A 144,179-nucleotide genomic window follows, 5' to 3' on the forward strand; every position below is an offset into this window, starting at 1 on the left:
GTAGGATGTGTGGAGTACAGACATCTTATATATGTTCAAAATTCTACAGTTTTTTACTTTGTGATTATCTAATCGTTTAAATACCTTTTCTGATTACGCTCACACCATTGTCAAGCTGATTCTGCCATGAAGCATGGCAACGCTCTATACGCATAAGGTGACTTGTCATCTCAGCAAATTAGCTGCTGTTTTAAGAATTGCCCTTATGACACCTCCACACGGAAGACAGGATAAGAGACAGCAAGTTTCAGTGGTAACAACTCTTCCATTGTCATTTTCTCAACAAAAAGATAGGCTTTTTTCTTTTAACTATCTGTTGCTGCACCATATTCTTCCATTGCATGAGATCAACCTGAGTCACAGAAAAGAAATCAGAAAAGGACATACCAGAACACATGATCCTACAAAGTTTTACGAGGAGAGAATCTATTCGTCCTACCTACTGTGTTTATGATTTAATCTGTTTGGTGCCTCAAAACAATTTTCATTAATATTCTGAATGAATTATAAAAAATGCTTTCAAAAATACCATCGAATGGTAACTATTAGTTGTATAAAATACCTTTGTACAGGAGTCTTCAAGTGATATTAAAAGCAATTTTAAAAAGGTGTTTATACTGTCTTCAAATTATTTGCAAAAGGATCATACTCTGAATTCCAAGGCAGGACTGGTACAAATTAGATACTAGTACAGGCTTTCTGTGTGAAAAGTACCACAGGTAGCACTGGGTGATCATAATAGAGTCAAAATACATTGCCTATTGAAAGCAGAAGAAGTTGGACTTTCACTCTTGAGTTTTACTTTTCAAATTATTTGTTGGGGCACTCCTCAGCTTCTTTTACATATTCCTCTCAGTTAACATGACTGAAGTTCACTTCACAACCACAGTGTCTTAAACAAAACCCAAGTGAAATACCGTGGAGTAGATAGCAGCTTGAATGAGGTGCTGGTATTGTTTGCAAATGTTTTGTTTCTGAAGAGTGTTTCTGAAATTAGCCGGAGTGCTACCAATGAAGATAAGCCAACAATGACATTTTTACATAAACTGTCTGCTCTGTTTTCTGAATGCCTGAAATATTTCATAACCTCTGGAGAGAACAGAGCTATTTCACATCATACAACCATTAATATTGTCAGAGTACAGATCTCCAGCAATGTGCTAATAAAAACCTGATGAAGACTAAAATTCAGTGAATCACATTTCTATCAGCAGCCTTCTGCTGGCATGTATTGATGCCGCATTCATGAAGACAGGAAGAAAACTCACCAGTTGCTTATAAAGAACATTTCAAAGAATGAAAATGCTGTGATGTGAATTGCCTATATGTGTAAGTTATGAGATAGCAGGCAAAGTGATGACAATAAGCACTGGGGGGAGGAGGAGGATATGGAAAGGAGTAGTGCAGCAGCACCTACTATAATAAATAAATAAATAAAATAAATAAATAAATAAGGGGATGCCATTGCATTTTCACAAGAGATGCTATCATGAGCTGGTTTTGCATCCTGCTGCCTTCTTACCACAGGATTACTCCTTTAAACCTTACAGAGTGAGACACCCCTCCATACTTTTCCTATGTGGCATGAACATTTCCAAAATGATTCTTGCATATCAATAATTGGGGTGGCAGACCCACCAGGAGAGTGTCTGCCAGGTCAGTCCGTACTATTTGGTTACCAAAGTTATGAATTTTCACTAAGGAAAGGGGGGTATCCAGTGCTGGTCAGCCTGTTCCAAAGTTCCTTTGTTACCAGTCATTCTTTACTGATAATTAGTTTATTGCATTAAAGGGATAAATATCTGCAAAATTAGAAGTGGAATTATGAAAGCAGAAATCGCTGCCCACACACAGGAATTCAGTTGCGCCCTCACACCGTTTACTTTTCGGTGTCTCCCCTAGGACAGCACTCAACCACGTGGGGCTGTAATAGAGCCTAATTTACTTGGACATTTGATGGGCACGCTTTGTGGTTGCTGGGACTGCTGCGGACGTGCCCCAGGGCAGGGCAGGACTGCCCCGACCCGAGAGAATTTGGGGACGGGCGGAGCCACCTCAGCGCCACCGCGGAGCCACCTCAGCGCCCCGACCGCTCAGCAGCGCTCCGCCCCGCCCCCCGCCGCCAGCAGGGCTCGCGGGGCACGCTGGGAGTTGTAGTCCATTCCTCCGCCCTCCCCTCCTCCGGGACCGCTCGGCGGAGGGGGGCAGCCAAACTACAGCTCCCAGCGGGCGGAGGGAGGGTGGTCCCGCTCGGCCGGGCCGCGCGGGCGGGGCCTCTCCGCGCCGAGCGCTCCCCCGCACACCTCGCCCGCCTGCGGCCGGGGCTGACGGGAGGCTCCGCGTGCCCGTGCGTGCGCGCGCGGGGGCGGCTGGTTGCGAGGGGGGCGGCGAGGGCAGAGCACGCGGGCGGGCGGGCGGGCGGTCGAACGGGGGGGGTTCCGTCCGCCGCTCCGCTTCACCGATGAAGAGGCGGCTGGCGGCGGGGGATAAGCCCGGGTAGAGGGCGGGGAGGATGGTAAGGGGCCGGCGGGGTCCCGGCGCAGCTCTCCCGGCGGCGGCGCCCTCCGCCCCTCTCCCGCTCCGCCCTCGCTCCGAGGAGCCGCGCCGCGGGGGGAGGCGGGGGCTCGGGCAGCCGGCGCCGCCCGGGGCGCGGGGCGTGAGGCGGGGACGCGGCGGGGCGGGGGGATGAGGAGCCGGCGGGCAGCCGCCGCCTGCCGGGCCCCGGCCCGGCCCCGGCCCGCCGCCCTGCCCTGAGGCGGATCGCGGCCGGCCGTGCCGCGGCGGCGCGTGAAGGATCGGGGGCTCCGCGGGGCTCCCCGGGGAGCGGTCGCCGTGCGGCGGCCGAGGAGGGTTTTGATCGCCAGGCGCTGCCGCGGATGGTGGAGCCGCTCCCGCACCGTGCCTCGGCCAGCCTGCGGACCGCGGGGACGTCTGCCCCTCGGGGTGTGTGTGTGGGGAGGAAGAAGAAAGCCTCCCGCTCGAAAATAAACTCGGAGAAAAAAAAAAAAAAAAGACTTTTTTTTTTTTTTGGACAGCCTAACTGCTTTATGTATCTTTTTATTTTTCTCTCGTTTTGCGATACGTCCCTTTAAAAAAGGATTGTCCTGTTTTGTAACGGGTGGAGGAAGGACGGAGCCCTCTCAAACACTGCTGACATGACAGCTGTGGTGTCTGAAGAGTTAACCGGGGTCTGCGTGGTGCACCTACCGCTGGCCTGGTAGCAGGCTCTTCCTTTTTAACTGGGGCTGGTGGAGAGGGTTACCTTGGTCAGAAGAAGCTTTGCACACTATATATATATTGTACCTGCTTTTTGGTGGGGTTCTCCCCACATTTTACTTTCTCTTGATGACTCCTGGAGGTGGCAGTGGGCCCATGAAAGACTGCGAATACAGTCAGATCAGCACGCACAGCTCTTCGTCTCCCATGGAGTCTCCCCATAAGAAAAAGAAAACAGCTCCCAAGAGAAAATGGGAGGTTTTTCCTGGAAGGAACAAATTCTTCTGCAATGGGAGGATCATGATGGCTCGACAGACTGGAGTCTTCTACCTGACTCTTGTTCTCATCCTGGTCACCAGTGGACTCTTCTTTGCATTTGAGTAAGTGACGTTAAAGTCTTCATGTCTTCGCTCTCTTCCTGTAGCTATTTACTTGCTGACTGAAAGCAACATAAACATACTTATCCAGATGTCATAGGGGGTGCTGGCTGAAATCGGCTGCCGTCGGTTTATGTAATTGAGAATGTGTTGTGGTAAGGTGCTGAGGGGCACGCAGTCCTGTTTTCGTTACTGTGCTCTGTGGAAAACTCAGCTCTGAGGATGAAGGCGGTACGGCTTTTATACTGCAGATTTCCAGCTCTTGTTCTTGTGGCAAGAGGAGCGTAAAACAACAGGTTTGGGACGGTCAGGAAATGAGGTAGCTGCTTGTCCGTCAGTAACTCTGATTAGAATCAAAACTGGCAGGTGCAAAAATACTGACCTTTTGTCACAGAACCGAGTGCGAGGAAAGCAGTGTCTTTTGTTAGTTCATAAATCAGGCTTTTTTCCCCATCTTTTCCTTCTTGAAGTCATTTAATAGCTTGTGGAAAAGAATTCCAGGTTAGTTAAATAAAAGGCAGAGCTATACAATTTTGTATGTACCTAGCTTTTCACCACTAGGTAACAGCATTACTTTGTGATGGTAACTTGTTGTGTGTGAGGTGGGTCTTATTGTAAGCAATGTTTGTCTTACAGTTTTGGATTTATTTTTTAAGCAGGTTTCTGGCGTCCTCATAGGGCCTTTTTCTCTGTTGCTGTGAGTCTTCAGGAATCTTTTTCATCTCTGTCAAGTGAAGACACAGTGGCAGCAAATCTAAAGTACTGATTTTTTTGCAATTATATTGGAGCGGCTAAATTAAGTATGCATGCCAGTAATTAGGTACTTGATATGTAAAATGCAGTTCACCTTTTATTTAATTATTTAAAGCACTGAGTTACAATGGTGCTCAGACTGCTAAAATACTTGCTATAGGAACTACTGAGTTCTTTTTAAAGATATCATCCTGCTTCATCTGTTTAAAACTATCCTAGCTTGATTTGTGGTTTGCGTCAGGAAAAAAAAAATACAGTTGAACAGCATAGGTTACTACCTGATGCCTTTAAAGAAAGAGATAGCGACATTAGCAAGCTCTGACTTGTGCCAGTTAAATGTAGAAGACAATCTTAACATACTAGTAGCATTTAAGAAGGTAAAAATGCTCAGTAGGTGATCAGAGTCTAAATCCGTGTGACCGGAAAAGGTGTCTGTGAATTGCTCAGGTGAATTGTCTTCAATGGGCTCCGGGTGATGTTAGAGGGGTGATTCATTGTAAATCTTCTGCAGACATTATGAAACTTCTTGAGCATCCTTTGAGTAATTGCAATAGCACAGTGGATGATGGTGTCCATTTACCGCACGTGCGCTTACTTTCCTCTTTTTAAAGGGGTATCGAAGGTGTCTGCTGATAGTATTGCATCAGAACTGGCTGCTACTCTGTTCTGGTTGGTGTGATTAGGCCTAATTTTGGAAAGGTTTTCCATGTGGGCTGACACTCATATCTGTGTGTGGTCTCATCACCTTCGCTAGAGCTTCCAAAGGCAAGTGCTGGACTTCCCATAAACACCAGAATGTTAATGTAGGATCAGAAGTGTAATGTTTTATAGTCGTGGTTGTAAAACTTATTTGCCAAACCACCGTTTACGGCTTATTTATGTGTTATAACACTTTGATCCTTCAGAGAGAAATATTCTCTGCAGTTGCATGATTCAGAACTGCTAGAGCAGGATGAGCCGCTAGCTCTTCGTCACCTGATTTCATTACCGCTGTGAGTTATGTGCTCTTTGAGACTCGAATGCTCCAACTGGTATTGTGTCTTTGAGCTTATCTGCAGTGTAACTGTGTGCGATGGACCACGTTTGGAGTCAAGTTACAGCATTTTGATACGAAACTGGTACTTTTTCTAACCAGAAATCTTGAAGCAAGGAGAAATCTTTGGCTTTAAATAACTGTATGAGCAAAGCATGTGTACTGCTCGAGTCGTTCTTGTATCACTTGCACTCTTCTTTTAAGGAAATTAAAAATAGAGGGCAGCAATGATATTTAATTTTTACAATAATGATAAGGTAGGTTTGGTGTTTAAAAAGCACTTACGCTGGAATTATTGTGTATCCTCTGAAGGCAAAATCAAACAAAAAAACCTACACCAAATCCCTCAAACTTTGAGACTGGGAATGGTGTTCAGCATGTTTGCAGTGTTTGAACTACAAAAGCTTGGTAAGGTTATAAAGGGAAGAGGGGACTCTCCTTGCTTAAAAAGTGTTATTCTGAAGCAGTTTCTCATTGTATCTCTCATTAGTGGTCTGAAGTTGCTATTTATTGATCAGCTGAGAAGGTCTTGAGTTGTTAGAATGTCATTTTTGTTATTTAACTGATTTGGTTAGGAAGCTGCTCCTCAACCAGCCATTTACAGGATGTGATAGCAAAGTGCTTCAGTCCTTCGTGTACACGTGGGCCCAAGCGATTTTTAAATGGATGTGTGTCTTGTGTATCTGAACTGTGAGGTGAAGCTCTCAGTGAAGAGGAAGATACTGTGTATGTTCTTGCAATTGTTCTTCGCTACAGCTGGAAGAGAGGACTTTGTCCACTTGGGTTTTGGAAACTGGAAAATAGGTGCTAACATTCCAAGTCATTCCCCAGTTGCAGACAATGAAGAGGGGGACTAGGAAAGAGATGAACCTGACAGCTGATTCCTGAGAAAGAGTCGTGCAAACAAACACTTGTCCTGTATCCTTTTGGCTTCATTTGTTCCTCTAACGTCATCTCTTCCTGTACCTCTTATTTTGCTCTGACACCCATTCATCCAGAGCTATTTCATGTGCTTTCGACTCATCTCCAGGGTAGAAATGCATTTCACTGAATCAACAAATTGTAGCTCTCCAAAAGCAAACACATCTTGACCTGCATAGCTTTTGACTTTGAATCATGCCTTTGTAATCTTCATGTTTCTTCATATTTATGCTTCTGTGCTTTTTCCTGCCTACTTCTTTTTTTCCACTTCCTGCTTTCTGCTGTTTTTATTCCTTTCTCTCTGTTGGTGTTTTTCTCCCCAATATTCGAGGTACATCACTACTTCTTCCTTTTGACGTTTTGCTATTCTTTTTCATTTGAAAAGAGGTAAAAGAGATTTTGCTTTAAAAACCAAACATCACCAACAAAAAAAAACCAACATCTTAAGCTTCCAAGCAGTTGCAATCTAACTGCTGCATCTTCCCCTGCTTCTGAAGGAAGGAAATGCAAATAAACAGTTTTATTTCTGTAACCTGTCTATTAAATATAACATGATGTATTGCAAGTACTTGGGGGACCCAACAGAGATGTTGTGCTTGAGGTACTCTTAAAAGTTACGTCTATTTCAAAATGCTCAGGACTAAGCACCACAATTCACTTCAATCTGTCTTTAAAATTTGGCTATATTACTTTATCTTGGACATACAGTTCCTGACTATAACCTTATGATGTTTTCCTTCTTCTTTCTTGCAAATTTGGCTCAATGATGGACTTTGCTTTGCCTTGCCCCATTACACAGAGACACAGTTTTCTTAAAAATACTATTCAGTGCTCATGTTTAAGTATCTGCATGACAAGTTTGGAAAACAAATTCCTTGCCCCAGAGCAAAGATAGCATCAGTAACTGAAGGGCAGATATTACTGCTGTGCCTAGTCCATTCAACCACTGTATTTGCATGTATGTAAAGCCCTTTATTGGTGCAATAAAGACAGGCAAAATTAAGGCACTTCATACTTACTGCTTTTATTTAGCTAGGTATGCATTCTCAGAAGAGAACCCTTCATGCTTAGGGTCATTTGGGCTACTGTAGGTTACGGAAAAGCAACAAGGAGGCTGGATGGCATATTTAACACAGGAAGATGTGTAAAACAGGCATCTTGTTAAACGGCAGGTCTCGTATGGATGCAGAAGCTTCACTAGTTTGGAGCTGTGGTGGGTGGGCTGCGAGCTCTGCTGCTGTGAGCTGCCCCTGGCTGCCAGCACGGCTCCTTCTTGGAGCCTGCACAGGAGGGAACGTGTCTGCGCCGGAGCTGCTTCAGTTCAGGCTTCCGATGAAAGGTGGATGTGAGTGAGGATGCTGACAGAATAAAACTGGCTTGGGCACAGTCAGGTTTTCTTCTGTCAGCTCTGTTGCAGGGTCAGTAACTCGGAGAAGGTTGGAGCAGATGGCTGGATGCCGGCAGGGCTGAAGCAGTGCGGCTCTTTTCTCTGTAAATGTGAGTCACAGCACTATCGCTTCTGATATAATTTGACGCTTGCACTGATTCAACCGACTGGAGAGTTTTGTCTGAGCTAGTTAAAACGTGATTTTGGTGGGCATCTGTGTAATTGCACTCTTTTCCCAAAGGTGGATGTTGGAAAATTATTTAAACTGAGATTGTGCATGCGCATATGTGTCTACAAAGCATTGCTTCCTATCTGCTCTTATGGTTGCTGGCAACCTCTTCCAGCCCTCCTGCTTTGAAAACCAGTGTGACTGGAGGACATCCGTGAGTCACGCTTTCTAATGCGATGTAGGTGGTTCAATATTGAGCTCCTATAGCACACGCGACGGTAAAGTGGTGCAACTTGCTGCTCACTGTGACGAGCCTCTGTGTGTAAACACCGATGTTAGCAGGCTGAGTGTTTTCACCGTGGCATCAACAGGCATCTTCATCTCGTGGCTTGTGCTTCGTGCTCTTACGAGATGTGGATTCTTAGTGTGAGGCTGTATTCCGAGTAGGTGGCACGTGCTCCATCTGGTAACCTCCTTCGTCTTTCTTCCTCTGCTTTTAAGATGAGTATATTAAGGACGTGGTCATTTTAGGATGTAAGTAAACTACACATTGCTAGAAGGAAGTGCTACCAGTTCTGACTTCAGCTGTTAAAGGCTACTATAAGCTTGCAGGACACTTCCTGCTGAAGATGTCAAGATGGCCTTTAAAATAAAACTTACAACATAGAAAATAAAATGATTGTTCAACGGAGAACTGCATCCTTTCCTATACGGAAGGCTGCTTAGTAGTGCTTAATGGTGTAGGCAAAAGCAATGATGAATAGGCATTTTTCCCCTCAGTATTTTTTGTTCAAAAAAATGTAATTAAAATGAAAACAGAGCAATATTTCAATTCTTCATTTTGCCATGTTAGTGAAAAAGACATGGAATGCAATAAGCCTAGTCTTTTGGGTTTACTTTTTGAACATAGTTTACATAGATCTACCAAATGATATAGCAAATTTATAATGCATTCTGAGCAGGTGTTGTTTATTCTTTTGCACTTAATTTACCCTGAAAATATCAACTGTCAGAATCAAATATCTTTCAGGGGCAAAGTCTATTTAATACTGTTTTCCTTGACAGGTGATTTTCCTTTTCTTGATCACAAAAAGCTTGCTTGCTTCATATATCGTAAGTTTTTCAAGGTTCTGTGAGAAGACGTCACCTATAGTTTCTGTCTGGCCAAAAGGGAGCAGTTTTGTTTTAGCCTGTTTCAAAGTAGCACTTCACTGAGCAGGTAAGCTTGTTTAAGCTTTTAAACCAGCTTTGAATGAATTATATGATACAAAATTAAATCCTTTTAACCTGGAAATATACCAACAGCATTTGATATTAGGCCATGCACTGCTGCGTTTCAAGGCTAGGTCTTTTTTATCTGGAAATGAATAATTATTAAATTCTTCATTTTTTTTCCCAGAGTAAAATTCTGTGAGGATAACAGAAGGATAACCTCTCCTATTTTTGGAAGTCATGCATTCTCTAGTTCCTCTGAAACTGCAGAGGCATTTTATGGTTTTGTAACACTTTAACTCCTTTTCCAAAAGACAGTGAAATGTTAAGCAGCTTTTTATTATTATTATGTTTTTTTGATGGCCTTATATTACTCCATAGAGAAACCATCTTTTAATTTACTCCTTTCTCACTTAGTGTTCTACTTACATTTCAGCTTCAGCTTCTCCACTTTTTTCCCCCCTTTTCTTTGTGGGGGTGGAGGGACATGAAAATAGAGAATATAGCTGTGTGTGGGAAGTCATGTTGGCTCCTCAGCTACCACGTCCTCTCAGGACCTCGAGGAACTTACTGTATGGCTTTTGATCGTCAATGCATGTGTATCTGTGGAGTGAAATGTGAAGGTCTGTGGTCTCCTTTGCTTGATGTCTCTCTTTCTTCAAAAGGAAGAGTGAAAATTACACATCAGTCTGATGGGGGACAGTTTGCTGCTTTTGTTGTCGCTCAGCGTGGTTGCTGTAGGTAGATGTAAATTCTCATCTTTGATTCACGATACCCATTTCAGAGTGAGAAACAGGTCATTTCAAAAGTTTGGTTGGTCTTCTTACCTTTATGTCTTCAAATATCCATTGCTTGTGCATAATACTTCTGTACATCTTCAGCCTCCAAACTGTGAGATTAGACGTGTAATTTTGTGGAATTTGTTTGATTAAAAATCTATTTCAATTCATCACTCAGAAGTTGGAGGTTTATATCCACGTAATCTGTACAGTGTGTCTGTTTTGTTTTGGATTTCTCTGAGTAGGTACTGCTGCTCCTTTATGTTAACAAGTGGGTAGTGAGTGTGTCTTCTAGAGACTGGGATGGGGAGAATCATGTTAGATTTACAGTACCAGAAAAAATAATTTCTATTACTGTTTCTTAGAAGGCTAGCATTCCCATGTGACCTGATCTGGGACTCCTCTCATGTCCACCCCTCGGTAATTTTCATACTTTGAAGGAAAGTTGTTGTTTATTTTTTTTTCAAATGTGTTTTTTTTTTTAAGTCAGTTTCTCAGGGACCATACTACATTTTTAGCTTCATGCAAAGTGTTCCTTTTACTCATTTTTAAATTTGGGTTCATAGTGGAAAAAATACCTGTGTTGTTACATAATTTATTTTCTGTGTTGCATTACTGTTTTGTAAATGGCATTTCATACAAAATACAAAGTATATGGGTGATGAGCTGGCCTTTGGATGATTGAGAAGTTGTTGTCCTTTAGAATGAAAAGATAAATTATTAGTCTGTGTAGGATTTGAACAAAAGTAGTCTTTTCACTCCTTTTTTGGGCAGAAAAATATTTTGTTAAAAATGTCTAGACTCATTTATAGATTCAGTAGGAACTGATATACTGAAATTTGAACTGGACATTTTAAAACATAAATTCCTTTTTAACAGCTAAGTTATACCTTTTAGGTAGTTAAAACAACATCAAAACAAAGCCTTTTATACTGTCTTTCTAATGGAAAGGGGCTCTATTCTAGTGCAGATTTAAACTGTTAGTCTGAACATTCAAATGTGAACTAAGTAATGAGAAATTGAAGGTGATTGCAGAAGAAGAGAAAGCTGTGAGAATATTTTTAACTTTCTAGGCTGCGTGGTTGTTTCAAGATAGCCTAGTCAAAAAAAAAAAAAATCTTGAAGTACCGGGACATTAATGATAAAAATATTAAAAAGCTTAAACTGTTATACCAACACTATCTAGGAAATTTTTGTTTTCCTGACTGGTGATTCTTATAGTGAAGTGAAGCTGCAGTAGCTGATGATCACTAAAGTTCAAGGCTCCCAACAAAGGTTTGTGCATAATGCTGCTGCTCATCTTTCTTTTGGTGAAAAAGGGGAAAAATTCCCTGAAGTCAGCTGGAAACACCAAAATTTATTAAACTCTATATAACTATAGCACTTTTTTTTTTCAGAACTTAATACAAAATCTGGAAAGCGGTTAAACTGTTTACAAACCAAAGAAACAGACTGAAATCAAGATAAAGTCAGTGTGTAATAGCTGAAAAATAAAATTGTTTTTCTCACACAGTGGAAATATTAAATGTTACTAACATTAAAAACTTAGAGGACCTCTGAGGCCGAATTATCAGAAGGAAAGCTGAAGCATTTTGGAGTTTGTTTTGTTTTAGACACCCTCTTCCTTACTCAGTTGTACATCTTCGTGCTGGAAGAGGCTTTGATGCACCCAGAGCTCCTGTTTGTGCTGCTGGCACAGGGATGCTCTGTGCCTGGGAAGCCTGACCGTGGGATTTCAGCTGTGTGCCTCGCTGGGTATCTCGCCCAATTTCAGTCCAGCACTTTAAGTGCTTGGTTGGCAGTGGGCTGCAGTGCTATATGATTATTTGGCTTTTGGTCCGTGATTGCTTCCTTTTCATTAGTGTCTGCAGGGTTTATTCACATTATTGTGGGATGGTGGCTAATGAGGTCTTACCTAATGAGCTTGGCTAATGAGATCACAGCTGTTTTTGTTTTGTTTTTCCACTCCTGCCCTCCCCTTAAGGTGGTTACTGCAGTGAATACTGGCAGAATGCATTTATTGTGGTGAATGCGCGGTAGCTCTGCTCTTTTAATGAAAATAATTGCAGGAGATTCAGTATAATATGGACAATTAAATTGAAATCTGAGAACCTGAACTCAGAAGTCAGGAAATGCAAAATCTGCAGTTTGGGAATTTCATGTTATAGTTTAAATGTAAGATAACTGTTATGTTGTTTGTATTGAGTGAATGTATGAAATTATATGCTTGTTATACATATCAATACATCTTGGTTCCTAAGAAATTAAGAGTAGGGAACAGATATACTAGAATTTTATTATTTTGGTATAATCACCCAATATATTACTAGGAGTTATGGATGTAGGTTAAATGCCACTGGCAAGGGGCTGAAATTTTTTTGTTTTCCGATTGAAAAAGGAATAGAAATGAGACGCTATACAAAACTTTTCTTACTGATAGCAATAAATTTTGTGTACCCTCCCCACTGAGATGCCTGGATGTCAGGGAACAGCAGTCCTGCTTGTGTGTGTGTCCAGTACACTTGTCAGATACCCCACTGGTTATGAATGCTGTGTTTGAGGGAAGAAGCAAGTGTAAGACCAGCCCTTATTTAAATTTCAGTGGTGTGCTTGTAGTATGGTGTGGGTTTTCATGGCATAGCTATCTATGCAGATGTTGCTTAGTAAACGCTGTCTTATTGGTAAAAAGGGCTTTCTAGCGTTGTAATAGAATGTGGAGGAGTTATATTTCTTCCTCAGGTGGAGCTATGCAAAATAGTTAAAAGCAAGAAGAAGAGTAAAAGCTGGAGTAGTATCGATTTCTCTTGCATCAGTATTATTATTCTGCAATAAACTTCCTTCACGTGTACATGGTTTATTCAGGGCTTCCACTCATAATGCTTCTATATGGTGACGAAATACAACTTTTAAGATACTTTTAGCATGGGACAAGATCTGAACTCTCTCCAGGGCTTGGTAGGCTCTGGGTGGGGAAACAAAGTAAACTTGGATCATTGCTCTGAGTAGACTGGTGCATAAAACATGTTGTGTGGTATGCTATAAAGATTGGAGTGTGCAGTGTAAAAAGTGTATTCACTTCTGGTTTGCTTCGCTGGATTACCTTGGGGAAGAGAAAACTCAGAGGGATATTATTAAAGTGTGTAAGTACCTGACTGCGGGAGGGGAAGTTAAAATAACAAAAACAAAACAAAATGGAACAACTGACTGTGCTCAGTGGTGACCAAGGACGAGACAAGAGGTAATGAACACAAAATGAAGTAACATTTAAACATGAGAAAAAGGGGGTTTGTTGTTGTTTGTTTTTGTTTTGTTTGCCCAGAGAGCACAGGTTGCCTAGAGAGGCTGTGGAGGTGCTGAAACCTGACCAGCTACAGACCTGAGCAGCCTCCTCTAGCCGCTCCCGCTTTGAGCGGGGGGCTTGGAGAAAATGATAGCCAGGGGTCCCTTCCTGCCTCAGCCGGTCTGTTTTATCTGTAGTAATTCTGACAACTTCTTCCCATAAGACAGTAAAAGGTATATGTAGGGAGATAATTTTAATCTTGTTTTAGTTCCTAAGAACCCACTTATTACATGCATATTTCACGAGAACTTAGTTCAGCATCATCTACTCTTAGGATTTGAACTTTAAGCCTCACTCCAATAAAATTTAAGACCTTAGAAGTGAAATAGTCGTCGTTCTTCTTTCTACCCCCCTCCTTTCTTACCTTTGAATATAGCTTTCTCAGTTCAAAGCACATTTTCCAAGAATTCTGTTTTTTTTTTCCTGATTTCTTTGACTTATCTACCATTCCCCATCAGGTTTTGTCTTCTGCTATCCATCTGGCTTATGCTGAATTGTACTGGTGTCTTACCAAGTAAACAGCAGCAACAATTTTAAATAAAATCAATTTCACTCTTGTCCCTGAATGCAATTGTTGCAACAGTACGTTGTGTTCATCAGTTTGTCCGTATCTCACTTAAATTTTGTGAACTTTTCTTTCCTTCCATCTAACTTCCCTAGCCACTTGTTTGCTTTTAATAGCCCAATAGCGCTGTTGCTGTGGAAGAGGTAGGGAGGGAGTAAAGGTGAAGGCGAAAGACTTGTTTTTTTCCCTTTGCCCTGTGGAAGGGATGAACACACGCTTCTTCTTCCCACGAGTATTTGTGATTTATATTGCATTTGCCTATATCATTGTGCAGCTGTGTAAAGTCGTGGGGTCTTTCTCTCAATGCTTGAGCCAGTTCATAAAGTTGTTCAGCTTCCTCCTCCAGCCTGCTGCTGGATGTTTCCAGCTTCAGACTGAGTCTTGCACCTTAATCGATCGCACGTTCAGCTTCTGGGCTCTCAGACATAAATGATGAAATGGTCTGTCTGAAAAGCTGCTAACGCTGGATTTGTTGTCTTTGGGGCAAGGTACCACCTGGGATATGTCAGATTAATCTGAACTCCTTTTAAACATTGATTTGCTTAAAAAAAAAAAAAAAGTAAATTCTACTGACAGGCCTAGAGTTCTGGATTACAAACAGTATTACAAATAAAAATTAAAAAAAAAAGTATAAATGAAACAATGTATTTTATTTGGGTGAAATACACTGAACCTCTAAATCCTGTGACAGCCCTGTTAAGTTTCTCTGGGGCTGGTGGAAGCCAAAGGCACATCTCCCTGTACCACGTATTTAAAGCACTGATTTTCAGGGTGAGCTTCATGCCTGTAGACCTCTCTACCTTTTTTTTTTTTCTATGGTGACAGGGGCTGCATTCTTACTGTTCATGAATTGAAGCAAAGTTTTGGAGCAATTCGTAGGAACATCCTCTCTATTAAGCAGCTTCAGTTGCACCAAGGCCAATCTAATGGCCATAGGCTGCTGAAAAGGATGGAGCCACCTCTTCCACTTTTCCAGCCGTTAGATATTACTTCTCTTGCCTGGCTCTGCTCTTACCCCACCCAATGGTGAACCAGTTCAGGAAGTTCACTTCCTGCAGAAAGCCTATCCACCCCCTCTGCCCACACAGATTAAAACTGTCTGCTTATTTACATCCCGGAGCTGACTATCTGAAAACTCAGAATACTTTTCCTAGTGTAAAGAAACAGGGAAGTGAGGAGATTGTCAGGTCATCCTAGCTATGGCTTGCAATTGTACCCCAACCTGAGGAACTTAGTTCTGTAGTCTCCGTTTGTTGTTTGGCATCTGTGCACATCTTTAGGCTGTTGGTTGCCTAAGGAAAATCTACTGAGTTTTGACTACTTCACTGTATTCTATTTCTGAAGGACACTGAATTGTAGTTAATAAAACTGAATTGTAGCGTTTTTAAATAACACATTATTAAGTGCTTCTTAGTTGTTCATGTCTTGTTTTTCATAATTTCTTTTTTTGTTGTTGTTAAAAACACTATACCCAATTCTGTAACACAACACAGAGGCAATAGCCGATGCAATTCTTCCTGCATCCCTGCCCACGTAGTCTCTCAGTTCCCCACAGCCAGACTGTGGAGCCAACGTATTGCATTGCTTCAATGAGAAAGCCCATGGAAAAAGCTGCATGAGCACTTCTTTACCTGCTTTTGTGTGAAAACAGCTGAGTTAGCTCAAAATGTATGCTAAGCTGAACCAGGAAAAGAGTATTCTCATAATCCTTGCCATTTCTGCCACGCTTCAGATGAGACAGCAAATGACCTGGGGAAATTGCCTGTTTCTTCAGTTTCATTCAGCTGTGTAGTTGGGTGGTTTTTGTGTTCTTGGTTTGATTGGTATTGTTAATGTTGAAAGTTTAACCTTAGGAGGATGGAGGAAGAATCGTAAAGCAGTTAATGGAAAATTGAACGGTCTGCATGCAAGAGACAGTTGGAGTGGATGTCTCTATTCACAGTGCAATAAAAGAACTGGCCTTTAAAATGATTTTGTTAAACAAGACACCTAAAACTAATCAGAGCAGAAGGAATCGTCTATAGAGCAAGAGACGGGCAAAAAGCTGTGGACTGAAATCTGACAGAGATGAATCTAATTCAATATAAGACCGTGAGAGGATAATCATTCTTCTTTTACAAGGCATGAAGCTTAGAAGGCTCTCTTTTCTTTAGCCTGGGCTGGGGAGGCTAAGAAGAGTTTCAACCACTGCTGTGAGTGTTCGCCTTTAAAGTAAAAGATGTTTTTGCTCTGATGTAAGGAACCCCAGCCCCTTTTAAGAACAGCCTACCCCGTGCGTTGGTTTTTAATGTCAGTTGCTGGAAGCTGGAACCTCGCTTCCAATACTTGAGTACATCAAAATATGCGTGCTGGGAGTGGAAAGGCATTTCGGAGGAAAGCGTATAAAAATTGGGCGGGATAAAATATTTTGCTTTTTTTCCTCAGCTCACACTTGAGGAGTTTGGGAAACAGGCATTTGGCTGTGAACGAGGAAAAACAAAACAGCATGATATGAGGAAGGCAGCTGACATGCTTGGATCCCAGTAAGTGAGACTGTAGTGCGCCAACATCCAGCTCGATTGGAAGATAAACATGCCCTTCCCAATACGCATACCTTTCTGTTATTGCAGCCTAGAAAATGTTAACCAACAGTTCAGGTTGCTAAATGATAGTCTGGAGGTGCGATATTACCTAATACTTGACTGTTCTTGGCAAAAGTATGTTTATTTTCTCTTCTGAAACATTTTTTTTTAAACAGTTGTTGGCACTAGACGTTGTTACAGCAAAGAAATGTTGTCTGTGGAAGGAGAACATGGGTTCTCGTAACTTCTCAGCTCTATACAAAGAGATTAATTGAGGCAACATCTGTTGCAAAGGTAACTCACTGTTGAAATATGCTTTTAATTTCAGCTTTATTGCAAGTCTTTTTTGACTGCAAAATAAAGGTCAAAGACTTAAGGAGCATGGAAATTTGCCACTGAAGTCGATCTTGCCAGATAAGAGTTGTGCTATGCTTCCAGAATGAGTGCGTCTCTAAGCCAGCTCTTCTTGCCTTCATATCTTGAAAGATAAAAAGAGTGACACTGACAATTTCGGAAGATTTTTCAACGCCTGCAGAAGAGTTTGAAGGAAAAAAAAAAATAAGTAGTGGGGTGGAGCTGACGCATCTGTAGTATTTGGTTTTGAAAATTAATTTCACTTACTTCAGAGACAGTTATATGTCCATGTTTGGTTAGTACCTATAAATAAGCTAATAATAACTTCTGATATACGTAGTGGATTTTTCAGTTATTGCTAATGTGTCCAGCACATTGTATGTTGAACAACGCAGCAAGATACTTAAGCTACATTGCACCCTGGAATGTTAATGTATATTCTATGCTACCAACATACCTCTTGGTAGAGGGTAAAAATGAAAAATAAACATGACTTGTGAATAGAAAGGAAGGTGTTACCATAAACTGTTACTGAGGCATTGATCAGAATCAAATATATTAATGCAGGTATGGGAAAACAAAATGCTTCTAAAAGAAAGCCCAAATATGACCTCCCCAGTAAATACTCATTGCAGTGTAGGAAGTACCACACAGTATTAAAATTCAGCAGTAAAGGAGTATAGGCTGACAGTTCATCAGATTAAGTGAAAGATTTTCCCTTACAGTTTATGTACACGTTCCAAAACGTTCTTACTGATATTTTTTAATGAGTAATATGCAAATACTTCCCAGTTGTAAAAATTATGTGTTAAAGTAAACTATCTAATACATACTGTATACATAAGATACATTACATATTAAAGTAAATGGCACAATAACTATTCAAGGGAAAAACCTGGACAAATAAAAGGACATAATAAATGTGAATAGTAAATTTGTGCTGTTATCAGATCTCTGAATTGTGGAAAGGCGGACATTCTAAAGGCATGAGGTTACGGAAAGGGAAAGAGAGAATTATTTCAAGGCAGAAATGCCAGATTGTACTTGGCCTCCAAACGTGTGCTGTATGTGCAGAAAGCAGTTTTCGTGTGTAAGACTTCTTTGCAGTCCAAGCCCTGTAGGATTGTTTTAGCACATGGAAATTGAGAGTGTGGCTGAAGTGTTTTCATTGTTACTAAGCTGAAACATGAGGAGTTGATTAAAATAGACACAGCCTTAAAGTTTAGAACTTGTATTATTATTTTCCAGTACTGCTAACTGTCTGGATGGGGAGATAAACATTTGATGGGGATCCTGCCAAGAAAAGGTTAAACAGGTGCTTCTAATTCATGTTCGCTGTGGGTTATGTGTATTACATATGAGTGCTGAAATGGCCCACGAAGATGCACTGGCAGTCCTAGTTTATCAGCACTGAATTGAGAACTCTGGGAGTGGCAGTGCGATGCATAGATCTTCATTATTTTTTTATTTTTGGAGTTTGGTTATTTATATATGTGTGTATGTGTGTACATATACATATGTACATATGTACATATATATATATATATGTATCAAGAATAGGTCAGAAAAGGCAGCTGTTAAGGACAGTAATACCAGTAGTGCTGTAGAGTTTCAACATTTTTTGTGGGTGTTTTTCAGTCCTGAAATATTTTTCTTACTGTTCCTCATTTATCTTGTGCTAATCTCTTCTGACAGTGAAGCTCCGTGGCTCTAGCCAAAGATGTCCTTGTGAGGGACAGACCTAGAAGGCAGGCTTGTAGGTTGCTTTACAGATGAGACAGTGGATTATTCTGCATCTTTGTTATGCGTAGGCAGGCGTCTGCAAAACTTTGTCTTTCACTGTTAATTCAGAATGCTTTTTCTGACCTTGTGCACCCCAAGGCACAGCAGTGCGTGCGCCTTCTGCGCACCTTGCCAGGTGGAATGCGACTGTGCTCCTTCTCAAGGTAGTATAAAAGCATAAACGCAAAATAAATATGTTTTGAGTAATTCGGCTGGCTTCTCGCAGTTTGCACAGTGAAGAACAAACACGGTATAGTTATTTGTTTAGAACAATAGGCAAGTTTGATTTCAAGCTACCTGGCGTTTTCTGTTGGAAAATCCACTATTAGGTTAGCTAGAGGTTAGTAAAGTTATTAAAGGTGTGGCTGAAATCAAAGTGCAAAACCATGACATGGAGGATGAAAAAATCAACCTAAATGGTTAAGTCGTTTTTATGAATGAAATAATGAACGTTAGTGTGTTTATTGGCAGATGACAGAGGGGTCTGTCTTGTATTTTATTCTTAAACTGATGCACATTTCTTTTGAAGGCACCTTGTTGCTGTCATGTGTAATGGTTCTAAATTTATTTTCAGTTTGTAAGACGACTCCGCCTTCTGATAGCACTGTTGGCTGAAATGGAGTAAAGTTCATTTGCCAGTGTAGGAAACAGAGGAGGTCAGCTTGGTTCTCCAGTGACAGCACTGGCCTAGTATGTGTGAGATTTTCCTCAGCTGTGTTAATCAAAAGGTACAACAACTAGTTTATACTAAACAGCTGGCAGGAGTGAGTAGCAAAGCAACTTTTGCCTTGCTGTTTGTTGTTATTACATTATTATACTATGGTTTGGTGTTTTGTTTTGTTTTTGCAATAGGATTGGCACTGGCTGCTTCCTTAGCTAGTTATCAGGGCTCCCTGCCATCTGGGGTTTATTTTTCTTGCACAAAGCCTGGGAAAAATGATGAACCTTGCTCTGAAGGTCACGATGTCCAGGCTTCTTTCTGACCAGTGGGAGTGAATGTGTTTCAGAACTACTGACCTTTCGTGTACAATGTTGTGCCACTGCCTGCCCTCACTTAAAGCAAGGACCCTCAGGACACTGAGGAGGTTTCAGCAGCTGTAAAAAATGAAAGAGGAGCATACCCTAAGGTAGCTGAATGCAGCCTTCTGTTGTGCTGGCAGGTTCCACTGGAATCTTTCTTTAAGCAAAAATATTATCCAGAAGCAGACCTTTTTCTCTATTTGAAAACAGAGTTTTAAAGGGACTGTCTATTTCTTAGGGTGAAATATCAATGAAATTTAAGCACTATTTGTGACTTTATTTGAAATGGGAGGTTAGCTTCTGGGAAAGCTTGAATCTAATCACCTGTATATCTTTAGATCTCTGCTAATGTTTGTGAACAGAACTATGGCACCACGTTAATGAGGTGTACCTGTAGAAGACTGGAATTTGACACAAGGTTGAATCTTTCCAAAGAAGAAAAGGACCACTGAAAATGCAGCCCCAATTTATTTATTTATGTATTTATTTATTTATTTATTTATTTATTTATTTATTTATGGTTGGGGAAGAGCATAATGCATCCTTTCCTGAGAAGTGTCTGTGAAATGCAGTGTTCTAGAAATGTGGTTTTGTAGCACAATTCATGCTACAAATTGAAGGCCAACTTCAAGGTCTTGTTTATTGCAGCCAAAAATATCTTTTGGAATGCACAGTGTTTTAAGATGTTATCTTCCCAATTTTTTTGTTTCTTCAGGCTCTTTTCACATGCTCAAGCTTTAAACTGTTCTTCAGAAACTCTGTTTTCAGTTTGTACTCTGCTAGCTGGGCCAGCCTAGTCAAATGAAACTCCTCAAAATAGTAAATTCCTCCTTGCAGCATTGCTTGGTTAAATTCAGGATAGCAGTTCAACAAATCATCTTTGCTCTGTTTTGTCCAAAACAACAATAAAGACGTGGTCTAAAGAGAAATCTGTTGTAGACAAGTGGACTTCTCTTTTGGTGTTGCTGAACTATGGCTGATAAGGCACTAAGAACCCATGCAGAGACCAGAGTATGTCGAGTTATCCTTTTCAGACTGGAGTGCAATTCTCTTAAACTACTGGACTGAAATCTTAACATACTTTAAACAATTCACAGGCAATGCTTACAATGTGTACTGAAAAAGTTAAATGCTGTTAGTGTCAGTGGAAATTGTTACTGTAGATCAGAACTGGTGTGTACTTAAGTACGTGAACACGTGCTTGTTTCTGTTGCTTTTACAGGAGAATTGTCTCATCCCTTGTAGTCCGTGTGCTTGGGGTGATGTGCAGCTGCTAGGTAATGAAGGATGCTGTCTTCCCTTGGGTACTGCTTCTCTTCAGTAGATGATAAATTAGTTTGTTAAACTGAGAAATGCCTTGAATTTTTTAATTTCAATTTTCTGAACCTCTTCCCTTCTGTTTTTCTTAAAATTAGAGAACCTACCAGGTTCTCTAAAGAGACAAACCGGCAGCTGCTTTGTCATGAGAATTTCTTCCTTCTCATCCCCTTCACTCCTCCCACACCCCATGTACTTCAAAAAGCCATGGCTTTTGAAAGTCAGGATTTCTTTTAGAGAGGACTATGCTGAGAGAGTTATGGTGCTTGCCTTTGGATATGCAGAAGGATGATGATAAATACTTCAACACATTGCTTGGGATGTGGCAGGAAGCTCTGACTCTGAGTTGCAACAGGAAGTATTCAGGTTAGAGGTTAGTAGATATTAGGGGAAAAAAACCTTTCCAAGCGTAAGGATGGATAAGGACTGAAATAAATTTCCTAGGGAGATTGTGGAGTTGTCATCATTAGAAGTTTTCACAAGACAGGCTAGATGAAGCGTCATCTGAGGTTGTTCCCATACAGCTGATCTTTCCTTGGAGAAAGGTAGCTTCCAAAGGTCATGGCGTTGCTATTACTCAGGAATATATCTATAAAACAGTAGAAGGATATTAGCTGAAACTCTGCTTTTTCATGTCTTTATTAATAATGCAGTAGTTTTAGGGGTGGGGAGAGGAAAGCATCTGTACTGTGTATTGAGTAAAATGTAATTTGTCGATTCACGCATCCGTGGTTCATGTGTTATAACTGTTACCATGTACAGGCAATGTCAGAAAGAACTTGTTAACTTCTGAAGGAAGGGGGAGGACTATTGGTGACTCATATTAAATAGCTATAAAATGAACCTAAAATCTAGAGTTTGGGGTTGTCAACAACTATTCATGTGGGAATAAATCAATCTATAAATATTCACTGATGTCTTAGGAAAGGTAATTAATGGAGAATGACATGAAAAATTTAGTAGGTTACAAAATTGACCAGATGGTGTTTTCCAGTCCTGCTGCATACAATAGAAAAATCTAATTTTATTATAAAGCATGTACTCTTCTGTTTTCATATTAATCAACCAGTTAGATATTTTTTATTAGTTGGAAAAATCATGCTCCAGTAGTAAACATACAGTTGTCTTATTGCCTACTAAGACAATACACCTATCCATCTTCTGCGAAGCCTGAGGACTCTTTAGAAACAAGTGGTACTAGACTTCTGGGCATCACTTCTCTTGGAGAAATATGTCACCTGTGATGTATATCTAGTCTTAATACAGAAGAATTGAACCCCTCCATTCCCCCCTTCAAGAAAAATGGCAGATGGGAACAGCTTGCTGATGCCTGCAGGGACTTTGGTGTGTAGGGGTAGATTGGACCAAGTAGTCTGAGAGTAGTGTTTAGTTCCTGCGTACCCGATTTTTCAGATAGCTCAGGCATAGAATCTAGTAAACCCTGGAGTTACTGTCTATCTGCTTTCCAGCTTTCTTGACATATAGCAGGGAAAAAGGCAGCCATTTTAGAATCGTAGAATGATTAGGGTTGGAAAAGAAAAAGACTTCCAAGATAACCTGGTCCAACCATCCCCCTACCACCAATGTCACCCGCTAAACCATGTCCCTAAGCACCACGTCCAGCCTTTCCTTAAACACCCCCAGGGACGGTGACGCCACCACCTCCCTGGGCAACCCGTCCCAATGCCTGACTGCTCTTTCTGACAAGAAATGTCTCCTCATTTCCAACCTAAACCTCCCTTGTCACAACTTGACGCCATTCCCTCTCGTCCTAATGGCCTGAAAAGGGATTCTTCTGCCACAAAAGAGGTTCATACAGTCGCCTTATTAGAAACAGCGTCATCTGGCATCTTAAATGTATTGAACTAAAATCAAAGATGGGACATGAAACCTGAAAAACTTGCAAAGCAGTTATGTGGCTCATGTGATACACTGAGCTCTAAATATCTGAATTTTTAAAGTAAAATATGTATTATCCAGTGAGTTTCAGTAGCACTTGTGAGAGGGAGTTTAAAAATGAATAGTGTGAAACCATGAATTCTTGTTTTGACCTACATAAAGTAGTCATGGAATCCACTCTTCTGATCACTGTTCCCAGTACTGAGCATATGAATTGCAATGAACCATTTCTTAGTTGTTTTTTTTTTTTTTTTTAACATGTCTAAGCAGGTTTACCTGTCTGATGTTAACACTGGAATGAGAATGAATAATGGAAACCTTAATTTAACAAGGCGACTTTGAGTTAGAGGAAGACAAGCAACGAAAGCAGTGGCAAACAAATGGCTGGAACAGTCCTGAATTGACTGGGAGGACAGTAGACTGATCCACAGTGGCAAGCATAAGAGAGCTTGCTATTCTCTTAGACTCTTGAAGTATTTTGGGGACAAGTTGTCAGGGTTTTTACAGGAAATAGCCTCTTAAATTGCTGTTGGGGCAATTTGGGAGCGAGAGGACACTTTTGGATTGAGTGGTATGGCTGTAATTATTATACATAATTTTTGTATTCTAATAATTAATTTGGACATATAAGCAGTCACTTCTGGATCTCTTGTTTTGTACATCTTTGGGATCTCATGTTTTTCCTGTGTAGTTAAGTGTTTTTGTTCAGTATTTCAAATTTACAGTAAAAAAACACTGGCTATCAGGATATTTGGATTTCAAAAAATTCAAGTATTTGTGAATATTAAGTATACTTAAAAAAAGACCTCTGAAGTGGATTTATTATCTTTAATACTTCATTTTCATTGAAAGAAAATTATGTAGTAATCTTTATTTTATGGAGATATTCTGAAGTATATAACTTCAGATGAGCTGATGGTTGGCCAGATGATCTTGATGTCTTTTCCAACCTTTATGATTCTATGAAAACTTTCTACATTAAAAAGATCTTGATCTCTCAGCACCTTCAAACCAGTAGGCAGTTGTTTGTAAAAACCTATTTTCTTATATATTCTGTTTTTTGTTGATGCAAGATTTAAATAGCCATAATGAATCTGACTGGCATGTGATTTAGAGCAGTTATTATGGTACACTTCAAGTCTGCTTTATTAACTGTGTTTTCACACTGCCTTATTTTAACTTCAGTCCATGTTCTAGGAATGTATAATGTGATTAGTAAAATTCTTTGGAAAATCTTCTGTGTCATTTCATAGTGACAGAATTATGTCTTCATTATTTTAGATCAGAAATGTAGTCACCAGAGTGGTTATTTTATCTTCCTTGTTTGACAGCCCTTGGGTTTTATGTGTGAGATTTACCAACCGTGCATAGTTTGATTCTGGAGGGAGAGTAGCTCTAGGCTATTTTGGAAACTAGCACAGTTAGTTTCCAAATCTCCTTTGATTGTCATTAAGTGTTTTCTAAAACAGTAAAAAATAATAATAATAAAAAATAACTGTGTCATTGCTATATCCTTGTAAAAGAGAAAGTATAGCATCTCTTGTATGTTTGCCAGTTTCATTCCCACTGAAAGATGCAAAATATTTCTTTGAGCATTGTAGATTTTTGCAAAAAAAAAAAAAAGAGAGAAAGATTAACTCCTTTGGTCTAGGACAGAAGGTTATGAAACCAACAATGTGGTAGTTATTTTTTTTATAAACTAGCATTTAAATCTCAAGTTGTTGGTTAGGTTTACAATCGATAATTGCTGTCATATTCACGGCTGAAACATGGACATTTTGATGAGCAAGTTCATGCTGTCTGTTCTTGCCTTCTTTTGAAATCTGCAAGGATCCTTTCTTTAACTTTAATGGCTTTGCATTATACAGCTTTTTGTATGTTGCCAAAGATTTTTCTTTTGATGTAAAAGTTCTTTCTGATTTTCATCTGTGATATAGTCCTCTCTGAATATCTGTATCTAAGGGAGCTGGGCTTGTTTAGCCTGGAGAAAAGGAGGCTCAGGGGAGACTCTATCATGCTCTACAGTTATCTTAAAGGAGGCTATAGCAAGGTGGGGATTGGTCTCTTCTCCCAGGCAGTAAGTGATAAGACAAGAGGAAATGGTCTCAGGTTGCACCAGGGGAGGTTTAGGTTGGATATTGGGCTAAACTTCTTCAATGTAAGTTTTGTGAAGCATTGGAGCAGGCTGCCCAGGGAAGTGGTTGGGTCACCATCCCTGGAGGTCTTCGTAGTGCTTAGTGATACGGTTTGATGGTGGACTTGGCGGTGCTAGGTTAAAGGTTGGACCAGATGATCTTAGATCCAACCTAAATGATTCTATGATTACTTTGTGATTGGTCTTTGAGGAGATCTCCTACTTTGCATCTTGGCTGGTTGAGCAAGGATGTTGTTTAAATAGATCTGGGTCTTCCTTTATAGCAGATAATGAGGATTGTATCAATTAAGCTCTAAAATCTCTCGTGCATGTGTCCTAGTGTCTTACATCCTCACCAGTGGAGGGATAGGTTGGCTTCTCATGATTGATTTTATTTGGATGCAAACTATTTAGGATATAAGTAGCACACGTGGAATTATTCTATTTCTAGTATGTCTCTTGTACAAGATTTCCAAGAAGAGGCCACTGAAACAAAAGAGCAATTTTCACAGCTGCATTGTTTACCTTGTCCTGTCAGCAGCTTTTGAAGTCACAATCCATGCTGTTTTTGATTTTTATTTGTGGATAGGATAACCCAAAGATAAAATACAGAGAAGAAAAAAAAAGGTGAGGGGAAAAACCAGTACACAAACAATTCCCTTCAAAACCTCAACAGAACAACCAAGGTGCTTTAGAGTCAGAACTAGAAGTAAATGGTCACGGAAGGCAGAATAACAAAGCCCACTGCTGTCCTTGTGGTGACAGTAATTCAGATACATCTGTCTGTGCAGATGGCTGGTTAGGCACTTCTGGTGCCTAACCTGATGTCTCAGCCTCGTTCTCTGAGATTTTCTTGTGGATATCCAACCGTCAACTCAGGCTTAGCGTGAGTCAGAGAAAGCACCATTTACCTCCTTTCCCCGCTTCCTCTTCGATCACCAGGAGCTGTAAGCCTACTTCCTACAGATTTCTGGTTTGTTGGCATGGAGTGGTGGTCACTGTAGATCGGATGCCACAAATGCAGTTCTCCAATTTGCATGTTCTCATGTGTGATGGCGGTAACAGCAGGAGGGTTTGGTCTTGCGTATAGGCAGAGAGAAGCACCCTGCTTGAGCGCTTTGTTCACGTAGCCCCTAGCTGTCTTGCTATTTGCACAGCAGTTTACTTTTGGTGGCCTGCCAGAAGCCTGCTGGGATTTAGTCATCTATAGATGAAGAAGGGTTTGTAAAATGCCTGCTGCAAACTCATGGGAATGTGTACAAGAAATACCTTTACAGAAGACATGCTATATATTTGTAGAAATGTTTATAGGTGATAGTGCTTTTAACTGTATGGATATAACGTCTACGTTTGGATGTGAAAGAAAACTCATTTTTTGGCTATTTTATTTGACTGCCATCTGCAGAACCTGACCTCCGGTTGCAGATTCTTGTGCAGTCCTGTCCGCAGTTAATCTGTAGTGTGTAGTCAGGACTGAAGGACATGACAGCAAGACTAATTAAATATCAGGAAGTGGATAAAGCAATCCTGTGGAGCAGTTGTAATATTTTTCATTTTTTGTAAGCACTGCTTTTCAGAGAGCCTAAGTGTGAAGAGTCCTGACCCATGGGTTCTTCTGGGTACTATAATTATCAAAATCCGCTCTTGGATGGTTGCTTACGTGAAAAAGCAAACACTTTTCTTTGTTATAGTCAGCAGAGATGTGAATAACTCCTGCCAAAATAGAAATTACTCCAATTTATTTTGGGGGACATGTCAGTCATTTCTAGAGAGTAAGAGACGAGTGTCCTGCTTTGGCGCAGTCTTTTATTTCAGACATTTAGCCTCGTCAACAAAATTGGTTCCTCACTCCTTACAGTGCAAGACGTTACCTTAAATTAAACTTCATAGAAATACAGCCAAAAATGTAATCGTATTTCCAAAGTTTCACAATAATCAGAATCACATTAGGTTTTTACAATATGTAAATATTATAAATATATCATATATATTATATCAACTATAAATCAAATGAAAAATATCAAAAAAATCAAATATAAATGTTTAAATATAATCTTTTTTTTTTACTTATTGACATGACTTTCATTACTCATAATACATATGCTCCAAAGAAATATTTCTTCTAATAAGTTTTGTTTTTTCATGTTTTTTTTTCTGATTTTTTTTAAGCAAAGATGATAACTTTTGTCTTTGGCCTATTGGAAGGAATAATGTTAATTATGTAACATGTATACACTAAGTGGAGTATTAACAGCAATATAAATGGAGTTATTTGTAGAAGAGATTAGATAAAGTCTTATTAGGGAATGGTCTACGTGGATTATAATTGCTTCCAGAGTTCATTTAGTACAAATACTGGAAACATTTTACCATATAAACAGATGTTTGCTTACATGAGAGTTTCCTTTTTCATAAATATCATGTCTAACTAGATCATGTCTAGCATGGTAACATTAAAACAAATGTGATGGTGCCCCTTCTTTTTTTGTAAATATGCAACTTAAATGGGAAGTATGATGTAGTTTGATTTTAAACTCAGACTTAAATGTTCATACCATTTTGGGATAAGTTTTTGTGCCCTGTCTTCTTTATTGACAGCTGACTGGAGATACAATTTAACTGTGTTTCTGTGAAAGCGGTGTTGATTGTTCAGATAGCAAGCTATTCTCCAAGTTACGTTTTTCTTTCAGTTTTGTTAACAAGAAAGGTGCATGGCAGGATAAACCAAACAATATTTGAAAGTCTTGCAGTAGCCAGATAAAAATCACAGATATATTGTAATGATATTGCTGGAAAAATAAAAATTGAAGGATTTTTTTTATAGCAATTGACAGCATTTCCTGTTTTCTCCCTTTTGAGGTTAAAACAAAACACCTAGACAAACCGGGACCTATTTTTTATTTTTTCATCGTCCCTACACTTTGTCTAATAGGTATGTCTATGTTCTGTAACATAGACGTGTCTGTGATTGTATAATACTTTACTGTTGAACTGCACCAACAAACTTAACACGTTTTTGTAATTAGTACTTGTGACTTCTAGCTTAAGTGTGAAAGCAATGTTCTGAACGTGATGGCAGTGCCATAACCAGGCATGTGCTTCCCCTAAGCAAATTTCCTAAGGAATGATGTAGATACCAGAGTTGAATAATCCTCTAATAAGATCATCTGCTTTTTATTATTAAAACGTGCAGATGGGAACATATGATTATTATTGAGAATTACAGTACAGTTGTGACTTTGGTTCTGTTTCCCTCATTGCTTATAGAAAACAGCATTGCAAAATTTGGATTGACTACTGAAGACCTAAACGTGTTGTTTAAGCAGGTTACATTTCTAACCCTTTGGTGCTCTTGTGTTGTAGGGGAAATAAATTTTAGAAAACTAGGATTTGCATATGGGAAACAGTTAATCTGTCAAGAAGACAGTGAAGCAAATAGGACTTAACTTTTCTACAGATCCTGAGTTAGGTTCTAGACCCAAGAGAAAACATTTCTTGGAGCATTTTGAGTCATTTTTGTAAAACAAGTGGGTCTTCATATGGGGGAAATAGTGAAGGGTTGGTGCTTTTGTTCTTTTTTTTTTTTGACTCATCACCTACAAATCCTTTCAGAACAACTCCACCTTCTCTCCGTGAAAATGCCATGCCCTTGGTTCTCTGGAGAACCCTCAGATACGATACCTGCCACCAGTGGCCTTTGTATCCTTGTTCCCACAGTATCTCCTGTACAAAAGATAACTGGGCAGCAGCTGTTGCTTTGGTGGACTGCTAATTTGTTTGTCTTCTCTACCTTTTAATTTTCATTAGAGCAAACAAGCTTTTAGATATCCTTCGCTCCTTTATACATCGTCAAAATCAGATGGCAGGTTTGTCCTGGTCTTTTGGAAGTTATAGAAAGAAGCTGGAAGAGAGAGAGTAGGTGGATAGCATGGTCCTTAGAAAAGCTGAGATGAAAATAGTTAAATTTTGTTTCAGTTCTTCACGTTACTTGTGTGGTGGAAGAGGATTTTGAATGATTTTTTGTATAGATGCACAAGTGCACAAGATGTTTCCAAGTGAGGTGAAAATACACAAGTAAAATTTACTGCAAAACTAATGTGCTGTTGCGTATTTTCCTTTTAAATGGAGGCAGATAATTAGCTGGAAGCTTTAAAAAGGATTTTTGAAAAACAGAAAGCCCAAATATCATGCTCCTTCTTTTATGACTGTTGTCTCAGCCTGAGTGGCAAGAGGATGTGTGTGTTAAGTAGCAGATCTGCAGACCATAAACAAAGAAATTTAATCCAAGTGAAAGATTGATACTGGTTTCAATAGTGTGTGTTGTTTTGTTTTTTTTTCTTGTGAAAATGATATGCCAAATACAATGATTTGGGGTTCTTCTTTGTGTCTTTATTCCCAAAATTATGTATTTTGTTTCAGTAGCAAAATAATTACTGAGATGCTTTGAGGTGGCAGATTAAAATCTCAACTTTAGGCCACATGTAATAGTTAGTCTGCCTCCTTCTCAGAAAAATGTATGTATGCTTTTGGATGTTGCTAAATTAACCTAAAATGTATGCATGAGAACTCAGTAATTGCACATCCTGCCCAGCCAAGGACTTCTGTGACTGTTGCAACGACTGGATTGGTGACCTGAGACAGGAACTACTGTAGATGTCTGCCACGGGGTGTTTTCTTAGAATTTAGTTACCTGCGTTTTTCTTTTCTTTTTTTTACAGGAGTTGTGCAGAGACAGGCGATCCTTTGCAGTTTATGCTTTCATGTGTGTTTGACTGAAGCACTTAATCTCCCAGCTGCCACATTTTTGGTTTAACAGGGAACCTCTAGAGTGCTCTGAACTTACCAGTTAAATAAAATTTTAACATGCACCTGAGTAGTGTCATACAGATTTTCATCGTTTTCTCCACTGCTTGGGTTTAATGGTATTGAGTTCTGTAGAGGACAGAGGAATTGGCAGGTTTGTTTTCAGCAAGTGCGTGTCATCCACTTGGCCTGAACAGGAATCTTACACCCTTTATTTTAGCATAATTCCCTGTCCTTTCGGTAACTTCAGATTGTCAGCTCCCGGTTGTGATGTATTAATGAGATTTCTATTTGAAAGAATCTCTTATATCATGCTACTGTTGTTTATTTCTACAGAACAACAAAATAAACTTCTGTCTTTATCATAATAAAGCTGATTTATATAGGATTAAAGTACAAGTAGACTCTGATCCATAGAGATATTTAGATATGTGGTGTTGTGCTGGAATCAGAGGGAGACCTTAAAGACCCTCCTGAAGCTGGTCACAAGTACTTTAAATACTTTTTATGCATAATGATCACTTTGCATTAGAAGTATGATCGCTTAAGCTTCTTCAGCAAGAGACATTGATACAATATTATATACCACAGAGAATACCATGAAGAATAAATGGATTTCAAAATGATTATCTATCTTTGAATGCAGTTTTCTTTGCTTGCTAGCAGCACAGGTGCTGTTCTGTTCTCGGAGGGTAACTTGACTTTGCGTTAGGAGCTGAGACAGACAGTTACTGTTCTGATGAGTAGACATGGTTTGCATATTGCAGTAGATTCAGAATCATTTAGGTTTGAAAAGACCCTTAAAATCATCAGTTCCAGCCGGCAGCCAAACACTACCAAGTCCCCCAATAAACCATGTTCCTAAATGCCACGTCCACAGGTAAGGCTGCTGCCTGTTGACAGAAAATAGTCTAATTGGGAAAGTAATGAGGAAAAAAAAAAAAACACCACACCGCTTACTTCTATTTTTTAAAGAGCAGTGTGCGTAAGCAAGATACAGAGAAGGGGTAAGTCCAAGTATACAGCAGATTGCATTTGGAGATGAGAAATGAAGGAGGAAGATGTAGGCCATTCATCTGTCTAGTCTACCTTGTGATAACACCTCTAGAGGGGAGCAATGAGAACAGTGAGGGACACTTAGATTAATGAATGTGAGCATGGCTTAATTGATCATAATGATGCATTTATTGTATGGTTTCCTTTGGGATAGTTCTTGATACTGTTTATGCCCAGAAGAGAATATTAAATCATCTGGTCTGCCCATCCTTACATACTACAGGTCTTTGTTTCATCCAGTTGTCCTAATGAGCCTTTTGACTTATCTGACCAAAGCACACTTTGTGCTTAGCTAAAGATATCCATGCTCCACTCAAAGACATCAAGGGATGAAGACGACACTACTTCTTGTGCTAGTTTTATTCTGATGATTACTTGAGCTCCTCTAGAAACAAGCAAGCAAAAGATTTAAATGTATTGCTTTATTATAACAGTGATTTAAAATGGATCATCTTGGGATAGTAACAGTTTTTACATCTCTGTCTTTATAATAAAACTGTGTATGACTAAAAACAGCTGCTTATTCTTAGTTTTAATTCCATGTAATGTATTTTGGTTCTTGGGAATTCTGTTATTCCCTTTGGCATTTACATGGGATGTGTGGATATAGTACAAAAGTCACGAACTGATGGAAGTTAAAAGATTTTGTTGTAGTTCCACCTTGTACAAGCTTTTTATAAAATTATGGAGATTCATGAAATAATAACAGCATGATTCTTTCAGAGCTTCCTCTTAAATGCCCTTCTCTCTGAAACCAGTCCCAGCATAGAGCTTCTGTTATCCAGTCCTGCTACTGTTTAACACAAACCTTAGCTATCAGATGTTAATAACTTTTGCCTGGTATTTGTATTTTAACATGTGCTGTCCCAAGAGCATCTAGAACCTCTCTAGCTTTTCACAATGTTCTCCAAAAGTATTTTTTTTTTTAATCTGCATTAGGTTGTTGCATGTCAGCTGTGTGTGACCGTAGTACTTGGCATTTCCCACACTGGATGTGTACTGGAAAAAGCGTTGCATTGGCTGGCATGCCTAACTGCTTTGCAGTGAGAGTGCTCCTGTCAGTCCGTTTTTGAGTTGCTGAAATATGCTCTGTGTGGTAGTAATAAGCTATCAAATATGGAGTATTTTTCTGTTTGGCATATGATTGCATTGAGGTGCAAAGTTGCTTTCAGGGTGTAGGTTTTGGTACTCTAAACCAAAACTAACTCTAGTTTTCTGTGTGTTGGTTCCTGCCCCACCCGTTACAAAATTTCAGCCTTTCTTGTGTGATCCTCTTATTTTTAGTTTGGTGACCTACATTTTTTTGCCCAAGTATGTATTTGAGGAGCCTGAGACTACCAGCCATATCATCAACTTGGCTTTAGAATTTAATTACAGAGTACAGCTCAGTGCAGTGCTGAAAGCTGGACTTATTCCTACCTTTTCCAGCATTCTTATGAGGAATTGCTTAAAATCAGAATTTCTGTAGGTGGGCACTACTTATATTTTTCTTCTGTTTCAGCTTAAGAACCTGCAACATAAACTTGCAAAAGTGAGTGCTATGTGGTCTCAGCTGCAGTTGAATTCATGGTAATATTGTGCTGACTAAACATAAAGTGCAACTTTTATAGGGGGGTTGGACTAGCTTATCTTTAAGGTTCCTTCCAACCCAAACCATTCTATGTTTCTATAGTGAAAATGCTATTCAAAGCTACCTGGTCTGGAAAATATGCTGTATTTTTTTCCTTTTTGTGGCTGAATTGTCCCATCTCAAATCTTGGAGTAGATTTCTAGGGGCTCTGTAGATTTCATAGATGTATTTTGAGGACAGTGTTTTACAAGATGTTGAGTTGATATAACAATGAATGTTGTGGAATATCACACCAGGAAGCTGAGGATTCCACCTTCATAGAAATGCCTGAATAGCGCTCAGCGTGTAAGGTCTTGGGCTATGTTTTGAATGCCAGAAGAAAATAAAATATTGAGTAGTTGCTTGGTAAATATATTGAAGATTTTTGTTGTTGTTTGGTGTTTCTTGTTTGTGTTTTTTTTTTTAATTTATTTTTCAACTGAATCAGGGAGCAGTCTTGTACGGAAGATAGGATGTGATCATATAATTAAAAACTTAATCGTAATGTATACACACAGGGCAAATTAAGGATCCCAGGCATTTTGCGTGTTGTTTCTGGCAATGCCTTTGTCATTTGTTGACTTTGGAGAGCTTGATTTTGCAACTTAATGTTTTTTGTTTGTAATTGTATAACTCCAGGAATAGCCTACAGAACCTATGACATTAATGAGATATGGTACTGAGCAGGCTTTCAAAGTTTATTTTGACAAGGTCTGTTACTGGGTTGGAAAGAAAAGGGTCATGCCAGAAAAAAAAAGGGCCAGGCATTTTTGAATTAAGAACAAATGGCTGATATGCCACTGTGTTAGTACATTGTGGTAAATCATTGCTGCGGACAATCCATAACTTATCTGCCACTAAGGAAAAGGAACATGAAATTTCCTTCTCAGAATGAGCAGTTTAGTGTGGGAGCTATTCATCGGAGTTTGAATGTCAGGAAGGTCATGGGAAGAGATTTGTAAAAATTTTCATAATTCCAGAAATAACTCCGTCGGCATCCAAAAAGTAACTTGAATGTTTAGGAAAGAACCCGTCGTCCATCTGATACCATCCTGCGGCCGGGTGGGCCAGCTCTGAGCGGTGGAGGTTGCACCCAGCCGAGCCGTGCGGTCACGTCCCCCTTCCTTCCACCCGGCAGGAGGAGAGGGAGGCAGTACGCCTGTATTTTGTGTATTCTGTGCGTGCCAAGCAGCATTCATGCCCTCTGCTGCTTATATCCTTATTTTGATTTTGCTGCTGTCTCTGAAAACCGCCAGTGTGCTTCAGAGACTCTATATTAAACTTGCTGTTAATTAAGTTGTGAGAAGTTTTTCCCAGCAGGAGTATTTTTAGTTGGAAAGATGGAAAATGAAGCTCTCTCATACAGCATCCTGCTGTAACCTGCTGTGTTCTCTGTCGAAGCTCTCCATATCTAAAACATCATAAAAGTTAGATATTCAGTAGCCTTTTTATTAATATTTTTTTCCTTTCAGTAGGCAGACACATTATAAAAGAATTCGCTTTTGTTGCTCCAAGTATTTCCTTCCTCTGTTCAGTTTTCTCATGGCTCCCAATTGTCCTCACTTCTGAACACACGGTCTGTGTCAAAGTTGTTTTCCTGCTATCTTTTATCATGTTTCTTCTCTTAAACTATTACTATTCTATGATCAAAGGTAGGAAAATTAAGTAGATTCCAGAGATTTTTTCACAGAATGGTTAAGGTTGGAAGGGACCTCTGGGGATCATCTGGTCCAACCCCACTGCCGAGCAGGATCACCCAGAGCACACTGCACAGGATGGCATCCAGGCGGGTTTTGAATATCTCCAGAGAAGGAGACTCCACAGCCTCTCTGGGCAACCTGTTTTCCCTGGATTAAGTATATCAAGATGCAAACTACTCATTATACATTTATTTGTAAACTTCACTTGAAAAATCCAACTTTCAGAGAGATTAGTATGAGGAATCATTATTAGTCCTGTTTTATCCAGTCTTTTTTCACTCCCTCAACAGCTGAACTAATCTTTGATCAGTGTTAATGCAGGTGATAGAAAAAAAAATAAAAATATTCTTTCTAAAATAATAGTAACAGAAATAATTTATTTTCTTTTCTTTAAAAGAAAAATTTCTTTTCAGAAATTTTCTTTTCTTTAAAAGCAAAATATGTGGCCTTTTAGTATAGGAAAAGATATAGCATAATTGGAGCAAACTGATTTCAAGTTGAAGTCTGCATACGGGATTTAATGTACAGAAAAGAAGCTGCTTTCAATTTCCCTATATCTTTCCCCCCTTCCTTTTTTATGGCTGTTTTATACAAGTCCATAGGGTAATGTGTCTGCAGTGTCAAGATAAAGGAACCTTTGCTACATAATTTGTAGGTCAATATACATCTTTTGGGGAAGGATTTAACTCCAATAGGCAGCACTGCAGTAAATAAATCCTCTTAACAAGTTCCAGATCAGCATTGCATAGGTCTCTTCCTGCCAGATTTTTTAATTAGCTTTTTGGGTAAGACCTCGTTGACGGCTGATGTAACAAGGTAGGCAGAGAGCAGAGTTAATTCAGTAACATCTTAAGGTCTTTCCTTACAGTTTTCACTGGAGGGAGACCAGCATATAACAAGGTTTTAAAAATATTCTCTTGTCCATGACTGGAAGCTGTTATATAGCGTATGCAAAAAAAAAAAAAAAATGAAGCTTTAAGAAAAGGCAGTAGTTTTAAGAGTTAAATTTTTAATTTAAAATTTAAAACCTGTTAGAGGACATTCCACCAAAATATCCCAAGGGCTTTCAGTGAAGCAATTGGAAAATAAAGATAACAGTAAAGAAAAATTTCATCTTCCTGTATGGGTTACAATGTGGGGGGTTGGTTTGTTTCTAATAACACACAGTATTACATTAATGTTTTTTATTATCCCTGCTTTGGCAACCTTTTCTGCATCCAATTTCATCATCTATGTGATGCTCTGTGCCATTTTTCCCCTTGTTTTCATAATACAGACTGCAGCCTGGCAATTTTGTTCTTCCTGTATAGTGCATTATTTCTGATATTTGACACTTTGTAGTAAAACATAGGCACATATTTAGCAAAGCCTTATCTGGAGGATTGCTTTGTACAGGAGTTGTAAATTTACAGCCATATGTTAATGCTGGATAAGTTTACATAGATTGCAGCTTTAATTGATGCTTTGAAATGCCTGGACTCTACAGAAAGTGGCTATAGAAAGGATGAAAATGGCAATTCTTTGGCTGAATTAGTAGAGCCCAGGAAGTGCTGTGTAATGGCTTGATGATTCACAGTACATTTATTTTTAGACACACACACACACAAAAAAATTACAACCTGCTGGTATTTTGAAAAGCTGTGATAGTGAAAGAAATGAAAATATTTGTTCTGGAATATATCACTTGTATTCCAAAGTAAAAATGCGTTTACAGTCACTAATGAGATTTTTTTTACATTTGACCTTTTTAATAATCCAATTACAATTTTTTTTGAAGATAGAATTTGTTAAGATACAACTTTTTTAATGGACTTTTTATAACCAAAGAAGAATATGATTTATGTACTTGTGGAGCCATGCTATCCGTTTTACTTCCTGTAACTTGTATCAATTCCATTTTGCAGCAAACTTGCTGTTTTGAAACCGATTGCACTTTAGAATAGTTATTTCTGGTCAACTAACAGTTTCAGAAATGTTTCTAGTGACTATTCTCTATCAGATGGCCTGGAAGAGAAGAGAATTCCAGCTTTGCTATGCTCAGGACAAATATATTTTTCTTACTCAGAATGTCCTTTCTGATTATTCTTAGTAGCACCATAGTATGAATGTAGGAATGCATAGCCCTCAATCAGTAAGGACTCCCACTGATGCTCAGACATACAGCTTAATAAAGGTCAGAAGCTGCAAGTTTTTTGATAACGATTTCTCATATATTATTTTTAGTACGTTTTTGTCAACTTCCCTCTTGTAGAGGGTTAGGTCAGCTTTATATTGTTGGTAAAAATATGCTTGACAATGGAACTGCCGGTGCCAAATGTCTACTTTTGATTCTTTGTCTTCCTCCAGTTTCTCTAGTTCTTCTGGAGTAGCGAATGCTTGTGTAGTCTGTCTTCACTGGTTTTCAGACATAAAACTTTGAATTAACGTTCAGATTATTCCACAGTTAGATGTAGTTGTCATGGAAATACTTTTTAAACTTTCTTGAGGCTGTGAGAATATATGTGCATACGTGTGTACACTTGCATGTACATAAGCATATATGCATATAGGTAAGTCTGTACAGAATGTAAAATTCACGTAAATCTGTGTATGCATATTTGATCCTGAAAAGCATGTTTTCTGTGAGACTCATGAATGCATGAAGAAGTTCAGTGAATTCCTTGGGGTTGAGATTTACACATACAACTATTTCAGAAGAGTTCAGAGGTGATTTTAATTCATGCTTTGCACAGCGGAATAATTCCTGGTGCAAAAGGCGCGTTTTCGTTCCCTATTTTGTCAAGGCATCTAGCCTGTTATGGAGATCAGTGAAGATGCTTGGCAGGAGCTGAAACTTCGTAACCATGGCCATCACTTTGGAAGCTTTAGTAAAAGACCGGTCTTCTTGTAGCTGAGAAGTTCCTCGAGATTGGATGTTTAGTTTAACATATTATGTTGTGCTGTATTTGGTGTACGCTGATTGTATCTAGTGTGTGGTTGTCAGCTTTTCTGATTGTTTTGGTTTTAGTGTGATGCAATGCGTTGAGAGTGAAAGTGTTGTTTATAATTAACGTGTTCTTCTAAGGTCTTAGCTGTGTCTAGCAATATCAGGAGTAAAAATAACAGTTCAAAGTGGTTTTGATGAAGCAAAATAAAATATCGAGGAGAAATGATTACTTAATGGCTTATTGCTTTAAAATGGTGGCTGCTCTTACAGCTAGATTTCTTCGATTAAGAGTGAGACAGCATCAAGCAAACACAGTACTTGAAAAAACGCTTAAAATGCGTTTTTTGTTGTGTGCTGGTTGTCTGCTAGGGATGAATCTCATGCTCAGTGAGAGAGTATCACAGAAGGGTTTGGGCTGGAAGGGACCTTAAGGATTGCCTAGTTCCAGGGCCCTGAGAGACATGGGAAGTTTCACTGCCAGTGAAGACAGAGAATCCCTACACATACAGACAGTATGTACCCCTGTACTTTTCCAGGCCGCGTGTCCCTGCTTCCACTGTCCACGCATTTCCTTCTTCCACCCCAGTTTGCCCAGCAGGTTCTTGCTCAGCCACGTGGTTTCCTCCTTCCCTGCTTGATTTCTTACACCTGGAGATGGAGAGTTCTTGCACTCTAAGTGTCCTTAAAGAGCTGCCAGCTCTGATCTGTTCCTGTGTTTGTAAGGACACGGTCCCAAGGGATCTCATCCACTAACTCTTAAAGTAGCTGGAAGTGTGCTTTTCAGAAGTTCAGGGCCCTGTCTTTGGTCTTTGCCGGGCCCATGTTCCTTGAGGTCATGAACTCAACCGGGGCATGGTTGCTGCAGCCCAGACAGCCTTCAGTCTCATCTTCTTTCATGAGTTTGTCTGCATTCGTGAGCACCAGGTCCAGTAACACTTCTCTGGTTGGTTTGTCAGTTCCCGGCCCTGGAAGCTGTCCTCAACCCACTCACTCCAGGAGTCTCCTGGATTGCTTTCAGCCTGTTATGCTGCTTTCTCAGCAAGAAATATATAAATATATATAAATATATATATATATAAATAAATTCTTGTATCAGGATGAAACCTTTCCCAGTGCAGCTTGTACATCTTGCTCCTTATGAAGAGACAGCCTCTCTCCTCTTTGTAGCCATCCTTTAAGTACTGGAATACTGTGCTGAGGTCCCTCCTGAGCCTTTTATTCTCCAGGGTAAAAAAGACCAAACTCCTTCAGTCTTTCCCCCACAGGGCAGTTTCTGCAGCCCTTTGGTCATCTTTGTGGGCCACTTTTGGACCCTGTGTCTTGTATTTTTTTTGAATTGTGGAGCCTAGAAATGGGCACAGTATTCCATGTGTGGCCTGACAAGCGCTGAGTGGGGTGGGATGATCACCTCTACCTCTGCTAGTAATGTCCCTGCGGATGCAGCCCAGGATCCCGTAAGACTTGCCTTCATTGCTCCAGCAGCACACTGATGAATTGTGTGCAGCTTGTTGTTCTCTGGGACCCCGGGTCCCTTTCAGCGAGGCTGCCCCCTGGCCACACAGATCCTAGCCTGGACTGGGCTCTTGGGTTATGTTGTCCCAGGTGCAGGACCTTGCATGTGTTCTTGTTAAACTTCACACAGTTCTTGCTTGCCCACACCTCCTGCCTGCCCAGGTCTGTCTGTAAGGTGGCCCTGTTAATCTAGGGGTTAGTATTCGTTTCCTGTAAATTAAACAATTTAGATGAGAATAGTTCCTTTGGTTATGCAAAAGGTATGTAAATGTGCAGCTTTGCCATTATCCCTGAATGTTTCTTAGAGGCAACTTTTTACAATTTTTATACACCTTAATCATTATTAAAAATACTGCTATTTAATAGTAGCTTTTTCCAGGTTTTCAAACAGTTGCCAATAACATACTTTTATCTCTTATCACAAAATGTTTATCTAAATAACTGTAATCAACTTGTACCTTTCCCTAACTCACTTTATTTACTATAAGTCAGAAATACTGACTTTTTAGTTGTCAGTTTTTGGGGTACTTGACAGAATACATAATTTTCTGTAGTCAGTGGCTTGTTTTATATTATGTATATGCATCACTTGCATATTATTGTGTATATGTAATCACTTAGTACTCTGAGAAAATATTTTTATCTTTCTGTATTTTTTCTCCTGCATAAAATTGGATGTAAACAGCTGTTTCTGGTGATGCTGATTTCTGTGTCTATTTAAATCAACTTTTCTTCATAACAGTCCTTTTAATAAATTAGGGTTCTTTAGTGTAGCAGTAATCTAGGATCAGTAATCTGCTTTTAAAAAGTGTACTAATTTGACACAAAGTCATTGAAGCAGGCTGTCAGATACACAGTCAGTACTTTACACTGGTGTTTTGATGACTTGTGCATGGAAAATTGAAATTGCAAAAGCAACTACAGTTAAAATGTGATTGTGTAAGTAAAAATAATGGATGGTGCTCTTCAGAAATTTCTCCTAGACTCCTCTAATAGGTAAGCTCCTGATATTGTCTTTTAATTTTAATGAATCGTTCTCATGATGTGAGCGTCTCTTATGATTTAGGTGAGGTAGAGATTTTTGGCAAGTCTGAGCAGCATGAAGTTTTGGGATACTGTGTAGGTCCTTGCAAAACGGGGTATGGTTTGGATTTAGACGGTGTGAACGTAGATCTGGATAGGACAGGGAGTAGGAATTTCTTCGGTAGTTCTAATAGTGAAGAAATACAAGTTAATGTTTGTCACTGGAGTATAACTGATTTTACACATTGACTTAATTATCATTGGTTCACCTCAGCTGAGGAGTAAATGCAGGAAGAATAATGGTGTGAGATGGGACTTCTGTTGTCCCATTTCTATTTCGGGTGTATTACACAGTGGCTAGTGCCATTATGAGTATTTGGCAGTCTTTTTATTTCAGCTCTGTTTAAGTCCTTGTTCTGTATCCACCAGTAAGCATTTGAATATTTAAAGTCTTGTAGATAGAAATAAAACAAGAGCCTCTTGGTTTGTAGCCTTGCATTTTCGATTTCTAGAGTTTATGGTTTATAGGCCTGTCTTTGTGTTCTGTGTAGGAATAATAAAACTGAGTTACTTCAGTGGTTTGGTTGGTGTCTGTTTATCCTAAATGCTGTAAAGTTCTTAAATGAGAGGTTCTCTCAAAGATGAGTAGTTTCTTTTGTTAGAAGTCAGCTGAATGGCTTGTCTATCTCAGCGAAGGAAGGAAAGCCCCGTGTTTGCTGTTTGAGTTATTTGAAATAAGTGATGTATTCCTCCTTCCTGCTTCCTCAAATACACCATCTGCACTTTTATATCTCTGTATCTGTGGTTGCACTTCATGAACTCTCAGCAATGTAAAATATGTAAAAAAATATGTGAATAGCAAGTCTCTTTTCTTTCAAGTAGTGAATGACAATACCAGCACTCTTTCCAGAGTAGCATATGACCGTGGTGTTATGCCAGCCTGAGTGCTCAGGAATGTAAGCAGTTAGAGGGGCAAACACACACCTGAAAACAAACACAGACGGGACACACCGAAATACAGTATTCCAGTGTCACCACTGCTCTGCATAACTTTTTGTGTCATTTCCCTTCTCTTGTCTGTCATCACATTTGGTGCCTTCACGGCCACATCCTCGTCGGTGGCCCAGAGGCTCCCTGTTCCCTCTGTCACTCTTCCTGTCATGCCTGGTACATGGGTCACCGCAGCATGGCAGGAATTCCTTCTGCTGCTTTCTGTGAGAATTGCCCCAGTCCTTGTGCTGTAGTGATTAATTTCCCTGTGTTTAATATCCAGTCCTCTGGAGTGCTCTGTGCATTAAAAACATCTTGCATGCGTGCACCAATTTTATTGTGTCAGTAAAACTGCTCCTGACACTTGAAGAGCTCTGTGAGTATCCTTGTTCAGTCCTGGTAATTCATCTTATGGTATCATCATCATTCTCTCTCTACCAAGTTTCTTACCCTGCTTACCACTGTTGTACAGTCTTCATTCTCCTTCAAGTAGGATTATATCATACACTTTTTTACTAAAGCCTAGATAGACTAGGTGGGATTGCATCTGCTTTGTCTAGATATTTTTTTAATCTCATCAAAAGCAGATATTGAACCACCTTGTAGTCTATCTCTGTTTACTTTCTATTTCTGTAGTTACTTATTTCAAAATACATTCCAAAGCTTTTTAATGGTATTTAGGGAAAATTTAGAGTTCTAGGTTTGTCAGAATTGTTTTCATAAATCCAATTATTTGCTACTTGCTAGTCATATGAGAACATACAACTAATTTCATCGTTTTGTTATGAAATCTTCCTGTGTAGTTTCTGCTTTAATACACTGCTTTTTCAATTTTCTGGATTATCAGCCCCACAGTAGAGCATGGCATGGCCTCAAATCACTGTGTGTGTTATCTTTGCATTTAATTTCAGTGGTTAAAAAAAAATGACTCACTTTAATACCAATTTATTTTCCATGACCTGTTCCTCTGTAAAGTCCTTCCTGCAATCTAAGACCATATTGTAATTAACATTGCTTCTTTGTTAGAGCAGTGCTTTTTCATTGAAGAAGCCTTTGTCTATCAGGAATGCTACTGTTGATACTAGTTGTTTTTTGGTCTATTTGTGAAAATGAGATTTTTTTTCTTTTAACCTCTATTCATCTCCCAGCCCAATTACAGTGAACCATTAGCAGTACTGTAAGTAACCTTTTTAAACAATCATTTCCCTAAGTGATTCTGACCAAAGCTAATTGCGCTTTATGCGAGGAATCCTTATTTTTAGTTGGAAACACATTCCTAGTCACTTCAGTGTCTGACTTTCCTGGATACCATACACCCTTCAGCTTTGACATTGACATCCTAGTATCTTTTTCTGTAGTTTCTTTAGTGTGGTGAATTTAGTATCCTGAACCAGTATTTCTAACTTTTCGTATTGTGTTTTCCTGGGTTCTTACATTCAAGTGTAAATGTCTATCATTGCTCTCTAACCTCTCCTGAAAGAGTGGGTTCAGGTTCAGTTTCATCATGAACCACTGCTATGACTACATAGCATCAGCTCCCACTGATATCAGGACCTCTTCCTGTGCTCTCCTTGTAGGTGGAGAATTCCTCAGCCCTCTGTTGTGTTCCTGACTTGCCTTGGGTGTGAAAACAAAAAAACCCTCTGGGACTCGTAGAATCCCCAAACCTGCCACGATACTGACTTCACGTGGAAAGTTCATTTAAGTTTCATCTTGTACACACGGGGAAGTTTCCATAGTTTCTACATAATGGCTGTTGTAGGCATTTTTGCTTTGGTCTACTGAATTGCACATAAATTAGCTTGGAGTGGATTGGTGATTTGCCTATAGGGTATAAAGCTGCTTCAACTTGCTTAAAATCCCGCCTTTAATTAAGATGATGCAACTGAGGAGTGCAGATGAGACCTGGTTAAAGCCCAGAGTGCAATTGATAGTGTTTCCATTCTCCATTGTCAGACTAAGCAAAAAACAGGTGCCAGAAAAATTGTAATAGAAGTTGAAATAATTTACAAAGCTCATCTGATAACATAAACATATAACTGCATAACATATAAAATTCATAATCTGAATTTGTTTTTATGTGTAGCATATTTTTGTACACTTTATCAACAGGACAGTACTTGCTGGTCATGTTCATTGTGCTGACCTAATTAACTTAATATGTCACTTAATAAAACAGTAGCAGTGGTATGCAGGTAGTTGCCAGGGATGCTTAAAGAAAAGCGAATTTTGGTAACAAAGGATTGTCTGTCTCTTGAATGTTTGCATTTGTTCAGGGATCTTACTTCCCTTGTTTTGAAGCTCGAGGCTATACAAGGACATATATTTTTGTATGGTATTCATCATTCACTGCAATGTCGTTTTTTCTCTTTCTCTTTCCCATTTAAGACTTTGTCATTGATTGCACAGTCACGGAGTGAGCTGCAGGGCAGAGAGGGAAATGTACTTTTCTGTCGCTCAAAATTTGCTTTTGTTGGAGAAAGAAACAGTGCTGAAAGGAACAAAAATGAAGCTTTCAGTGCTGTATTGAAAACACCTTCAAAAAAAAAGAAAAGATTTTTCTCTCTTCATTATAGGTCTATAACACTTGGATATTGTTCTTTCCTGCCAGATTGGGATCATTAAAATTGTGGAGTTTTATGACATCCTCACATATAAAGAGCCTCTCAGGTGCAGTCATCTCTGTAGTTGTTTCCCTGCTGAGCAGAGGGAATGGTCCCCTGGTTGGAGACTGCACAGCTGGAGCGCTGAATATTTGTCGGGTGCCGAGGTAGGCTTGCAGGCTAACTATGAAAAAAAAAATTTCATTTTTTATTTGTGAGAACTGATTATCAGGATGCTTCCCCAGACAGCTGTACTGTTGTTACCTTCTGAAGGATTCATTTCAACACGAACAAGGCACTCTTTTTAAAGGCTGATGAGCACGGGGGGGGGGGGGAGGGTTGAAGGACAACGCTTGGGACTCTTGAACCCTAGCAGTGGGGATTGTCTCTTCGCTCCACAGACAGTGAAGTCCAGTTTGTGGAAAAGACTGGGATGTAAGGGTGTGAGTTGTTTCTTTAATCATCTAAATTATGGCACGCAGCAAGTACTGCTTTGTAAATAATTGAATAGCCTTTATTAGTATCTGCCGCTTCCCTTTAAAGATTTTTGTTAAATTGTTTGATTCTTGCAGGTCCAGTGCTTATGTAGAATGCTTCAGGGATTACGGCTGTACCTTATAATGTTACTGCACAGTACTTAGTACACTGTCAGGCTGTACTCAGTCCTATGGCATGTTTCAATCAAATGGAGATACCTGATTTTGCCAATGAGTATTTTGCTGTTTTTCTCTGCTATGGGTATGTTTACAATTTACCTGAAGATGATTTCAGATCTTTGAAGGCTGTTGATCAACTATTTATGACAATCTAAAATACGAGAGGCAAAATTAAAACAATGAAAACCAAAAAGTTTTCAACAACCATTTAACTTGTTGCCCTAGCACACTTCCTGCTCTTCCTTTTTTCCTGGGGAGGGTGTCAGTTGGGACTGTTTCCTAGTTCACCGTGTAGCTGCAAAAACATTTGTCAGCACAAGGCAGGGGTGGAAATGGCTGGGCTGGGTGAGAGGAAGAGGAGCTTAAGCTGGCACTGTCAACAGAGTTAGTCACTGTCAGCGTGCCGGGGAAGGAAATCACTTCGGTCTGTAGAGACTACTGTTACTCTTTGCAGTGGCAAATACTTAATATTTGATTGTTTCCAGGCTCAGATATTGTAATCCAGAAAGTTTAGGGCTTTTTTATTACGATACTTTCTTGGAGCATGCATGTTTCTCAAGATCACTCATTTCACAGAAAAAAAAAAAAGAGAGAATTACAGTATCTCAACAAACTTTTCCCCCCAGAACTTTAAAGTAATTTCCGCAGAACTATTGTCTAAAATATTTGATGGACATGCACTGGCTATATTTGGAAAGAAACTATTGCTAACATATCTGTCAACATCAGGTTCCTATTAAGTGAATGTTTTTGCAAACCAGTTAAGTTCTTGTCTAAGCCTGATTCAGTATCATTTTAGAAAATACGATTTAAATTTATAAAGGACAAACACCCTGTCTCTTTATGAGAGGCTGAAATGCTTCTGGTTCCATGTATTTTCTCATTTATTTTTTTTAACCACAGTAGGTTTTTCCTGAGACAACTAATAATCAGCACAGTAACATATGGAGTTACTATTTTAAGTCCTCCTCCTTTTTTGTTCCTATTGTATTGTATAAGCCAAGCTGTGTATCCTGTTAACAATTATTTGTAATTCAGTATTGCCTAGAGATTCCAGCTGATCTGCTTGTTGCTTGGATAGTGTTTTGTACAGTAGAGTCCAAGACCATGATCAGGATTCATTGGCAGCAAAAACAAAAACAAAACGGCAAAAAAAAAAAAATACTGAAAATAAATGGTGCGTGTGTGTATTTTTATAGTCATACAGAATTTGGCACATACTTATCCTGTCTTGCTTGTGTCCTGGATAGGTGTATGCTCCAGAAAACCAAAGGGATATTAGGTGAGTTGGCTTTGCTCAAGGTCACACAACAGATTCCTGGCTGATCCAGGAAGAGAACTTTTGACTCCTGGTCCTGTCCTATCCGCCGAACTGCTGCTGACTTCTCTTGAATGGGCTTCTCTTAGGTTAATCCGTCACCCTTTTGAGAGAAAACAAAATATTTCATCAACCAAAAACGAAGTCCAAAGCCTACCTTCTCCGCCCTTCAAGAGAGACAAAAGAAGCAAAGATGGATGTTGCATTTAGGAACTGTTAGAGGACGTGGCATTGTTTGCGCAATACTCTTGGGGTCTCCGGAGATTCTTTCCTAAGCACAGAAAGGCTGAGGAAGTGGACTCACTGGCATGGTGTCGAGGCAGCTGTAGAGGGTTGGCTAAGCTACAAGCATCTGAGCGCAGAATAGATCAAAAAACAAGGAATGCTGCTTTGTTTTTTTGAAAGAATATATAGTCTTAGCTAATTTTAGCATGAGTAGTATGTCGTATACAAAATAGAGATGATTGCAATGCAGGACATTCACAGGAAGTGTACCAACAACTAGTGTTTAAGCCATACATTTTCAATAGTTTTTAAAATTTGCTTCCCTAATCTAGGCTTTTTCTTGTACCAGTTTGACTGCAGCAGATCACCTTTGGCCAGCCATGCTTCCAGAGCCTCGGTTTACGCTTCAGTTACGCTTGTTGGCTTTGCTTAGAATGGAGATTTTTATTTTTATTTTTTACTTTAGTCTTAAGTGAAATAGAAATAATCCTTCAGAATTATGAATTTTATTTTATTATAGTTTTAAGGTTTAACTTCTTTTATCTTCAGTGGTAGGTGGGAAGTGTTTAACAAGAGCAATGTGCCCAGCTTTTCCAGAACGATAAGGAAAAATGAAAGAAAGAGCACAAGTCCTTTGCTTTAGAGAGAGTGTTTTGGTGAAGAAGTAGCATTTAAACCAATAAAAGAATCTATATAAAAGTATTTGCTGTTCTTCAGCTTTCTTAAAAAAAAAAAAAAATAAAAACAATTTTTTGGTCATTTTTGACTCTTCTATTTTAAGGATTGTTTCATTTATGGTTTCATTGCAGTTTTTAATGTAGCTGTAATTACCATGAAAATTTTGTGGTGATCATTCTTTATGCACAGCAGGAACGCAGGTCATTCAGTTTACGGAGCTCCGTCTCAGAGGGCATTCCATTTTGTTGGTCTTAATATCTAGCTAGGTGCTAAGTTTTGGAACATCCAGTTGTGGACACAATTTTATTCCAATTAATATGATCATGTGTGTACATGTGTTGCCAGAAAAGGAAGAGAAGGGGATTCATAGAGGATGGATTAATGAAACTCCCTCAAAGATTAGACTTGTGTTGGCATCTAGGTCCCGTTGCAGTCAGTAGTAATCATGTACCTAGATGGTGCTTTTTGAAACTGGGACCATATCCCGGTTTAGAACAGGCTTGCAGAATAAGTGTTTACATTTTGTAGGTTACTGATCCAAATAAAGATGTTGTGAATAATTATTACTGCTGTGGAGAAACAACATAGTGTGTTGACTGCAAAGAGCGAGATTTGTGCTGACCTGGGGATGTTCACAGTGAGCTCATTGTACCCGTCTGTGCAGTACATGAGCCCAAAACACAAGCCTGGAACTCAAGCTTAGCAGATACGGAATATTTATTTCATTTTAATGGCTATTCACTGTTCTAACAGATTGAAAAAAAAGTTGCACAGAGGTCTTATCTTGGTGTTTGTCTGGATCTGGACACCAATAACGGGCCTCACATGAATTAATGGCTATGAACACAAACCATTCTGTGATCGTTTAATTTTAGTTCTGAGACGGCTACATTATTTTTTTTGTTGGGAATGGATGCAGTTATACCAACAGCTTGGCCTTCGGCACTCTTGAGATTTCTAGCTTTTCTGAATAGAAAACTGCACTCTGCTCTTGCATATTTACTTCAATCCCCCCTCCATCTCCCGTTTTCTGCATGTTTTAAACAAGTTAATAGATGGTTAGTATGTATTTGGGACATAGATGATAGCGATGTTGTTTTGCAATCCAGGGCAAAATGCAATGTTTAGAATTTTAATTAGCATACATTTGAAATGTGAATTTCTCTCTAGATTATAGTGTGTGGTTTAGGATCATGTCTGCTGTCTGTAAGCTGTGTAGTCTTCAGTCATTTTTTCATCCTTTCAGCAAAATCTTGTTAGAAGCTTCTGTCTGCTAGTAAGAAGCTTTCTTTCTATAGAGAGAAAGGAAATGTACTTGACAGTGTCAAATAAGAGAAAAGCATGGAAGTGGTCCAATAGTGAGAATAATTTGTTTTATTACTTTAAGAAGAGTTTTAAAAAAAAAAAAAAAAACAAGCACAAGTTCAGTACTCAGCTCATCAAATGAGTAGTCCAGTTTCCTGGCGTTGCTTCTGGGTTTTGATTTGTGAATGTGTTCAGTGATACGATGAATTATTTTGTGTGCTTCATACCTGTGAATGCTTTGAGGGTTTGATACTTTTCAGGATAATGAGACAGTAGGTAACATTATTGTTTAATCGATGTGAAAAAGGAAGTTTTGTTTTCAAGTATAAGAGGGCAGAATAATTGCTCTTGGAGGAATAAGTGCACATAATATTATTTAAGCTTGTAATGTCAAGTTCAATAGGCCTAAAATTAGATTTACAGCTGTGTTTTGATTTAAGGTTGCTTGCATGACAGTCCATTCGTCCTTGTTCTTCTATTTCTGTTCTTTTATTTTCCTCTGCAGACAAAGCAGAGTGAGTATTGGACGAATGCTATACTTCAGTTGCAAAGCAGGATATTTACCTGTGCTTTGGGAGGAAAAAGGGTTTTCTATACTTGAGAATAAATAGTGTGTTGTGCTCCTGGTCTTTTTATTTAGAAACAGAAATCACTTCTGCTGCTGCCCTGTTGTATGTGTCTTTCATACAATTTGCTTTATCACATGCTCATTGTGAGCATTTGCATGATGCTTATACACACTAAAATACTGTCATTTTTGCACTTTACATACACTGTGTTTTTACAAAATTGTTTTGCTTTTGCATTGGTGACCTCAAGTAAGATTTTTTGTATGGATTTTGCTTTCAAAACCGTGAATAACTACTATGCAGATTCTTATAAATGAAAACAATAAAAACAAAAGTTTCCTAAATTGTAGTAATATTTGGAAGTAAATATGAAGTTGTCCTAAGATTTAAATATTTTTTTTAGAGTTCCAAGTGTTCCTTAAAAACAAAACAAACAAAAAAAAACCACCCTGACTTTCATAGTATTTGACATACAGACTCCAAGAATCTTGTCAGGTGTGAAATCTAATATATTCTTCTTTGAGGAGTGTATACATGCTGTCAGCTTTTGTCTGCGTGAAGCTTTCCTTCTTATACTGATATTCCCTATAACCAGGAGCATGATGCACCAAGGTCTCTCCTTTCTGAACGTGCAGACAGAATATGCTCCAAATCCCCATTACGTTGTACCTTTACCCAGGAAAGCTATTGAAAAACAAGGGGCAGCTCCAGACCTCACCTGAACTTTGAGTCATGTTTGGGAGGGCACAGGGTGGAAGGAGGAAGAACACGCAGGGCGTTGCCATTTCATTCAGGCCAACTATCTCAAGTTGCATTAAACAAATTAAATTGACAAAATAGTAATTTTAGTATCAATTATGTTTGATTCATTATTGATCATTAGTTATTAATGATTATTAATATTTTTTGTTGAAATAACCAGCACACTTCTTATTCTTAGAGGTAGGTCATCTCTTTGAATGTAGTATTTAGTTTTGCAGACCCCAAAGGCAAACATTTCCATGGAGAATAGACTTAATCAGAGCACAGGCTAGAAGAAAACAACTGCAGAAAATTACCAAACAGTGCAACTTCGTCCTGTGTAGGGTCTGTTGCTGTGAGCTTGGGAGAGGCTGGAGAAAGGAAGGCAAACCTGGCTAAAGACAAACCATGGGCAGAAGATGGGGCTCGTGAGGCCAGCACTTGGAAGACTCGGTTTTATGTAGTCAGAAGATCTCCGTTTCTATCAAACTGCTTTCCCGTCGTTATGAATGTGCCGAAGTGCAGCCCAAGAGCTGCAGAGGTGTCTGCATGGTTGAGTGTGTCTGGGAGAAACTGTTTACGCAGCAGCATCTGAAGCTGGGCGGACAGCGGAGCGCGCTGGACAACGGCGAGCCAGGGAGCAAGTCTTGTGTCGCAATTCCCTGGAGAGTGTTCTGGGAACAATGAAGTAACTGAGCTTTGCTCTGGTTTTTCAAGGCTGGCTAGCCTTAGGGATAGCGATCACATTATTCCACTTGCAAAATCATCTACTAACATTTCAGTATAAATAGTGGCTGAAGAAATTGTCTTTCAGCGGGCCTTGGGGTTGTGTTGTATAGGCAGTAACAGGTTACGTAATTAAAACACCGAAAGAAAAAGGTTGAAATTTACAGTTACAATGGATATAATAAAGACCTTCATTGCTTGCTTCACCTTCTTGTGACACCTTTTTTGGCAGTCTGACAAAAATAAGCAGACATTAAATTGAAGAAGTAAATTACACCTCTGAGGAGGGGTGGCAGTTTGTTATTCTCTGCTACCTGTGATGCTGTGGTTCAGTTTACATTAAAATTTAGGTTTGGTGGTAACTACTGAACAAAATTGCAATAACAACTCAATTAGGAAAATTTTAATGAAATACTAGAAAGCAAAAATTCCATAGGAAATAAAATGCACCCTTGGTGAAGTATTTAAATTAAATGTAATGTTTTTGAGAAACAGTGTAAAAGCTGGGCATTTCTTTATTGTCCGTCTTCCATTCAGGTCTCGTTATATGCATTGGCAGTCAAAATATTTAGTTACTGTGCACCAGCTAGCTGTAAGGTACCTGTAGTTCCTAATGAATGAATGTCATTCTCTTAAATGTGTTGTTTTTTTTTCCTGTTGAGCTTGTTACTGAATCTTCTGTGATACTCTTAACTTTTAACATTAGTATGAATAATTTTCATTCTGTTTATAATTTTAAAATAACACCTGTTATAACTGTAAGTGTATTTTTCCATTTTATTTATTTCTTGATTTAGTTGGCTAAAGAGAAAATACGCTAGAAAATGTTTCCCTTATTTAAATGAGTTATATAAATCAGATTTTTTTTATGGTAGAAGTAACATTTGGTGAATTATACAAGTGTCCAGGAAGGGAATATGTAATGAAAAATTTCGGTCAGTGGTCTTTGTCAAGAAGAAAGGGCCTGTTCTTGGTGTATTTTTGGAACTACAGAGAAAAGCATGATGTGCTAAAGCTACTGATTTTAAATGTGAACATGCTTATTTAGGTTTTGTAACTGAATATTTAACATAAAAGTCTCTACAGAGCATTTTATCTCATCCTTTAAAAAAAAATGAAAAAAAATCAGATAAAAATATTTCTGTACTTAGAGCAATATTCCTTTTCTCCTCACATCCCTGGAGGTAATGAAATGCTATGATATTGTTAACTCTGGTGATTTAGAAGCAATCTTGCAGGGTATAGTATTTCTTAAAGTTTTAATGCTTGGACTCGTGTGACTTGCATACAAACCTCAGTTGTAATGCAAAATAATAAAAGGCTATTACTAGTTGCTTAAATTACATCTTGCTAACCAAAATATTTGTAGTGGTAGAGCTTTATGTGTAGGTGAAGCTTTGGGTGCATTATTTTTTCCATGAAAGAAAAGATTTGCCTCAAACTGGTCTTGCAATTTATTTATTTTTAAACTGACTCATTTTAGATATGGATTTAGATATAGAGAGCTGGCACTGCTTTGGCATGATGCGTGCCAATTAGGTTTTGGGTTTTGTTTTTTAAATCTGAAGTAGCCTGTAGGATGCCGGTCTGCTTGTCAAGTGAGTGCTTAGGCTGGGATAAGAGAGTTGTGGTGATGCTGTGAGGCAGTGCTGAGAGTCCTGGTGATGCAGTGCAGAAAAAGAGGATGCCATTTCAGGTAAAACTCTGTCAGCACTTAGTGAAACCCAAGCCTGTGAGGTTAATGCAGACATGCCTAAGACTGTCGGAAGGATGACCAGTTCACTGAATTGTTGCTACTTAACCCTGCTTCTTTTGGGAAACATGAGGTTTAAAATCTTTTTTTTTTTGTTGTTGTGCTTCTTGTCTTATGCTCCTAGTTGCTTTATTTATAACAATGTGTTGTACACTTCTGATATGTAGTGTGGGCAGGATCTTCAGTTCTCTCTCTTTCTTTTATTTTTTGATAAGTAAAGGAGCCCCAGGAAGTGCTGTGTCTGAAGCTTAGCTATGTTTTTCAATGAAATGCAAAGGCTTCTGTTTTAGTGCATTCAATTGAATAGTTATCTTTAATCTAAAATACAGGGGAAAAGTATTAAAACTTTATTTTGTGTGTTTTATGCAAAAGACTGGCAATTATGCAGAAGTGCAGGGGGAAAAACAAGAGAGTAAGAAAATAAAATCCTTATAGATCACTGGATATGGTATCCTTAGGCCCTTATGACTGTATCTAGGATTTCGTTTTATAGCTAAGCTCACTCAGGTAGTGGATGAATGCCTCTGAAAATGGCAATTCAACTCATCCATCCTTCCTGGATGACTGGCACTCATTTCATTGTGCTGTGACGTTGAAAAATAGCAGGAAACAAATGTGGGTTTTTTAGGAAGGGGAAGGGACTGAGAGCAATTCCTCTGTCCAGAATACCCATTGCTGGCCAGTTCACTCCCCATACAAGGGAAGTGACAGCAGAGTGTGGCCCTGGGTAGGGATTGCACTGGCAGGCCTTTGCATTTTAGCAAGAGTTAGGCTTTACATTTGGTCATTTAGCAGGGCGAACACAAAATGTTACTTGTTGAAAGTTCAGTGCCCACTGTCTGGGAGCAATTTACTTGCATAGGTTTTGATATCCAGAGAATCCAGTGGAAAATCACCTGAAAGTTTGTTGTTCAGGAACTTGTGGTTATCATACAAGACGTTTTGGCCTTTGTTTTGGCCCAGTTTTCATTTGTGTTCATAAGTACTTAGGATTAAACTGATGGTTTAATTAGAAAATCACATAACAGGAAATAATAAGAAATAATAAGGAAGTGATATGAAGCATAACAGGAAAAACAAGTGTTCTACATGAGCTGTTTAAAACAAATTGAGATCTTGTGCACCTAATAGAATTTATTAATTGGTAGTCTTTTACTATGGAAACCAGACCTTTTGCAGCATGCAAAAACAGAATTAAAGTACAAATACATTTCTAGCTTTTCAAGTAATTAGTCAGTGAGCAGAAATTGAAAAAAGAAAGCCTCTGTTTGCTGCGTGGTTAGAAGACTTGCTTTTTCTAAGTTTGTCTTTCAGGGATATGTCATATGTGCATTGGCTTTCCATAAAGAAGCTGGTAAGACTCAGGCTCTTGATGTAGTTAGTTAGATATTTCCCATTTTCTTACTACCTTGCTTTGAAATTTCTGTCCAACAGCTGATGCAGTCAGTATCTTAAAATTTAGTACAAACAAAGCTCCTTCTCTAGATAAAATAAAATTTAATTGCCCTTGTAGGAGCTTCAGTAACCACATCTGTTTTGTAGAAGCCTCTTTTTGCATTATGCATTTTCTGTCCCAGCTTTGAAGTTTGACAGTGGTTCATTAGAGTTGATTCATGTAGCAATGAAAATTGGGAGATCACACAAGGGTATTACTTTGATTGTTGCATATCTGCTACGATAGATTGCTAAGACCTTTACTTGTAGAGGGAGCTTGTGGTTTATCTTATACAATGTCGTAATCTACAGTGCTTGCTTAGTTTCACCTAAACTTCTCCATCAAAATTCAGCCAGTGTAAATCTGTTTTCAGTGTTAATGCTCTAAATGGAATCAGTGGGGCCAACAGTTCCATTGAACACTTGCTGGTTTGAGCAAGGGAGAGGGAGGTCCCTGTCAGTCTTTTACCTTTGGAAATTGCTCAGGTGTTTTGACATCAGTATTAAAGACCAAACTGTGTCAGGTTTTCACATGAACTTTCAAGACTGATTGTTGAGGTTTTGCTGTTCAGGATAGCATTAAGCTAACTTTATTTTTCACTAGTTTTGAGAGAACTTCTAAAGTATCTAATTTATTAGGCTTAAAGATCATGCTGTTCTGTAATCTGTACGATTTCATCATATTGATCTTTTTTTAAAGTAATTTCTAAGTGCTTGTAGAGTCTAGGATGCTTGTATGCACCATATAACTACTGTTACTCTGTATGTATGCCCACTTAAAAATGATTGTTAATTAGAATTAAAATTAAGTGGAGTTGCCCCCAAGCAATATAACAAATACAGAAAAAATAAGGTATGTCCATTATCTTAAAGTATAGAATAACTTGTAAAGCATTCAAGCAAGGTTAAATGCTTATTGTCTGAAACTATTCAATAAAACTGTATTTATGATTAGGGTATAATATTTTTTGGATTTTACAGGAGATAAAATTCTCTCTATTCCTTCCTTTCCTGCTGTCATTCTCTCTTTCGTTAGCTGTTGTTTTTTCCATAGTCCTTACATGTTTGGAGTGCTGATTCCAAATTTCCTGGCTTTGGAATGATGCAAGTATTAGAGGAGTGATATTTGTTGTGTTATTTTATCAAGCAAGTTTTTGAATTTTATTGACCATTCGGAAGTGAAAAAGTGTATGATAGATTGCCCAGAGAAGTTGTGGAGTCACCCTCCTTGGAGATCTTCAAAAGCTGCTTGGACATGATCATGGGCAACCTGCTCTAGGTGGCCCTGCCTGCTCTGAGCAGGGGTCTGGACCAGATGGCCTCCAGGGGTCCCTTCCAACTTCAAACAGTCTGTGATTCTGTGATATTCCAAATAGTTCAAAACACAAAGAAGAATGAAATAAATCAAATTTCTAAGCACATTTCAAATCCCATTGAATATAGTCTGTGTCTTCCTTAATCTTTCAAAAATTCAAATAGGAATTTTAAAGGCTATATAACAGTATCAGGCAGATGGAGGAAACTAATGCAGAACTTCTCTAGCTAATCTTGTTAGGCACTTCGTGTAACATTAGTTGGACTAATCTGTACTCAAATTACATCCTGTTTTCTGTGTGCCAAGAGCATATTTATGAGGAATCAACCATAAGCTGGTTAACACACAGCAAGTTGTTTCCCACTGTAATTTTTTCTTGTCAGATGTTTCTGAAGAGTTTCTTCACCTTAACTTTAAAATAAGGTCCTCTCAAAAAGGTAGTTGTAGGATGCTGGAATTTCTGGGTTGGGGGTGAAAACATGAGCATCCCAAAAAATACTGACTGAAGAACTGGTGCCATGAAATGTTTTGATAAATCTTAGATTTACAAAAACGTTCATGTTTTTCCTCACTTTCAGAAGTTACAGCGCAGAGATACAACAAAATTAACTCTGCTTTAGATGGGGCAGTTCTATGTCTTTAATATTTTAAGACTGTTTTGGTATTTTCTGTAGTAAATTATTTTGACAATCCCCTTATGTCTGCGTTTGATTTTACTTCTTACCATCTTGACCGTGAACAACACTGTCCATACAAACATGATTTTTCCTATAGAAATGTGCAGTTCTTGTTACACAGAATAAACTGGGAGGACAGAGAGGGAAAGAGGAGAGAAGAAAGATGGACCTCCCAACACCTGTTAGCTAGTCTGTCAGCACAAATGCAGCCTTCACAGCACAGGTGCAAAACGTGATGTGTAACATCATCCAGCCATCTCAGACGGAGTGTTTCTCTACAGCTGGGTTCTTGGGTTCTTGTCATGGCCCTGAGTGCACCAACAGGCCATAATGGTCCTGAGCAGCATCACCTGGGGTCTCTCTTCTACCCCTATGGGCTCAGGAGGTCTACTTAAGCTCAGCCTGGGGCCTTTAGTCCCTGCTGAGCTGTTGCAGAGTCTCTGGCTCAACCATGACCGTGCCACTGCCCGGCCATGGAGCCCCTTGATCCAGACCTCAGCCCACAAACGGACTGACTGGCTTAATTTCAGCCCAGCTTCATCACTGTGGTCCTGCCTGAAAACCACTGGACCTGATCCAAACCCTGGTGGAAACCAATTAAAAAGAGACAAGCCTATACAACCCTACAGCAGTGAAACTATTTCACTCTGATAATTCCCGCTGTCCCATTTGTCATCCTTTGTCAGGGGGCAGCCTTCAAGGTTCTTGCTGTACCCTCATGTTTTGCCCATCCTCACATCTTCCACTCTTTCTATGTGCTGTGGTCTGCATGTGCATCTTTGGCTGCTTTCTTTGAACTGGTAACTTGTCATTAGAAAGCTAGATTATAAGGCATTTCTGCTGTTCTAGTCCAGAGTCTGGATTTGTCTTTGATCTATCTATATAGGCACTCTGTTGCCATCTGTAAATTGAAAGAGATGAATATTTCAAAAAAGGCAGCAGTCTGAATGAAAAGCTTACTGAAGCTGCTGAAATTAAGGTCTTCTTTCTCCATCCCAGCTTCTGTCTCCTAGTTTTTGTATGTACTTCTGTTTCTCCTGCCTTATGCTAACATCGGTGCTCTGGAGACTTTTCCAAGAGCATGTGTGATTTGTCAGACAGACATCAACAAAATGGTACAGTTTTCTTACATTTTAGTAAGCTAACTTGGCTCACAAAAGAACCTGACAAAGATTTATGTTGACATCAGGTCAGAAGCATGGGACTGAGTGACTTGGAGCAATGATGCAGAGGAGGTGAAAGGAAGGAGAAGTTGAGAGAAGCCATGAATAAGAGTGGGAGGGCAAGCAAACCCCGTGTGTTAATTTAAGGAAAGCAGCATGGTCTCATTTAGAAGTTAGCTTTTAACACGTAGAACGGAATTCAGTTTTTTCTCTTAGCATTGGACAACACCCACACATCAATATCTACCACTACATTAAGTAGGCAATATCTGCCAAAACAGAAATTCAATTGATGATGGAGGAAAATGAGCAGTTGGTAATTCTTTGTTTGATGCTACATGGTCCTACTGTACATACTATATTACCGTTTTCCTGGAGTACATTTTTTTTAATGTCTGCTGCAAAGAGTTTTTTGTCAGTAAAAAGCTTGACATATAGTATCCTATTATTAGTCTCACCAGTCAAGCTCATAGATCTCTCTCTATTTTTTAAATTAGTATAATTGTGATGGCTACATCTTTGCATAAAATCTGTATTTTCATTGTTTTTTGTCTGCCAACTTGGCAAATAATAATATCTCAGGGATCTCAGGTCAGCAAGTTTCTCAGGGGTATAAAGCCTTGTCTTTTTCTATTCTGGAGTAGTAGCTATATTTGTTAATTTTTTTTTTTTTGTAACTATGGAGTCTCTCTCCAAGTTAGAGAGTCTAAGTATCCATTATTTATACTGGATAGAGTTGTCATTTATTATATCTCCCCATCAGTGAATAACAATGACTGTCAGTGAACTGTTCAGGAAAGCCTTTATCTTTCCAGGACAGGCCTGAAGCAGGCTTCTTTTGTTTTTCCCTTTTCTAGTGAAAGAGCTCGAAAATTGTAAGATTCCCAGTGTGCGCACACTTCAATACAGTTACTACATGTATTTTTCTGCTCATCTTGGTAGCCACAGGGAGCATGCTTATGCAGTTAAGAGGGTTGCTGGGTGATAAAGAATTACTTTTGTTGTTCTTCTGCATCCTTCGTTCACGGGCATGATACTTGATAATTATCTCTTAAATGCCAACGTGTTTTTATTTTTATCTAGCTGTGACAGACTAGTCTTCCAGCAGATTTTATTTCCCTCCTACACTCATGCAAACTTTCACATGATGCTTCAAAAAAGGAGCTGAGAAGCCAGGCAAAATCCAGGGATGATCTGTACAAAGCCTTAATTAATTAAAAACCTTATTTAATAAATTGAAACTTTAGGACGTATTACTCGTTGCTATGTGCAAACCAAACATTGTTCTCTGAGGAAGTCATATCTACAATAGCATTTGTAGTGGGATCTCTGGCCACAGAATATGTCCTAAAAATGTATTTTCTGGGATGGCCCCTATCAGTACTCGTTCTGTGCTATCACTACAAATACTGATTAAGGCTAATTGTTTTCCTGAGTCTAAGATGTAAAGTGGGGCTGTTAGTTCATGTCTAGTGGTTACCAAGAGATGAGGTTAAAAGATTTGTCTGTACTTGCTGTGCTGATGTGGGGGACAAGGGTTTGTTTCCATGCTGCTTTGTCATTGATGGTGCTGCCAACAGGGGACTGGCAGTGTTCGGAAGTTCTGAAATTTGCTGTCAGGAAATATCTGCTAATATTTACTTGGAAAAAATAGTAATCTGAAAATACTGTCCAGAAAGAAATTTTCAATAATATATGAGGAAAGCTGTAATCCCTAATGGGATGCAAACTCAACTGAAGTAAATTAATTAAGGAATTTGAGCAAATACTAGAAATAATGCGGTTTTTGTGTATAGTGTTTGGCCATTCTGAAAGTAGAATGATAGAGAATTTAAATAGCTTAAATAAATTGCTTAAAATAACATTGAACTTAATGTACCAGTACAAATGCATTTGTTTATATGAATATGCAAATACAAATTCTATAAATGCAAGTGCATTTCTACAGATGTATTGATAATTTTGAGCTAAAATCCAAATTTTTAATTTGAAGTTGTTTTAATGGATTTATTTTTTAATAGCCCAGAAAAAAAAAAAAAAGGAAAGAAAAAAAAGAAAAGGAGGAAAAAATAGTTAATCAAAGGGAACATACTTAGCTGTACTTTCCTCACCCTCCAAAGTCTGGGGCAGAAAGTCCATATGAACTTCTCTTCCCAGAGCTGTCTGTGATCTCTTATCTGTCTTCGTACTCACAGAAAAAAGGGCTACACAGGGTGCTGTCAAATGCGGAAAGTGAATGATGTATACGCTTTCTGTTTCTTTGAATTTAACTGACAGGAATTGGAAAAATTAATTGGGCCTTTCTAAAAGGTGGACGTCATTGTCTGCAGGCCCGTGTAATATTGTAGGGCCTGTTGCTATTTAGGTCGGACTGGACTGAATGGTCCTGTCTGGGTTTCCTATCTGAATCTCCGTGCAGACTGTTTTTTCGATTTGAATTAATTTCTGAACTCATAGAGCATTGTTTGGTTATTACTGCCAAAGATCGCATCTTCAATCTTTTTTTAACAGGCATAAAGTACAGAAACAATTCCAAGCCAAAGTTAATAAATTTCAAGGTTTTATACCCTGAAAACACCTTTAGGAGAAGCAGATCACCTTACAGTTGCATATGGTGAAGAGCGTGCAGGGCTTTTTGAGTGTTTTCTCATTGCAGATGGACTGTGATTCAGCAAGGCACAGACAGACATATTCATGTATTTTTTCCTGTAGTGAAATCATCACTTTCCAGCAATGCAAGGTTTCACAGTATTTCGGTATAGGAATTGGTTCTTTCTACCAATTCCATATGAAGTTATTGTTAAAACAAAACACTTTACTATTCTGATGACCCTTCAGTTTCTGCTCTGTGTGTATCACTGAGCAGTTGAGATGTAAGCTGTGTAGGTTGACAATGCTGCTATTTTTGCACTGGTATCTAAACCGTATTGCACCTACCATGCTACCCTAAGATTACCTCCCGGGTGCCTTTCACACACATACAGCTCTTGTTTGGTCAACAAACTTCAGCACAGTTGCAGTTTCTTTGGTATGTGTAATGAATAATGCAGTAGAAGAATAAGAGCACTGTGCTATATTTAGCGTTCATTAATGTACATGCTCCCTCTAATCCTTTTAAAAATACATTCTTGCAGCATATTTGTACTCTTGTCTGAACGTTTTACAGTAGTTTTGATTTCAGTGATCCTTTGTGGCAAGAAATGAAATGAGCAGTAGGGTGTTTGTGTGCTGTGAAAGCTTCCTTTTGGTTGTTCGTTCCGACTGGCTTCTCTGACGGTAAGGGAACAAGGCCTACATCTACCAGCTGTCTTGCTGCTGCTTCCCCTAGCACTGGTTTCATGGATCTGGCTCTTGGAAACAGATTTCTGAAAAGCGTGCATTTTCAAGTGTGTTTCCAAGTATTTCAACAGTCTATCCTGTCTAAGAATTCCCCCCGCCCCCCTTCTTAATTTTCATACACAATTGTGTGTTTAATCTTTTGTTGATTCATGTAGGGTGAAAGGGTGGTCCACCACAGGGGTGGTATGATGTGCCATGTAATGTATTTGGACTTGTATCCATTAAACCCACTGTTCTATGAAGCATCCGAGTGCATTTAACGGGGTGGTGCAGGAAGATAAATGCTTGGTACGTGGTAGCTGGTAGGAAAAGTGCTTCCTTTCCCTCCCCATCCCATCGGCTGCAGTGATGGGCAGTGAAGTTGACATTGTCATCGCTTGCTCAGTGTTAACATCCCACTGAGGATAACATGCGGTGCAGAAGCTGGCACGTCTGAATCATCGTTTAAGGCAGCAAACAGAAACAGGGAAGACGATGATAATTAAACTTGATTGATACCTGGAAACTGGAGACAAAGCCCTAAGGCCTAGAGCTTGTTGGTGTTAGGCTTGTGTCATTTTTAGGCTTATGTTACGACTCCTCATGCAGACATCAGAAATACATGAAGCAATCTGTGTGTTTTGTCCCTTCTGCTTAATAGAGGAGCTAAGAAGAGAATGTTCTTTCTGTGCATTTTCTGAGATGATCCTACAGTGCTTATTATATGACTCAGATTAGCTGGTGGTGTACTGTGTAATATCTAAGTTTTCATATACCCACATTCCTTTTGCACAACCATAAGGAGATATTTATATTTATGTGTTGCATAGATTCTGATGTTGCTGTCTACTGTTTTTACTACATGTGAAATACAGAGGAAAATTGCTAAAACTGTTATATAATTCTAAAACCTGTAATTATATTGTAAATCTGGTAACTGTAGAGCCTGTGCTAGTAAAGGGCTGTGGATGCTGCCCTAGACCAGCTGGATTACTTGTTTCCAGGTGTGTTGCAGTGCACTCTCATTACATTTACCTTACTTTGCAAATGAGTAAACAAGCTGATTAAGCTGCAAGAAATGGATTAAGAGAATCAGTAGGCTTTGGGACACTGTCCACTGGTGTTATAATATTAATATATATAACAAGGCTATTATAGGAATGTGCCACAGGTGTTAAGATCTTGAGCACCTTCTTTTTGGTGAACTACAAATTCACTTCCTAGTCTTAATTACATTTTTAGTTTGTATTGTTTCATCATGTTATCTGCTTTACTCTTCATGGCTGAATATTTTCAGTCTACTTCCTGTCCCTTCTTCTCCTCCCTCTCCTCCCATATTGACTTCATGCAAGTTTGCAATAAATATATTAGCTCATAATATCCTGTAATAAAAACATTTTCTTATGTAAATGCATGTATTGCATATTAGGAAGATCGTTGCTATGCTGTTTCAACCTATATTGTACTAAACAGATTATGAGAAATTTCAGAAGTGTCACAAACAGAAACAGAAATGTCAGCTTTCATAAATGTTCCAAAGAAGGTAATGTATCCATGTGAGAAAGTGAATTCTTAATATGCATTTATGATGGTAAACAGTTGTTGAGAACAAGTTGCATTATTTGTTATTGATTGTTTAATCTTTTTTCTTTTTCCAGTTGTCCGTATTTATCAGAGAAGATTACACCTGCTATACCTGCAATTGGTGGGATTCTTTTCTTTTTCGTGATGGGGACCCTGCTGCGTACTAGTTTCAGTGATCCTGGTGTCCTCCCACGCGCAACACCAGATGAAGCAGCAGATCTAGAGAGACAAATAGGTAACAATGAAGGTCTGTTGTCTCTTCGCTTTCCTCCCGAGGGTGTATGTGCTGTGTGAAGGTAGCGTGCTGCTCTGCTCCTGGGAAGAGTTACTCCTATCTTGCCACAGTAATTGTCCTGGAGTTGCCATGTCTGATGACACTGCAGTGATTCCTGTGGAAAGATGGTCAATCAGCTCTTAGCTAAGAAAGGCAGTAAACAAAATACCAAACCTGGAGAGTGATAGTTATTACTGTAAATACTTTTCAACGGGTATGGTAGAAGTTTCGCTGTAATGCACAAGTGAATACTTTCAAAAGTGGTTTTAGCAAGCAAATTGATACGGCAAAGGTTGTAAAGTTGTGCATCTTTTAAAGTAATGTACCCTCAGAGTTTAACAGAATTTAATTACATTGTTATTTATATTGTGAAAGGGTCAGATAAGTCTCTGTATTAATATACAGTGTTGTAAGTTGATGTAATCTTGGGAAGGTTGTACTTCAGTATCTGTGTAAAGCCTGCACAATTAAAGGACAGTGAACTAGATTTTAATCAACCTCGTTTATCGAGAGAATCGACAACTAAATTCTAGTTGTGGAATTTCTACAGATACACTAAATAGTTTGAATATGCTACCTAGATAAGAAAACACAGGGCAAGTTTGCAGAGCTGCTTCATAAAGCAGTGTGTTTGCTTATTTTTGTAGTAGACTACTAAAGGTTACTAATGGCTACTGTATCTACTTTGAAATGGTAGCCATTGGAAATTGTGTGAACTGAAGTCATTTCAGAGGAACTCTTACTCATATAATTGAAAAGACAGGTAACAGGTGTATGCAAGCACAGGAGTACTACCTGTGGGGTCCCTGATCTTAGACTTCGTCTACCATGACAAATAACTGAAGGCAGTAAAAGCAAAAGAGTGGACTAAGGCTGTTGTTGCAAACAGTTCTACATCAATAATGTATGAATTTGAGAGGTTTACTTCAGACAAGGTTTCGTCTTGTTCTCTAGACTAAATGTCCTCCACAACACACTGGTGAAACTGTGTGAGGGCAAAGTCATTGGTTTGGACCCTCATACCATGATTTGGAGTAGAGCTCATTTATTGTACATGTGTAGCAGAAGTTCTGGTTTTGTTTCCTCAGAAATCAAATGTGGTTTGTACACAACAAAATCACGCCGAATCATGCTTGTAAGTGAAGAATGGTAGGGGAATTCATGTCAAAACAGCAAATGTTCACATCAGGATGGCATTAGTTTCCTCAGACTCAGCTGATAAGAGTGCGGGCATGATGTAGGCATCCTGAAGCTGTGCATTCCACTTAAGAAATGTGTTGGGCAAAGAAATATTGTTAAGGTAAAACAAGAAAGCTGACAACTTTAATTAATTATTTTAAGCCTTTCTGAGCCTTTAACACCAAGGAAGAGTAACAAGTTTGTTTTTAATAGCTTACGTACTTTAGTGGTTGTTTGCATCTCACGGTTTCATTGTCACTAAAAGTTTTTTTCTGTTGGGCTCAGTTTCAGAAAATTGCTGTTGGAGGAGGAAGAATTATTTTATTTTCTGGAAAGATGCATGTTACCTTTGTTATGGATTATTTTAAGAAGTAGAATTTCAAAATAGAGTGATGAATTTATTGGTGGTCGCTACAGCGAGATCATTTTCTTTCATCAGATTTGGAAGGTCCTGAGCACAGCTGTAACAGTCTGCTAAGTCATAGGATAGAAAGGGGTTTGCATAACAAACAGTATTTTGTATACTTCAATGAAGTGAAGCCAATGCTTTTGCAACATACTAGGTACAGCAGCTATTTTTATTTGCTCCATGTGTTCTTTGTGTAGGTTTGAGGCTTTTGTATGACCATGTAACAGTTGTATTTGTTGAACTTCGTGGGAAGAAATGTTTCCCCCGCGGGTTTGTGAAGTCCAATGTGCAGTTCACCAATTTTTATAGACCCAGTATAGCTTTTTTAAAAACAGTGTTTTGTTGGCATTCATATTTCAGTAAGACAATCTGTATTGTTTTTATTCATTGCTTGGAGTAATTGTGCAGAACCCAGAGCCAGCTGACATTGCCATGACAGGAAGAAGGTGACATCTAGCCAGATGGAGAAGAATTTGTGCCTACTCTAATGTGAGGTCGTTGTAAGGAAAAGTTGGAGCATAATTTTATGTGAAGAAAAATGTATTTGGTGAGGGAAGTTATCTTAACTCTGGTTAAAGTAAGAATAACCCTTCTGTTGCTTACCCTTCTGAGAAAAGTATGCTGTGTAAAATAAAATGGTCCTCAGTTTAGAAGAGAAAGGCAGATTTGGTGATTTGAATTGGGCCACCTACACTGATGACTGAGAGTTCAGCTGTAGAAAATCATAGCTGTAATTCTTTAAACTGTTTCAAAACTAATGAAGTAAAATTTTCCCAGACAACAGGTTTTCACACCTTCATTTGAGAGGAATAGAGTGGAGAGTAAGAAAATCTGGAAAGAACAGTAGTATCTATTTAGGCACTGCCCTATGTTCCCTGTCATTTCTGTAGGTGCTTTTCCATTTCTGTGTCTTTCTTTGAATTTCTTGAGACAGTTAAGGAAAATGAAATTAAAATCCATTAATGAAGGTGCTCCCGAAATTTACTCTCTGATTATCTACCAGAAATAATAATGATGGTGCAGATGAGGAAAAAAATTGTTCTGAACAAAAACTTATATAGCCTGTTCGTTTTATGTAAAGCAGCCAGGCTTTCTAATGGAAATGCACCTTTTCGGTAATTACATATAAAGGTAATAATGATAGTGGTCTGTTAAAAGAGATTGCAAGCAAGTTGTTGAAGTGTAGCTATTAGCATTTAGCTATCTAGCTGTGACAGGTATTTTTCACTACTATATCCAGCTACTTGGTGAAATGCAGGAGCATTCTAGAGCTCATGTTTTAAATACGCTTTTATTAAAGGATTGCCCCAATTGAAGCACAGCAAATGAATTCTTCAGGTTTTATATCCAGTATTCATATATGTAATACTTAATTGAATCTATGGTTTTGAAACGGCTGTGTTGTAATAGTCACTTTAGGGTTTTTATGATGTGCAATTTAATTCTCTGCTCTTACAGAGCGGCAGAAATATAAACAGGCTTATGAATACCAACTGGGTGTGTTCTTGTCCCCATTTGAAGGATAAGGTATTTTGAATGCTTGCTAGTTGGCACAGGAAGTGTCTTAGATGCATTGTTTTCATAATCCAGTGGTTATAAAGATGCAAAAAAAAGAATCCAAAAGGAGGAGATAAATGTTCTTTGAATAATAAAACCCTCGACAGATAAGGCAGAAGGCAGCGCTGTAACAATGCGCTTCTTGTTGTGAGAGCCTTGACACAGAAACAAGTTACCACAGGTTGTTCCAAGAAGTGCTTTGGCTTGCTGGAAGAGTTGGTGTCCCTCTGCTCCAGATGAAGGAAAGCGGTGACCACACCCAGGATTTTCTGTTCAGATCCTGTGCAAAAAAAACCCTAGCTCTTCTATCACACAGGCACATAAAGGAGCTGGTTGCTGCTGCTCCAGGCATTATTCAGACTCGAAGATTCCTGGAGATCTCCATTGCTTCAGGGTTTGATTTAAATTTGGTTCCTTACAACAGTGTTTCTAGCTATTGATAGCTTTTGTTTCCTTTGGGCTTTATTCACATACTTTCACTGGTCTCTGTTTACGGAGTTCCCCCAGACACAGGACTGGGATTGTTTCCCAGATAATTATAAAAGTTTAATTTATGACTTTCTTTTATTCTGGAGGGCAGTGAGGGAAGGAGCTTCTTAGCATTCCTCTAGTTTAGAGGGCTGGCACCTTCCCATCCTAAATTGTTTCCTGTGCTGCTGACAACTTTAACGGTTTCAGAAATTCGCTATAAAAATGTTGATTCCTGTTATTCATTGAAAAAGCTTCTGTGTGAACTTAACATGGATGCCACACTACAGTAAGGCACGTTAGCTGCCTCCAGTCACAACAGCACGTTTAAAATTTAAAAGCTTAAAACTTTTAAAAACTGTTTTAACTTGCTTGAACCTAAAAAAAAAAAAAAAAACCCACGTCATACACATACATGTATTTCCTGGTTGTTCGGAAATGTCTGTAGTATGTCTGTAAGGGCCTTTTACTTCCAGACCTTTGCTCCTGGCTTTCACCAGCAGGTGTCAGCTGCTGGGTGGGGGCTGCTGTGCTAATTCCCAGTGTTGGCAAAGAACACCTGCACGGACTGGTAGGGACTGTGGGGCTGAACTGGGGAGGCTTGCAACCTGCAGCAACTTGCTCGTCTGTCTCAGCACGGTGTTTTAGTGGTTTTTATATATGTGTTTGTCAAAATGAAAAGGGAAGAGTGAGTATTTCCGGGCTGGATTGGACATGTATGTTGGAGAGCAGTGGTGGCTGGTTCTAACAGGCTTTAGTAAAAAATAGAAATCCAAAACAATGTCATGAAATTAATTATTATATTTACGAAAGATATTCTTGATGGGTTCAAATTCAGGTTGGACAGATGATCTCCAGCCGACTTACCTTAATATCAGTTGGAGAGTACTTGATTTATAAACAATGTTTATTAGTAATTTTTCTTTTTTTCTGTAATTTCCTTGAGTCCGCAGGGCTATTAAAATAACTGATAAGCGATTCCTTCATGGCACGATCTATGCCTCGAGGGTAGGGTAGGCTGAGGACGTGCTTTACCAGTGGGTTTTGCTTCCTGTTTGTGGAGCATCCTGTGCTTTCTGGTGCTGAGCCCCTTTTGTATCTCTCTTCTGCCTCTTATTCCTGTTGTATCTAATAGGTACACACGCCCTGAGTTCTCCTCTCTTTCCTGTGTTTCTGCTCAGCCCTGCTTCCATGACTCTTAACTGGCTCCTACTTGGTTACATCATTTGCTGTCCATCATTCTTTCTTCTTTTTCTGATACTTCCTTTCTTCCTTCCACTCTGCTTTCTGCTCACCTTGTGATACCATGATGGAGCTTCCTTGAAGCCTTTCCTTTTTCTGGACTGGGCAGGTGCCTCCTCTTTCGTGTTGAGGTAGTGGGAAGCAGAGCCAGGTTCCTTGCCCCAGGTGCTCGATGGCAGCAGTCTCCAGTGAACCCACTTCTCATCGAATGTGGCATCCTTGGCTTCTCTGGAGTGGTGGAGTACTCATAAAAGGAGTTAGTCTGAGCTCTACAGTAAAGAAATATGAAAGTTTGTAGCTTGTAACAAGCTGCTGCTGCAGATGTATGAATTATGACCCTCCTTGTGCCCCTTCTGCCAAGATTTGTACAGAAAAACGTTGTGTGCTAAGCTCAAAGGCTGCAGCTTGTGCCAGGTTTCAGCTCCTTTCTTCAAAGTCTCTATGATAGTGCTATTAACGTGTTCACTGTTCATCTGAATTTCTGCAGGGGTTGAATCATCTAACTGAAGCATCTGCAAACCTCACAATAAAATACATACCTTAGACTACAAAAACTTAATAAGTCTTTTTTTTTGCTGTTGTTAAATGTTTAAAAATAAAGAAGAATATAGTGAACTATTCATTTGATACCTTTTCCTAATCAGTGTTGCTGTCTAGTTTCGTCAAGCTCTCTCATGGAATCTTTTTCCTAGAATAAGGTCCCAGCTTTAATCCAAAATACAGGCAGCAGTTCCTGTTCAGATAATTGTTTATTTCCCCTGTGTTCAAAGACACATTCATCTATGTCAGGAAACACATTATTTCAAATAAGCGGCTGACAATAATAATTTTTGCCTCACAGAAAGTGACTGTCAGATACAGAGATTTAGATATGCAAAATGAAAAGTATAAATTTGGTGATTTTTTTCCTAGCATCCAAGATAATATTAAAAAGTTGATTAGGGGACTCAAGATGTTTCCATGCGGGGGTGTTTCAGAACTTGCATTTAAAATTGCTTTAAAAATTATTGTAGCACAAAACTTGCTTCACAGGCACAGACCACTGAGCTAATCGAAAATACTGGCTTTTCTTTAGTAGCAAAACTTGTGGTCTTCCAAAAAGGGCCAATGGAGTCTTGAAATGAGGAACTACGTTGTCAGCAAGCGTGGAGTCGGGGGCTCAAGTTCCCAGACGTGGGGGCTTATGACAATTCTTATAGAGAGGAGTAAGCTTGGTAATTTCGACAAATCCTTCTGTGAAGGGAATTGCATAAAAATTAGGAATATCCCCAAAGTGAAAGAGAACTCTGTTACTGAAAAATGTTTCCATAACTATTATATTGATATATTATTTTAAATATATTAATTTAATTATTTTAAATTCAAACTATGCTCATATAGAGGTAGGTTGGGAAGAGTAGTAAGAGGCCATTCTGGCTGTATTACTGTTGCATGAAGAGTTCAGTCAAAAAAAGTACTTGTATCGGAAATGGAGACAATTTCAAAGATGACTCAAAAGAGGTAGCACAAGCGTGTAGTAAAAGTGTCAGAAAGGCAAAAGTGGGGAAAGAAATGTTAGTTAAAACTAGCTAGGAACATTTGAAGATGACAGGATGGGCTCTGTTAGAGGAAGAAAGAAGCTGAATGCATGCTATGTAATTTGGAAATGAGAGATAACCAGAGGGGAATCTGAAGTATTCAACGCTGCTTTGATCTCAGGAGAGAAACTGCACGGTTCTTGCCTGCTGATAGGAAATGTAGGTCAGTGAGGAAAAGTAGTAGTTCAGAGGGTAAAACAAAACAAAACAAAAATTCTACTATGCTATATGTATATCTGTCTATTAGCTATTCTACTATATGGAAATCTGTTATATTTCTGGAAACTATTTTGTCTCTGGAAAGACTTGGGGTAAACTGTGAAATAATAAAATTCTAAGAATTGGGGCTGCAGCAGGGTTGTGGCCATTTAAGGCTTGAAATGAGCAGCATAGTGTTTCAAGAAAAGTCAGTTATAACTGAAACAGTGCCCTTCGTTGAGGGAGTAACTGTCTTAGCGGAAAAGAAGAAGCAGATAAGCTAAATTTTGACTGTAACAGAGCTCTTGATATGGTCCTGCATAGGATTTTTTCCATGCAGATTTTGGAAATAAGGTGTAGATGAAGTTACAACAAAGCCAGTGAGCAGCTTTCCAAAAATATACTCTCAGTGGCAAACAGTAAGTGATAAAGTATGATCTTGCAGAGGCTGATTATGGCCTCAAGAAAAAGGGAATATGCTTGACTCTGAAGATGGTGCTGGGTTGGGGGAATTTGCAAGTGTTCTGATTGATTTATTTATTTTTTATACTCTAAATAGTCTTAGCAAATGTAATGAACAAGTAGAGAATGTATGATTAGAAATGTAAATCAAATACTAACAAAAAGGATTCTAGCTAGTGAATGGTAGAATAAAAGGGGACTTGAGTTTTATCCACAGATTGTGATACCATGATAAAAAGGGAAAATCACTTGGTGATGTAATAGAAGAATAATCATACATAAACCAGGAGAGGTATGATTCTGCACTACCTAGTCATTATGAGGGCTCTGTTCACTGTGAGTTTTTTGACACCATATGTGAAGCTCAAGGGGAAGGCAGCAAGAAAGAGAAACAAAGAAAACATGACCTATAAGGAAATATTTTAAGAATATGTTTGTATGTGTTTGGCCTAGGAGAGGAAAGGAGCATAGGTCTTAAAACAATGTATGTTTTTCTCATGATATAGAACAAAAGCAACTAGATGCATGAGGCTTGTATAATGCAAAATCACTGGAGATAATGTAGAGTTATTTACTGTTAAAGTACAATAATCTTAGTCAAATGCAGCAGGACCTATTAATATTTTTTTTCCAAATGAGAAACTAAACTTGTTGATGTAGTATTTTTACTTAATTATAATTTTCATGAAAAAACTTTCTTGGCGTTGCCCTGGAAAAAAAATAGTTGCATTTTTTTCATGGTGTGTATGTGGGTTCTGTGGTCCTGTAACATACTGTGTTGAGAAGGGCTGATGTTTCTATGGGAGCATGAAAACAGGAGCAGCCCTACATGACCAGATCAGTAGTCCATCTATAGCCTGATGTCTGATCTGTGATAGTGACAAGTAACACACAGAAAGAATCGAGGAGCTCTGCTGTACCCTCAATGCTCCCCATAACCTACAGAAGTCCTTAGGGACGTCTAAAGTTAAGGGTTGTATATATATATATATTTTTATAAGGTTTTGTTCTTTATTAATTTGTCTTTCTTTTTTCTGAAGCTGATGAAACTTGGAATGCTATTTAGATTTTGAGTTTGCAAGTTAGACAAGAAGTACTGCTGCTTCGTTTTAAGTGCTGCCTGATTATTTCATTTGACACCAAGTAATTCTTTTCCTGACATTGAACGGTTGCTCCTGTGCTTTTTCTTTTTCTATTTTACATGTTCAATCAGTCATCTCTTCTCAAGCCTCAGAATGCATTATTTGTGTAATCTTCTCTGGTATGAAAGCTGTTCCACACATTTGATCTTCTTTTCCATTTTTTCTCTGTTTTAGTTCAATTGCTTCTATATCATTTTAAGATGCAGGCAGCAGGATTCTGTAAGTCTTCAGTATAAAGAAGCATTGTGCATTAGTATAGCACCAGCCCATCATATTTTCTACCTTTCATTGCTTTTTAACCATACTTGAGTATTGAGCTGCCTTTCTGTTGTAATGGCCACAGTAATTCCAAGATACATTTTGGAAGGTTCCGCGACTGTTTTGCAGGGCCATTTATAGCATAATAAATAGGCTTGTTTAGTCCTGTGTGCATTACATTGCATTATCAACACTGAATTTCACAAATCTTTATCACTTGGAATTTCATAACCTCTTTGCAGTTATAATTTTTGTCTCTTGCGGTTCATTTAGTGTGGAGTAGTCTTCAAAATTTGAAAAAAAAATGTTTCTAGGATAATATACTTCTAAATATGAAGGTGTAAAAGAATAACCAAACCCATCAGAATAGGTTTTCAAGATGGGAAATCATTTGTTCATTTGATGTATATAAGATTTAACAATTCTACAATATTTGTATGTATTTGCATTTGATGAGTGATGTAGATAAATAAAAAAATGGCCACTTTAATTTTTCCTTCCAGCCTTAAAAAGGCCCATATATAATGAAGAAATACTTTGGAATTTTCTTCAGGGTAACTGTCTAACTTATGTGTATCCTCACCATTTATTCTGTACAAGCAGTTCAGTTTCTGCTCACTTTCTTTCTTGTCCTTCCAAAAGCCCCAAACTCAATATGTTAGCTACATCAGCATGCCATCTCTGAGGGTTCTTTTTGTTTTGTCTCTCTAATTTCATTGATGCTTAGGACTGCATTTGAGACTTATCCACAGTTCCCCCTCCTGTCTTTCATTTGTTTTGAAATGCACTGTCTGATTTCCTTAGAGCCTCATAAAATTAAATCTGTGTGGCCACCACAACATAGGCATTTCAGAGAATTGCACAATAGCCTAAAGAAATACTGCTTACGAGTGCAACTTGCTTATGTTTTCCCCCTTTTCCCAAGATGGGATACCAGCCTAACTGTCATACCTGATATTGCATGTTTTAAATAACATTCATAAAATAAATCTAATAAAACTACACCGTGCATCAAGTAAGTCTTTCAGAAAGCTCTTGCACTCAAGGCTTCTTTCCCCCAGCAAATCAATCACTGAAGATTACATTTACTTCTGGGAGTGAGAATACGTTTCACAGAAAATTCTAGGCCTAAAGAAGATGATGCAGTGCAGCTCTTCAGAAAATAACGTGTAGCGTTTCCCAAAGTCAAGGCAGTAAGTCTTTTATCTAAAGTCGGGAGCAGTAGTTGGTCAGTGTTTCTTGTTGCCTATCAGATGAAGAGTTATGTGAAGAATGCAGTTAGCAGCTGCTAGTGGCTGTCTAAGCCAGGTTCCCAGTATTGTTAGTCCCTGAGGTTACTGTCTGGAAACAGACAAATGTTATTTAAGTTCTTTTCACTTTATAAAATGACTCTTCCTCTTGAACCCCCAGTTGTTAAGTACGTAGCTTAAATTTAAGTGGTTCAACACAGAGAAGACATTTCTTAGAGGAAGTTTATGTTTTTGCAGATTTTTTTGTTGTTGTTGTTGTTCTTCAGATGTTGTAGGTCATACATGAAGGTTTTTCATTGCATTCTGTTTTCCTCAGGAGGAAACATTACAAGTATTCATAGGTACTGATTTTTCTAATGATTGAAGATTGAAATTGTCACTTTTAAGTTGACGCCAATGACCATATCATGCAAGGTTTGTTAAGTTTGTATGAAGAAAATGTGGAGATACCTTCTAGAGTGTGTGTGTGTGTGTTCTTAAGGTCGTAGGAAAATTGACCAAAATAGCAAATGTTTGAGTGGAAGGATCCTGTATGTATACGAAATTCCAGCTCCCGTCTCTCATCTAAACTGCACCTCCAATTAGTAATCAGTATTATAATTTGAGAGAACTACGTGGAGTATGTTATAATGTTATATGAGAAGCTTGCGGGACTGCTGTCTCTCCGCTAAATACACGAAGCAAGTTTCTTGCAGCAATTCAGGTACCTTGGTCCTACAAGGATATGGATCGTGTCCTTTGTGGTTTGTTTTTTTTTTCCTAAAATAAAAATGATGGGGCCCCATCTAGTGCATGAACATTTAATGCTGCTAGATACGTTCTATAAAATTTATCACAGCAAAGTACCATGGAAGATGGAAGGCAATTCCATTAGTGGGAGAATTTTACCCTTTTTATAAAATAGCTTGCCTAACTGCATCAGTAGTGGATTGGAAGAGAAAAATGTAAAAAGCAGTGGTCAAATGGAGGTTTATTTGGGGAAGGCAATTCTGTGAAGGTTAATCTCAGTATGCATTAAAGGGACTGCATATATTAAAAGATTTGTCCGTGTTAGAACACAAGTATGAGCAGTCCAACCGAAGGCTAATTGCAGTCTGAAAATCATTATGAGACGACGACAAGGCATGTTTAGCACACGCAGTATAGATAAATCTGATTAAATCCAAGCACATTTGACTTTGCCCTGTTGTTGTTTCCAGAAAAAAAAAAAAAAAAGTTAATAAACAGAATGGCTGAGTCTTTCAGGTTTGATTGTGCAATTTAGGATTGTGGGGAAAATTCTGACTCCATGGAAAATCAGCAAGACTGTTTTCATTAATTTAATTTGCATCAGCTTTTGCACTTGGATTTTCAGATTAATTTGCCTCAGTTAGGGAGCATAGGGATTGGCTGTCTCTGTGAACTTGAACTTCATGGCACAGGTTAGGAAGGAAATCCTCTTAGAAAACCAGCATTGTAAGTGTAACAGGCTGGCCAGTAGTCTCCCTTTTGCACCAGAGGAAAGGAAAGTTGCCTTTGAGATTCTGCCAGAGCACATTTTAAAATAAAGTAAATACAGGGGACTTTCTGAACTTCTGAAAGTTTTTTTCAGTTGCTGTGGATTTTTTATGAATAAATGTTTCAAGAGAGGGAAAAAGTGAATTCACCTAGACTGTGATTTGAAAGTCATTTCCAAGTAACATTTTCTGAGAGAAAAAAAAATAATGTTAGTGTTATTTCACAAAATTCATTGCATTGGCATTTCTAAACAGTATTGAAAGCTGCAATTGTATACCTCAATTTGACTATAAGTATCAAATGGAAAACATTAGTTTATTAATGAACTAGTAGTCACAAACATGTTTGGATGAAAAGCTAATTAGGGCTAATGACCTACATTTGTGTTCACGACTTAGTAGTCTGTCTTGACCCTTATGGTCAGAAATGGACATTACCCTGTGTTTTGTAAGGTCCGTGGACTTATGTAAAGAATAACAGGTATTGCAAGCCTGCTTGTGATTATATCACTGAAGGTACAGCATATGGAAGCATATTTATCTTTTACAGTGATAGCAACTAAAATCAGCAACAGAGGATTTTCATAACCACGACTTTTGACAGTTTTCTCCCCTAAAAAGTATTATATTGTCTCATGTGGACTAGTACTCCTCCTACAAGTTATTTCACCATTTCACAAAGCATACAACTTGTTCTACAGAGAAAAAATGTTCTCTGTAAATATGAAAGATTTTCTTTCCACAATTATAAGAAATTCTTCCCTGTTTTCCCTGTGTCTCTGCAAAGCTTTATACGGTATAAGTGCACTTATGCTACACCCTCAGAAGAATGTCTTTTCAGCTTAGTTCTGAATAAGAAAACAAAAGCAAAAAGTTACTTAACTCAAACCAATGTGTAATCAGTGTAAATTGTATGCACGCAAAAAATGGTTCTCAGTGTAACCTGAAGAAATTAAATGACTCCTAGTGACCTCATCAAATTCATGTATCTGCTTAGAGTGCTTTAAAATCAGTCATTTAGCTAAGTTTCTTTTAAGAAGCATAAGTATGAAAAAGCTAGGAAACTTAAGATAATGTCCATATTGCACATTAAACAACTTTTATTGTAGAGATATGCTTCGACATGTAGCTACACTAGTAGCTTACAGTGCAATACTTGTTAAATCATAAATACTATAGCAAGTAGTACTGGCCTCGAGGTCAAAATCAGTGTTATTGATTGCTGGGGGAGCCACACAGCAACCTCTGCCTCCACGTGCAGATCATAGGACCTGGCTCAGCATCCCAGCGACAGAGCAGGGACTGGTTCAGATCCAACAGGATCCATGCACCTCAGCAGCTGTTTCTTCAGTACCCACCACTTCTTTCCCCTCAGGAATGCTTCGTATCCTGGTTCCCATACGTGCAGCTATTGCTTCCCTCCGTCCACCTCCTCCAAGAAAGTTTTCTGAAGTGCAGTTGTTTCAGTGGTCAGATTCGCAGTGGCATCCCACAGATACTTCTATTGGTGCGGGCTTACCGAGTGGGTGAGCAGCAGGCTGGGACACGTTAAAGCAGCTGTGCAGGTGACCCTGACTTTGCAATGCAGTTTCAGTCACGTACTGGAAAATAATTGTCTTTGTTTTCCTATTGGTTTTACTGTTCTTCCTGTCTGAAAGTAATAAATTGTTTTCTCACTTCTGTGGTCTTATTTGACTGTGATTGTACGAGAACTGGTATATGGAGAAAAAAGTACTGTTTGTACACGTTCACCTTGCACAGCATAGCTCAGCTTGGGCGCATTTAAAGGACAGAACTGAACTTCTGTGATGTAGCCTAATCAGTCCTTTAGTTACTGGAAAAACGAATGCCGATGTCCTAAAATCAAAAAGAAAGCTCAAACCCCACCACTTTTACCACATGAGCTGGTTGGAAACTATTTTTATGAGGAAAAACAAACAAACAAAAAAACACCTTCAAAATGTATACAAGTAAAATTGGGGGGTAGATTTTAAATTTCAGAAAAGCAAGATCTATAAATGTGCTCCATTGTGAATAATGTAAATAATTTCTTGCTGGTCAGTCCACTCTCGTTTTCAGAGATGAATGTCTTCCTTGGAGCAAACTTACCTTTCAAGGTCGAACTAAATAAAGTCTTTTGGAAAAACATCTATTTTCAACTATCCTGTACCAATAGCCGTAATTGTCTGTAATGTATTCTTCATGAACTACTAGGGGATATGACAGCATAGAAGTTTGGTGGTCTAGGTAGCTTTCAGCTTTTGAGACTTGGATTTGAGTGTTTCCTTTTTTCTCTTTAATTGAAATTAGTTGGTTGTGGATGCTGTTTGTAATCATCTCTTTGCTATCTGTAAAAGTTGTTATTTTAGGAGAATGAGAAGAAAAAAAAAAAGTAGTTTAAGTCTATTAATATGGAGTTCATATAAATTTGAGACTTGCTATAGATTGCCATCAAGGATGATTATGTGTATACAGTACAGTTTGTGTGCAAAACTTAATGTGTTGCATTTCCGTGTTTAGATATTGCAAATGGCTCCAGTTCAGGAGGATACCGCCCCCCTCCCAGAACAAAAGAAGTGATCATCAATGGACAGACAGTGAAACTAAAATACTGTTTTACTTGCAAGATTTTCCGCCCACCTCGTGCCTCACATTGCAGCCTTTGTGATAACTGCGTAGGTGAGTAAAAAAAAAAAAAAAAGATATGGCATATGTTCGACTTAGTTGCTTATGTGTTTTGAATACTTTCGATATTAGAGAGAAAAGAAGAAATCTGAGTTAGTGACAAGATTACTCATGAGGTCACTTGCTGTGTTCATCCTTTTTCCTACGAGCTCTGTTAAACGTTAAGAGCTTGAGAGGAGGCAGAGGAGGAGGAGAACATTCCAGTGCAGAGGGAACTGAGTTTTGCATGAGTCTCAGGATTGTTTCCTTCCCCAAACTAAATTGCAGACAAGGAGCTGCTTTTCCCTTTAATTTAAGACCAACTCTGCAAGGCATAGTTCAAATGGCTAGGGTTGCACTCTGACCAGAACACACACCATAGGTAATTCCTACCTTTGAACAGTTTTAAGTCTAGGATTTTTTAAGTCAGAATCCATATGAAATTACTGGACAAGCATGCTATATTTAGAGAGTAAATAGATGATGTCAGGACCTGAGGATATTTTGTAACGATAGGGGCTTTTTTTTCCCTCTGACCATCCTGTCTTTTTCATGACTGTTGCTTTGGAGGGCAGGCAAGGTGATTAAGATATGCTTGGATTTAAAAGCAAACTTAAAAATTAAAAAAAAATAAAAATAAAAAAGAACCACCAATCAAATCTGAGTAGTTTTCTAGTTAATTAGATCCCATTTAGAGTTTAGTGCTGCTGATTAGCACGCCGTTGAGCCTGTGTCTTATGCATTCAAGAAAATAATGTAGCAAGATGTCTCCAGCTGAGAGATGTAATTGCAGCATTCAGCAGTGATATTTTTAGATATAAAGCAGTCACTGGAAGAATCACAGTTTCGTATGTAGATGATATTCATGGACTGAGTACGCTTACATGAGAGCAAGAAGTGTAGCCTTTTGGCCTGGTGCCATCAGTTGGTATCTGTAGATGCTTCCCTCGGTGTTGCTGCTGTTAGAGTTTTCTAAGTGTTGTAAAAGCTGTTGGATGTGGCAAGGAGAGATGTTTATGAATTGCAGCTGACACCTCTTCAGGAAAGTATCATATCAAATGTGTAACCTGGATATTATAGTGTGGTGGTATTGCTCAAAAAAGCTGACAACATGAAAATGCAGCTGTTGGCCAGTGCAGTAAATAAATGCTATTGTCCTCATCAAGAGAGTCCATCGTAAGTAAGAGCAACCCTCCCATGCATACCTATTTTAAGATTACGTTTTGGCTATTTTAATAAACGATGATTTTCTCTACAGGTTATGTGCAATCTGATTATGTCCTCTTGATATTAAATTTTGTAGTCTACTCTAAGAAATAATTGGTGATGGAGGGGGGGAAAACCAACTTAAAACAGTTTCTATCTTCTGATTTTATCTGTATCGAAGCAACAGCTGTGAATTTGTATGAATATATATATATCAGAGAAGAGGCTGAGCCAAGTGACTCATATAAGTGATAACTGTATCCAACAGGATTAGATTTTTCTACTCATAAAATAGGTGAGATGATTGCAATGTGTTCTTACACAATTTTGATTTAAAGCTTTTTTTTTAATAATTAATTTATTGGAATGAATTTCCCGCATTTTTTTCTCATCAGCTTTTATAATGGGAATTATGATAAACTGTGACTTTTCAGGGTATATTATGTAGTACTTTGTTTCCTGTCTAGGTGCAGGCATTTGTCATACAAATGTTCATGTGTATTTAATGCAATAAGTGAAATCTATAAGTATTTGTAACCAATTTTCTATGAAAAATGGATGTCAGGAGAATTGGATTGCTCACATACTTTGAAAACCTAACAATGCAAGAGTGTACAGTTACTCAGAACATATGTTATGAGGTTTGCTTCCATTCTTAAGAGTCAGCATTGTCTATATGATAATGCTTTTATTTAATTTTAGTTTAACATATCTTACAATAGGTGTGAGTATTCTTCTGTCGCTATAATTTGCTAGTTCCTTAATTAAACCAGTGCAAAAACACTCCTGCTTCACACATATACAGGCACTTGAGTAACTTATGTTTGCAACCCACTACCAATATGCTTACGCATTCCTTTTTACCTTCTTGTTAGTTCCTGACGCTTTTGCTGCATAATAATTAACTACAGAGAGTGTGTGATAAAGGAATGGAGTCTTTCTTCAAACCAGCACTCATTACGCAGAAAAAACCAACTTACTACCTTTCCCTAAAGGTGTTTTATGATACTGGACAAATTAATGCAGTGTGACAGAAAGGTTCTTTCATTCAGTGTTTTCTGTTGATGCTTTTTTCCTGTAAGGAATCCTTAGCAGTGTTTTTAACATGTGAGTACCTGCGAAAACTAATTCATGTTTTTTCCCCCCTTATTAGTTGTACTACCTTTTCAGTAAGCCTATCTGTTACTTCTTGGCACTGTTTCTGATTTTCATCCTACCACTCATTTTTATATGTAACCATGTAGCTTATTTACACAAAAGGTCATGTAGCTTATTTACACAAAAATAATGTATTTTTTAAAACTACCTAATTAGAATGGTACATATAGTAGCAATTTCAAACTCCTTTAGCTTCACAATGTTTTCATAGTAGTATCCAGAGAAATCTGGATTTTCATACAAGTGCAGTTTGTTGCATTTGTATGTAATGCCTTCAAAAATTTGGTCAGTTCCCTTCAGTCAAACATCTTGGATGTATTCCTGACTTGCTTTTTTTTAACTGCCTTTATGAATGGCAGTTGGAAGTTAGCCCCTCAAGGGCTTTCTGTGTACAATATGTTGCTTAAAAATTATAGGCAAATTTAAAATAATGTACATATAAATACAAGAGCTAAAGGAGAAAAAAAAAAAAGGAATAACCCCAGCAATCAACTTCTCAGCCTGGGCTAGTTATTGCTGAGTTTTGACAACGGAATGTTGATGCTTTATCTGATGCTATTAAAAATCCAATTGTCAGGTTTCCTTCTGAAAATACTTTTTCTTTATATTTTTGGTGATTTCAACATCAACTTTCTTTTGTGATAAATAATTTTAGATTTCTTTAATTTTATTTTTATAATAAAAGCTGAACAAGAGGCAGTTGATTGTTTCCAAACTATTTCCCCAGATATAGTATGGAATGACTAAGCAAAAACAGTGACTGATGATTAGCAAGCAGTAAATCAACTTAGTCCAAAAAACAGATGTCTAAAGCTTTCTTTGTATTCACATGCCACAGTTTTGCCTATCGAGCAAAGTAACTGGCTTAGACCAAGGCAAAAATCCAGTATGTTAGAAGAGAATTACCATTTATATTCCTAAAATAGAATTTGTCCTTATTTATTTATTCTTTTTTTTTTTAATGTATGTCATAAATTTGTGGGTGATTCATGGATAAAGATAGCTTCTCTTGTCAGGTCCCACTGTGTTTCTTTCAACGCAGGTAACTTTTTCCAGAGAGGATTGAAAGCTCAAATTTTTGAAGATGGCTTCTTTTTGAAATGTTTTCATTAGGATTACTAAGAAATCACTTTGATTTTTCAGAGATCCATTATGAGCATGAGAATGGCATGCTAAGCTAGACCAAAGGTTTCAGTTGGTGCAGCAGCCTGTTTCCTGCCATGGCCAGAGTGGATCCCCAGGGAAGAACAGAAGAAGAGGGCAAGCATGCAGTGATACTTCCTGCAGAATATTCTCACGCTTTCAGAAATTTTCAAAATAGGCTTTCCTGAGCATTTGAGGGTTAACACTTTGTTTTCCGTAGCTCTTGATGGATTTGAGGTAGCCTTCTTCATCAATCCTACCAATGGTTCTGTTTTTTGTAGGAAGTAGGATTCTTCTCACCTGTAAGTTTGGTTGCTTTTCTAAAGTTCCTAAACATGAAAACAAGTGTCAAGATTTTATTAGGCTGGCAGGGATCTGGGTTGTCTTTTTCAGTTTTTATGTTCTTACAGTTGAAGAAATTGGGTGTTATGTAAAGACTTAAAGATATAGGTGAGTCTAGAAAATCTAAGACTTTGAGCTTAGTTTCTTTTCTCTTTTGATTCCTTTAACCATATATTATATAGTTAGCATAGAGTATTAATTATTTTATATCCAACTGTAAAATTATATATGCTACTTTCTGGGGGCGTTGATGAAATGGAAATATTGTTTCAGATTTTCGTTAGCTTGGATTTCTCTTAGAAGCTAGACATTACAGTGGGGAGCATGCCAGGGAAAAAAAAGAAGCTAGATCCTTGGGAGCAGGGAGAAATACTTGAGGTCAAAATATAGTAAAACTGCTGGTCCTTTAATAATCAAAACCATATTTGAGTATATGAGGATATACATCAATGGTAAAGAAATTATCCTTTTTAACCCAATATTGGAAAGCTAAAAGTGAGTTGTATTACTAAGGTCCTTAAGCGTACGAAGGAGTATTTGATTAAAAATTAGTAAAATATAGTACAGGTTTGTCTAGGACATTGAGGATATTTTAGTGGGTTTGGTGATCAGAATCAATGAGCTGTTAAGGAAGACAAAGCAGTGGATTACGTAAGCAAGAGCAAATGGTTTCTGTGTAAAAAACAAAACCAGAAAATACGCTATATTAGAAGCAAATAGACACCCTCTTTCTGGTTAAATCATCACTTCCCTAAAGCATTTTGACTAGGCAGTTGTAGCCATAGTCTTGTTTCTGATCCTGGCTGGTTTACATCGATGTATTGTTTTGAAAATACTGTGTGTCATGTACTTAGCAGTATGCCAAACAGCAGATTCTGGATAAAAATCACTGTTCTAAAAAATAGGTTCCCTGGTTAAGCACTAATGTTGTAAATGTATTTTCTTCAAATGGGGAATTATTGATTAAAATGTACATAACATCTAACACGCGATGCAAGACATAGAATTACCTGTGTGTTCTGGGAGCAGCTCTTCCCAGACATCATTCCAGACACCACCATCTTCCAGCCCGGAAAACACTAGTTTCTTCAAAAGCAGGCTGAGGGGTGGTGGCATTGTAAGTTTTTGTGGTTTTGTTGTTTGTTTTTTTTTTTTATAACACTGACACTGTATCTGAGAGTAATTTGCCCAAGAATTCCTGGTCCTTTATAACCAACGTACATTTACTTGATGTGAGGGCTTCATTTTGCTTGGGTTTAATTCCATTCTGTAGCACACTTCCTTCGTTCCCTTATTATCTCTCTTTTTGCTGTCAAAGCTTTTTCACGACCTTTGCCTATTTCTTTTCTTACATTTTCTGGGTTTAGATAAAGCTATGAAGTACTGCTATGAAAAGAGTGTCATTTTCACTTCATTAAGGGGCCTGATTTTTGAACCTGTTAAGCCCTAGCTCCAGGTCTCTTGAAAAGTGACTCTTTAGCTCAGCTGTTAAAACTACAAGGTTAGCTGCTATGTCCTTTTTTCCTTTTTTTCCCCCTTTAGTTTTCTCTCCAGTTTTCACAGGTGAGAAATGGCTATGTCTCTTCTTGTTGAAGGTGTGCTACCTTTTTGGGGCACTGAAGAGGCTGCCAGATGGAGCACACAGCAGCATTTCCAGACATTGTATATTATTTGTCTATGATTGTGCCATCTAGATACCAGATGTACTTTAGAAGTTCAGGGAGCATGGTATGTGTGTCAGAGAGATTGTTTTTATTTTTTAAGTTTAGGCCAAAGCACTGGGCAGAAAGTCTCTTTAAAACATGGAATGGTGTCTAAGGTTACTTCAGAGAAATATATTATAGCTAAGGTGTTGGTCTGAATAGGTACAAAAGAGCAGAGATTATCAAAATCCCTGAGTATGTAAATGATGCTGTAAATTTCAGAAGTCAGAGTAGAGATTTCTGAGAGGGGAAAAAAAAGAGAGAAATAACTAGGAGAAAATGCAAAAGAATATTATTAGAAACTGAAATAAATAACCAATATTTACATTTGGTGCAATAACATTTTGAAAGATGGTTAAGGAATTAGAAGGTAGGTACAAGGCAACGGTAGAAGTGAATAAAAGAAAAAAAATGCTTTTCAGTAGAATAAAAAAGGAATAAAGCCATGAACTTTGTAGAGGTTGATGCATGGATACCACACTTACCTTAGGAATGAGTTGGGTTTTTTTGAGCTCTCCTCCTTCATGATTTGGGTGTGTGTCTGGCAATTTTATGGCTCCTAATGTGTTATATTTATGTGTAACTTAGCATATTTACAAAAGTATGTGTACAAGGAGAAGATGGTTAAGCAGTGAGGTCCTTCACTGTGCACTCTTATTCTGAACTGCTGGTGCTTTGAAATTGTCACCATTAGTGTGCTTGCAGTCAACAGGATTTATTGTTAATTAGTCAACATTGATTATTGGAGGTAACAGTGAAGTGGGCTATGTGTCGGTAGAATTTAATTACTGTGAGCATGCTAAGGCAATGTTTGGACGTTTTCCTAATAAATCGTTATTTTTTATTAACAAAATTAAGCGTGTTTATTTTCTTTTTGTGAGTAACATTAGTCTGCCACTATTGAAGTTGATTAGAGTGGAAAAAGTTGACATTGCAACTGATTTTCTTAAAAATCCGCACAAATAGCTTAGATTTCTGGGGTAGTGCTTATGCAGTTGTTGGAGTAAAATGTGTTGAGTATCCCTTGCATTTGCATCTCTGAATGACTTTTTGGTATAAATATCCATGCACATTATTAATTTATTTCATTAATTAAGGAGGCCTATTTTCCCCAATGTTACATTGCTGTTTCACTTTGTATCATTTTGTAGAAATCAGTTTAGGGTCTAGAAAGTAATTTGGAGTAAACCTTTGGTGCATATTTCCCAAGTGTAAACTTGAGGCCAGGAGGTTCGCTCTGTTCCATTTTGTTTTCTTGGGGTATTTTGGTTGGGGATCAGAATACAAAAGTACTAAAGCTTGGTGGTTTAAGGGATCTATTGTGCATTGTCCCTAACAGATGTTCTAAAATAACATCAGCATGCATATGAATGTAACTTGCAATCAGTCTTCTGTTATTCACTTCAACATAAATTTCTAATCCAATTTCATTTGAAGTAACAGCAAAGGCATTGTTAGGAGGATGACAGTCTCACAGGTGAATGTTGTGTATATTAAGTGATGCAAATTGATCCATGTTTTTGATTGCTGTTGCCAGTTGATGGCAAGTCCCATCAGTCTTTTTAATACAAAAATTTTTCTCATGAGTAAGGACTTCTAAGTCAATGGAACGAAACAGCTGATCTAAGGATATTTTTTATGAATAAGCTATGAAGAATGGATACAAGACTTTTTATTAGTTATGTCAAACTGACTGTAAAGGCTTTAATACCATGGTTATATTTGGTTTTGTGTATGTGTACATGATTCAGGCTGTTGAGATTGAATTACTGTATCTTAGAAGGAAAAATACTTTTTGTAATTAAAAAAAAACCCTCGTTTGTGTTCCTTAGCATTTCAAGAGCAACCAAATTCTGAAAATACCCTTTTGTCATACAAAATACTAAGTCAAGAAGCATAAATAGATGTGGTCATATCATGACATCATAGTTCTACAAAGAGCTTTAATTGTCATTATAATAAATATGTGCAGATGTGTTGGTATCTCTACATAATTGCTCAGTGTGCATCCAGAACAAAGGATCTCGTGGTCCTATCTTGTCCTGCTACTATCAAAAGTAATTTCAGTTAGAGCTGTCTTGGTTACTTGAGTAGGAATGTGAGTTTGACTGTCACAAAATTTGAATAGCGGGCTGTTGACTCTTCCCCATCCTAGGGTGCATGTTTTCATGTGCTAAACAAAGCACAGTAAACATTAAGTGAATGCCTTAGGTTTGTGTCTTTGCTATGCAATGCTTTAATTGAATGAAATGGGGGAATTGCCAAGTGAATTCTGACTTGCGCTCACTGGAATCTGCAATTTAATGTCAAATTGTACCTGCAGGCCTTTTGTCTTCCTTAGACCTGCCTTCACATTAAGCTTCAGAAAACATACGTTGGTGTGCAGGGATCCAGTCGAGCAAAGGCAAAAGGAAGCAGTTCATAAATAATAATAAACGTTTCTGAAATCACAATGCATCCAGACAACAAAAGCTGCAAGGACTAGGCTGGCCTGTAAAATTTCTGTGTAAAAACACTTTTTTGTTCTTGGTAAGTTAGAAAGCTTTTACTGAGTGCTTTGAAAGAAGGAAGAAAGCTTTAGAGTCATTTTGTACATGGTTTCCTGGAGCTCAGGGATTGAAAAGTGGAAGCTGAGCATTTAAGAACTTAAGGAGTCTCCATGCTGTGCTGTGGAAAAGCTGAGGTTTGGCTCTCTGCTTCTGAGCATCAAGGAACAAGCTTCCATGTGGCTTCTAATGGAAATGCTCTGCGTCTATAAGGCCCAAACGCTCCATTGCTTATTAAAATGGGAGATGTTATCATTTTTGGTTTTATCTGTGATATTCAGCAGTTAATGTTTCTTAAGCAAGTTATCAGATCTAAATGTTTCAGGGAAGTTAAAAAGTGAGAGAAGTGTCTAAAGCATGATGTAACTTGCGTGTTCTTCTATGTGGTCCCAATCCCATATATCACTGGGTGAGTTTTAATGAGACCGCTGGGTCCTGCCGACAGCTCACCACTTCTAGGGCAACACCATCTGAACGTCCTCCTTCTTTCCCCCTCATGTGATTGTCGCCTTTGTGCCCATTCAGGCAGCCCTTACTAACACAGCCGCTGGTAAGCCAGTTTTACTCACTGAGCAGCCAACAGAATAATTTCCTTTTTTTCTTTCCTGCCAGTTCGGTGAACTGAGCTGACTCAGCAGCAGCTTAGACAATGAAAGAAGGAAGTGGGATGAGGTGACAGGAAGGGCAGCACGGGACCACCTCTTTCACTGCTACTGAGCTTTTAGGTTGGCTCAGTTATCCTGTGAGGCCTCACACTTGGGCTTTAGTTACGAAGGTGCTGATTAGCCTAAGTAGTTAGCCAAATTCCAAGCTAGATCACTTGGGACAAACTGGTAAAATAAAGTCACTGTTGGAGGTTTGCTGACATCTCTTGAGATTTCTTACATCTTTGGTTTTCTGTGGTCTTTACAGCAGCAATTTTAGTCTCCATTTACCTGTCTCCTTTTTTCATTGATCCTTCACCTTACAAACTGGTCACACATTTTTTCAGTCTTTTTGTTTACATCTGCTTTTGTTCTCAGACTCTGAAAAGTTCATTAAAACTGAATTTCTCCTGCGGTCCTGGCAAGTGTTAACCAGTAGTAAGGCTGATGTTAGAGCTGAGCTGAATTAACACTGAGCTGCCTCAGAAAGGGTCATCCCTTCTCTGGCAGTGTGTTCTTTCTTCTTCACTTGTGTCAGCTTCGGTGTTTGTCTGATACTGGGATTAGCTGGTTTGGGGAGCTAAGCAACAGAAAATCAACCCTAGTTTTAAGACAGTCTGACGTTGTGAACCAGGCCCCCACAAGGTAAAACATGCACCAGTCTTGGTCTGTGGAAGGAGAACGCACAGACAAGAGGTTGTTCACAGGATTTCTAGAAGAGGAGAAGCAGGGCTGTCTTTCTCAGTAGTTCTCTATTAGGTCGTTATGGCTGTAACACCATACCACATCCTGAAGCAGATACCTGGCTTATTCGCTTAAAATTGAATGCATGATGATGATCTGTCAAAGCTGCTTTGTCCCTGAGATGCTTTCATAGACAAACTCCAGACCTTGTAGCTCTTTTCCTCATTAAGTTCTAATATACTTTCTATTAACAAGAGCTTGTATTAGCAGTATTTTGATTTTTTTCATTTGCTGTAAACATTTTTACATTAAGTTTGGCATTAAGTGTATAAATACAGCAACTATGCCAGGATACTTTATAAATTCAAACCAAAACCACAACCATCACCTCCAAACAGTCCATGATTCTTCATAACATGAATCAGTTGCATTTGTATTTGCCCAGCATTTTTGGTTCACAAGGGCCAGAATTCCCAGCTTCTCTCAGCATTGGTATTTTTCTCATTTCTCAATGAAGGTGAATCTTAATTTTTGTTACCTGCATTGTCCAGACCAAAGGCAAAAGCTTCCTTTTCCAAATTGTTGTTTGTTCAGTTTGCAGGCTTCTGGAGGGGAACTTGATGATACTTTATTTCTTCATTGATACTTATTAAGATAGTACTTTCTGCAAGGAAGAAGAAAGAGCTCTAGTCTTAAGAGAGTTCATATTTCTCAACAGTGCTAGGAGTTTCTGCTTAGTATGTGTCTGCTCATTTTGCCAGGATTGGCTGTTTTCTAATCCCTTGCTATTTAAGATACTATTTTGTGGCATTATAGCATAAATGTCACATCCCTTTGTATTTTATGACTGTCTGGGAAAAATGAGGCCTGGTTTATTCATAACTCACATAAATCCTCTAGTACTTCCCTTGCTTTGTTAGACTTGTTTCACATTTAGCACTGTAGTGTTTTTTTTTCAACTAGCCTTTACTGTACATTTCTGCTTTATAAATATACTAGGTAGTTACTTGACTCCACAATTTGAGCAAGGTGTTTACTGAGCAATCAGAGCCTTCAGCTTACCAAAAAAATTTGAAGACAGAAATAGAGAGGAGGGGCGAGTAAGTCAAAATACGTCTCTATTACTAAGTATATGTTTATGTGTATGCGCCTCCATATAGGTGTGTGTATTTGCATAGGTGTGTGCTTGTATGTGTGCATTTATCTGCATCTATCAAACACATACATATATTTAAATATTGTTTCACAGCTAGAAACTGAGCTTTATGTCAGTAGAATTCGTTGATTCCTAGTGTGTGAGCATAGAAGAGAATTAATGTGAATGTATGGAATTAATTTTCTAAAGACATGTCGTGATTTTTTTTATTTTTCCTGAAGCACTAGGGTGCAAAAGTACCCTGGGATTATACTTTTAGAAGTCTCTATAACTGTATTTTTCTTTGTGGTAGTATTTGCTCATGTGTTATGTTAGGTACTTGTTAAATGAAGTAAAGTGTTTATCAGACAATAAGGACTCATTCAGAAGCACAAATGTAAAAATCAGCACTACTGAAATGTAGTGGCTACTTATTTTGGAAATAACAGTGTATTCCACTGAATAAATTGCCGACTCTTAGATATTGGAGGTATTTAGTTCTTGGTATTCTTAGCAGTCTCTCTAAATCAAAGTGTTTCTGAAGCCTTATCCTAAGTAAGTTCAGCAACTTCACCTTGAATAGCCCCACTGGAATTTGAAACAGATTTATGGCAGAAACATGTGGTCCAAACATCTGTTACACAAAACCATTAAAAAACCCGAAAGTCTGGTGAACTCAGAAATCTGTTGTGCCTGTTGTTTTGATGTCTTTTTTTCCTAAATGGAGATAATCCTAAATACATCCTTCAAGGAAAACCTCCCATGTAGGTCTTTAACATAAAGCCATAGTTAAAATAAACTGGTGTGTTTGAACAGATGTGCCTTTTTAACATAGAGCTTAAGGACTTCAAATTTATAGCTTGCCTTTCCTGTGCAATTACAAATAGTTTGATATTGTACGTCAATGGAAGCATAAAAGTCACAGAAAACAAAACAGGGTTTGGATGAGGATCAGAGGGTGAGAGTCAGTCAGCATGAGAGCATCTGTCATGTGTTATGATCTTGGATTTGATTAGAAATTTAAAATTCTGACATTATGGCAGTGTAATCTCTCCAGTTACGAAAGGCCCTTTTGTTTCCTGACAATCGCTCCATTTTCATTACCCAGAGTTTTGGGACGAGGAGGTTCCCGGCTGCCTGGAGCTGCAGGGCTCACTGGTCCCACTGCTGTTTTCCAGCACTGGTGTTTGGGACGCTCGATACTGAACTGCCCTGGCGTCTTCCTGTCCCATTAACACGTTAACCTCTCGGGGAAATAAAGGGAAAGGGTTCAGTTTAGTAAAGAAAAGTATAAGCAAATTTTACAAGGCTGCCTAAATCTTAATGCTTGAAAAATGGTTTGTGTGAATGGTTTTACTGTTCTGAATGGGTTTGTAAGGCAGCGTCAACTCTTAGTTGAAAAATAGGTGGTCTGGAATGGAAAATACTTTGAGTAAAGCATTAAAAAAAAAAAGTGGGAGGGTGTGAATATTTCATATGCCGTAATTAATGGATGGGATGGTAGTGGGCATAAAAGTCAGATGTCATCGTGACAGATGTAAATACGAAAACTAATTCTGAGTAGGAAAGTCACTGGAAGAAAATATCCTTGCTTTGAAAAAATGCAATTGAGTTGGTACTGCTCCATGTAACAGTGGATAAATACAAGCTTTTTGGTCTGACTGCACAATTTATCATAATAATGCTGCAAGTTCAATGGGAGCTCACCTCAGTCATGCTTTAATTTATTCAAGAGCTGTAAGTTTTCATTAAAATATTCCTTTTTTCTGTTCTTTTTCCCTTCTAAGTAAGAATTTCTCTGGGGCTAGTTGCAAATGCCAATTAAATCGTGAGTTTTAATAAAGTATTCAGAGAGCTTTTTTCCAAGTAAACAGCATTTTATTAATTGTTTTCCATTTTTTTCTTCTGCCTCTCATTTCAGAACGGTTTGATCACCACTGTCCCTGGGTAGGCAACTGTGTGGGGAAAAGAAACTACAGATTTTTTTATATGTTTATTTTATCTCTGTCCTTTCTGACAGTCTTTATATTTGCATTCGTTATCACCCACGTCATCCTTCGTAAGTATGCTGGTGAAATCAGATTACGTATGTAGCCATTTACTTGAGTTTTTTACTTTTAAGTTAATCTTTTGATCATTCAGGGTTTGTTTATTTATTTATTTATTTGCCTTTCCTCTGAAGCTTCACAACCCCCAGTGACTCCCACTCTGGTCTGTAGCAGACCCTGGTCATGGTAGTCATTGATCTAGCACTGGCGTTACCTTAATAGAGTGTTAATTTTCTGATCTTTTTTGTAGTTTTATAGACGGTTTTTGGAAAAGCAGCACATATACTGCATGTCTAAGTATACAGTTAGCATCATTTTCCCAAGAACTTTTTTTTGTTTAAGTATAGGTCAATTGTCATCCAAACAAAAAGGTAAACTACTAGAAACTAGTTTTGACCTATTTTACACTTTTTTGTTCACTGTTCAGTTTTACATCTTCCTTTACCCTATTTTTAACATGTTACTTTCATTTGCATGACATTCTGAGAATGGCCAATTTATAATGGAGTGAATCAGATAAGCTATAGGTAGATGAATATTGATGAGTTTGAGATTGATTTTTATTTGTATTGTGAATTTGGTTTAAAGAAGATATTTCCCAGACTTTGGGGTGTTCATTTTTGTTATTTTGTTTTTTTTTTTTTGTCGTTTTAACACATAACAAATTGTGTTAGCTCCTGTATGATGATGATCTAATCTGTGGTGATAGGTTATGAACTGTCATAAAAAGAAGTCCTTTTGTATATAGTAAGGGGTTTTAACCCATTTTCATTAGGACGCATTAAAATATTTCACTAATTATATAGGATATTGCCTTGAACAGTATTTCCTCAGTCATTTTGGAAATGTGATCTTTTCATTTCTTTATATTCTGTGTTACAATGGAAGCCTGATAGAAGTAATAATTCTGGTTTATAACACATTTATAGAGCTAACCTGATAATGGCAATATTTAGAGAATGCTTTACTGAAAAATATGCCAGATTATGTTTAATTTCCTAAATAATTTACGCTGTGAAGGGATGAAAGTTTATAGTTTGAAAAACACAACTATTACTCTTGTTCGTGCTTCACAAAAGAAGGGCAAAAGTACTGAGTGGCTGTCACACAGTTCAGAAATGCAGCACTAGAGCTAGGGGCAGTGATTTTGGAGAGTCTGGATCAGCAAGTTGTTCTCGCTGCCAGATAAGGCCTTTCTAATGTCAGTTTAAAGAGACGAGGAAAAAACTACCTAATTGTTTAAAAGGGAAAAGTAATTATTGGAAAGAGAACGCTTTCTGTTAATACTCAAAATTTATTTGGGCATACATGTGCATGTATTTGCATACCTTTTACAGTTAAGGCATCAGCATGTTTTTTGTCACCTTACTTTGTTAAAGTTCAGTAGTTGAAAACAATTGGTCTGACAATATAAAGCTACTTTTGAAGCTAATCTACCTTTATTTCACAAAAACTACAATGCTTTTTTTTTGCAGTTTTCAGCATAAGAATTACCAATATTATGCCAGTATTTCATATTTTGTGTATCATGTTGATTTATCTAGTGGATTTTTACTTCACAGCATGCATATCTAATTCTAAGTGTGAATTAGACAAAGATCAGAGAGATTAATTTTGCCTCTGTGTGGCTGCGAAGAACTTCAGCTTTGTATAGGTGTTAGAGGTAACATACAGTAAATGTTAAGTGCTAACTTGTCTAAGTGTATCAGCTGTAAAACATTCTCACTATGGAGGTTTATCTGCCTTGGATGAGACAGCAAAAATGTCCATAATTCTAAAGACTGTTTGGTCCTCAAAGGCAATGGGAGCAGGTATGAACTGTGAGTATTTCGTTGATGTTTACTACATTTGAGCTTCAAGTTCAGCATTCAAATTTATCTAATATATTCTTGACTGTATCAAAAAAATATTCAGCCCGTATTGGGCTGAATGCCTTTGGAGAATATCCTTTTGAGAAGGGGCTGAGGGATGTTTACAAGCAACTTGAAGGCATTTGTGTTTGTTTTTTTTTAATCTCTCATAGTTCATCCTAATAGAGAAGTTCCTTCTCTGACCTTGTTGATTACATAGGAAACATATTTTATTTTAAATATCTCTTGATATAGACAAGTTGTTGAAATCTGTGTAATTTTTTTTATAAGTCTTACATGCTGACACTTTAATAATTTTTTGGTAAACCCATGTGGTAATGAGATGCAGCAAACTTCTTGTTTTCTGTGGCGTTATTTTCAAGACATCCCTTGGAAATTTGCCCTTTTCAGGATTAAGAATCTTTGCACATATTAGTATTAAAGATAATAAATAGACTTTGTAAGTCAGCTAATTGAAAGATATTGTCTTGCAAGATTTTCTTCCATCTCCCCAAGCCTAAAACATTTTCAATACTAGTATGTCTTCAGTTTTTCATCTTTGTATGAGGTATCAGTACTTCAGCTGTATGTTGGAGTGAGGAAACTTCCCCTTCTGATACGCTGGGAACTGCTTGTAAGTGACCAGCAGTAGGGAATAGAGATCACAACTACCTGCTGCCATTGCCATTAAGGATCCTAAAAACAATAAGAAGCTAGGGGAAAGTTCCACTAGTCTTGTGCCTTGAGGCTAAGACCAAGTTATGAGAGTCTGAAAAGACTCAAAATACAAGGTAAGTAACATTCCCTTTTTAACGATAAACAGAAAAATTGACTTCACAGGTCAGATATCAGGATATACACTCTTTTCTCTTTTCTTTGAAAGACATCTTGATTAATCAGGATTCTGCTCTCCTCAGACAAACCTTCAGATGGATTTAGCTAATGGGAAATACTTTCAACTTGATGCATTTATATAATTTAAATTGCACACTAAAACGCAACAAGTATGTGTCTTATGTGACACTGAATCAATTTCTACAGACAAATTCACTTGCTGCATATGTATCAGCCAGCAGTCAAATTGCCCTTTTTGATAAGTATCTCACGGTTGTGGAACTGAACTCTCCATCTCCAGATCATTGGAGCATGCTGTTCTGGAGCTCTTTTCAGCTAGTAGATATCTTTTATTTTCCAGAGGCAATTAGCACCTACTAAACGGGGGGGTGCATAAAAAGAAATGTCTACACAGGTGCAGTAGGAGCAGAATTATAGTCTAGAGAACTTTGTCTGTTTCCAGAATAAAGGAGGGAAAGCTGAGAATCTGGGTTTTTGCTGTAAATTTTCCAAGTCAAGAGGCTGCTTTTGAAAACTGGTATTCCAAAATTAAAGAATTAGCTTACAATTTTTTGTTTCCATATTAGATCTGAAAAAAGCAGGGATAATCAGAAATCTTATTCAAAGGAAAGTATGCATGCATCAATTTGGTATTACTGAGAAAATATTCTGCAGATGTTAGACCTGATAACATACACAAGTTTTTTTTCTGATTTGTTGCTGCTGAATAACATAATCTTGGATTCACATTAGTAAACCCTAAACTACAATTATTCAGTTGTTCTTCAAATACTGTGTATGCACTATGGTGAAAACAGCCTGTAGTCCAATTTCTTACTAAGTTGGTAATTTGGGTTCTGTTCCTACAGGTTCTCAACAAACAGGGTTCCTCAATGCCCTCAAGGACAGTCCTGCAAGATATCCTTTCATTGAAACAGGTTTTAGATCTTATTGTAAAGTAACATCTGGGATGTGTTTTTGTTTTGTTGCTTTTGTTGGATATGTACATTTGGGATTTTATCAATTAATGATTTCATCACTTCTTGCACAACAGGATTTCTCACCACATGTTAGAGGTAGCAAAGGGACTAGTCTGGGTTTTTCTTATTCATCATCTTTTGCAAGCAGTACCCTTAACAAAGGTCTGTAGTTTTCATGTGTGAGGGAAATATGTTCCATGTATTTGTGATGGAATTCATGAATATATTTCACATTATGCCCATGCTGTGGTTTCATTTGAAATATCAAAAGATTCTTCTGCTCTTACGGTAAAAAAATATCTGAAATGGCTGATTCTTGTCAGAATAGAAAAAATAGATTGTGAAACAACTGTCTCTGAAGAGTTCAATTCCTAGAAGTATTTTTACATTGACTTACTGTTTTTAGGGAAGTCACTTTCAAGTGTCAACTTCTGTTAAGTTACATAGAAGTAAGCAGATGCATACTGGGGGACTACTATTCTCTAAACGCCCAGTGTTCTATTTATCATTTCATGGGAGCTTTTTGTGTATTTTCCACTAAGTGAGAATGGAAAAGGATCTTCCTGATCCTACCTGAAAGCAGCTAACATAACAGAAAAATGGGAAGCTGACAGAAATTCTCTTTAATTTCTTCCTTACATTTCTGTACAGACTGTAACCTTCGCACTTCTTATGGATGTGTTTTGAATGGTTTATGTCAGAATAAGCAGTTTGCACCTCTCATAAAGCTATTATAAAAATAATTCTTTTCCATACTCCTGCCAAGAAAACTTCTTCTGGACACTGCACATCATAAAGTTTTCTCTTTTTGACAGTAGATGAAAAGAAACTCCCATCCTGTTTGCTCAGTCATTTGTAGCTGTATATAAAGGCAAACCACTCTTTCCAGGTAGGTTTTCCAAGTGTCAAATTCTACAAATTCTGTAGATACGATTTTCTTTAATGTGTGTTTGTTAGGTAGAGCCCACGAGCTGCAAACTCCCTTTTAAGCAAAACCAGTGTTTAAATTTTCTTAGTGTGCAAATAATTTTACAAACCACAAACAAACTATTCTAAGTAGCACAACAGTAGCTTCCAAATAAAACTATTACAATTACTTCTTACAAAAGATTATTCTTTCATACTTTGTTCAAACAAGAATAGCTTTCAATTGTCCTTAAATCAAAAGGTAATTGACTGTGCATTTGAGGACCCTTGTACAGGAACAATAGACTGCTTTTCATAATTTGCATTCAGGGATGTGCCAATTTGACAGGCTCTGTAGTCAATCTTGTTGAAATGGCCTGGTTTGATAGTGACACATTGGACAATTTAATAGCTTGGTTACAATTCAGAGCAGTAAAAAATTAAATTGTCTGAATGGTATTGGGAATGTTGCATCAGTTCATTCAGACACGGAGAACGCTTCATGTCTGTATTGCTAAAAAGCCTGTGCAAGATACCATGTTATGCTAAAAAGCTATGCTTTATATTGAGAATATTGCTTTTTTTTGTATTGGATTTTTATTTAACAGACTCAGTCATGCTAAGCTAACATAAAACCACCTGCTCTAGAGATCTTCCAGTTCCTCAAACCAAGATCCAAAAAGAAGTCTGAGGAATTCCCTTTTCTGTCAGTAGGAAACTAACTTTTGTATTTTGACCCTCTGGAGTGTAATCATGGCAAGAAACATCTTGTTACTGCTGTGCTCATTCTGCTGATGAGGTTGCAGAGAGCATCCCTCCTTCTCAGGTTCCTCTTCTGACCAAGTGATTCATCCTCTTGGTCTTGGTGTGTAGATTCTACTAAGCAGTGCTCATCTACAGTCCTTCTTATGATATCTACCCTCTCAAAGCCCAATTAGGTGGACTTGTACTGTGTCCAATTTTGGAGGGCTGTTTTACACCTTCTGAACTGCCTGCTAACAACAATCTGCTTCCTTAGCCATTCTCAGTTATTCTCCTTGCTTTAAGCTATGGCTGTTGCACAGCCAACTGAGAGTAATTTCCTAGCTTGTGTTGGTTTGATTCTCCACATGGTTTGAAGAGGAGATGACAGAGTAGTCAGAACATGCTGCTCAGCAGTGCACTTCGGTCATTTGGCTGCTGTTGAAACAGATTGGGTCATAAAGCAAACAGCTCTTTTCTGTTTTTTAAACCACTTTAAAATTGTACAGACAGTTCATGTATTTCCCAATTCATTAGGTCAGAGCAGACATGCAGTACAAGACTCTTCACTGTTAACTAATATTAGGATATTTTATTGCAATTAATTATGTCCATCCATGTATTTTCCAGCCTGTGTCTCTGTATAATGGTGAGGAGCTGTCATATTTCTCTTCTGTTGATAGCTTCAGTGGTAAGAATGTTATTTGTATCTTTTAAGGCTGTGTCCTTGTTCTGGAATATTTTGAATTACTGTTGTCTTGGAAACTGGCTTCTTTAAAGGTTAGCATACAGTTAGTATACAGATTATTTTTATCTTATTCTTTTCGCATTGTCTTGTTCTAACTGATTTATTCTATCAATTTTTCTAGCAACCAAAACCTTTTCTGCTTTTGATTCATGCTCCCTAAAAAAATTCACTATTTAAGGGTTGGAGAAAATAGCATTCTAGAAGCAAATGTATTCTGCGTTCATGGCTGTTGTAGGTAAATGAAACTAAATAAAAATAAAAAATAATAATGATTAAAAAAAAAAAGCAAGAAGGAAACCTTCCATAAAACCTTCCATAGGAACTTGCTCTTTTTGCCTGAGTATATGAAGTTTAGAAGCTACTTTGTTGTCTTGCTGTTGAGATGATGACTCCTTTAGAGTTAAAGGAATTATATAAACTGTAATAAGTATGCAACACTGGGTGCTGACTGACTTTCTTAGTATAACAGTCTATTAAAACGTAGTTACTTCTTTGTGGCTTTCAGGTTATGCAGTTTGTAAGGAGTGAAAACAGAAGCAGTTTGAAAGCAAATGGAAGGAGTAACAGATGCAAGATGAAAAACAGTTAAACAATCTAATAGCATAGCCTGTTTTGTTTTTTTTTTTTTTAACTTTTATGCTAAATTTAGGAAGGTAATTCTGTGCTTTTCATTTGCATTGTTCCCATTGGGAGAAATTAGAAAAAAAGGTTACTCTTGCATTGAAAAGCCATTCAGTTCATGGAGTTTAAACCAAACCAGGGTTGAAGCAGCTTATTGATTCACTGATGACATATAATTAGGTAGCAATCAGTTGGGGGTTCCCAGTCTTCCTGTCAGTTTTGGACAAATACTGTACAGTTCTGAGTATTCAAGCCTACCCCAAGTATTCAAGCCTAACCTAACTAAGGCTGAGAGAGTTGGAGTCCTTCATCCTGAAGAAGGGAGGGCTCTGGGAGACTTTATTCCAGCCTTTCAAAAGTTAAATGGGGGCCTACAAGAATGACAGACTTTTTACCAGAGCCTGTAGTAACAGGAGAGGGGGTAGATATTTTAGACTGAAGGAGGGTAGGTTGAGATTAGATACAAGGAAGAAATTCTTCACTCAGAGGGTGGTGAGGCCCTGGCACAGGCTGCCCAGAGCAGCTGTGGATGCCCCATCCCTGGAGGTGCTCAAGGCCAGGCTGGATGGGGCTTTGGGCAACCTGGTCTGGTGGGAGGTGTCCCTGCCCATGGCAGGGGGTTGGAACTGGGTGGGCTTTGAGGTCCCTTCCAACCCAAACCATTCCGTGATTTTGTTTACACTCACAAGCTTAACAGTTATTGTCCTGGCTATTTGCCAAGGCTGGGCCATTTGGACACCCCCACAGTTATAGAGTAGAATGTATTCAGTTATTATATATCCAGGGGGGGTTGAGAGAGCAAGGGAATTTTGTATTTTAGTTGGACTAACGCACTTTGATGCTAGTGTTAGCATCATGTTCTGCATCTTAACCACAGTAACAGAAGAAAGACAGGACAGTTAGTTAAATATAACTGGGATGCAGCTTTCTGACTTTGTATTTTATGAGAACAGATCTAGAGCCCATAGTCCTTGCTCAAGATCCCCGTTGTACGCTAAATATTTTTACAAACATATCTGCTCAGTCTTTGCTACTTAGTTAGCCTTCGAAAACCTATATTGTATTTGATGTTCCCCTCAGCCCATCAGAAGTATTATTTACTGTTATTTCTCAATGTACCTATCTTAAAAGAAGTGTGATAACATTACAGAATGAACGTGTAAGTTTGAATTTCAGCAGCTGAGATCAGAACCACTCAGTAGTTGGTCCTTTTTCAGTGTGCAGACCCTTAAACGTTTGCTGGTGTCAGTGGTGTTCAGTGGTCTGTGCACCAAAGCATAATGACAATAGGTTTGCTTTTCTGAGTTTGGCTTTTGCTGACCCCTTTGAAGTGCCCTAAAGATCTCAAGACAGCTGGGGACTAGAAGTTGCCTACACTGAACTTTGTGATTGTAACTGCTTGTTATTGGATATATATATTTTTTTTCATTTGCATATATTTCCTTGACTTTCAATTACTGTGTTGGAAGCTGTGGTGTGTTTTTTCTCTGTATGGTCCATTGTAGGCCTCTCAGGTTTTCACACGTATTTGATCAGCTCCAATCAAACAACAAATGAAGATGTAAGTTCATAGTATATTTCTACATACATGTTTCTATATTGTAGTGATGAGGAGATCTCTAATTTTAATTCTATGCAGTTTTTCTCTGTAATTCTCAGAGCGCTCCACTCATAGATGCATAGTTTTGTGAATGCCTGACTAGTAAAGAAGGAAGTAACTTGATCATGCTTGATTCAAAATATGAGAACTCTTTTGGACTGTAGTTGTGGCTTGAAGATGTAGTGGTTACACAGTGCATCCATTATGATTTACACCCCCAGGACCTGTATCTTGAAATAGGAAATGTAGTACAGAAGAGAGAAGACAAATTAGTATATTTCATATGCTTCAATTCAGTAGAAAATTACTAAATTTTCAGTATTTTTCTTTACGTGGAGTCCTAAATACCATTTGACTCAAAATTCACTTACTTTAGAAAACGCTGAATTCTCAAAATTAAAATTTCATCTTTTATCGTATTTTTCCTTTGAAATATCTTTGTTTCTCTAAGATCTAAAACCTCTAGTGAGGAGTATGTAATTAATTCAAAGGTCAACTTTCTCATTTCTACAGTTGTCCTATTTTGCACATAGGTTTCTGTTGTTTCAGTGTGAAATTATATTTAACTATGTGTGGAGGCTTGGTGTGTCTTTCCCTCACTAACAGGTGGAATAGGAAATGAATGAAAGAAGGAAATAAAGCTAGTTAGCTAATGTTAGAAAGCATGTTGGAACTGAGCAAATAATCTAACAAATTACTGCAAATTTAAAATTACTGTAATTTTCTGTTGTACTTTTCTCATAGGTATTTTTTGAATGTAGAAGTAGCATCTTTGGGACTGTCAAATCTGTGTTTTGTTGTTATTTTAAGGTCACAGTTACAATTATAAACTTGAAAAAAATACCAATCAACCAGGAAAACTTACCAAGCAGACATGGAATTAATTGTACCTCTGTATCAGGTATCCAACCAAGGAGCCCTCAAATCTCTTTTGGACTGTTGAAAGTCAGAGAGCAGGGAACTGTAGGAGTGTAACATGTCTGAATTTCAAGTAAACTCTTCTGTAACTTCATTTAAGGCACACATTTCCAGCTGAATACAGTAAGGTATATTATCCAGGCTCTCAAGCACCTCACAAACAGAAAAGTAAGATTGTCTAAAAGAAAGCATAGTATGTACTAAAAGGCAGTAATGACTGCAATTACTTCATAATATTTTAGAGCCATTTGTGGGCTGTAGGAGCAAATGATGTTGTGTGGTATTGGACAGCTTGAGAAGTTACCCAAGGGTATGGGAAACAAGTCCTCTATTGCTGGCTATAATGGTATGTTGCAGTCAAACCTCTTCTGTAGAACAGTCTGTAATATTTGTAAAATTAAGCTTAGACCATTATGCAAAACATGTTTAGATGCTGAAATTCCTGCTGTGAGTATATTTGTCCTTTGAGATTTGGGGCTGTCTAAATCTATTGAGGTAAAGCCTGTGCTTGCTTGTAAGATTTTAGGTTCCAGCTTTCATAACAGTCCAAAGCTGTTAGGAAAGTGTAATCATGGGTTTTCTCTGGTCTGCCTCTGATGTAAGCACCATGCTGCTGCTTTGGTAACCCTTAAATTGCCTCTGTCATTTTCCATATTGTATTACATGTGATGCATCTTGTTCATATCTCTTCAGATTAAAGGATCATGGTCAAATAAAAGAGGTAAAGAAAACTATAATCCATACAGTTATGGCAACATCTTTACTAATTGCTGTGCTGCACTCTGTGGGCCCCTCTCTCCAAGGTAAGAATATCAAAAATAGTGTAAATGAAGACAGGTGATGATCGATAGAAAAATATTCTTTCAGACTTCTTGAGTTTACTCAACTAAAATAATGTTTTGTTTTACTGTCTGTTAGAAGTGTTAACTAAAACTTCTCTTCAGTATTAAAGAGACACAGCAAATTGTGGTTAGACTAAGTTAGTGATCGGATCCTGTAAAATATGTGGATTTAAGGTTGATGTCTGAAATTAAAATAAACTTCTTCTTTGAACCTTTGCCACTGCAGTTAATAACTGCTGGCAAAAAAAAAAAAAAAGTAGTAATTAGATGTTACATGATGGGCTATTGAAAGTTAATTAGACTCATATATAACTAACAGATGTGACATGAGTCTAGAAGAGCAATACACTTGGAACCTTGATTCTACAACTAGTTTGATAATTGTTCATATTGCCTTTTCACTCAGAAATCTGTTATTTAAATTGACAATATTTTCTATTTGTGCTACTCTTAACATATACACACCAAGTTGATTTTGGTTCTCTTAAACCAAAGTAATTCCAGAGAAAGCTTACTGGATTAATTTCTGCTGCATACGTTTTTCACATTACAGGTCCAAAACATTTGTATAGTCAAGGTTGCTTATGTTTTTGTTTTTTCATCTGGAATTAAATATTCAAGACAGAGTAAACACCAGAGGAAAAAAACATTGGCAGCAGGAAAGGCACAACTCCTCCTTCTTACTTCAGTGTCCAGTGGTTAGATAGCTCATCTAATAAGTGTACAGGAGAGGCCTAGTTCCTCTGTAGATGGATTTCTACATGTAGATGTAGAAATGATTTCATCCTGTAGATTATTTTTTTTGTGACAATACTCATCTGTTGAAGCTGGTTTGCTTTGTCTGGAAATGAATCTGTACTATTGAGAAAGAAAGAGGAATTGACTTTATAGTCCAGTGGCCAAAGTTTTTCACAGCAAGTGGGATTTCTCTCTTTGCTCTTGTGAATACCAGAGATTGTTCCACAGAGCAGCAGGAGGTCAGCAGGAGAGGCTGGCATCTTTTCCTAAGGAGGCAGATACCTGAGATATTATTTCCTCGTACTGGGTTAACGCTGTAATCCCTGTAAAGAGTAGCCCTGCCTCTGCTTCCTGCCTCTGGGAATGGTGTCAGAAGCCAACCCTTTAATCCTGCTCTTTTGCTTTTCATAGAAGTATGTGACATAAAAACTCAATGCCTTGCTTCAAATTCTTTTGTCTCCACATGGAAATAGTTATTAAAAGTGTATAATGTTTCTCAGTATTTGAAATAACTGCTTTGACTGATACAATTAGCCACACACAATAAACCAGAGTGGCACTGGCTCCTGTGTTTTCATAGAGGTTGCACATTTTTTTCCTAAATTTCATATACTAATATAATTTCTTTTAGATGATAAAGTAAACGTAGAGTTTCTGCAGGGAGATATTTTGTGACTATAAAAATTTTCTGACTTCAAAACAAAAGTTATAGCCTTATTTTTTTTTGGTTATTGCTCTTTCCTGATTTGAAATCTAACAAAGAATCTAATTTTCCACTTGTGAACGAGATCACTCTGAAATATTTAATCTCAGGTGCATGCCAAATCACTAGATATTCAAGTTTGTTTTTTTCCTTAAAAAACCGTAAAATAGCTTACTAGTGATGGCAGCTTAAAATGCAAAAGGTTCAAGTGCCTTTGAAAATGGATTGCAAATTGAGATAATAATTTAAAGTCTCCTCGCTTCCTTTAAATATCGTGTTTCTCATTTGAAACCCATGCTAGCAAATTCAGAGTGCATTTTACAAGTCCTCAACAGTAACTTTCAAATCTTAATTTGATTCATAGCTGTCAACATAGGTCTAACTAGTGATCTGATATAATAACACACTTTTTTCAAGCATCTGATTTTGGAAGGAGTGCTTTCCACAAGACAGATTTTAATTTCAGATGGATTTTTAAGTGTTTTGAGTGTACATTAAAAACCTGTTCTGCAAAGCTTCTTGACAAGAGCTTAAATGGTTTTTTGAGTGGTGGATACATCATTGGCTTTGGAGAGGGGAAACGCCTTAGATTTTTCTGTACGTCCTGTTCTTATCTTTTAAAATTGAGGTTGTCTTGACCTAGAGTGGATTTAGAGGTTCCATAAATCAAAAAATAAAACCAATTCTGTGCTGACTTTAGCTCTTATGACAGGAATGCCTTAAAACACCTTAGGTTTTAGTAACAGGAAGGATAAAACCTCCAGTTAAAATTTGTTGTCTTTGGTTAAAAGGGGGGTATATCTTTTTTCTTTTTCTTGGTGTGTATGTGTTAAAATTTTACAGCATTCTTGATTTCTCAAGCTTGCAGTTTTCCAGATGGGAAGCAACACTGTTCATGTCACAGGAAAATAACATTGTCATTTATGAATTAAAAATGTATGGAACTATAATTGAAACTATATTTAATTAAAACATCTTTGAATTGAAGCATAAACAAAAAAAAAGTTTTGAGAAGTTTTTGTTTTGAGTAGAAGTGATATGAGCTAATCCACACGTAGAATACAGTACTAGTGTCTGTACGTTCAGCTTTTTATATAATTATTAAATGGCAAAACCATAGTAACTCTTACAGTTTTCAAACTGAGGGTAAAATTGTATGTGGAATTTTAGCAAAATCATTAGCTACATCAGGTGATTCCATTCATTGTTTTTTTATGTAATCTTACATAGATTCTTACTTCTTTCTATTAATTTATCCACAAACCCTTTTATTTTTCTTTGAATTTCTTATGAGTACATCACTTTGATAAGAATAGTGGAGAACTATGAGCAGTGTTAGATAGCTGTCATGAAGCACCTGGCAAGTAAGTTGTCTGAACAAAAGTTCCTCTTTCTTTCTAAATGTTGTGATTAATTAGCTGTTAAGAAATCAGTATTTTTGGACTTGAGCTTTAATTTTGAGGTTTAGGAACAGAATAATAATTTAAAAAAACTTTAAAATAGATTCTGATTCAAAATGCACTAATGAGAGTAATTTGTAATTTGTTTTCACACCTGTGGTTTAAAATGCATGTTTTCATGGTACCTGCTGGTCAGCTTCTAAATTTTTTGTCCCTGATAAACCTCCAGAGAAGTAGCAGCACATTATAACTATATAGAGAGTAATATTACAAGGAAGCACTTACCTTGAGGATGAGTAGAAATGAAGTCTTGCACTTCTTCAGTTGATTAAAAGGGACATTTGAAGTTATTGGTAGGGCATTAAGGTTTGTTGTATGCTATAATTTTTTTCTTTCCTTTAATTGAGGAGAGTTATTGATCTGAAATATTTCTAACTCTTTTCTTCTTTATTTTGATTATTCCATAGTTTAATTGACAGAAGAGGATTTATACAACCAGATACACCCCAATTAGCAGGACCATCAAATGGCATCACTATGTATGGGGCCACACAATCTCAGAGCAACATGGTAGGAATCATCCCATAGTGTTCGTCAAGATTCCTGTGAATGTTTTCCTTCTCCACTTTCATGTGAACTAATCAAGTAATAACTAACTGGATACAGCTGACACTGGGTAGAATGACTTGTTTATTAACAGTAAAGAAAGAAAAACAAGGCTTTTTTTAATGTGTTTCACAAAGTGTAATAGTTAATGCTCATGGATTCTTAAAAAAAGTTTTTCTACACTGTTGATTTATTGAATATACCGACATTTTGACTTGTACTGTTGACACATGCTATGTTTTGAACTGGAATATTCAAGTATTATGGACTTGCTCTGGTTCATCAGTTTCCAACTGATTGTTATTTGATGTAGCACTTTTCTCGTACTATGTTTCCTCCTTCGCTTGTATACTGCAGTTTTGCATAGACTAATGTGTTTTAAAAAGCAAAGATGAACAAAGAGGGAGAAGTGTATTGAATAAAGAGCAGGAGGACACTGAACTTCCAATGAACAAAACATGGTAACTGGGTTGTAACAACAAAACTTTTAAACATTTTTGAAACCGTGCCAATAGTTTTTACTGGTGGTTTTTGGTTTTGTTTTGCTGGTAGCAATGGCTGTTATAATGGAAGCTAGGATTTCCAGTGCCAAGGAGAATAAGTGAAAGAGATCTTTTTCCAGAGGCAAGAATCTTACATGTGCCTACTTCTGAATTGTTTTCCACCTATCTTTACGCTATCTTGGGTTCTAAGATTTTGTCCAAGAAGCCATGAGTTATGTACCCCCTTCCTCTGCCACAAGGAAGAGGCCACAAAGCCTTCTAACATCTTCCCAGACAGATAGTTTTAGTGTTGCTGATAAACTGGTATAAAAATTTTACTCTAGTTGCTAACCTGTTTCTGCTTATTATTTTGAGAATTAAATGGAAGCTTAGTTAGTCTCCTTAATGAGAAAATGTATTAGGGACACATTAAGTCTGAATCTTCTGTGAGATGCCTTTGTGCAGAACAAGGTAATGCTCTGTGCAAATTTTTCTCAAAAAATTAACCCCGAAAAGAGAAGGGGAAGTTAAAGGAAGGAAAAGAAAGCAAAACTTAAAAATAGCTTGAGGTCTTTCAGGGTTTACCTGAACTTCCTGACTTTGTCAAGACTAATTATTTATGATCATCAGCCCTCAGTAAGTTCTTAGCATTAAATTATCTTAACATTATAGCAATTAAACTCACATTGTAAGAAGATACTATCATTATGAGATGTTAACGAGCAAACCTTTTTTCAGTTAGATAGAAGATTGTCTAAATTTGTCTCTGGAAATGGAGAAATCTTTTATGGTATTACTTTGTCAAACAGGCAGCTGTTATGATTTTAGAGTGTAGTACCTGTAAATACGCAAGTGCATTTCTTCAAGGATTTGATCTTCTTATATCCTTATATCATGGTACTTAAGGCAAGAAAGGTTTAGGTTCTTTAACAGATATTAGAGATGCTTCGAAATGTGCAGCTTTCATTCCTGAAAATGATCTCACAAAATAAGTTTTTAAAATGTAACAGGCCGTGTCTTGTATGGAGGAACTCTTTGAGACAGTGATACCATTACATCTCAGGGTGTTATTCCTGGTCTCTATGGAAGACCAGTTGGATTCTAGTGGCAGCTGCATATTAGCGTTAAAATTTCTCCATTGTTGTGTTGCAAACTGTTAAAGACCTGCTTAATCTCTCTAGCACTGTTTTCTCTTCCCTGTTTAAAATCTTACATTCTTTCCTGAATTGTTTGAAGCATAAGAAATTATAAATGCGTTTCCTGCTGGCTACAGTGCAGTGGAACATAACTTTGCCTTTTATGTGTTCTTGTTTCACATTTCCCTTTTTCTTTTTTCTAAGGTGGATGTTTTTGCTGTTCTCAGTGGACCTTGTACCTGTCTTTGTTCTTCTCTTTCCTGTCTCATAAAGCAGCAAACAACAAAACTGATTTCCCTAATCCGCAGTTAAGATCTCGATCTCATCCACATAATGGGACTTTTTTGTGTGTGTAAACAAAATTAACTCACCTTACTGCTAGCTTAGCTTTCATCCATTCTGCTTGGTTACCAGATTTCCCGTTCCAATTTAAATTTAGACAGAATTAATCAAGTAAAACTTCATCATTCTGTTTAAAACTTTTACCCACAAAGTGACCTCTATTGCTTTTCCAAGCTTTACGTTACCAGTCTCTCTCGTCTATCTTCCCAGTACACAATCTTAGATTCTTCTTCAGGAGTTTGGGAGCAGCAGTGCTAGGAACACCAGCCATTCACTTGCTGTCCTCTGAAAAGAGACTGCTGGAGTTTCTCAAATGAAAGGCAGTGGAGTACGCTTCATGGCAGAGGAAAAAAAAAAAAGGCACACAACATCCCATTTATTTTAGAGAAGGAATCTCTGCAAGATTCTCTAGAATTCCTTTTGCTGGGAGTTCAAAAGTGAACATCAAAATTTCCTTTGGTGATTGAAAGTTTAAAGCATTGACTGGCTCAAGCCCAAGACTGTAGTGGATGGAGAATGGTAGAGGCAAAGTCTTTGTGGAAGAAGAGGTTTCCTTTTTACCAGCTGTCCTCGCTGACAAAGGTTATGCAATACATGGAATAAGATTCCATCTTCCCCTCTGGAAGGTTGCATACCTCTTGGAAATAAAGACAGAGGCCTAAACTGAAAAATGCATTCTTGGAGCTGAGACAGGTAGGCCCCAAAGAACTGGCTGGTTGAAGGAGCTGAGTCTGAAACTGCAGCTCGTATTAGTGTGGGTTCAGAAAAGGACAAAGAAAGTTAAATTTCTTAAATTAAGATCATATGTAGGTCAGTCTTAGTCCATAAATACTGTTTAAATAGGCAGAGGTTTAGCCATTTATACATCACCAGAGATGATAATGTTATTTTAGCAATTTACCTCTGAGTCCAGGAAGTCATTTATCAGAGATCTGAAGTGTGTTCCAGTACATCTTTATGGCATGTCTCCTAGGATTTTATTGCAGAATGCATTACATCTTATGTCTATATTGACTCTTAATTTCTAACCGTTATACTAAATCCAAATAATGTGCTAAAATGTCTCTTGCACTTCGATATTAAAGATTTTAATGAGCATTTGCTCTCTCACTGTGTTTTCTTGTTCCATTCCTTCCCTCTTTCCATCCCTTCCCTCAAATCTTTTACCCACTGAATGGTATCTTTCTAAATAGAATTCTTGTGCCTCATCCAACCAGCTCCTGGTCATTTCTTAAGTCTCTGGAGGTTACTTAGTATTATATTCTGTTCTCATTTATTTTAATACATCTAACAGATCATCATTTTTGCATTTAAGTTCAAAACAAGTATCGTTCTACGTTTAAAGTTGCCAGACACTTGTTTTCAGTGCAATAAATTCTCTTATTCAGCATACCATCTGTGAGGCATTATTATTATATTTAAAAGCTTTAATGATAATTTTGCCTTTAAAACTTCGAATATTTCATATAGGCTCTATTCTTGCTATTGACTCTGTTTGCCACAGTCTCAAAAGTCAGGGCTTTTCTTATCATCAGGGCTTCACAGACCCATACTATTTTGTAATTTTTTTAGATCTCATTTAAAAAAAAAAAAAAAAGAGCTTTTTCTCCTGGTCTCTTCTTAGTATCTACCTTATTCTACTAAGGGATGAAGCTATATTTACTTTTTTGAAGGCTGGTACCACATGTAATTTTTTTTCTTGGTAAATTAATCCAGCAAATTAATTAGCCACCTTCTTAATATCCAAGTGACAAGCATGGTCTCTTAGAGCTAATAATCTGTACATCTGATGTTTCCAAAGTATTTCCCTATAGCATTTTATTGCAAGCTCTTCATTAGTTTAATTGTCTGAGCATCTCTCTTCTTATTCTAAAGAGTTTTCTGTTTTGTTTTTTGTTTTGTTTTGTTTTTTTGCATGACAGGCAGTATCTCAACCATCGTGAAATCATAATTTTCTAAGTATGTTCAATTCTTTCTTTCCTTTTTCATTTTAAGGTTTAATTTTCTTTGTATTATGGAAAGGTTCTTATTTCAGCATAAACCCATCAGCTACTGTTACCTGAATCTGACTTCTCTAGTACTTAGCTTTATCTTAAAAGCCTGAGTTGATTCTTGGGTTTTAATGCACAGGGTCTTTTCTTTAGTAATGCTATGAAGAAACAGAGAATCCATCTCACTCCGTGTACTTTTTTTTTTTTTTTAAGAGGAATTGGTTTGGTTTATTTTTACCATGATGTCTCTAGAAGTTCTCTAACGCCTTAAGTGCTAGATTTTACTTCCATCTGCCTTTATATCAGGACACGTTCATTTCTTTGTTTTAAAGAAATTTACCTGCACTCCTGTGTTCTAGGTGTCTTCTTAGTGCTTAGGCAGCGGCTTGTGTGCCAAATTACCTTATACCCAGTCCTCCCTTTCCCATATGCAAGTTCTTTAGTTAGAGAGTTTGTTTTCTTTCTTACGCATACCACTGTGAATCACAGGAACCATTATAGTACATGGGCAGCTGTTTCTTACCAGTGAGACATGCAGCAAGTCCTCTCCCAAATGTTCATATCAGTACTTCTAGCAGTGATCTGGAAGAAAGAATCCAGCTGATGCAGGGAACATTAACTGACAATCCCAGTGTGCTACTATGACAGCACAAAGATCAGCAAGGATTAGAGCCCCACTTTGCTGAGAGTTTTACAGGTGTTTCCTTCAACATTTACGGTTGTACTTGACAAATATGCTTTTTCATTGCCCCAGACAAAATTTAGGGATCTTACCAAGTCAGCATTACTATGGCCAAGGCTGATAGAAATTTTTCATTAAAGCATTTTACTTCATAGTTAAAACAGGTTAAGGGCACATGCAGTTAATTGTCTTTAGTATTTTGCTTTGAATCGCAAAGAAGCGATCGTGCATGTTTGCTGCATTTTTGTTCCAAACACAGAGCAAGATCAGAGCATGTGGACTAGGCTGCTTGCAGAAGACGTGCTCCTGGAATGCCCCCAGTGTGTTCTAACCATTCATGGGCTCTCAGTCCATAAAAGCAAACTGTAGCTAGTCTGAAGTAAAATCCCTGAAAGAGGAGCGATTTCACCTTTGCATCAGAGCTGTTTCTCTTCATAGTTCCACTCTTACTGCGCTGTACTTCTTGCTAGTGAAGCCACTGTCTTGCTGGGCTTGTGGCTTGGTTTTTGCACAGTACCTGATTCTGGGTGTGGAATCCTACAGCCCTTGTGAACAGTTATGCAGCTCCATTCCTCCACTCCTTACCCATCTGTTGTATCCATCTAGTATGGTATTTCAGCATCCTTTCTGTTACTGCTCAGCACTGTCAGTCAGTGCTGTGAGATCTCTGATTTTTTTGGTGTTTGTACTTTATTCAGAGATGCTGAGATAGTTCAACTTTTTTTTTCCTCCATCTTTGAGAACTGTAAAAATTCTTCAATGTTACCAGTGTTAGAAAAAATTTTAAGAAAGTTAATTTTAAATTTGAAGTAAACAACCTCTGGTTTAGCATTAGAAATGTGAAAAAAAAAACATTGCCATGTTCAAGAGCTTTGTTAACGTAACATGTATGTTTTTTGTAGCTTAGGAAAAAAGCTGACTTCAGAAAAACAAAATTAAAAGTATTGTTTCAGGCAGAGTTGTTTGTATTTATTTGTGAAATAAACTCAGAATTTTAGGCTTTGTCTAATTTGCTTTGGTTTGTGCCTTTTAATGCAAAATAGAGATGGCTGAAATTTTCTATGCATATATATATAATTGAATTTCTGTACTTGTAGAATTTATTAAACTTGTCTTACCTTTGGAATCTGCTGTTCCTCTGAAACAGTGAAAATTGCAAGTGGAAAATAAAATCAGTAGATCTGAAGTAAGAAGGTACTGGTGGAATAATTTTTACAGTAGATTTTTAACTATTTAGATTTCAGAGCTTGGCTTCCTTTTTCTTGTTAACAAGATTATCTTGTTGACAGATTTCTGCTCATAGATTTCATTTGGTTAAAAAAGCAAATATGGAATCCAGGAAAAACCACCATGCCAGCCCTATAAACAAATCTGATTTCTTTCTTTAGTTTTGTGTTAGCTGTTTAGGCTGCAGAATAGTCTGCTTGTATAGTATATGCTCTTTTTATCATATGTTTTTGAGAGCTTCATTTAACACGTCTACCTTTTCTAGTATAAGCCCCAACTCTAATCACTTTTGAAAGCTGATTACAGCCTTTTCTGTTTACATAAGATATTTCATGATGATCATTGTTCATTAAATAAAAAAATAGGTAGAAAAAAGAAAAATTGAAATTGTGTATCTGAATAAGAGCAGAGGCTTTAGGGAAGTCACAAATCCGTGGAAAATGAAGAGAGATATAGTACCTGCAAAAGTTTTGTAACATTCTGTTTAGTGGAGCTTTATAAGGTTGCTTTATCTTTTCCATGTTGATTCAGTTGAAATAAGTAGATTCATTAATAATAAAATTAATTCAGACTATACAAAGAATTCAAGTAAATTATCTCCAGCTATTTTAAAGGTGTGTATTTGTATTGCCTGAACATATTAAGTAATGATTTGCTTTTGAAGATCAGTGCTGAAGCTTCACTAAAGCTGACTAAGTCAGCTAAGATTAGTGTTTTTTTTTTCAATGGACCCCAGTGGTTATGGGCAGTCCTTTGTTATTTAACATGCACCTTAGCTACTGCTTTTCAGAGGAGATGGATTTTGTCTTTTTGAAGCTCGAAAAAATCAGTTAACGGATTTTTAAGTCTGCACAGTAAGGTTAGTTCAAGGGGTATGGTTTAATTTAAATGAGCAGGGATGAATAACAGTATATTAATCAAGAGTGAGTTATTCACAGTGAATTACTAATTGAAAGCATGACTTTAAAGACTCCTGAACAATTTTCTCCTTAGTAAGGTGTTTATGCAGGGTTTTGGCTTTAAGCCTGTGATTAATCCTCTCTGAAATTTACCCCATCCCTGGAAGTGTTCAAGGCCAGGTTGGATGGGGCACTGCACAAGGTGATCTAGCGGGTGGCATCTTTGCCCGTGGCAGGGGGGTTGGATCTGGATGGTCTTTAAGGTCCCTTCCAACCCAAGCCATTCTATGATTCTGTGAAGTTATATGGGACTACTTAAATTGCTTGGCTGAGGCTGTTCATAATTTTGTGGGGGCAAAAAATTGCCTGAAACTTGTATAAACTTAATATATGTAACAAAGTGAGTGCATTTGTCTTTCTGAAAGCATAAGTGTTGGAAAATACATAACTGAGTAAGGATCAGACTTCTGCCTGTCAGAAAGTAGTTGGTGTCAGGGTCCTAAACCACTCAGATGTGTTTAAAATACTACCTGTCTACTGTAACCAAGCAGTCAGCTTGCACTCTGTCTGAATATAATGTGTGTGCATCCACCATTAACGTATGGAATTAACCTGTAGAATCAGAGGACCTGAAAATATCAGAGGAACCTTTCATAGTGATGGTTTTCATCATAGACGAGGGGAAGCAAAAGTCTTAATAAGAGTTTGCGTAGTGTATATCACAGTGGCTTATTAAATAATGGGCACTATAGGGAATTGCTGCAATGTCAGTAGCAGTGGTTACTGATGACTGGCAATATCTCGAATACATGTTGGATTTGTTAAGTCTTTCAGGAATATGATATAGATTGAAGAAATCAGTTGTAAAGTAGAGTATCTTTAACAGAATCCTTGAAATTATAGTAAATAGGCATGTCCTACCTCAGGATATGTTTATTTTTACTGTTTGCTTCCAAATTTTCTTTGCTGCATTGGATTTGTAGTTGTATTCAATCACTGTAGCATTTCTCTTGCACAGCAGAACAGTAGTGTGGCAAATAAACAGGATTTTAAAAATCTGCAGATGTTACAACTGATCGGGCTGTGAATTAAATATATATTAAATATAAACATATTAAATATATTAAATATATATTGTCTGGAAGCTCTCAAAAATCATGCTAGTTAGAAAGAAGAACTTAAACTGAAATAGGCAATAGATTTACTAGCCACCTAGCCAGCTGAAACACCCGCCTGTCTTGTCATCTCAAGGAATGAATGACAACTTTGTGTAAATGGTGCTTAGGAATGATGCAGGGCCAAAAGCATTCCTGGTAGTACTCACTGAGCTTAATTGGATTTATATAATGCTGAATTTGGCTTGCTACTGTGAAAGTGCTTGCCAGAAAACTTTTGTTTAGTAGCTTGACTCTTTGTATTGTCAAGATTAAATTAATAAAGAAACAGCCTAAAAATCATGAAAGCTGTTTTTCTATCAAATTAATAAATATGCAGTACTGTCGTATTTCTACATGTCTTCTAGAATAAGAATATAATGTATTAAATTGGAATATAAAAATTGAGATCACAGAGGCTGTGTCAACACCTATATCTGTATAAAACCATCTGCATCAAAGGAATTCTTGTTCTGGGAAATGTCTGTAGCACCTTAATTCCTACATGTGAAAAACAGTAAAATAAGACACACGCCTTGTGTTTTTGACTCTGGAATGATGCTTGAATTTTGCCTTTGAGCCTCTCTGAACTGCCAGTTACTCGAGGATAAAAATGAGTAGAGCAGAAGTGATTCGCCTGCCTGCTTCCCTCACCTAGAGCCAGGGAGGTTTTGAGGTGCCCCATGCAGTGAGTTACACAAGGACTGTTAGCTAGGCTTTCCAGATTGCTTTGAACAAAACTAAGCAAAGTATCTGAATTACAGTACTTACAAAAGTAAGGATTTTGGAGGTAACCAAAATCTCTTATGTGAACACTGTAGACATTTATTATAATTTACTTTGATAACAATCCAAAGCACCGGCTTAGTTATGCATGGTTTTTTTTCCTGGGTAGCATGCAATGAGATTTTTGGGTGGCTAACCACGGAATGATACTAATGGCTCTCTCTTTTTCTCTTCACATCCCATTCTTTTCCATGTCTTTTGTCCATTTTCCTCCTTTTTTTTTTTACCCTGTTTTCTTTGCCTTATAATTTTGACACCCTTCCATTCTACAGTGTGACCAAGACCAGTGCATTCAGAGCACTAAATTCGTTTTGCAGGCTGCTGCCACCCCTCTACTACAGAGTGAGCCCAGCATAACTAGTGAAGAGCTACCTTTACCTGGAAAGACTTCTCTCAGTGGGCCTTGTGCAACTCTAACTCTAGGGCAACCAACACCACCATCTTCCATGCCAAATCTCACATCAGACACAGGTTTGACAGACATGATACCTTTAAAAGAGGAACACGAAGGCCATCAGTTTCTTACTCCTGAAGAAGCTCCGTCACCCCCTGGGATGCTGCCAAGTGGAAGTCCTATTACACACAGCCATACAATGCACGTCCTGAGTCTAGCCAGCCAGGATTCATTGCATGAAGACTCAGTACGTGGTCTCGTGAAGCTTAGCTCAGTTTGAACAGCTTTTATGAACATCGCACCACTTCATGGTGTCTACACAAACCTTTAACAGGAATGACGCTGCAGTACCACTGTAAGACTTCATAACATGGCTATAGTGGAAACTTTATTGCATAATGGAGTCTACGAAAAAGACAAGTTATTTTTTCCATTGGAGCTATGGCATTTTTTTGACCAGGTTGTTAATAGCTATGCTTTGGTGGTGACTGTATCTTATTTTTAAGCAAAACCAGAAATGGTCAATAATCTTGTTTCCTGCAGTTTGGGTACAGCAAGTTGGAATTCAGCCTGTAACAAAGACCATGTACAGTACAAAAGAGAGATTCTTGGATGTAAGTGTCATGCTCTGTGTTCTATGCTCTTGTAATACACACTTGTTAAGGCTTACCACACTTGTGGCCAGAATGATCTGCACTTACATGTTATGCTACTAATATTTGAGGTAGAAAATTACCATTCCATTTGTTAATACAAAATTAAAAAAAAAAAAGACTGCAGATATGGATTTGCATGCCACGCTACAGTATGTGTTACGGTGGTGTTGGTATTAAGAGAAAGTGCTGCTTTTTTATTTGTGACTTTCAAAGTGCTGTTTCATTTAAAGACAGTGCAACAAACAAATTAATGGACTATATTATTTTTTCAATTTATTAAAGTTTATTTTAAATTTATCAGTGGTGCCTAGAAGATGGAAAGTTACTGATTTGATCATGTTGCATATCATTTAACCTTCTGTTTAAGTGTTTAGAGTGAGGTATTGTGTTGTGCCATACCATAAGATTCTTCCACTCCCTAATGTGATACAATTACCTGTGGACCTCCAATAAAATGACATCCTCTATTTCTTGGACACGTGTACAGTTATCCTTCCAGTTTTTCTGGGGAAAGAGGGGAAGATCGTGATTGTTGACATAGTTTGTAAAGGGTTTAACTGGGATATGTTTACTTAATGAAACCAAACTTCGGAGGAAAAGTTGGTTATGATGAGTTTTGCTTCAGAATCTCTTATATCTTTGTTTGAGATGTGTATTTGTACCCATCACAAGTCTGTATTTGGAAACAGTAGAGTAAGAATTAAAGTCCAAGCAGACACTATGTTCCTTATGTGGCTGAAGGTGAGGAGCTTGTGATTCAAGAGAGAGGCAGCGTTGTGAAGTACAAATGGTTAACAATATGCCGTAGCTGCCTTCTGGCCATCACGCTTCACTTGTATTTGTCCTCTTGTATTTCCAATGCAAATGTTGATTTCAGATCATTCTTCTGTAGTTTTTTGTTGTTGTTTGTTTCTTTCTTTCTTTGCTTTAAGTAAAGCACAATGAAAAGGTTAAGGAGATTATTTGTTTTGATGATAGCTGAAGAGAAGTTTAGTTAAGCTGGGAGAAGCTTAATAGCTTTAATACTGTATTTGCCATGCTTTTCAGGATGTGGGACCTGCATTCTTCTTTTCTCAGGACAAACTTAGTGCAGAATGAACTTTATCTGATGCTTCTGTAGTGTGAAAATGTTGACCAGTTCAGAAATGTGACAGTTCTTTATTGTTCACTGATGGTCATTCACTGACACCAAGCTAAATATCTGGTTTTATTTCCATTATTGACAATGAGGACAGTCAGGCTGCAGAAGATCAGCCATGCATATCTGAAGTATCTGTCTGAAGTTTCAGACAAGATATTGTCAAAACCTGTTTCTCTTAAGATTTCATGAGCACTCTGTTTCTATAATTGAAAATGGTAGCTTTCACCTTATTCAGTGTGTAGAACATAGCAACACTGTCTGACTTTGTCTGCAGTAATGGGTCCACCGAAGAACCTGTGGCAGAGAAATCTGTCCCAGCTATTTTAGCCACCCTCCAAGCACATTTCAGAAGCTGGAACAGTCTCAAGTTCTTTCCACCTGCCCCTTACCTGTAGTAAGAGACATGTCCATGTTGACTGGTCTCCCAATAAGCCCCAAGTATGATTTCTTTATTTCTGTATATGCTCTTGTAGATGAGTCATTGATGCTCATCACCTTGATTTCATCTTTCCCTGATTTTTTTCTCATGTATGACGCCAGGAACATCTGCATTAAAGCAGGTAATGGATTGATTGTTGGAGATACTGGTCTGATAGGCCTGGCTAAAGAATCCCTGCTTTGAGTTTGTTGACCAGTACTTGACTGAGTCACCTCAGTGCCTATGGCTGCTTACCTATGGATGCATTGCCCACGATGTAGAAGGACAAGTCAAATATTTTAATGTGCTATTCTAACTTCCCACTCATAATAGTAATGCTAAGGATCACTGTTTCTAGCAAAATTGTTCCTTTTTTAAGTCTCCCTTAAAACCCCTGAGGGATTTTATGCTTCCAAGAATACGAGCTTTGTGACAACACTTGTGTGTCATTGCCACCAGGGAGTAGTGTAGAAAGCTGCACGTCAGCTCTGAGTACATGATAAAATTAGTGTCCGTTTTAACATGAAACAGGAGGGAGAAAGACAGGATTAGCGACCTTATACTGCTTTCTATGTGCAACTTGTGATCATGCTTTTTACCGTCATTTTTTCAATCTTCTGTTTTGTTTATAATTGAGATATAAGAACTACCTAACAAAACTGAAACAGATGTGCTACTGAAAACGGATGTGCTAGTTATGTATTTGTTCACGTGACTTTTTAGCTTTTAAGATGACAGCCTTGTGTTTTTTAACATGCTGCCTATTTTTTTTTAAGTTCGGCACTTCAGAATCAATTAAATACTTTTATCTGTCTACATATGTGTATTGCCCTCACTGTAAGTCTATTTACCTTCTCATCTCAGTGCTTTTTAAATGGTCACATCTCTAACCTCCCTGCCACAACTGCCTTGTGAGGACATCTGCTGGAAGATTTTGGAATTAAGTCTATTAACAACGTGGTGTGGTACTTGCAGTCTTGGATTGACAGCACACAGTGATTTAGCAGCAGGTTGACTGAAGAGTTGCCTCCAAAAGGATAAAAGGATCTTTGGGCCATTCCCCTCACCTCCAGCTCAGCTGGCATCAGTCGTGGGAGCTCCCATACTTGGAACTTGTATATACATCTGGAATGAGTCAGCAGAGTAACTATTCATCACCTGCTCTACAGATTTTATGTTGTTTAATTTTTTGAGCTATGAGTACAAAACATTCACGCTATGGATTCACAACGAGAATCCTAGTCAATATTGCACAGGGGTTTTTCTGTTGTTTTATTTTCCTTTGTCGATTAGTGCCCTAATATTAAATAGTTGTAATATTCATCTGAATTATAAAAGTAGACTGAATTAGAAGTGTAGACTTACAGTTAAAGTTGATATTTTCAAAAAAAAAAAAAAAAGTATTTTTTCTGAAAAAGCTAAAATCTTTCGATGTGTAGTAACTGGTTAATTTATCTGGCAAAAACTGTTTATTCTGATTTGTTGTTTTTTAAATAAGTTTTTCCTTCTATGTGTTTGTATAATATATGTAGAATGAAACAGTGTTTTATGAAATGTTTTTAAAGGTTATTTAGTCCTGTGATTTCTCAAAGACATTTCTATTTTAAGAGGGAGTTTTATGTTCGTATCAGTTCACCAGTAATGTAAAGTATGTCAAACTGTTATTGTATTTTTGTATGTTAGTGCATCCATTATCAGTTTTTCATCTGTTCATGTTAAATGATGATAGAGGCAGATGTGCTTCCACATAAAGTGGTTACTGGATTCATTGAAAGTAGTTTTCTAAATGGAAGATTAGCTGTTTTGCAGTTTTAATGAACGATCCTACAAGAAACAAAATGATCTCATAAACCAAAGACCGGTGTGCAGCGTATGTTACAAGGAAGATGACCAACGTGTTACTGCAGAAACTTACTTTTTAAATCTACAGAGTAGGTATAATAGTTCTTGGTAAGTAAATTATTGTCTAATATTCAAAATACTAAATGAAAGAGCATCTTTGCAGAACTTATAAATCCGAGCTTCTGTTTGTCTTTTAGTTCCCCAAATCAATACAGCTTGAAGAACTCAGCAGAGGGATCTAATCCTTATTCTAGTTCTCTTCTGGTGTAAATTATAGGTGGGAACCATCATCATCATTTTATTGTTCCCCACCTCCTCTTTTTATCAGTGGTACTCTGAACACAAGCATGGTGTACGCAGGCTCAGACCGGTCTCTCTCTGTTTTAAATGTCAATAGCTGCCCAAATTATTCCTTTTTTTTTGTTTTTAGGAACAAACTGAAATAAGGTAGCATACTTCAACATGCTTTCAAATATTCTGAAGCCCCAAATATGAATGGACTGTGGTTTAGTTGCATATAGATTTAGTTCATTTAAACTGGAGCTGTCCTATTTTCCAAGATCCATCTGGGTCAGTGCTCCCCGGCTGTGATTGCTTGTTTGTCCGCAAAGACTTTGCAGTTCGACATCTGGCTGAGCACACTGCCTGGACTTCCAAAAGACTGATGGGATTAAGTGAGCTGTTTAAACCTGTGCAAAGCTCATTTAATTCCAAGATGATGCAGCGATTCAGTTCTGTCCCCAGAAGGCAGCTGTCTTCAGCTCTATAACTTGTGTTCACCACCAGCAATGCAAGGTGGTGAGCAGAACAACTTCCGGGTGCTACAAAGAGAGAAAATGAGTGTGTTTCTAAGGTAGGTCAGTGGGGACAGGAATAAGAAAATGAAAGGAAGACAACCGAGTGAAAGCAGACCAGAGAAGATTAGCCGGTGACATGGAGTAAGAGGGGAATTACCTGTAAGCTGTGAGAGAAGAAGGACGGGAAATAAAAAAGCCACATGGGGAAAAATGAGGACAGCTCTCGATGTTAACTGAACAAAATTATAAAAAGAAATCAAGAGAATTGCTTGCAATTTATTATTATTTTTGTTGCTGAGAAATTTAAAAATCATTCTGGAAATAAAAAAGAGAAATAAGGCCAGACTTCTGAGAGAACTGTAAGAAGATGATGAGAAAAATTCGAGTGAGTGATCTGCCCACAAGCTCCTCTCCCCTACTGTATTTTCCTACTTCTGTTTTGAAAATACATTTGTAAACATAAAGAAGTGTGGTTCCTTTGATGGGAAGCTTAAAACATTGACTGTGCTTAAAAATGGGAATCTCATTAGTGTTTTCCTCACTAGTAATTGTTTTAGCGTTCTGTATTTCCATACCAGAAGTGTTATCACACTGGGGAGATTAATAGCGTGGTGTGGTTTTGTGTTTCTTGGTGATTCCTTCGTTAAATTTGCTCACTTTTGAGTGAAAGTGCTTTCCTTTGTAGTAGCATAGTCAATTGGACCTAAAATCTGGAATTCAGTCAGAATTTCTTTGACTAGTGTGAAAATACGAATTAAGACTGCTAGATAAACTTTATGGTTTACAAACCAAATAGCTCTGTCCCACAGATATGTTTGTTTTGCCGTACGTACTGAAGTCAGTTTCACTAGCTAAAAATATAAACGTCGGTACTGTCTCGGTGTATCTTAGGCCTTTCCTGAGCTGAGAAGCATTGCTTCTTCTGAAAACTAGGGAAAATAGAACTAAGTTTAACCTAAAATAGAACTAAGTTTAACCTCACTTTAGTTTAAATATCCCCGAACCTGAAGCTGGTAACAGCTGCTGGGAGTCACCTGTGTGAAGTTAGGCGTTAGAAATACAAAAGGGCATGAAGGGACCACTCTGAAGCAGCTTGGCTGTGATGTGAGAAGTCTTGGAGCTTCTCTTGGGCTCATCTCAAAAGCACTAAATACGTTATCAAACCGTATACAATTGAGAAAAGGACGTGAATTTAACATGCTCAGAAGTATCTCACTTTGCTATCACCCTCCGTAGCCCGTCCATAGTGACGTACAGGGATCTTACTGCTGCTGGGAGGTGGAAGATGAGGTGAAATATTTAGGTTTCATACTTGCATGGGAATGAACTTCAAAGAATGGTGTCCGGTCCAGTGGAGGTGTAGTTAGGGAGTGTTTGTGTGAAGGGTATAAGGGATTAATTCCTGTTAAGTAAGTGTTTGTGAAGCACAAGGGGTTTGGTGGCCAGCGTGCTGGGATCTGTTTCCTGAGCACTCTGCACTGTCAGCAGTGAGAGCAGGAGAGCACAGTGGGTGCACACGGCTTGTCCCTAGGGAGTTTCACTTCTGCTTAAAAAATAATGCTGCTTATAGGTGAGGATATTTATTTGATTCCATGTTAAGCGTGTGCAGTTAGTGAATGGGTTTCATGCTGAGCGACAATTTTGTTGCAATAAGCAGAAAAGTGATTGTAGGGTTTCTCATGTTCCCCCCCTGCTCGGTGCCTTGTCACGGTGCGGCAGCTGGCTGCGGGTGCTGCTGGAGATGGGAGGGAGGAGCTGCTGGCAGGAACCACAGCTAGAAGAGCTGGGTGGTTGTTCCACTCCCTCCCACCCCCCCCCCCACCCCAAAATGCTAAGTTTCCCACTAGGTAGGTCACAGAAAATGAAAAACAAGCTCAGCAGAGCTGACTAACCTCCTCAGTTTCTAGGGTGCAGAAAACACCCAGTGTTTGTGTGCGCTTGGTTTTCATTCTAGATGGAAAGGAAAAAACAACGTTCTGAAAAGTTTCCACAGCTGCTGAAAACTTCATCTGAAAAAAACTTTGTTTGGAACACAGATGATGTTTAATCTTGAAATAAATAGTGAATTTAGATATTTAGTATTGTATTTAATGTCCATGTGACTTTCCATCTCTATTGAAATAATACTTTTATATATTATATATAACATAATATAGCAACATCTCAGATTCCTACTGTCATTTTCATATTCACAATGTCAGTCTTTTATTATAGCTACCCTTAAAGACGGAAACATGGTTAAATGCTTTTATTCCATAGCTACATGAGTAGCAGCTCTTTCTAATATTCTTGTCTTACTCTTGAATATATTTTCTCATATCAAAGATTAGAATCCTCCTCCATTCCTACATAAATATTCTGTAACACAGCATACTTTTTTTTCATTATTTAATAGTCCTAAAACCAGTTCATACAACTAAATTGGAAAAGATAAAAACAATTTTTAAGTACTTGTGTCACAAACCTTTACCGCACAACAGCAATAGAACTAGTGCCACTGATATAAGACCACCTCCTCCAGATTCTAGGATTTGATACTTGATTTATATTTTATTTGGATTCAGCTGTCAAGACTGATGATTGCATTTTTTCTCCTTACATGTTTCTACTGGCTGTAGTATCCTACATAGTATAGTGATAGTATGCTGCAGAATTTTTCTAACAGACATTTCGATGTAATTAAGGAGCACAGTGCTGATTAGAATACGTATATAAAAAGTCTTAGATATGCATTTCTCTCAATGACTGTAAGGAAATAACATCAGACTGCACTAGAGAAAATAGAAACATTCCGTAGCTTTTTAGATTTTATCTAATTTTATATGAGTGCTGTCATATTTGTACAAACTGATACTTGTCTGTGGTTACTGGTATTGGTGAGAATGTAAAGAAAGTCAAGTTTAGAGATACTGCAGATGGTTAGTGTCGCCTGTACAGGGACAGATGTATTGCGTATGATGAATGATGAAGACTATGTTGAAGACAAGGGTGACACTCAAGCATACCTGTGACTAATGACTTATTTTTAAGTATGAGTCAGATACCGATTCTTGCTTGCTGATCTGTTGTTTCCTTCTACAGAATTCATATAGTTCAGAGGATAACTCAAAAATAAATAAAATGAAGAGCTTTGCAAACCATTCATCAAGCTGCTTATAATTAAGCAGCTTTATATAACTAAGATGACTAAAATGTTTGAGTACTAACATGCAATAAGAACATGCAGTGTATGTAAAATGATGAGTTATTAGTTATTAAGATTAATTTTACTATTGGAAAGTAATTTAGAAATACAACTATATGCATGTCTGTGTGTAAAATCGGAATTTTGCATATTTCTCTTTAGAGTTCTAAGGTTCAGCTAAGATGTGGAATTTCCAATGGAAAAATATATTTTGGTGGACAAAATTTCCATCCCAGTGCAGGCAGCCCTCATGTATGCTTGAAGGATGCTTATTTATTTTGGTTTTACCTTCTATGGCAAATGTATTTGCATATGTAAATGGCAAATAGTGTGCTGGTATATTATTAATCATATGTAGACTATTCTAATTAAATGACTGAACCATGTTTTCTGAGTAAGATACAAGGCTAAAAGCAGAGTACAGTTCTCTAGTGTAGAAAGTCTGATTGCTTTTTTTTAGAAAAATAAAGAATTTCAACATTCTGTGTCTTTTGCATTGAATAAAGTATAACGCAAATCAGCAATAAAGCAGATTTGGTCCCTCACTAAGGTGCTCTGCTGACCTTGCAGAGCCAGGCATTGGCCCAAGACAGTGTCATGTGTAGGTTTTGAGGTGCTTTTCTTTTCTCACAGCTTTAGGCAGTGTTTTGCTTCTTGAGTTTCAATGGTAAATCTTCTTCTAACAGACAATGTGATCACTCATAGTTCTGTCCCAAACAAGGAGCAGGAAATGTTTTCAGGCTTGAGTTGCATAGTTACATCTAGAATTTGTCATGTGCTTTTGTCTAGGTGGCAGTGACCGATTCCTGATGTTTCTCTGTCCTGTTTTGTTTTTCTGATTTCATTGTAAGGGGATGCTCTACCAGGAAGTTTCTTCTAAGCAACATTTATCTATGTTCCTCTTTTGATTTCTAATTGCATCTCTCTGTAGGAGGAATCAACCATAAATGTGGTTTCAGATGTTCAGTTCTTAAGTCAAAGAGTACGTCTGTAGCCTTCAACTGGGCATCAAATGTCATGTTTTATATTTCAGACAGGACTTTATATGGTTGTTTTTTCTTTTCTCCATCTTGTGTAGGTCTTTATTAGTTTTTTAGTGAACAGAGGAACTTACAGGTATAGCATAAATGCAGTTATTCATGACCAAGTGAGTAGATAAATTTTTATTTTTTTGTAATGCATGAATTTAAAAAGGTTTCCCTTTTGTATACGTTTCCACATTTGTATAGATTTCGAAGAACTGGGGAGAAAAAGAAAACAAAAAAAAATTATATTATCTCTGTCAATGAATTATGTTTTTGAGGGAGGAGGAAAAAAGCTGCTATGCTACATTTCTGGGCTTTGCAAGTAGTCTTTTTTTTTCTGGCCATGCTTACCTTTGTTACTTGCACTTAAATGTTGCTTGGCACCACTACTCCAGTCAGTGTTTGTAATTGCTTCCTAAATTGGAAATGGACCTATTTTAAGGCTGAGCTAAGTGATGGAAGAACCTATTGTCTCCTCCTCTTCACATCAAGGCCACATGCTATCAGTTTCTCAACTGAGGCTTGTATTTTTTATGATTCTTTTGCAACAGCAACTTGACAGTCTCCTACAGCCTTACGACACCACTCACTGTAGTGTTGCAGGGGTTATTTTGTTCTGGATGCTGGAGTCTGCATGTGTCCTAGCTGGATTTTCACAGCTAACCCAGCCCTCTGAGAGGCAGCCCTGGGCTGCAACCCCATGCAACAGTTTGGTGTTGTCATTCTCCGGTGGTTTCAAGGTCATTATGAGGGTGCACACTCACGTGCACACACTCAAGTTCAGCATGATTGCATAAGTTAATTTTTCCTTAGAAAACGCGTCTAAACTATCTATATAATTTTGGTTTATGCTTTGGTTTCCATTCCGTGTAAGTTCACAAAAGCATGACATTTTAGCCACATGCATCTAATGCTAATAGTGGACTTTCTTTTCTACTCAAAGAAAATACGCCATGGCTCGGAGCTGATCTTGGTGTGCTTCTGTACCTCCCCAGTCCGTCCAGGTTTCAACTCCAATTATTTCTTGAGCTGATTTTGAAAGTCTGCTGAAAGCTTCAAGATAGTAAATTACTTTCTCTAAGTGGTTTGGTGGATGACCCAACCTATAAATGATTTAGTACCTGTCTTTCCAGAAGGGATAAATTTAGGTTGTGTTCTATAATTCAGAAAGTATTTAACACTTGAGTGAACAGGCATATACAAAAAGAAACACGATTCACTCAGTATTAAAGCAAATCTGTTGCTTGTAGATATTTTTTTCTTTGATCATTTGCTCGATGTTCAATGATATCAGGACTATAGAGTTATGGACCTAGGACTAGAAGGCAGGGGAACAACACAAGCAGAGCTGTGTTTAATTGTGTTATTATACTGGAGCATGTAAAACTTACCAGACAGAAAAAAAATGCTGTGAGAGCTTTCTGTTTTTAATTCCAGAATAACTGCTTATTACAGAGCAGTTGTGTTCAGTGATGTGCTAGTTCAGTTGCACAGAAAACATAGTGGTTCTTTTCCTGTGAAAATATATTGAACATATCTGTGCTGTGAACAAGTGTATGCTTATTACAACATCCTAAGATGCATGGTATTTATTCCATTTGTTTAAGTAAATGTTTGTTTACTGGATTATAAATAACAACCACTGTAAGCTTTAAAAAGGAATGTTCCCAGGCAGTAATTGTGCCCACTTGCAACAATATGGGAAGTTTCTAATGCAGTTTTTCACTAGATTGCTCAGTGAAAAACCACTCTGTGAAGAGGGCCCACTTGTCTGTGTCTGCAGTCTCTATCTCTTTATGACTTAAAGATCTTATTCTCCAAATGAGAGTTTCAATGGGAATTTAATGTATTTGCCATTCAAAGAAAAATAATTATGTTTTTCAGGGTCTGATCTAGACAGTCATGTAGAAGGCATTTCAGGCAAATGAAAAAAGAGACCACAGAAAACTCACCTCTACTATTCATAACCACTTTTACAACAGTAGGGTATTTAAAATGAGCTTTTGTTTTGTAATGTGTTTTGTCCTACATCAGCAAGCATTACAACCCCAAAAACATGCTTTGACTAAATCGCAATAACAGAGGAATTCATGAGTTGCTAGCATATGGTAGCTCTCCAGTGAGTAGGAAAAAGTTTGTAATCATTCATATGTCAAAATAAATAAATAAATAAAACAGACCCCAGTAAGGAACCCACTTCGAAGAGATTAAATTTTGTCTGCAGCATTTCTTCTTTTTCTTTTATGCTGCAAAATTGGTTAAGCAATTTTAGTTTTGCCCACTGTATGTAATAGGTATTGGAAAACAGCACACTCAGTATTGTACAAGACCTTGTCAACCAGTGAATTAATGAGACAAGATTTAGGTAAGATTTACAATTAGGAATAAAAAGAAAAATCCCTTTTCATACGACCTCTCCGTTGCTATATATGCCAAGGTTTGAATCACAGTTGCCTCGGGTTAATTTTTTACGAGAACAATTATATGAATAGGTTTACACCGATGCCAAGTTAAATTCTTAAAATCTACAATCAGTACTCTGCTGTGGTGAGAGTTGGATGCATGCATGTGCTAGTAAGCAGATTACATTTTGCAGTCCTCTCTCATTTGTTGTTTTATTTTTGCCCTTGGTAAACTAAGATTCGGAGTTCTGATTTATCTTTTATAATTTACAAGAAAGCAAGAAGCTTTTGTGTCTTTTGGGAAATTATCTGGTTGGTTTTCCTGCCTGAAACCTCCCGGTATCAAAATGGGGGCCATTTGTTCTTATTTAATCCATGTCTCTGGCTCTGAGAAGAAAAGGTATCATTGTACAAGGAAGTGAAATGTATTTTATAAGTGTTTTTTGTTGTTCCCCCCTCTCTGTTTTCCCTGTTGAGGAAAGTAAATTAGAGATTTGTGGCCTATTAAAGAAGTTAAACTGCCATTAGTACTGCAGTACATTATATTTTACAGAAATCAAAAGATATTGATTGAAAGTGTTAAACCATAAGTTACATTCAGGAAAAAGTCATTAAGAAGTATTGCTGGAAGGGACCTTGAGAGCATCTAACCTCTCCTCATGTCCCAACACACACGAATGCCTGTTCTGTAACGCCTGAAAGATTTTTGTTTGTACAGTGTGCAATGCCTTCCCAGCCTCTCCAGGCTTACCCCTTCTACCACTTCAGTAGCCTCACCATTAGATAAGCTTCCTCAACGTGTAAATGGCATCTCCCTCAAGGTAATTCACGCCCATGACCTCGTGTTTTGGCCATTTGGGGTGCACTGGGCAGGCTGCTCTTATCTCTGCATCAGCAGCTGCGTCCTCGCCCTGAGGCGAGCGCTCCGCTGGGCTCCTCTGGTGGGGCTCCGGCTCTGCGGCCAGAAGGGTGCAAGGCCTGTGTAAAGCCAGGCACCAGACTCAGCTGAGCCCTCGTCAGCGCTGAGTGAGGCAGAGCATCTGTCCACATAGCAGAAACCTATCCTTCCCTTACCAGTTAGGACACTTGCAGTTTGGTAACAGCTTGAAGGCCTACGTTTCTTGCTGAAGAACTGGTGCAAATTCTCTTCCAGAATTCGTAAGACAAGTAGCGTGATTCCTCAGAAGGAGATCTGGTGGTTGTCATCACAGAGTTGCAATTGAAATTTCAGCACAACACAGATCCTCGTTCCTTGCTCTAAGACGGGTGGTAGTGTGGAGGACTTCAATCTCCGACGGTCTTGAGAGTCTCTTGGAGGCGATCAGGTCAGTGAGTCTCACCTTAGGTAGCACTGTACGGTGACAGAAGAGACTTTACGTTGGTACATCTCTGTCAGATCCTATCACCTATAGTGCTCTCAGAAAGGCTGCATGGGTTGTGTATACGATCCTAATAGTTCCTGTGCTGTGGAGAAGGGATATTTTGTGAGGTAGGATTTTTGTGCCCTGAGAGGGCAAGTCAGGCTCTGGTTCAGCTCAACGCTCAGAAAAGTGCTTCTGAAAAGGTGGCATCTCAGTGAGCGCAGATGGAAGTGAAGGTCCTCAAAAATCCTGTAAAAATTGACACAGAAAGACCAGATCTCTGAACCAGCCACTTGGCTGAAGCTATAGATTACACAGGAAAAAATATATTAAGTAGGAAACATGGAAGAAAAAAATATAGCAGCCATTGCTGTGGGAATGTGATGCTTCATATACACCCTGTCCCTCATGATCTTTCAGGTTGTGTTTCTTCTTCTGATTGGAAAGAAATGAAAATCTTCTTGTGAATACAGGACAGTAATACTAAAGGGTTTTTTTTTTTTTTTTTTGTGTAAGTGAGAGACTTTTAAGGCATGTTTGCCCAGTAACTGTAGTCGATCTAATCTTGGTGCTCAGTCAGTAGAGCCAGTCATCTGGGGTAAGTGTGCTGTGTACATGCACTGTTGGTGACTAAGTCCTAGGACTCAGGAAGCTGGATCACTGAGTGTGTGATCTCAGGCAAGTTGTTTATTGTCAGCGTGTTTACTGTACCAGATGCTCTACAGACTGGTTGGGTTCATTCTGGGAACTAACATTGTGTTACAAAACAAAGACAGTTCCCAGGAAGAAAAGCAATTTAGCTTAATCCTCTCTTTCCTCATAACATAAAATGTGGCTTCTCGCTTTCCTCCTGTCCCCTCAGCGAAGAGTTGAGTTTAGTTAAAATCACTTAGTGCAGTGAAAATCACTACCAGCAACTTATAATTTGGGAATTCTGGGGTTCAGGTTTATCATGTTCTGCATTCCCCCAGGTGCTCCAGGAGTAGTATATGCTGTACTGTGATGTGGTTTAAGTATACACCAAATTATAGAGTCATCACAGATCAACTATTTTTTACTCAGGCACTTACCATATTTATTTTGCATGCGGATATGTACATGCACACCTTTACCTCCAGACATTTAAATAACTCTATCTGTGTGTAGACAAACACATTTTGACATTAGTAGTCACAGTAGGTTACAGCAACAAAGTGAGGAAAATTGTTGCCCTACCTGAATTACAGTCAGGCATTAAACTGTCTTCATTCCAGGAGGTTTTATTCTTGTGCTGTCCCATCAGGAGAAGACGTGAAAATGTTGCACTTCAATCTATGTTTATTTTATTAATGTGAAGTGGCATTATATTTCTAAAGTAGCAAGTATGTCCTATGGATCACTGCTGGAAGCAAGTCTGTGGTAACCTGGGTCACGATGTGTTAGATGCTATATAGAGATCTAATGGTATCTAAAATATCGGGAGATAAATTTAACAGTCTAATGGTTTACAAATTCTAGTTCTCAGACCATCTGTAATTCTTGGACTTCATGTCAGTAGTCTATAAAAAATGAGCTGGTCTTGTTTGCTCTTGCTGCTGCACTGGACTTATATATATGAACACACACACACGTATTGTGAGCTTCTTTTGTTACTGCCTTGATAAGAAATATATGGCTGTCACTGCCATCAAAAGATGGTATCGGTCAATTGCAGAAGGGTTAGCAGCCATCTTCACAGTCTAGGAACAGAATTGGCAACCTCTGGCTCTGATGAACTTTTCCAGGTGGTGCTTTTCTGGTGTTTTTGACATTGCCATCTGCCAAGTTACCTGATTTTACACTTAGCTAAAACCTATACCTGCCCTTCCCGTATCTGTGGGGACAGATGCAGTTCAGGTTCAGAAGATACTAGTGCAAATCTGCAGCTCTGCTGGCTTCATTATAGATCTATCTTCCAGATTGCTGAGAGTTGCACAGGGGTTCAAATGTGCCAAGATGTTGAAATGCTAAATTACGTCTCTTCCCCCCAGCTGCTTCTCCAAGGCATAAGAGGAGTGATTTTCTGAGGCATATTACCACCACCCTCCAGATCAGAACAGAAACAGTTCTTGCAAGGTCCTTGTTGCTTATGTCACATAGGAAAAAAGGTGGATCCTACGCTCTCATCATAGGATAGATGGCTGTTGTACTCTGGGGGGAAATTATACAAAAGTGACTTCAGGCTCCAGTGCCCCAACCAGAGACGGCTGTACACTGTCACTTTGTGAGAAGAATGCTGGTGTGCTTTAAACTGCTGCTGCCCAGGCTTAGCTGATAATGTCTTCAGAAATCTAGTGCAGTAGAAAAGAGCTGGCAGTGTGCAAGGATCCAGGCTTCCTCATCCAAGAGGAATGCAGTGCAGATGCTATGCGGTGCCACTGGAGGTTTAATCTCCAGCGTGGAGACCTTGCAATGACACTAGCCTTGGAGCCTTTTAGCATTGCCAGGGTAGTTCAAAGCACTGACTGTGCAAGCCAGAATCCAGGCCAGTCCTTTTTTAAATAATACACTGGGCTGGAAATGAAGAGGGAATATTCTAGCTTTCCTTATTTGGGCCATGGCCGGAATACATCTTGTTGTTGGCATAGATCAACTGTATTTACTAAGGTCTGGCAAACTTGACTGTTGAGGGACCTGAGAAGCAGTGATGAAATGGTATTGTCCTAGTGCTAGGACTGTCCTTAACAGATGTGAAATAGGAAAAGGAAGAAAGGCAAACCTCCTTACAACTTTTTTCTAGGCAGTCTAGATCTAACTATTTCCAATGCGGAGAGTAAGTTTTCAGGTACCGATAACTGTGGCTCCTTCCACAACTTCATGGTTATCCAGAGTTGAATGTGTGCCTGTGCTGTAGCTATCCTTGTTACTAGCCTTCTGGACCCTTTCTATTACCTTCTAGGAGGGTGCAGACCAGTAGGTTTTCTGATCCACATTCCTGCATGGTACACAGATCCGTATCCTCAAAATAGTCTTATTTCTGCACATCACTTTCTGTCCTTTCAAGCCACGTTTCAAGATTATTCAGATATCTTAATGTTTGCTAAAATTACTACACCTTTCAGGGAAGACTATCAATCTGTATGTCTGTTTCCAGTCCATCATTAAATGTGTTGAAACCCAAATGCTGGTTTTCCAGGCTGTAACTTTCAGTTGTAGCGTTGGTCTTTAGCAGAGAGGAGTGGGTTTTTTGTTAGTTTTTGTTGGTATGTTTGTTTGATTGTTCTGCCTTTCTTTAAGGGACTCTATTGTGAAAAGAAAGTGAATTGCAAAGAGAGGATGGGCCGTGCCTTCAGTCCGCCAATGGCAGTGATACGTGCCTATGACAGACATTGGGGAATGAGGACCAGCTGTAGCTACTTGGCTTACAGCAATGCTCCAAATGCCCAAATGACCAAGAAAAGATGTTGACAGCTCAGTAAATTTTATTTCATTCTGAAGCATTGGCTCTACACAAATTAACTTACTAAATTTTTTTCTCCACTAGCAAACAGACAAGGAAACAGCAAACAACTTTTCGAAGTTAAGCTCAATTCAGCAAACTGCAGGGGGAAAAAAATAGTTTTATTTATCTTTTTCTCCGAGTACTAGTGTAAAAGTAATAATTGTTAGGTAGAAAAGTTTTGATGGAGAGGGCAATTTTCTTCCCCTAATCATCAGCTAGTGGATCAAATTTGCTCAAAATAAACTGAATTTAAATATGTATTTCTTCTGAATTAATTCCCTGTCAGCAGGTTGGGTGGCATCTGCAGTGTCCTAATAAATCATTTAGTCCAACTCAATCAGGTTTTGCACGAAAATGTTCCCGGAACTGGTTAATTTCTTTATTTGCTTATTAAAGTAATCAGGATACTTTTAATCAGTTGAGATGTCTCTGCACGATTAATAAAATACTAAATCAGAACAAGTTTCAGAAGTAACCTGAATTACAAATGCAGAATAGAGCAGCAGCAATTATCAGGTCATTGATCTGTTTAGACCAGTGACGTTTGTTTGCAGTGACCAGAGGGAAAATGCACGATATCCTGCCATGAGCAGCCAGGAAATAATCTCTCCTAGGAAATGTAGGCCTGAGATGTGAAACCTGATCCTTTTCAGCCATTCCATAACATCCAGGATAACGATGTTTGTAACAAACAAAAAACCTTCAAGTAGTTCTATGGTTTCCTAGAAATGTCTGATGCTTTTGATTCCTAAGAATCAAAAATATTATAAGATTGTGGCATCTGTGATGCACGTGGTAGGGAATTTCCCTAATTACTGAACACGTGTCATTTCCCCCGAATATTTTTTTCCTCATTTTTGACGTCCATATTAAAACTGGTTTTTGTGTCCTTCGTGCCCCCCACCCTCCCCCCACCCCCTTGTTTTCTGAGGAAAAGTAAATAGGTGCCTTGCTTGCCCAAGGTTCCAGGTGATTTGCTTACCTGTAGAGATGGATGTGGAGGCAGTGTTTTAGAAGAGCAGTGCTTGCAGAACACACACACATTTCTCAGCTCTTACCCCTTCTCAAGCACAGGACCCACTGGGCTGTCTCCAGAAACAGCTCTCTTTAGGATTGGCATTAAGTCACTTCAAAAAATAAGGGTTCAGCTGTCAATCTCCTTTGCTGAGATTTGCCCCAAGCAAACTCCCCCTGAATTCCTAGGCTTCTGAGGTGGACCTGGGGTATGAAAAGCTTTGTGCAGCTGCCCAGCAGTACAAGTAACTGTGGAGCTTTAACCTTCAAAGTGCGCATTTAAATGTACACTCCTTCAGCAGAGGCTGAGAAAAGATAAATTATGCTCTCTATAGAGGATCTTTCACCGTAACATGGACAGGTGGTTTCTTACATGGCATTTTCACAGTGCCTGCACAGGAAGCTGCAGTGTTAACTAGGCTCTACAAACACTGCAGATGTACCTCCATGACTGGTTCCCAGCAGTGCGATCATTTCATCAGTCCTGGCAAAAGCAACAGAAAAGAACAAGCTGGGAGACCAGGTAAACCTCCCCAGCAAGGCCTGGCCATGGGGGGCTGTTTGCACCATCACCTCCTGTGCCTTACCTGTTCTGTAATGAAGCTGACTTCGATTTCATAGAGATAGGTCAACCATTAGTCAAGGATCGACTTACTGCCTGTGAAGTTAAAAAGCACTTTCATAATTTCTAGGAAATTTGGAAAGTTTCCCATTAAGGAACCGTATTTTAGATTTATTTCTTTTATATTTCTTGTTATCAATATGGATATTTGTGTAAAAGCAGGGTGTGCTTTTTTTTTTTTTTTACTCTTCAGGAGCTTGCTTCTGTTTGGGCCTATTTCATGTTCTCCACCTGGAGGCAGAGTTTGCCAGTGCTGTTGTTGAGACTGGTTTCTTGCGCAGCAGTTGTCATCATCCCTGTTCCAGCTGGAGTCAGCTCCTGCACCATCATCACACCCATGCACAAATGGGCCAGAACTTTTGCTGCATGCAGGTCAGCTACATATAGCTACTATGTAATGAACAAATGCTTAGTTTTTTTTGAAAAAAAAAGAAAAAAAAGAAAAAAAAAGTTTTTAAAAGAATGCATAAGGGTCAATAATTTTACATTTACATGACGACTGGCCTTTGCAATCTCTGAGGCAATTAGGCAATAGATACAACTTTTGCCTGGTCCCACATTTTCATATTGTGTTGGCATATGCTACATGGAGTCAGCAATAGAGTTGCTGAGCAGTCATTGTATGTCAAACAACATTTGGTTTGGCTGTTTCTGTGCTGTTGGGTTCTGTGTTGGGTGAAACTAGGGGTTACTGGGTGAGAGATACCAGAAACGGTTATATCTTAGAATTAAAGCATCTTTTCCAGACTCCTCCTGAAGAAGCTCACGTAAGTGTCTGTATTACCTTCCAATAAGTGTGGTAAGACATTCATAGGAGAGAGTGGTGACTGTTTCAATCTGAATGCTTTACCATGCTGTATCTTCAGTTTCTTGGTATTCCGCACTTCTGTAAAATCAGCTGTGTCTTCTCCTGATGATGGTAAGCCTCTTTGGGTCTATGACTTCTGCACCTGCTAGATCCCAGAATCGATTAGTTTTTGTGCTTGCTGAGATCTACTCATCCCTACTTCAAACTGCTGACAGCAACACTAAGCACGCTTGCTTACTGACGCTAGAAAGTGACTGGGGACCATCATTCACACAATTTGTGGGTAACACTGATTCACCCTGTGACTTCTGGCCCCGTGGTATTTGTGCAGCTGTGGCACAAACCAATATCTGTCACCCAAGCCCTGTGCTTCAGCTGCTGATGTGTTATTTGCTCTTAGGATACGTTTCTGTAAACCCACAGGGGTTTCAGCTCAGGCCGCTGTTATCGAGAGAGCATTAATTATGCCAGTGCTTTTCCTTTTCTCTCCCCACGTGCATTCTTTTACTGCAATGAGGCTTTCTGATCAGAAGGGCAGGACAGGTTGACAGCCAAGACTGGTCACAGCAGGCTCTGGGAGATCTGCTCCTGTTTTCCTCCTAGGCCAGCAAGAGGCTGGGGCAAGAAGGGTTTGGCTGCAAATGTTTGTTTGTGTCATTCATTGCTCAAAGCAGTTCTGAGAAGGCAAAAATAGATTACCTGAATGTCCAGATTATCATACCACTTATGCATGAGACTGGCCATTATCTAGCATTTTTAACAGAAAGGAGCTGTCTGCTATCTGCTGCACAGATATTCAGCTGGAGTAACTCTGCCACTCGTCTAGTGAACAAAGTAGTTCTGTCTGAACAAGTAACTTTCTTAGTGACTAAAAGAAGAAGAGTCTCACTCTCAGCAGAAGTTGTTTTAGGTCACATCCCACACTAATGGCACTGTACTGTACCCTGACTGCCCAACTTTCTGAGGTAATTTGAGGCTTGATCAAGTGTCTCTGCAGAAGGTATTCCCTAAGCAAATCACCCCCAAAATAACTGTGCTCTGAAATGACTTTACTTTTACCAAGACTGAATCATGACCTTTTCCTTATCACTTTGCCATGCTCAGTAAGGCGTGCTTGCGGAGTCATTACTTTTTTTTGGCAATTGTTCCAAATCTCCTTTAGGTTCTTATAAAAGACAGTAAGGAAAGCCACACTTGCTCATCTTACAGGAAAAATCTTCTGGATTTCATCTTATCTAGGTGACAAACTGTAAACACTAGACAGGACACTAAAAATCCTAGAAAGGATTTTATCATGCTATATATTCTGCACTCTTAAGGTACAGCTTGTATATGTTGTGTCTCTTCCCTTCAGGGTGTATTTACAAGAGAGAACATTAGATTAACAAAGCAGGATCGTTATTATCTCCTTTTTTTTTTTTTTTAACCTTTGAGCCTATAGTTTGTTTTCCTTCTGCCAAACTTTTTGCTGTCCTCTCCTGTTTCAGCCTGACCATGTGCAGTTACTGCCTTCCCAAATGTTAAACTCAGTTGAGTAACTACTGCTTCAGTGCCAACCTGAGCCCTAACAGATTGCAAACCCACTGTGAAGCAGAATGTCTTTCTGCATGGGGCTTTCATATTCCAGATTGCAGATTTTTTCACATAATGATTCCTGTATTTGATATGAGCATATGAATTTATGGGGCAGTGTGTATAGTAGGATTTGTCAAGTGAAATTCATGGGATTTAATGCATAGAGCCAATTACTGTGGACACACTATTAATTAAATCCTTTCACTGCAGTATAGGCTCTGTGAGGAACAGCTTGCCCCAAACCCTACTTCTGAAATAGACAGTGAGTTATCTCTCCATGTGACATATTAGTCATTGCAAAATCTTTTAATCAGGCTTTTAATCAGCATGCCTTGGCTTTTCTTCACCAAAATGTGCCATCTGAAATGTTACCTAAGACCAAATTATCCTTTCTGGAGGAAAAAATAATAATAAAAATAAATAAATAAATAAAAACTGAGGTAAACTGAGGGGAAAACAGTCTCTGTCAACAGACTGCAGCACGTTCTCTGGCTGGGACAGGAGCTGAGGTGCAGTCACCTCCCTGACGGGGACGTAGCCCTGGGAGTTTCTAAGGCCTTGTGGAGGACTCTCTGCTTCTCTGTAGGAGCTACCCACATTTCAGTTCCCAGATCTGTGGTTGCCTTGGGACATTCAGTTGTTGCGGTGTGGTTATTATTTTATGGGTGGCAGCTGCTCAAATTCCTCTGCAGAGTTCCTGTGAAGCATCTGACTTCGAGGCAGTGTTGGAGAAGGGAACTGAGGTAGGTCTTCCAAGGCCAATATGCTACTTACTGGACTGACTTTCCTTTTCTGACCTCTGCTTGATCTCCTCTGGAGATGAAGGAAGTTAAGTCTTCTCTTCCTGGCCCATCTCAGCTGCACTTGCTCCTCAGAGCAAGCCCCTCGCCTTGTGGGTAGAAGCATGTAATTGAACCTGCCCATGGATGGTGCCATGCACGGATAGGATGTGTGGGGTGCACATGTGTCAGACTTCTTCCTGATTCCCACCCTTGCTGGGTGCTTCATTGCTGTGAGAGCGATAAGAATTATGAAGCAGTCAGCCAGCCAGCGCCCTGGCAAGTGTTCAAGCACCGCTTAGTGTGGCTGTGTTGGCCAGAACTACTTAGTTCCCTGTTCCACCTTCATCCAGGCTGAATAGATGTAGAAAGACACCCCTCAGTTACAGAACATTTTGGTTCCTTCACTGTCACTTTGAAATATTTTCCCATCTCTTCTATCTGTTAATATTGGCAAGTGGCTATGTTGGCAGGTTCTTGTGTTGCCAGCTTTCATGCTTTTGTCAAAAAGCTATTGAGTTGCTCTGCTAAGCTTCAGCTTCTGAAGCCAAAGGATAAATTACAGCCTCTAGCCTTGTTTTTTTACAGCTAAGGAGGAAATGTCACTGTATCAGAATTTAAAGATCTAGAAATTAGAAAGGAAAAGAACTGTTTGTTCATTGTTGTTAATAGTGATTAAAAAACATGTTGTTATACTGCCAGTCATATTATGTGTGGGGGCATGGGCTCCACAAAGCTACCTGTTAAACTGGTTTAGTTCTCTTGGAAGACTTCTTGCCAATGGCCACAGAATATACATTTTATCATGACATTTTGCTAGGAGGAAATCTTCACAACACAGTGACCCAAATCATGATTTTATTTTGGTTCGGCCATTCAGGCAGAACTTCTCCTTGTGTCTCATGCTGTAGGTTTGTCAGTGTGCTCATGGGTACGTACAAGGTCCCTAATTTTTATCAGCGCTGTTTTGGGTATTTTCTGAGGCAGAGAACTTCCCTTGCTCCAGTTGTCTCTTATGTCCGTGGCAAAGGCTGGCTAGTTGGTCCTACCTGCAGCCCTTTCTGTGACCCTCTCCTTCCCAGGGGGAACGGACAAACAGCTGCCCCCTCCAATTTTCAGTGTCACGCTGAAGCTTCGTGTCTATTTTATGCCAACTACGGGGAGCTGTGCTGCTGGAGCCCAGGAAAATCACTTTGAGGTTAAAGATTAGTAGTGGTGTATCACTGGTCACAGTCCAAGTCTGCCCCTTGCACTTTGCTCCGTTCCTGCTGTGGCAAGCTGCCCTGCGGAGAGAACTGCTCCTGTTCTCCACAACACTCCCGGGTTGGTTTCCTGAGGAGAGCTGTCTTGCCGAGTCAAATCCAGCTTTTTTTGGTCCTTTTTTTCAGTGAGGGAACTAAAGTCAGAGAGGTTAAATGACTAAGTAATGCCAAATCACGAGTCAATACCAGAAGTCAAGCTGAAAAGCAGGAGCTCTTGGCTTCTGTTGCTGTTTTCTCTCCTGCTTGAAGAGATGGGAAGTTGCGAGACAAGCACCTCTCAGAGGTAGTGTGCTGAGGACTGAATAAATACTTGCTTGTGTGCGAGTGAACACAACCTCATCTGTCTGTGACTGGTGCTCAGAGAACAAGTTTTACGTACATTCCTGCGATTCCTGCACAGAGCCAGATCCTCTCCTGCTCTGCAGCTGCTTGATACTGCATGGAGGAGTGTGGTCCCAAAGCTGACACTGCTGGGCAAAGAGGGCCACCTGGGGCTTGTGGTGCTCTGACAGCTTTGCTAGGCACCACTGGAGGGCTTGTACCTGGGAAAAAAGACAGAGGACTTGTTTGCACCCCAGATGGCAGTAGGGGAGCAAGCTGTGATGCTCCTCCAAGCTCTGTAAGTGGTGTGAGGACTGGGCAACTCACGAGGATGAAGTTAGGAGACAAGGAGAAGAAAATATATTGCAGTATTAATTCAATAGGTGAAAATAGCTCCTCTGAAAGTGCTGCATGCTTTTGGTTAGTATTATTAATATTATGAATCCAGAAGGTCTGATGCCAGATTTCAGTCCAGATTGGAGCATTTACAGCTGAGATCAATCCTCTCAATGAGGGAGTTGCTCATGGAAAGAGCAATAGACCTCAAAGTGTGGTGAATGGCAATGTTGGAAATCACTTTCTTGCAGTGTTACTTTATGTGCAGATAAAATGCAAAAACATGATTGCTTTACATATTTAACATAGGACTAATTTAAATCAGAATAAGTTGTCAGAGGATAGTATGATTCTTGATCTAAATAAAGCTGGGTTGTTTGTATTCTTGGTTCTGGCTGTATGAGGTGACTAAAAGGTTATTTGTTTATTCCCCTGCCTTTTTCTTCCAAGAAATAGGAAGACTTTTGATTGTTTCCTGGTTTTGTTTAGAAGAAGCATCCAGTCCTGTCACTGAGCTACCAGTCACGGAGGGTGTCGTGCTATATTTATGCCTTACGCAATATTCATGTAAAAAAGTCTCAGTCTGAGCAGACCCGATGTCAGTAAAAGATGACCCTGGAACAAATGGAGAAGTCCCAGAAAGCTGATCTTTCCCAAAAGTGAGTAATGTCAGGCAAATGGAAAATGCTGGTCTTAAACAACTCAAATCCAGCTGAGTGAATCTGATTAAAAACATCAATTTCTGGACATCTAAACTAAATAGAATATGAAACATTTTGATTAAGCAAAAAACAGAGGAAACTGTTACTGCCTTCATTATGTTTTTAAATTTATCAGTATCAATTATCTGATGTCTTCAGTATCTGTTTAAATGGACTGCAGTATTCAGAAAAAATGTTCTAGAACTTCTATTCAAAACTACTTTTGCTTGAATCCAAGCTGGAAATTCCTATCCCTCTTGACTGTCCATCTCAAGATCAAATACAGCTGTTTTTCCCGCAGTTCTATTTCTCCTGTCCAGCTGGCCTTCTGTACTGCTTTTGTTTTTTCCAATCTTGTATAGGTCCATCTGTAGTGTTTTGACTATACATTGCACTCTACGTAATCACAGGAGTGGCTCTCCAAATCTTTTTATGTGCATAGTAAAGAATAAAGACCGAGGATATCTGAGGACATAGCTGGGAGAGAAAAAGGCAAAAGAGGGAAAACAAGTAATTTCAAACACAAAATATGATTACCAGTATATCTTAATTCAACTAAACTCATGTCATTGTGTATATACAATTTTGGAAAGAGCTGAAAATGCTTCTTGTATATAGGGTACCATTCTTCTTTGGACTTAAGGTACCCTCACTCCAGTATCTTGAGTGTTTGTGTGCCCTCTGTCAGTCTGTACCTGCTACTCAGTGTTATACTGTTAAACAAAAAACATGCTTGGTTCTTCAGCTGAACTCTAATTCTAATTCTTAAGGTGTATTCTCCACTTATTTAACATATCAATAATTGTAATCATCTGCTTCTGAAAATGAATGTAGCATTTACAGCCAAACTATTGGATATGGGGAGTGACACCAGTTGTGGCACGGATTATTTCAGAAAAGATTGACACTTCCTTCACAAATAACACAAAGTGCAATATTGATAGCACATTTTCAGGAAGCACAGCTGCATAAACTACTCTGCCGTGCTAAAATTTGGGCAGGTGGCCTGACAGGGGATTCTGTGAAGCATGCAAGAGGCTGATGCTCCTTCTAGTCATGATGCATTCTGACAAGAAAGATAAAAATTTTGATTTAGGAACCAGTTTTCAGGAAATTCAGTCTCTGGTGAGCAGCTTGGGATACAGAGCAGAAGAGTACAGCAAATCAAAGCAGTATGAAATGTTATATGCTAATACCTATGTGTGGGTTTTAATAATTTATGTTAAAAGCATTAGTGAGAGAGCAGAGAGGATTTGCTCCTGGATCCATCATGAAGTGGTTTCACAACTCTCCTAAAGAAAGAATAGGAGCTACCTCAGTACAGTAGCCCTGACTTCTGTCCAATACTTTTTTGGGGAAAATGGTGAGGTGGTCCGTCACACAAAGTGCAAGGAAATGTCCTCAGCTGTTTCAGAGGATGGGGGGGGGAAAGTTGCCTCTGACCAAATCTATCTAAATTCATCTGTACTTACTGTCTCCATAGTAAGCGTTACCATTTCTGTAACAACGTAGAGATAACAGTTCAGTCCTAATCCCTCTGGCGTATTCACCCTAAGGCAGACAAGGAGATTAACCTAAATCTAGCATGATATGATTCAAAAAATAACCACATCTCTCCTTTATTTATATATTTATTTCCACAAGTAAGAAGTACAGTTCTGATGAGTGGAGAAGGTAGGAAAAGGAAATTCTTTTGATAAAAAATAGAGGTCTGTTAATTGCAGGATGCCATCCATCTTCTCAGGATGTGTCTGACACTGAATTTCCTTTACCGACTTGTGGAAAGAAATACCTTATCAAACATCCTGAATTTTGCTCCTGCTTGGTCTAATTATGTAATTTGCTAGCAAGGGTGATTCTGTGATAGATAATTAAATATGCAAAGGTTGTGAAACTCCTTGAAGATCTTTTTCAAAATTAGTTTGTAATTATACATAAAAAGAGTTTGAAACAGATGCATACAGATACATCAGTAAAGGATGATTAAAGGTATGTAAATCATTATGGTGAGGTTCAAGATTTGTTAGAGATTGAGTTGTGTTGGTTCATATTCTCACTGCCTCTACTAGATGCAACCTTGCTAGCTGCAGCATGATTTTAGAAGAAAAAAAAAGCCCAAGTATCTGTGTTAAATATATTCCTTCTGATGGAAATCTAATTATAATCTAAATTATATAAATTCCTATTGTGTATAATAATTTCTGCTCCCTGCAAAGTATTTGGCCAGCATCATAACAGATGTCAAAGGATGGCTTTTCTAAGATTTTTATGCAAAGAGTGCAAAATTCTTTTGAAACCTTTTTGTTTGTTTGGTTGGTTGGTTACTGCTTACATAAAAGTTGAACCCTTTTGAAAATCTGTTTGGATATATTTGAAAAGTTTATGCCAGGCTGGAAAAAAATATCAAATATTCCATATAGATAATCTGTATGGAGTCATCTCTGCTTTTACTCATGTTAATTGGATCATCTTCAGCACGAGTTTACAAGGACCTTACTGCAAGAATAGGGGACAGCTGACACTGTTCTGTAGGTGAAGATCAGCACTGGAAACCCAAGGGACACCAGACCTGCACGTTTGCACTACTCCAGTATGCGTTGCCTCTCAGAGATAGGATCTTTCACTATGTTTTTCAAGCTCCTTCTGGCTTTCTTATCACGTTGTCCTCACTTGTGGCTAGAGTTAATAGACTGTTTTGTCTGATAGTGGTGGAGGAAAGATTTGGCAGAGCAGTGTGATTCACTCCATGAAGAAATTCGTCCAGCGAGTCATTAAATCACTCTCACACACACGCCCCTAGAACAAAGCATGTGATGCCCCCAGAGCCAAATATCTAGGGAGGATATGTAAATAACAAGTAGTGGAGAATCAGTTAAAGGACTGCTGGCCCATGAGAGGTAAACAACCGAGAAAAGGAAGTTGCCTACAATTCAGAGCAAAGCATGTGATGAAATAGCAGCAGGCTCATGACTTAGGAATCCCTGAGTGGCTAATCCAGCCTTTCCAGGCCGCAGTGGTGAATCACCAAATGTTTGTCTGGGCGTGAGCCTTCAGGTGACTGGAGGATGTTGGCTGGAGTAGAAGTGACCTCAACAAAGAGCTAGCTGGCACAGATCTGGGGTGTTCCTAAACCAGAAATGCAGTGGGTCAAAGGAGTACGGACAGAGCAACACCCTGCACACAGCCAGGCCTTAATTGCGGCTGTAAGGTTAGAATTAAAGAAACGTTTGTCAAGCCTTAAGAATGCAGCTCTATTACATGTCTGAGACTAGACAGGTGCTGTTAGCATCCACCTCAGCAAATGATAATTATATGTGCTGCCTGCAATAAGAAAGTAATTTAAACTGGAATGAAGCAAAGTTTTAACTGCAGCAGTGACTGGGTATGAACCGTGAGGGGATTTTCACTTCTTTGCCATTCTTAAGTACTAATGGTGAGACATTCAGTTGTTTTGTGGGTTGTGGTTGTTGTTTTTGTTTGTTCATTTTTGTTGTTTGTTTGTTTTTTTTTGAAAGCTTATGATCAAATTTAACTTTATTGTAGTACCATCTCAAAATTCATGTAATTGCAGTAAGGATAGATTCGGCTGCCTTTGATGACAGAATGCTGTATCCTTCTTAAAGCTATAATACACGAACAAAATTTTGAGAAAGTTTGACATGCTCCAGAGTCTTTAAAATGAATATATATATATTTTTTTTATTTACATACCTTCAAAAATAGGCTGATAAAAAGCAAATAAACAGCTAGCAGCTAACACAGCAATCTATAACCTACACAAACTACATGAAGCTCAGAAGAATATTCTGAGCTCCAGGAGAATAGGCATCCCTACGGAAAGCAGGGAGAGGACTTGCTCCTTAACGGGTTCTTGTGCCCTTCCAAACCTTGTTGCTGACAGAAGTTCCTGTTGTCCGGGCAGAGCTGCTGCTCATGTGGCACGCCAGCACTCTCGCCAGAGAGGTCTAAGTGAGAAGGACAATGAGGGGAAACTGTGTTAATACATGACAACTCACTGCTCTCACTCACTCTTACAGGAACTGTAGTAAGTCAGAAAACACAGGATTTATTCCTATATATCTCCTAAAGAGCCATGTAGGAGAGGAAGGTCCGCAGACAGCAGAAGTCTAGATCTGCAGCCCTCTGCAAAACTGGTTGTTCTAAAGGGCAATCGATTTAAATTTTATGAAAGGATGTCTCTGGCTGTTGACAGGCAATGACTGCCTGCTTGCTGTACCGAGACGTGCTCCCCACAACTAAGAGAGGTGGATCTATCCATTCAGCAGCAGCTCTGACTTGTGGTTCACATCGGGTTTGATCCAAAGCTTGTCTACGGTCAGTAAGGTGTGTGTCAGGAACATGAAAATTATTTTTACTGATGAAATATTCAAATTAACTAATACTTCATTAAAAGACTTTCATAAGGGGGAGGGTATTTTCTTCTTGTGCCCAAGAAAATATGTCATTTGCAGGCATTAACCTTTTCCTGTTTGTAAAATTAGACAGTGCAGTGTAACCCCTATATGCGAATCAAGCTTCACTGAGAGGAAATCTATATGAGATTTCCCAGTGTCAGAGAAAATCTGTGCAAGGCCTTTTTGGCTATAGAAAGGTCCACATAGTGTTTAAGCTTTAGAAATCAACGTGAAGAGTGCAGACTTGAGCTGAGTGTGGTTTAAAAGTGTCTGAGCAGCGTCAGTGCCAGTACACCAGTGAATGGAGTTAATTCAAGGATTCCTTTCCTCACCAGGCCCTAACAAACATAGCCTCTATAAACAAACACTTAATGTTTCAGCTCTATTTATGCTATTATGAAAAGCTGGAAAATGAAACATAAAAAAAAAAAGCACAAAGAAACATTTTACAATTTCCTGAAATTTGAGAAAATGTAAGAAGCTTTATTTTGTCTTGAACTGCTGTTTAAGTGCAAAAAAAGTAATTTTTTGTAATCAGAAATTCTCTCTGCTTTAGTAAATCCCAATATACACATTCCAGCAGCTCAGGCAAAGCCAAAAGTGTTTGAAACTTGGCAGAAGGTTTTCCTAATGAACAATTAGCATTTATCTCACAAATAATATTGCTTTGTTTCAGACTTACATAGGGCAAAAACAAGTCTGAGTTTTAAAAGCCTCCCCAAGAAATCATTGCTGTAAACTTGAAAACATCCTTTGCACTTGAGAACAGGGAAAACAGTGTGGGGTGTGCTGGCGGTGCCCCCCTTTAATTCTCCCTCTCTCAGATGACCCTAGACAAAATGATGCTGCCTCCTACCCCAGCACCTGCCCTAGCATTTTTCAGAGTTAAGAGAGGAGCAGATTTAGTCTGGGTCCATAATCTCTTGTGGGGACAAGTTATCTGCCAAAAGCCAGAAAGAGATGACTGGAAGAGTGAAGCTGGTACAGGGCACTTTGCAAAGTTGCTGCAATGTCATGGCTGAGACACTCTCAGTCTTTTAGCACTTTGAATTTAAATATCACCGTCACTCTCGCGAAATTTTTCTTCCACTTAATAATTACGCCATCCCTGAGAAAATGAGGCCCCATGTAAGCTTTTTGTTTGGGAAGTGTATCAATCCAATAGTATCATAAAATATTACATGTGCATTAGTTTATGTTTCCATCACAGACCTGGTTAGTGATTTTCCTAGGTTAGAACCAAGAACCTTGATTCAGAGGTAGACTCATTCCGCCTACATTGACACTCATCAAATCCAGGTAGATATCTGGCTTCACTGCCTCAGGTCCGCTGACATCTGTTGTGAAAGGTCTTGCTCTGGCTGCTGGATAGCAAAAAATGTTTTTTGGGATCAGCCCCTCCAACCATTAAAACCCTTAATGTCACAGGGAAGACTTTGCTGACTGAATTGTGATTTCCTACAGGGGTGTCTGCAATTTTGGGTGATGCTTATCCACAGGTCCCCTTTTTTTTTTTTTTTTTTAACTCTTTCATTCATTCGCTACTTCTTGCAACTAGATTATACCCCAGGAACTGATTTGATATTTTAATATTGTTGAATTTTTGCCTGTTTGATCAGCAGAAGTTCTGAAATCAGGAGGCTACTGATGGCCATCCCACATAGGTTCCATATAACACTATGTACCGGGCATTTGGGCTGGGCAGTATCAGCCTTACTCATGCTAAAGAGCAATTAAAACACTGACTGAGATGCCTACGACATGAACATGTGATCCCTGACCTTAGCAAAGCTTGTGAAATCTCTTCTGCACCTGGATTAACTAGCAGGAAACTATTATTTAACTCCCTTGCTGAGCACAGTAAGTTAAAACATCTTAGCAGCTTGAGAAGAAAGGTACTGTGGAGGGGCAGTGGACTGTCAGGATAAAGTTATTAGGTTCCTCATCTTGTGTTGTGGTGTTCTGTAGCCCCAGGAATGCTCTCTCTAAAGCCCAGAACAGGAGGCTTCCTCTCAGATGTGAGAAATTCTGAATCAAGGTCCAATTACTTATTTCTTTCTTACCTAGTCTCCTGTGGAGCTTTCTCCTCAGATCAAGCACAATTCCCACATTATTAAAGCTCACTAATTATTTTTCTTTGGAATATATTACTAAAAAGCTTGTCTGGAAACCATTCAGAATACATCCATTTCCCACAAAAATTAACCATTTGCCTGATACAGGTTTTGTTTGTCAGTTTCCCTTTGGAAATTAAAACAAACAAACAAAACCCAACCAACCAAAAAACCACCACCACAACAAAAATTCTGTGTCCAGTTTGGGAAAACAGGTCAGATGTGGGTTAACGTACCCTTAACACCCACAAACAAACTAATTGTCAATGCTATTTGAAACAGGTTTAACATATCTCGGAGATTAGGATCAGTCTTTGTCCCTACCCTAGCTAGCTTGCTTTTAAATGTCACCTCCTTTTCTCATCTAGACGCACATGCTCTTTGTCTGCTGGGACCACTCTGCTGTAAACCCATCCTGACAGCTACCTTGCTTCCCAGTCTCTCCCAGAGGACCAAGACTCTTCCAAGTGGTTTCCTCAGACTGAAAAGACTATAATTAGCTGCTTCCCCCTTTTTCCTCTGTTTAAAACTGGCATTATACATTCTTCCTATCTATAGCAATCTCATCTCCCATCCTGTCCTGCTTAGGAATATATGTGAAAGGAAACACTGTGCTGTGGGAGTAAAAGTGCATTGCTTAATGAAGACAAAAATAGCAAATTTTATATTAAAGAATCAGTATTTTCTTCCTTTCCCATTAGGCTGTAACTTACCCTTCTGTTACCCAAGATGCACATTACCCTCTTGTTTCTGAAACATTACTTTCTCCACATTTTTCTAGACATTAATCCCTTGTTCGCTTTTGTAAGTTGAATATAAGTTCTCCTTTATTGCTGTAGTATATTGCTGTCCCCTACAGCTAAGTAATTACGTATCAAGTTTTCCTTTCTGTTCCTATCAGTGAAATGTCTTTTGAAAATGTAAATCCAGAAGCAATACTCCCACATTCAAAGATTTCAGCAAAGACTGTGTTTTAAAAGAGCTCTGGGGGCAATTTTGGGGGCTTATAATGGATTTGAAGCTGAGAAGTCTCCAAACTCTTATAAGCAGAGAAATTCTCTTACAAGAGTCCATGTCAATGTCAGAGATATCAATGTTTGTTTAGGAGAAATAATGTCAGTATTTAGTTTTAAGCTTCCCCAAAAAGAAAATACATTTGCTAAAAACTAACTCTACAAATTTATGAAGCTTATCTTAGTTAAAACAAATTATACATCAGCTTTTCAGATTTTCCCTGCTCAAATATGCAAGTATCAAAGCACTCAACCCACCAAAAAATGACTGAAAAGCTATTTTAAGTTATTTCACTTGTCAGTTTATCCAAGTCAGGCTTTGTAATCAAAATGTGACAATTATCAGCATTCTTTTGTGATTCAATACAAATGTATTCCTTTGTGATTTATTATAAATTTATTCCTTTGTAATTACTACAAAGGAGGAAATATTTACATAATAGTTTTCTAGCTTTTTGCATAGGCTTTGGCAAGTACACTGTGTTTGAAAATAAATGTGCAGCAGTTCAAATAACAATTCTGAATTACCATGAAAGCATAGCTGTTACTACGTGGTTTTTTGGTGTTTTTTTTTTTTTTTAATCTGTCTAGCTTGGGATATTTTGTAGGACATGTGTTCACTCTGCTAATGAAAGCAAAAGCCCAAGTAGAATACTGCAGTTTGAGATTTCAAAATAGGAAGGGGGTGAAATAAGAAAAAGTCAGTGAAATTCCAGACCTTAGAATAGACCAGAGAGAACATCTTCCAAAACGTCTATGATCTAGATACTTGCAAAAGCATCTTTGAATAATTGAAGACAAGAGGATGGGAATTTTCTTCAGAAGAAAATGTTTCCTCTTTAATAAGTCATAAGATGCTGAAATTTTTCATGAGAGAATCTATGCTGAGTTCATTTCATAGAAAGCAGATTTAAAAGAAATAAAACTGTCAATCAGTCAAAAAATCCAATGTTTTCATTTAAAAACAACAGGTTTCCATTGTCATAATCCTAAAACCAGGAACTATATAATTGCAGTCACATCTGAGTGATTTGGGCCTCATGTCGTATGTTCAGAAGTGACTCCAGGTCACTACTCCAGTGCAGGCACCCAAACTATGTGAATCCCTTCTGAATTTGGGACCTACGCAGTGACAGTCCTGTGCTAGTTTTACTCTTGAGAAACCCTAAATATTGTTGTTCATTTCCACTCTTCCATCCTGTTCGTTATACCTGTTGGTCATCAAATCTGAAGTCTTTCATTTGCTGAATACATTTCCATCCAGTCCAAAAGGATTCTCAATGTTTATATACGCTGATTTCCAAGTTAATTTCCCTATCGGAACCATAGAATAAACACCCATTTCAGTTTTCTCTTTCAAACTACACAGAAGATTACATGCCAGACAATTCTCACTCATTTCCTATCTACTGTGCTGCAGGAAATCTGGTTCCATCTTTTCTGCTGAGACTTTTGCCCTGACAGAGTCTTCAGTTAAACAAGAACTGGCCCAAATACACAGAGATACAGAAGATGAATTTAAGCCACTTACAAGACAATGGGATGCCTGAGGAATATCATGGTGAACAAACAATGACTGTTTTAACATTACATAACTCTGGGAAGGCTTTGTCTGCCTACTGGCTACATTCATAATATTCCAGGCAGCAGGCTAAAAAGGTGGGATAACGGAGAAGGGCAATTGAGCCCGTCAAGGACTTGGAGAAAAAACTGTCTTATGAAGACAGTGAAAAGGTGAGGAATGTTTTCCTCAGCAAATGAGATCATGGATAAGTGGTGAGCTGATGGAAGGATGTCCATCAGGGAATGCATGTGGAAAAAGAGAAGCTCCCAATATCATAATCCCAAAAATAAAGTGGATATCCGATGAAATTCAGATATCAAAGAACAAAGGTGATAAAAGGTGGCAAAGAAAACCACCTTCCTGGTGAAAGAAAGGAAGTGTTGCAAAACAAACAATGTGGCTTCCCAAATAAAATTAATGGAGGGATTTAATTAATTAATGGAGGGATTTAAGGAATAACTCTTTAACAGGAGATCATCTAGAATGTGAGCATTTTCGTACAGTCTTTTGCCAAACTCAGGGACTATTTGAGGTCTTTATTTTACTCATTATCTAAACCCAAGCTTATTCCTGAATTTTGACAGTCAGGCTCTCTGGTATTGTAGCCTATATATACTAGCAAGCTATGTGTATTCTCTGTATACCCTAGCAAATCAAGTGCTTCTGGGAATGTCCCCAGCCACTGGGGCCAACTGGCATGGCATAGCTCTCATCCGTGCTTGTACATACCCTTAGCCTTCGCAGCAGAGTGGTCTCTGTAATGTTATGATTTTCAAACTCTATTCACAAGTAGTTTAGGAGAGCATTTATTAGCTAAGGCCAAAATTGACCCAGGAAACAAGCTAATTGTTTACCAGTATAAGTGTCTGCATTTAACCTGCTAGTATGGACAGTCACAGAAGACCAGAGAACCTCTCTGACCTGCAATGATAAAAGGAGCACTGCAGAGTTTTGGTTCTGTTTAATCACTATTGGCACAGACGTATCCTGCAGTGAGTGATGCTCAGAGCGAGAACAGGGGTCCAGATCCACAGATTTTGTGACTGTGTGGCATCAGAAAAGAGAATTAGTGAGTGTTGCAGGGAGCACTTCTGGTGAAGTTATGGGAACCCCCACGAGCTGTTCTGCCATAAGAACTGCAAAGTAAAATTATTTTCTTCTTTTTTGTCTGATGAGACACCTATTTGATTTAAACAGGAATACATATGACATCATGTTTAGTGGAGAAAACTTTCTATGCAAGAGACATATTAAGAGCAGCCAAATTGTGGTACAGGAACGCAAAGCTGACATCAACAAGCAGAAAAGGCAATGCACTTTCAACTTTTATTTTTAAATGACCTTCAGCCCTTAGTACAGCCAGGGCACTTCCCCATGTACTTCTGCCATAGACCGCTGATAATAAGCCTTAGAGAGCAAATTGCAGCAGCAGCATCCCTGCCAGGGCCCAGCCCTGTGCTGATTCAGGTTGTCACTGTGCCAGCAGAAATTTTCATCACAT

At 38.4% G+C, this 144,179-nt stretch overlaps 1 protein-coding gene across 4 annotated transcripts; it reads left to right on the forward strand.

The window, feature by feature from the left end:
* Window positions 1–2,330: 2,330 nt before the first annotated feature.
* On the forward strand, window positions 2,331–111,000 carry ZDHHC14 (zinc finger DHHC-type palmitoyltransferase 14). 4 transcript variants are annotated; one of them, XM_013178290.3, is made up of 9 exons: window positions 2,331–3,596; window positions 60,578–60,750; window positions 74,536–74,694; window positions 87,162–87,299; window positions 90,842–90,890; window positions 95,427–95,529; window positions 97,180–97,289; window positions 100,637–100,739; window positions 109,792–111,000. In XM_013178290.3, the coding sequence occupies exons 1-9, from the start codon at window positions 3,346–3,348 to the stop codon at window positions 110,146–110,148; spliced, it is 1,443 nt and encodes a 480-aa protein (XP_013033744.1). In that variant the 5' UTR covers window positions 2,331–3,345; the 3' UTR covers window positions 110,149–111,000. The 4 variants fall into 4 exon arrangements, with proteins under 4 accessions (XP_013033744.1, XP_013033741.1, XP_013033743.1 ...); XM_013178287.3 differs by having other exon boundaries at window positions 2,332–3,596; window positions 109,747–111,000; XM_013178289.3 differs by having other exon boundaries at window positions 2,335–3,596; window positions 60,578–60,738; window positions 109,747–111,000.
* The last annotated feature ends 33,179 nt before the right edge of the window (window positions 111,001–144,179 follow it).

The sequence above is a fragment of the Anser cygnoides genome, chromosome 3 (assembly GCF_040182565.1).
Source record: "Anser cygnoides isolate HZ-2024a breed goose chromosome 3, Taihu_goose_T2T_genome, whole genome shotgun sequence".
Taxonomy (NCBI): domain Eukaryota; kingdom Metazoa; phylum Chordata; class Aves; order Anseriformes; family Anatidae; genus Anser; species Anser cygnoides.

Coding starts and splice junctions, on each gene's coding strand:
- ZDHHC14 (XM_013178287.3), top strand. CDS start 3,346: ATGACTCCTGGAGGTGGCAGTGGGCCCATGAAAGACTGCGAATACAGT. Junction 95,530..97,179: donor ATCAAACAACAAATGAAGAT/GTAAGTTCATAG, acceptor ATATCTCTTCAG/ATTAAAGGATCATGGTCAAA. Junction 97,290..100,636: donor TGTGGGCCCCTCTCTCCAAG/GTAAGAATATCA, acceptor ATTATTCCATAG/TTTAATTGACAGAAGAGGAT.